The 140,956-nt window shown below is 43.1% G+C and overlaps 2 protein-coding genes and 1 long non-coding RNA gene across 6 annotated transcripts; 1 reads left to right on the forward strand and 2 right to left on the reverse strand.

The window, feature by feature from the left end:
- The first annotated feature begins 17,332 nt into the window (after window positions 1-17,332).
- LOC106561970 (uncharacterized) lies at window positions 17,333-22,256 on the forward strand. Its single transcript, XR_001318948.2, has 3 exons — window positions 17,333-17,588; window positions 20,814-20,899; window positions 22,187-22,256. It is a non-coding gene; the product is annotated as an uncharacterized lncRNA (long non-coding RNA).
- Window positions 22,257-22,824: 568 nt separating this feature from the next.
- On the reverse strand, window positions 22,825-24,475 carry LOC106561969 (FAS-associated death domain protein). Its single transcript, XM_014126461.2, has 2 exons — window positions 24,097-24,475; window positions 22,825-23,653 (listed from the first exon to the last, which is right to left on the reverse strand). The coding sequence occupies exons 1-2, from the start codon at window positions 24,392-24,394 to the stop codon at window positions 23,364-23,366; spliced, it is 588 nt and encodes a 195-aa protein (XP_013981936.1). The 5' UTR covers window positions 24,395-24,475; the 3' UTR covers window positions 22,825-23,363.
- A 2,746-nt stretch (window positions 24,476-27,221) lies between these two features.
- LOC106561971 (anoctamin-1) lies at window positions 27,222-97,612 on the reverse strand. Of its 4 annotated transcripts, none has more exons than XM_045689034.1 (26): window positions 97,483-97,612; window positions 92,033-92,205; window positions 62,717-63,061; window positions 58,564-58,662; window positions 57,895-58,046; window positions 55,410-55,464; window positions 54,957-55,008; window positions 54,720-54,775; window positions 54,585-54,626; window positions 51,279-51,343; window positions 50,966-51,100; window positions 49,901-50,061; window positions 47,920-48,002; window positions 47,781-47,789; window positions 45,479-45,550; window positions 44,336-44,410; window positions 41,002-41,203; window positions 40,614-40,725; window positions 40,365-40,422; window positions 39,873-39,973; window positions 39,540-39,682; window positions 36,916-37,068; window positions 36,323-36,375; window positions 35,997-36,181; window positions 30,138-30,243; window positions 27,222-29,977 (listed from the first exon to the last, which is right to left on the reverse strand). In XM_045689034.1, exons 2-26 carry the CDS (start codon window positions 92,138-92,140, stop codon window positions 29,765-29,767), a joined length of 2,835 nt encoding a protein of 944 aa, XP_045544990.1. In that variant the 5' UTR covers window positions 92,141-92,205; window positions 97,483-97,612; the 3' UTR covers window positions 27,222-29,764. The 4 variants fall into 4 exon arrangements, with proteins under 4 accessions (XP_045544990.1, XP_045544991.1, XP_013981939.1 ...); XM_045689035.1 differs by lacking the exon at window positions 97,483-97,612 and adding an exon at window positions 97,118-97,238; XM_014126464.2 differs by lacking the exon at window positions 97,483-97,612 and adding an exon at window positions 95,705-96,176.
- Between the last annotated feature and the right edge of the window lie 43,344 nt (window positions 97,613-140,956).

Here is a 140,956-nt window from a genome sequence, read left to right on the forward strand (position 1 = left end):
AATTGTCTTGAGATTAGCAGGAGAGGAAATGTCCCATATTGGTGTATAGCCTCGGTTCGATCGATAGTGGTTCATAGAGATTACAGTTTCTATGTGAAGAAAGACGTATGAGATCACGTCTAACCTAACTTTTTAGTAGAGGCCACGGATCAAATATTGTGGATTCCTTACGATGAGAAATTGGCTAAATTTTCCACAGGAAAACGTATTTTGGGTTGAAGAATCTAGGCGAAATGCCAGGGGAATGGATTCTAAAGGTAACAAATTTAAAATTACATGACCAAGCACTCCTTACAAACTCAGAAAGCCTTGTTTTTTGATCTCATAAGATATTTTATCTGGTTTTAGTTTGAAATAGATTTACGTTTTATGTCATTTTATTCTGAAATAGATTTCTAGAATATACGAAAGGGTGGAGGGGTACAGTGGACAGTGGATTTACAATTATCAGGTTTGGTTTATAATTAATACTTTTGGATTGCTGGTTAAAATGTAGCATAATGAATGCTAACAAAATGCACACTCTCTTTTACAAAAGAGGGGGTTTCATTATTTCTCATTGGAAGGTCCCCGGAGACTATGGGCCTGTTCATGAGTGTTCTGGACCTACAGTTCACCAGCACGCACACACCATTTACTGGTTACGAATGAGTGTTAGTGGTGATGATAACTGTGAGGTTCATTTTGGATGGGGTCTTTTCAATTCAGTTTTAAATTGCGTATGTAGAAGGATGGGAATGTTTTGAAAGGTATTTAAATGGGTCCTGAAGGACAGGGAAAGAAAAGGGAGAGGAAATATTTGAACGGTGTCAAATGCCCTGTATCCTGACTTTCTGGTGAGGCCTGATCAATCTCACTAGAAATTCTTGGAACAAGGGGGATTTAATTATAAAATGAACGAGAAACACCAGTCTATATTCAAATTGTACCATTACGTTATGAGGTTATTATTATTTCCGTAGGGACTTATAAAGAGTTGCATTTCTAAGTTGATTAGTTATTCGAATTTGTTTACTTTTGATTTAACGTGTTATTTTTGAATCACGTGTTCGGATGAGAAAATTACCAGTTTCCAGAGGTCCTGGTCTTTGGGTAAATATGCATATAGAAGGGAAAATATAGGTTAATAAGGGATGACAGTTACTTCAATGTTATTGTGACGTGTATTGCTGATTTCATTTTGTGTTTTTGTTTCGATACAAATTTCACCAGATTGGGATACTGGAGTGTGGGATTCTGCGAGGGGTTAGGGTGCTAACTTCATGATCTGGTAACTCTTATGAGAGGTTGCCAGTAGAAGAAGGGAGTTATCATGGAAGGTGACATCAGATCGTGTCTAAATTTGACCACAAACAGTGTGTGTGAACCTCAAAAGAAATATTATAGTTTGATTACATTTTAGGGTATCTGAGGAGTCAATAGAAACTTATTTCGACTTGTTTTAACAAAGTTTAGCGGTAGATTTACGGATTCAATTCTCTGCATGTTGAACGAGTGGATTACTGAAATCAATGGCGCCAACTAAACTGACATTTTGGGATATAAAAAAGGATTTTATCTAACAGAACGACACTACATGTTATAGCTGGGACCCTTTGGATGACAAATCAGAGGAAGAGTTTCAAAAAGTGAATATTTAATTGCTATTTGTGAATTTATGAAACCTGTGCCGGTGGCAAAATATTTTGATGGGGGTTGCCATCCTCAAACAATCGCATGGCATGCTTTCGCTGTAATGCCTACTGTAAATCGGACAGTGCAGTTAGATTAACAAGAATTTTATCTTTCAACCGATATAAGACACTTGTATGTACCTAAATGTTAAATATCCATAATTTTTATGATTATTTATTTGAATTGCGCGCCCTCCAGTTTCACCGGAAGTTGTCCCACTAGCGGGACGCCTAGCCTTATTAAACATCATAGTTTGGTTGGGGTTAGCTGCTTTATTGGTTAATGCATTATATGAAAGAGGATAGATGTTGGGGGTAATTGTACTCTAAACAACATGTTGAAGGCATTGATGTGAAAGCATATACAGTGCTGAGTTACCTTAAGAGGATGGAGGAGATGGGGAACAAAGTGAAAATGACATGACTTGGGAACACCTCTCGGAACCTGCGGCCGAAAGGGGAAGACAGGGCGAAAGCATGAGGAGGCTTTTTATGGATTTCATCTTTGTGGAATCCAGAAGAAATGTATCCTGATGCATAGAGTCAGGCGAAGAGAGTGTGGGAATTGTCATGGTCTCAGACTTTGGTTTTCATGCATATATAATTATGCATAGCTTATCACATTGTTAATACTGTTATGTTTGGTGTGTCTTTTTGTTGCTTTCCAAGTCTTGTTCTATCATTCTATTAGGAACGAGAAGGAGGAAGTGGAGAAATTAAAAACCGGTCCAGCTGACATGGAACAAGACAGCAGATTCAGCTGGAATGTCATTTTGTTGTGTGATGAGAGATGGAAATAAAATTGTGTATGGTGTGATCATAGAACAGAGGCCATAAGTGTCTGAGTCTGTAAACCTCACGGTGGTGAATGTTTTGTTATCATTGTTCGTTCATTTATAAGTAACTTCCATGTTTATGTAAATTAAACATTAGGTAGCTATTAATCCAGATGAGGGACTGTTGGATTCAGGGTTAAACTTGGAACATTGTTATACTCAGAAGAATAGGAACATTAGTTACAAAAGAGACATGAGGGGTGCCATAATGAAGTTTTGGAGGGGCTGAGTGCAGGGAAAACAATCGCATGTGACAGTACTGATTAGGGGAGAAACCGTTGATGGCTCATATCACTTAGTTCCCTGCTTAGCAAGAATGATGCAATGTTTAGCGATAAGGAGGAGACTCCACCCAAAGTGGGGTATGAATTCCACCACGGGGGAAGCCACAGCTGTATTGACCCTTTGGGAAGAATTAAACTTGGTTAAGCTTCTCTAGTGTCTGAGTTATTTACTCAAAATTAGAAACCAACAGTGGCAAGGAATAAGTTAGTCCTAAATATTTCTAAAACTAAAAGCATTGTATTTGGGACAAATCATTCACTAAGCCCTAAACCTCAACTAAATCTTGTAATAAATAATGTGGAAATTGAGCAAGTTGAGATGACTAAACTGCCTGGATTGTAAACTGTCATGGTCAAAACATATTGATACAACAGTAGCTAAGATGGGGAGAAGTTGTCACAACGTCCACAGAAGGTGGCGCCTCTCCTCGGTCGGGCGGTGCTCGGCGGTCGTCGTCGCCGGCCTACTAGCTGCCACCGATCTGTGTTTCAGTGTCTGTTAGTTATGTCTGTTTTTTGATTGCACCTGTTTCGTGTTTGTCATTAGTGGGGGGGTATTTAGTCTGTCTGTGTTTAGTTAGGATTCGTGCGGGATTGTTCTTTGTTACGTGTGGTGTTATATTGTTTGGGTTACGACTTATTGTATAGGCAGTAGGGTTGCCGGGCTGCGCCCCGTCTGCCCTTTTGAGCGGAGCTTCTTTTAGTCTTTTTGACTGTTGTGCTCCCAGCCGTATATGGATTTTGCCTTTGGATTTATTAAATCAAGTTTGTTCCAACGGACCTCAGTCTCCTGCGCTTGACTCATCCTAAAACAGTTCTACCCGCTCGTGACAGAAGTATGTCCATGATATGGCGTTGCTCTACCTTCTTGTCAGCACTGTCAACAAGGCAGGTCCTACAGGCCCTAGTTTTGTTGCACCTGGACTACTGTTCAATCGTGTGGTCAGGTGCCACAAAAAAGGACTTAGGAAAATTGCAATTGGTTCAGAACAGGGCAGCACGGCTGGCCCTTGGATGTACACAGAGAGCTAATATTAATAATATGCATGTCAGTCTCGCCTGGCACAAAGTGGAGGAGAGATTGATTTCATCACTACTTGTTTTTATGAGAGGTATTGACATGGTCAATGCACTGAGCTGTCTGTTTGAACTACTAGCGCACAGCTCAACCACCCATGCATACCCCACAAGACATGACACAAGAGGTCTCTTCACAGTCCCCAAGTCCAGAACAGACAATGGGAGGCACACAGCACTACATAGAGCCATGACTACATGGTGTTGGAGTCGTGCTTGACCATTGAGTCATGGGAGTACAGGAGGGGACTAAGCACGCACTCCTGAGGGGCCCCCGTGTTGGGAATCAGTGTGGCCAATGTGTTGTTCCCTAACCTTACCACCTGGGGGCATTCAGGAAGTCCAGGATCCAGTTGCAGAGGGAGGTGTTAAGTCCCAGGATCCTTAGCTTAGTGATGAGCTTTGAGTTTACCATGGTGTTGAACGCTGAGCTGTAGTCAATGAACAGCATTCTCACGTAGGTGTTCCTTTTGTCCAGGTCGGAAAAGGCAGTGTGGAGTGCAGTAGAGATAGTGTCATCTGTAGATCTGTTGGGGCGGTATGTGAATTGGAGTGGAACTAGGGTTTCTGGGATGATGGTGTTGATGTGAGCCATGACCAGCCTTTCAAAGAACTTTGTGGCTACAGTTGTGAGTGATACGGGTCAGTAGTCATTTAGGCAGGTTACCTTGGTGTTCTTTGGCACAGGGACTATGGTGGTCTGCTTGAAACATGTCAGAAAATGTCAGTGAAGACACTCGCCAGTTGGTCAGCGCATGCTCTGAGTACACGTCCTGGTAATCCGTCTGGCCCTGTGACCTTATGAATGTTGACCTGTTCAAAGGTCTTACTCACATCGGCTACGCAGAGCGTGATCACACAGTTGTTTTTAACAGCTGGTGCTCTCATGCATGCTTAAATGTTGCTTGCCTCTAAAAGCACATAGAAGTAATTTATCTCATGTGGTAGGCTCGTGTCACTGGGTAGCTCGTGGCTGGGCTTCCCTTTGTAGTCTGTTATAGTTTGCAAGTCCGGCCATCATCCGACTAGCGTCAGAGCTGGTGTAGTAGGATTCAATCTTAGTCTTATATTGAAGCTTTCCCTATTTGATGGTTTGTCGGAAGGAGTAGCGGGATTTCTTATAAGCGTCCGGGTCAGAGTCCTGCTCCTTGAAAGCGGCAGCTCCATCCTTTAGCTCAGTGCGGATGTTACTTGTAATCCATGGCTTTTAGTTGGGGTACTGTGGGGACGACGTCATCGATGCACTTATTGAGGAAGCCGGTGACTGATGTGGTATTCTCTCAATGCCATTGGATGAATCCCGGAACATATTCCAGTCTGTGCTAGCCAAACAGTCCTGTAGCTTAACATCTGCATCATCTGACCACTTCAGTATTGAGCGAGTCACTGGTACTTCCTACTTTCGTTTTTGCTTGTAATCAGGAATCAGGAGGATATAATAATGCGCCCTTCACCATCTTTGTGTGGAAATCTTTGTTTGTGTTGTTTGGGTGGCACTGTGTGATGCACTGTCAGCCTCTTCTAGATGTGAAGTGTTTCCTCTGCCCAGAATCTGTTCACGTTAAGCAGATCATTCATTATTAATTCTCAGGTACTATTGTATAGTTTTTAGCCAGTACACTATTAGGAACAAAGGTGCAATCTAGAATCTAAAAGGGTTCTTCGGCTGTCCCCATAGGAGAACCCTTTGAAGAACCTTTTTTGGTTCCACGTAGAAGCCTTTCGAGTTCCACGTAGAATGCTTTCCACAGAGGGTTCTACGTGGAACTTAAAAGGGTTCTCCTGCAAGACAAGACATTGCAAGATACAGATTACCAAGACATGGTTCTTTCTGCTTGCCCCCCTCTGCTTTCCATCAAGCTGGCTCACCTGCTCTTTCTCTTCGCTCTCGAGTGGTGCAGCGGTTTAAGGCACTGCATCTCAGTGCAAGAGGTGTCACTGCAGTCCCTGGTTTGAATCCAGGCTGCATCACATCCGGCCGTGATTGGGAGTCCCATCGGGCGGCGCACAATTGGCCAAGCGTCGTCCGGGTTTGGCCGGGGTAGGCCGTCATTGTAAATAAGAATTTGTTCTTAACTGACTTGCCAAGTTAAATAAAGGTTAAATAAATAAAATAAAATGTAAATAAATACATTTGCTAATGAGACATCAGACACAAGACATCACCGGCAACAATGTCGCCTATGGGCACAAACCCACCGTCACTGGACCAGACAGGACTTGCAAAAAGTGCTTTTCACTGACGAGTCGTGGTTTTGTCTCACCAGGGGCGATGGTCGGATTTTCGTTTATCGTCGAAGGAATGAGCGTTACACTGAGGCCTGTACTCTGGAGTGGGATCGATTTGGAGGTGGAGGGTCCGTCATGGTCTGGTGCGGTGTGTCACAGCATCGTCGGACTGAGCTTGTTGTCATTGCAGGCAATCTCAATGCTGTGCGTTACAGGGAAGACATCCTCCTCCCTCATGTGGTACCCTTCCTGCAGGCTCATCCTGACATGAACCTCCAGCATGACAATGCCATCAGCCATACTGCTCGTTCTGTGCGTGATTTCCTGCAAGACAGGAATGTCAGTGTTCTGCCATGGCCAGCGAGGAGCCCAGATCTTAATCCCATTGAGCACGTCTGGGACCTGTTGGATCGGAGGGTGAGGGCTAGGGCCATTCCCCCCAGAAATGTCCGGGAGCTTGCAGGTGCCTTGGTGGAAGAGTTGTGTAACATCTCACAGCAAGAACGGGCAAATCTGGTGCAGTCCATGAGGAGGAGACACACTGCAGTACTTAATGCAGCTGGTGGCCACACCAGATACTGACTGTTACTTTTGATTTTGACCCCCCCTTTGTTCAGGGACACATTATTCAATTTCTGTTAGTCACAGGTCTGTGGAACCTGTTCAGTTTATGTCTCAGTTGTTGAATCTTATTATGTTCATAGAAATATTTACACATGTTAAGTTTGCTGAAAATAAACACAGTTGACAGTGTTTTTCTGCTGAGTTTATCTTAGTTGGCATGCCTGCTGGCAAGGTTGGTAGACTTTAGAAAAGCAAGCAATAACTAAATGTACTGAATAAGACTCACATTCATTTGCCCAGATTTTTTGCAAAGATGCAGAGAAGCATAATTAGTTTATTTAAAAAAATAACCAACAGTCAGGAGGATACAGACAGCTGAAGTGGTATGCTTATGCAGACAAAATGACAAAGTTTTGACATAGAATTAAGCCTAATGATTATGGCTTTAGATTGCCGGAAAAATCTGTCTCAGGTGTTTGAAAAATGCAAAATTCTCCAATTTGCCCTCTGGACAACCCCACAGTCATCCTCACGCACTTTGTGCCCCATACATTTTTTGGTGTGCTCATAGATTATACATTTATAAATTACACATTGACACATCCAGTCCAAAGTAGAGTGTTGAATTTGATCAGTTAAAAATGTATTGCTATATTGATACGTGAGGATTATTTTATTAAATAGATAATGCTTCGGCTGTTAGGAGTGTATTGATATAAGCTTGATTCAGGTGACATCCTGGCAACTTTGAGAAAAAACCCTTTATATCGGAGTTGGCCCTGCCCACTGGGAAAAAACTGGTTGAATTAACTTTGTTTCCACATCATTTCCCCCAAAAAAATTCAATATGATGCTGTTGAATCAACCTAAATCCAATGACATGGTGACCTTTTTTTTTATATATTTCATGTTGAATTCACGTTAGTTGACAACCAAATGTAAAATCATGTCTGTCCCAGTGGGTGTTTTTGAGGAGGTATATGCGTATTCATTAAGCTAGCATTGCATCTCACTCTCCATTGAATACAGGTGATTGACATCAACAACCCTCATCGAATATTTTAAAAAGTATTCAAATAACAAGATGTATCCACCAATCTAAAAGTGTAATAGGCGGGAACTTGAAAGACCGTTGTGCTGCTCTGTGGACAAATAATCCCATTGTCATTATATCCAGTATCTCTGGCGGCACTTAGACATGACTAACGTTAGTTGCTGCAAAGTTGTGGGAAATGCGAGATCTCCGGCAGCTAAGATGGCAAGGAACCTCCTTGCGAGTATCAAAAAGTGGATTTAATATTTTTCTAAATAGTCTATTGTTTTTGGAGTGCCACCTGCAACAGGACAGAGAAGTTTATGATACTGATGCCTTCTGAATTGAGAACTAAAAAAGTATTGCCAATAAAGGTTGGTTGAAAATGTTCTGATTATGGTTAAATAGGAGCATAGTATCAGCAACTATCACAAGCAAATTAAATTAGTTATACTGAATAAAAATATAAACGCAACATGCAACAATTTCAGAGATTTTACTGAGTTGCAGTTCATATAAGGAAATCAGTCAATTGAAATTAAACAATTGGGCCCTAATCTATGGATTCCACATGACTGGGCAGGGGTGCAGCCATGGCGTGGGCCTTGGAGGGTATAGGCCCACCCAATCAGAATGAGTTTTTCCCCACAAAATGGCTTTATCACAGATAGAAATACTCCTCATTATCTTGGCTAAGGAGAAATGCTCACTAACAGGAATGTAAACAAATTTGTGCACAAAATCTGAAAACTAAACTTGTTGTGTGTATGGAAAGTTTATAGGATTTTTTTTAAATTTCACATCATGAAACATGGGACCAACACTTTACATGTTGCATTTATATTTTTGTTCAGTGTAGCTAAAAATGATAGTCATTTGATTTGATCAGCTACCTTACAGGGCACTCTGGGAACTTGGGAACATGATTCCTACCACAATTGCAACACTGTGCTTCCTCAGACTCCTTCCTCAAACACTTGACACGTGCAGCGGCTTTTGGACATACACTCTCACCTGTATCGGAAGAAACTCTTCATCAAACAACAGTAAAACCGATAGACTTTCATCCTCCTTTCCGGTTGCCATACGGGTCAAGAGACGTGCATCCACAACTCCTGGCATATTCAACCTAAACCATTGAGCCTCAATACCTGGTGAGATGCCACTGATAACACATTTTATCGGTGCCCTATGTAAAATTATGTTAGCTGTCGCTACCAGAAGCAGGTGTGTGTCTTTTCGGCCATCTTTATTCAACTGCACCATTAACTCCCTCTTCCGGCAGGTGGCAGCATAATCATATAATCGCGTCTCCCAGCTAAAAATACAAAAACATTTGCTAACACAAGATATGGGGGAAGGCTGAGTATTATTATTATTATTATTTTTATCAAACCACAGGAATAGTGTAAACAGTTTGTGCTGACTAAAGAACAGTGTTATGTGTATAACTTTTTTTCTAATTTTCTTTAAACTTAACTTCCCGTGTGGTCTATAATGTCTCTGTTTTAACTACAGTCTTTGGTTTAAAATTTTTTTTCTCTCACTCATATCTGGTAGTGTGTTTGACTGCCCATCCACTCAGAGTACGTTGAGGGCCTGCAGTGGGCATAGATTGTATGTCCGTGTTCTCTTCTTGAGGGGGTGCTTTGTGAGATGGCTTCCCCTCTTTTTCATTATCTTCCGTTCTTAGAAGATGCCGATGCTTGCGCACAATTTTAAAAACTATCAGCTTATTTTTAGAATAATGGCCATGTTCTGACACGTGTCACTTCGCACTTATACCATGAGCAGTGAACAGTAGCTATTGCTGTGTCGGCTACACATCGTTAGCTAGCTAGGCTCACAAGGCTCTTATGCCTCATTTAGCTCGATTAGATGGCACCACCTCTTCGCTTGAAGTCAATGGGTGCAATAATATTAACAACCAGGGTTTTTCTATGCTTTTGTTTTCTACTAAAGGTTAGAAAACAGTCTCCCTGGTTTTGGCAGGGAGAACGGCCAGGTGACCATCGAGTACTACTCCCAGCTGAAGACTGTGGTTGTGGAGATGGGAGACGTGGACGATTACTTTAATTGTTAAATTAATCAGGCTGTGTCACAGACCAGTACCATAGGTCCGGATTTCTGTTCCTCTACCTTAGTGACAACGGCTGTGGTAGTCCTGTGGTAGTCCTGAACACATAGTCACCCTTCCTCAATGCAGGCAGGTCCTTTCCAGTTTGGTCATAGAAGGTTTTCTGTTTTTGATTCTGTGCCTTGATAGCAAGGTTATGTTTGTGATTTAGTTTTGATTGTATTAGTTTTTAGTTTTATATATTTGAAATTCAGTTTAATTTCAGTTAGTTCAGTCTTAATTTATTTGTTTTTATTTCAGTTTGATAAAACCATTTATATTTCGTTGTTATATTATTTATTTTAGTTTTAGTGTTAGGGACAGAAAGTAGCCTATGCATGGGAGACTAGGAGCCTTTTATTTTGTGTTGTAGGCCAATAGTACATTTCTGGGGGATTTCAATTCCTGTCCCTGGGCAAGGGCCATAGACTTGGATATACATAAGATCTCTGTGTCATGATGATGTCTGTGAGAGCATGGGCAGCGCCAGTGTGTGTTTCTGTTCAAGCAAACAAGATTGTCTGGTTTATCTTCAATAAGACTCTGTGTTCCAGAGAGGTGCTCGTTTGGATTCTCAAGCCTGATGACAGGCTGAATATTCTTTCCACTAACGCATGGGACGCAGGGGCAGAAACCAGATCCAGTACCACAGGGCACAGCTTTGGATAAATATAAGCCCACTTAATGCCCTGCCAGGTTGACCCTCCGGCTGGACAGTGACCTCAGACACAATTTCCGATGCGAAGAAGCTATATTTCGAGATGCTTGCTGGATTCAACGTGCTGGCATCTTGCTGGGGTCCTGCTGCTCCACGGCTGTACACTTTGATTTGCTGAAATACAAAAGACTCTGCCACCCAAATCAGTGGCTCCATCTCTGTTGAGTGAAGTGCCAGAGACACACTTGGGTCTATCAGGCAAGCTGCTGCAGGGGTTGCATGGAAGTTGGCTGCCAGAAGATTCAGCATGCATGCATGCAAAGCACTCACGCAGTGACTTCAGGAGGATCTGTGCCAAATGTTTTGCAACAGTAGTTGACTTCAAGTGTGCCTCAAGGTTGAGAAGGCACGGCACCACATCAGATAGCGACTGAGTGGCGCAGCGGTCAAAAGCACTGCATCGCAGGAACAAACTCCAGGCTGTGTCACAGCCCGCCGTGACCGGGAGCCCCAAAGGACAGCGCACAGTTGGCCCAGACTTTGAAAAATGCTCTGGAGAGTGTATCGGCCACTTACAGCTGGTAGGGTTACAGTTTCAGGAGGAGTCACTGTATTCTCGGTGATGTGCTTCCCAGGGGGTTCTTGAAGATGGAAACCAGTGGTTTGTGGTCAGTCCGGATTTCTGTCCCTTTGCCATATATGAATTGACAAAATTTCAGCCATCCAAACATAATGGCCAGTGTTTCCTTTTCAATCTGAGCATAGTTGGTCTGAGCCTTGGTTAGTGCTTTTGAAGTGTATGCCACAACTGATCTGTTTTGAATCTCCCAGGCCTGCTTTGGAGGCGTCCACTGATGGCTCTACCGGCTGTGTGACATTGTAGCATCTGAGTGATGTTTGTGTGTTATACACTACGGTCTTCTTGATGTTAGTATCACTGCATCTTCATGTCATTCGTTCCAGTGCCATGCAATGTCTTTCTGTAACAGCTCTCTCAGTGGATTGGTGAGTGTTAAAAAGTGTCGAATAAACTTTGCCAGGTATTTCCCCATACCCAGGAACCTCTCCAAGACTTGCCTGTCCTTGAGTGTCTCCATTTCATCGACTCCTTTACTTTGCTGGAGTCTGGCTTGACTCCATCTTGGCTGAGTGTGTGACCAAGGTACTTCACCTCTCGAATGTCTATTTTGCTCTTTTCCTTGTTGAACTTCAAGTTCACACTTCTGGCCCTGTCCAGAACCTGTTCCAGTCTGCTGTCATGTTCCTTCTTGTCTTTTCCAAAGACGAGTAGGTCATCTATGTAAAGTTGAAGTCAGAAGTCTAAATACACTTAGGTTGGAGTCATTAAAACTCGTTTTTCAACCACTCACAAATGTCTGGTTAACAACCTATAGTTCTGGCAAGTCGGTTAAGACATCTACTTTGTGAATGACACAAGTAATTTTTCCAACAATTGTTTACAGACAGATTATTTCACTTATAATTCACTGTATCACAATCCCAGTGGGTCAGAAGTTTACATACACTAAATTGACTGTGCCTTTAAAGAGCTTGGAAAATTCCAGAAGATTATGTCATGGCTTTAGAAGCTTCTGATAGGCTAATTGACATCATTTGAGTCAATTGGAGGTGTACCTGTGGATGTATTTCAAGACCTACCATCAAACTCAGTGCCTCTTTGCTTGACATCATGGGAAAATCAAAAGAAATCAGCCAAGACCTCAGAAAAAAATGGTAGACCTCCACAAGTCTGGTTCATCCTTGGGAGCAATTTCGAAACGCCTGAAGGTACCACGTTAATCTGTACAAACAATAGTACGCAAGTATAAACACCATGGGACCACGCAGCTGTCATACCGCTCAGGAAGGAGAGAGATGAACGTACTTTGGTGCGAAAAGTGCAAATCAATCCCAGAACAACAGCAAAGGACCTTGTGAAGATGCTGGAGGAAACAGGTACAAAAGTATCTATATCCACAGTAAAACGAGTACTATATCGACATAACCTGAAAGGCCACTCAGTAAGGAAGATACCACTGCTCCAAAACCGTCATTAAAAGACAGACTACGGTTTGCAACTGCACATGGGGACAAAGATCATACTTTTTGGAGAAATGTCCTCTGGTCTGATGAAACAAAAATAGAACTGTTTGGCCATAATGACCATCGTTATGTTTGGAGGAAAAAGGGGGAGGCTTGCATGCCGAAGAACACCATCCCAACCGTGAAGCACGGGGTGGCAGCATCATGTTGTGGGGGTGCTTTGCTGCAGGAGGGACTGGTGCACTTCACAAAATAGATGGCATCATGAGGAAGGAAAATTATGTGGCTATATTATATTATGTTTGTTCCGGAACTCCAATTTGAGCAGCAGCAGCTGAAAAATGAGCTCCTACAAATATTGAAATTTACATGGTTTTTAGAGTGAAGTACATCGGAAAAAAGCAAAAGAAAACTGCAAGACTGAATAGGAGAAAAAACAAGCAACAAACAAAGAAGATAGGCTTTTGAAAAATAACTATTTTTCATAAAATTGTAGTTATCTTAGCTAGCTGAATTGTTTACCAGTTGCTAAGCAGTTGCTAGGGACTCTTTTGGAAGAAGCTAGCTAGCTAACGAAGAACAACAAAGAATATCTAGTTAACAGAAGAAAAGAAAGAGAAAATCAGGACAGAAGAAAAAGGATATCAAAGTGAAACAGTTCTCTAAAGACACAAGAGACAATAATACAAGAAACAACACTTCTGTAGCTTGTCAACTATGTGTCTGTCTATCCCTGTTCTCTCCCCTCTGCACAGGCCATACAAACGCTTCACACCGCGTGGCCGCTGCCACTCTAACCTGGTGGTCCCAGCGCGCACGACCCACGTGGAGTTCCAGGTCTCCGGCAGCCTCTGGAACTGCCGGTCTGCAGCCAACAAGGCTGAGTTCATCTCAGCCTATGCTACCCTCCAGTCCCTAGACTTCCTGGCGCTGACGGAAACATGGATTACCACAGATAACACTGCTACTCCTACTGCTCTCTCTTCGTCTGCCCACGTGTTCTCGCATACCCCTAGAGCATCGAGCCAGCGGGGTGGTGGCACTGGAATCCTCATCTCTCCCAATTGGACATTCTCTCTTTCTCCCCTGACCCATCTGTCTATCTCCTCATTTGAATTCCATGCTGTCACAGTTACCAGCCCTTTCAAGCTTAACATCCTTATCATTTATCGCCCTCCAGGTTCCCTTGGAGAGTTCATCAATGAGCTTGACGCCTTGATAAGTTCCTTTCCTGAGGATGGCTCACCTCTCACAGTTCTGGGTGACTTTAACCTCCCCACGTCTACCTTTGACTCATTCCTCTCTGCCTCCTTCTTTCCACTCCTCTCCTCTTTTGACCTCACCCTCTCACCTTCCCCCCCTACTCACAAGGCAGGCAATACGCTTGACCTCATCTTTACTAGATGCTGTTCTTCCACTAATCTCATTGCAACTCCCCTCCAAATCTCAGACCACTACCTTGTATCCTTTTCCCTCTTGCTCTCATCCAACACTTCTCACTCTGCCCCTACTCGGATGGTATTGCGCCGTCCCAACCTTCGCTCTCTCTCTCCCGCTACTCTCTCCTCTTCCATCCTATCATCTCTTCCCTCTGCTCAAACCTTCTCCAACCTATCTCCTGATTCTGCCTCCTCAACCCTCCTCTCCTCCCTTTCTGCATCCTTTGATTTTCTCTGTCCCCTATCCTCCAGGCCGGCTCGGTCCTCCCCTCCTGCTCCGTGGCTCGACGACTCACTACGAGCTCACAGAACAGGCCTCCGGGCAGCCGAGCGGAAATGGAGGAAAACTCGCCTCCCCTGCGGACCTGGCATCCTTTCACTCCCTCCTCTCTACATTCTCCTCTTCTGTCTCTGCTGCTAAAGCCACTTTCTACCACTCTAAATTCCAAGCATCTGCCTCTAACCCTAGGAAGCTCTTTGCTACCTTCTCCTCCCTCCTGAATCCTCCTCCCCCTCCCCCCTCCTCCCTCTCTGCGGATGACTTCGTCAACCATTTTGAAAAGAAGGTTGACGATATCCGATCCTCGTTTGCTAAGTCAAACGACACCGCTGGTCCTGCTCACACTGCCCTACCCTGTGCTTTGACCTCTTTCTCCCCTCTCTCTCCAGATGAAATCTCGCGTCTTGTGACGGCCGGCCGCCCAACAACCTGCCCACTTGACCCTATCCCCTCCTCTCTTCTCCAGACCATTTCCGTAGACCTTCTCCCCTACCTCACCTCGCTCATCAACTCATCCTTAACCGCTGGCTACGTCCCTTCCGTCTTCAAGAGAGCGAGAGTTGCACCCCTTCTGAAAAAAACCTACACTCGATCCCTCCGATGTCAACAACTACAGACCAGTATCCCTTCTTTCTTTTCTCTCCAAAACTCTTGAACGTGCCGTCCTTGGCCAGCTCTCTTGCTATCTCTCTCAGAATGACCTTCTTGATCCTAATCAGTCAGGTTTCAAGACTGGGCATTCAACTGAGACTGCTCTTCTCTGTGTCACGGAGGCTCTCCGCACTGCTAAAGCTAACTCTCTCTCCTCTGCTCTCATCCTTCTAGACCTATCTGCTGCCTTTGATACTGTGAACCATCAGATCCTCCTCTCCACCCTCTCCGGGTTGGGCATCTCCGGCGCGGCCCACGCTTGGATTGCGTCCTACCTGACAGGTCGCTCCTACCAGGTGGCGTGGCGAGAATCTGTCTCCGCACCATGCGCTCTCACCACTGGTGTCCCCCAGGGCTCTGTTCTAGGCCCTCTCCTATTCTCGCTATACACCAAGTCACTTGGCTCTGTCATATCCTCACATGGTCTCTCCTATCATTGCTATGCAGACGACACACAATTAATCTTCTCCTTTCCCCCTTCTGATAACCAGGCGACGAATCGCATCTCTGCATGTCTGTCAGACATATCAGTGTGGATGACGGATCACCACCTCAAGCTGAACCTCGGCAAGACGGAGCTGCTCTTCCTCCCGGGGAAGGACTGCCCGTTCCATGATCTCGCCATCACGGTTGACAACTCCCTTGTGTCCTCCTCCCAGAGTGCTAAGAACCTTGGCGTGATCCTGGACAACACCCTGTCGTTCTCCACTAACATCAAGGCGGTGACCCGATCCTGTAGGTTCATGCTCTACAACATTCGCAGAGTACGACCCTGCCTCACACAGGAAGCGGCGCAGGTCCTAATCCAGGCACTTGTCATCTCCCGTCTGGATTACTGCAACTCGCTGTTGGCTGGGCTCCCTGCCTGTGCCATTAAACCCCTACAACTCATCCAGAATGCCGCAGCCCGTCTGGTGTTCAACCTTCCCAAGTTCTCTCACGTCACCCCGCTCCTCCGCTCTCTCCACTGGCTTCCAGTTGAAGCTCGCATCCGCTACAAGACCATGGTGATTGCCTACGGAGCTGTGAAGGGAACGGCACCTCCATACCTTCAGGCTCTGATCAGGCCCTACACCCAAACAAGGGCACTGCGTTCATCCACCTCTGGCCTGCTGGCCCCCCTACCTCTGAGGAAGCACAGTTCCCGCTCAGCCCAGTCAAAACTGTTCGCTGCTCTGGCACCCCAATGGTGGAACAAGCTCCCTCACGACGCCAGGACAGCGGAGTCAATCACCACCTTCCGGAGACACCTGAAACCCCACCTCTTTAAGGAATACCTAGGATAGGATAAAGTAATCCTTCTAACACCCCCCCCCCTTAAAAGATTTAGATGCACTATTGTAAAGTGGTTGTTCCACTGGATATCATAAGGTGAATGCACCAATTTGTAAGTCGCTCTGGATAAGAGCGTCTGCTAAATGACTTAAATGTAATGTAAATGTAAAATATATTGAAGCAACATCTCAAGACATCAGTCAGGAAGTTAAAGCTTGGTCGCAAATGGGTCTTCCAAATGGACAATGACCCTAAGCATACTTCCAAAGTTGTGGCAAAATGACTTAAGGACAACAAAGTCAAGGTATTGGAGTGGCCATCACAAAGCCCTGACCTCAAGCCTATAGAAAAGTTGTTGGCAGAACTGAAAAATCTTGTGCGAGCAAGGAGGCCTAGAAACCTGACTCAGTTACACTAGCTCTGTCAGGATGAATGGGCCAAAATTCACCCAACTTATTGTGGGAAGCTTGTGGAAGGCTCCCCAAAATGTTTGACACAAGTCTGACACAACAATTTAAAGGCAGTGCTACGAAATACTAATTGAGTGTATGTAAACTTCTGACCCACTGGGAATGTGAAATAAATAAATAAAAGCTGAAATAAATCATTCTCTCTGCTACTTTTCTGACATTTCACATTCTTAAAATAAAGTGGTGATCCTAACTGACCTAAGACAGGGAATTTTTAAACTGGGTTTAAACGTATTTGCCTGAGGTGTATGTTAACTTCCGACTTCAACTGTATGTCACCACTCTTTCAATGTCTATGAAAAGTTGTGCCATTCTCTTGTGGAACACTTCTTGTGTGCTGTTTATTCCAAAAGGTAAGCGAAGATTAAGGTTAGCTCCTCATTCGAGTCAGTCAAGGAGTTCATGTACATTTCTGCTGCTGCAAATATTAGCAAAGTGATTAGGATGTTTTTCAATAAGCTGGGCATCTTCATCAAGCATGTGTTTTTCAACAGCATTTGCAGTTTACTATGGTGCCATCTTGATCAGCATTGCTTTAATTTATTCCCTCTTTTTGATTTCACACTGTTTGTCCTCTCTGCTTTGTGCAATGCACCCAGATCTGCCTCCGCGCATGTGCGCCGTGTTGGCGTTTGAGCGCTGCATGACAGCTGCATGACAGTATTAACAGCGTTGTCTCCCGCAGCCACGGGAGCACTCGTCTACCATCGGTTACTGTGCATTCCGCTGCACGGCATATGTCAATACACTTGTCTAAGGTTCGTTCACCTACGAGTGTCATTGTCCATTATGCCTTCCACAATACGGTCTCTGATAATTCCATCCAATAAATGCTCGTACTCACAGTTTCTTGATAGGTCGCTGACAAACTGGTTGAATGTCTCGTCCGGTCTTTGTGTACAGTAGTCCTCAAACTTTGGGATGTTCGGTTTGATTTACTCTCACTCTCCGTCCACGAATGTGAGTGTATTCAATGGCTCTTGTGCTTACTCTCCCACACAGTGTAGCAGTACATTGCATCTCTCCGTTTTTCTGTCTTTTTTCGCTAGCACTCAGATCTTGAACTGTTGTATATTCTCTGATTTTCTGATATGTTGCCCTCCAGGCTCAGGATTTGTGGGGGTGAAAGTGGTTCCATAGCTTTCGGTGAAACTATCGTTTACTTTACTTCTGACACCATGTAGTACTATGCTAGCTGTCGCTAGAAGAACCAGGCATGTGCGTCTATTCAGCCATCTTTATTCAACCAGGTGGCAGTGTAATCATATCATTACGCCCTACTTCGAAAATCATAGCATTCCACTTCATCCTTCTGTATTTTTCAGAACCACAATTCATGCTTTTTTGGCTGTTTTGACACATAAAATCAACATCATAACACTCCCGGGGGCCTCACTTATTGACCATGCATACATTTCGTACTAAATTCTGGCTAACGTGGAGATTCTAGGATTTGCTTGCACTACAAATGATTGGGATTTATCAAACTGTCGCACACACTCAGATTCATATTATATTGATAAATCAGACACATGTTATATTTGTGCGGTGGTGAACGAGGGCTACAACCCCGCCTGGAAAACGCCATCCTTTTATGGTAACAAAAATGCCCTCATTTGCCGTATGATTTGGAGAAGTTGGAAATGGGCCATGAAAGTTCCTAAAAGAAAGCACAACGGCAAATATGACCTTATTTCTGTAGAGGTGTGGACAGAATGTTGCATTCTGTAAACAATTTAAAAGTAAATGCTATTGGCCCACACTTCTATGTAAAAGACACATTGTTGTTCAATATTTAGTTTATCAATACATGATTGTGTTTCTATCTCCTGTTCATATTTCCTGCCTTGGTCTAGGCTCTGAAATTAAAAAGCTATGATGTCATGCTCCTAATCCTATGTAGCCTACCCATACTGTCAAGGCTACCAGTCTATTTACTTTCGAGCATTAGTTGGCTATTGAATAAGCGATTGATTAATGGTAGCCTACTATTTGTTGTGCAGCGTGAATAATTTAAACCAGTAATGTCAGAAGATGAGAGACATGTCCTGCATTATGATTTAGGCCTATATAATAAAAGTAAAATAAACATATTAGACAACATGCTGCTATGCCAATGGAAAATTCATCTGTTTTCTCATTAGGCCTACCTTTTAATGCCCTTATTAGCCTACAGTTATTATAATTCAAACACCTCCCATTTTCCCCAAACCTTTTTGCTTGCAAAACAGTTATTAATCTTCTAGAAGTTGTGGACACGCATGGTTTGAGATTTGCATGGAGATTATAAATACCAACCTTTGCGGGAAAACTGGTGCACACAAGGTTTAGAGACTTTTTTGTGTGCACGCACCTTTGATAAATGAGGCCCCCTGGTCATTCTGACTGACTCCATCTTTCCCAATGTGCTCTTTAATCACAATCTTCGTGCCTGCAAATAGGTCTTAAATCAAATCAAATCAAATGTTATTTGTCACACGCCCCGAATACAATAGGTGTAGACCTTACTGTGAAATGCTGGCTTACAAGCCCGTAACCAACAATGCAGTTTTAAGAAAAATAAGAGTTAAGAAAAAATATTTACTAAATAAAGTAAAAAATGAAAGAGCAACAATAAAATAACAATAACGAGGCTATATGCACAGGGTAACTGTACCGAGTCAATGTGCGGGGGTACAGGTTAGTCGAGGTAATTGAGGTAATATGTACATGTAGCTAGGGGTAAAGTGAATAGGCATAGATAATAGATAATAAACAGCAAGTAGCAGCAGCGTAAAAAAAGGGGAGGGGTGTCAATGCAAATAGTCTGGGTAGCCATTTGATTAGCTGTTCAGAAGTCTTATGGCTTGGGGGTAGAAGCTGTTCAGAAGCCTTTTAGCCCTAGACTTGGCGCTCCGGTTCCGCTTGCCGTGCAGTAGCAGAGAGAACATTCTATGACTAGGGTGGCTGGAGCTCCCAAGAACACATCATTGCTCATGAAACATACTCCAACAAGAAACGAGAGGATTATTAGACTGCTTATCTTCATCAACAACTTTGATCCTTTTTGCAACTTTCCTCTTTATATGCTGACAAGATACTCTAACCTACAGTGGGATGGGTCAATGTCCAAATTTCCATTTGGACATGCTGATTGGATGAAAGGAATGGCCTTTTCTCCAAACGAGGGGATTCGATTAAAGTAGCCCGGTTTGTACCAGGCGAAGCCGTTCTGGGAGGCCAGAGAGGAACAGAAGAGAGGAATAACTGGGCCAAAAATATGTCTACTCCAGCATGTGGAGAGTTTTTGTATGAACGTCAATGAGTGTCGAATTTGGTTAACAAAAAATAGAATAGCTTATTTGCTACAGTATGTGTGGCTTATTTGATCAAATGGAAGTTGTGTAATGCTTAGGTTGTTATTAGTCTAATGAGTAGGACACATGACATCCCGGGAAACTTTGAGAAAAAAACACTTTATATCAGAGTTGTCCCTGTTGTCACACCTGTATCTGCCTTCTCATTGGCTAGAATGGCAGCCTGGTCTCATAGACTATATGTAACATAGTAAATGTAAATCCAGGACACTCAAATTAGCATTATACGTTATGTTTGGTATGGCTACATAAGACACAAGGTTACTTAAGGCCAAAACGAAAGGAGGGTGTTTGGTCGGGGTGGATGGGAGGGTGTAATTAAAAAAATATATATTTCACCTTTATTTAACCAGGTAGGCCAGTTGAGAACAAGTTCTCATTTACAACTGCGACCTGGCCAAGATAAAGCAAAGCAGTGCAACAAAAACACCAACACAGAGTTACACATGGAATAAACAAACATACAGTCAACACAATAGAAAAATCAGGTATACAATGTGTGCAAATGAAGTAAGGGGTAAGGCAATAAATAAATTACAATTTAGCAATTTACACTGGAGTGATATATATGCAGATGAGGATGTGCAAGTAGAAATACTGGTGTGCAAAAGAACAGAAAAACTAAAACTAATATTGGGATGAGGTAGGTAGTTGGTTGGATGGGCTATTTAGATGGGCTGTGTACAGCTGCAGCGATCGGTAAGTTGCTCTGACAGCTGACGCTTAAAGTCAGTAAGCTTTCATTCAGGCCAAGCTATATTGTACCTTCAGCAGTGACATTGTTGAGTAGGCCTGAATATTGATGTATTGTGATTTGGTGTGGTTACAGGTACGCCTTCTCCAAGAACAACCGCCCCACCACGGTGCCCTTCCCCGACAACAACAACGTGTCTTTCGGCGAGGCCACTCCTATGAGTAAGAACGACATTGACAGGCTGAACAGGCTGAACAATTTACTGTACTTGGGTTTGGATGATTCAATCTAGGCCAAGGCTGCGTGACCGGATCACACCTCCTCATTCCGCCCCCCTAGATACCTCTTCCCCAGTGCTAATATATCTAGAGCTTAATAACAATGTAAGAATTGTGACATTGAGGGTGGGAGGATATATCACACTCAGGGGCGGAAATCCCGGGGGGACACGACCCCCCCATCCTGGGAAAAATATGATTTGTCCCCCCCAATATATCACTGAAACATAACTATGTAATTTAAATAATATTAATAATACGCAATGAAAGCAATTGTGCTGATTATAGACACTTAATAGCGCGTTTTTACATTTCAAAAGATTGCGACCCCCCCACCATTTGCCTCACAATGGTTTGATCAACTGCCAGTTCCTTAGTTGGCAAGGTAACAGAGGGGTGGTATCCACTGTCTGAAAGGCGTGAGGTTAATCCAGTCAATCGCGCACACACACTCGCTGAATATGCAGAGCTAGCGGGCAAATATTAACTATTAAGCTAGCTAGTAATTATTCCATTTATGTGGCCTCGTCAAAGATGGAATCTTTGCTATCGTCAATTTATTCCAAGATCAGCATGCAGATGATGTAAGTTAGTGCTTCAAAGTCCCTGTGATAAGGTTAGCGATAAACTGAAGTCCAAACTGAACAGAACTACACTCTCTTCTACCATTGTCTTAAATATATTTAATGGTCTCATTGCAAAAGCTAAATTGTCGCAAGGGAACTTTTATTTATTTATTTTATTTCACCTTTATTTAACCCGGGTAGCAAAGATTATAGCAAACACCACTGAAACGGAATTGGTGCTCGCTAGCTTTGCAAATTCAGCTATTGTTGGAAGCCAGCCAATATGAAACAAACTATTAAAATTACAAAAGGTTGCAGCATATGTTGTGTAAATGGTGAACTCATACAGCTGTCAACTCTTGTCATTTTTATCCGTTTCACATTTGCTAGCTACCTTTTAGATCGAAGCCCAAATAGAATGATAAAAGATAAGATGATAGAAGCCCATCTCCTACTGTAAATAACCTACACACTGTGTGTGTGTGTAGCCAGCCAGCCAGGTAGAAAAATGGCAGAAAAATAAGACGGACATCAGAGTATTTTTCAGTACACCAAAACGCAAAGTAAGAACCCTAGTAGCCTAATATCTCAAAGACTAGTTGATAAAATGTTCATAAGAAAGAAATGAAATTCTAATGGAAATGTTTCACAATGATGTCATTAGGCAGAGCAGGCAACAGATGGCACACAGACATCAGAGTTGGGGACAGATATGCAGGGACAGACTGGCAGAGACAGGGAGTCTCAGGTAAGTTTGTTGAGTCTTTGTTTGGCAACATTATGAAAGGTTCTCAATTTTTTTGACTTGTAAAATAGGAACATAATTGGAAAATGCCATGGATACCCCCACTCTCAACTTAAACCGGTGACTGAACTAAGATTTGTTAAAGGCAATGGTATTGCTGTTGTGATTAGTTGTGTAGTTTTGGGTACCGGTAGTTAGGAGTACGGCAAACACCTTATTTCTTTGGTTCCTCAATATACATTTACCATATTACAATGTAGGCTATGTGTTACAGCACTACTTTTGGTGTCCCCCTCAGGAATTGCTCTTGAGAAAATTTAATGTAATTGTCCCCTCCAAAGTTGATATCAGATTTTCGCCCCTGATCACACTGGACATAGCTTTATGTGATTAAATAATCACCATTTTTTTCTCCTTACCCCCCCAATAGTAACAGTTGGATACCTGTGGTTTCACTTCCGATGGACTCAAGATCATTCAGCTGAAGGAGTAGAGTGAGCTCTCGTGGTAGAACTACTAATGTAATTTGTCTCTAATAAATCACAATAAAAATCTGATCAATTGAAATCAAAAGCTTCATCTGTATCTATATTTCCATTTCAATACAGTCCAAATATGTGCCCATACAACACGCTTTACTCAACATAAGTATTATAATGCTTTGAACAAGTATTACAGCAACTATGGAACATGTTCACAGTAACCCCAAACAGAAACATTTGTGGGTTTTGTTGAATTTGGAATGGCATGACAACAATCATAAACAAATCCATTTTTGAGTTTACTTCAACATTAAATAATTAGAAAAGTATTTTTACCAGCTTGAGGGAAACATACTTTTTTTTTTACTAATCTCAACAGTGGATACATCAATATCACATTTAAATGCACATTATCTATACAATTTTATATCCATAGTTCAATCAAGTTTCTCCCAAATTCCCTTACAATATGTAGTAGGAATGTATGTACCCAGAGTGCACTGGGAAACTCTCCATAAAATGCACCAAACTAATTGTGAAAGCAATGAATAAATAATGCATTGAGTAAACAACATAAGAGGCCTAAGAAAAGATGAAGATTGTTTGTCACACTTTCACTGTCCACCATTGGCATTAAGTTTTTCAAGTTCTGTCTGTATCCGATCAGCAGTGTAGTTCTGATCACAGGAGCGAAGGGCCTGTATCAAAGTGTCTGTTTTGGCCTCAGCTTTCTGCATTTTCCGCCATTCCTTCAAAAGCTCCACCACTTGCTCTTCCAGGTTATTCGGGTGCTTCTGCGCGATATGGTCCAGTTTGGCCTCTGGCAGACCAAGTTTACGACCATATGTTTGCCACTTCCTTCCAATGCGGTTAGTGATCACTTCTGTTGCAACGTCAAGTTTTGCTGGGAAAAGAGAAGATGCCATGGAATGTAAATAAGTCAACTACAAAAGTCATATTTCCAACACAATGCACTATATACAGTATATACATTATCTGACGCATACAGTTGCATTTTATATTTGCCCTCAGAGGAAATACAATACATTGGCAAACATTTACTGTATGGGAGAGCATGTCAGAAAGATAGTGACAACGTAGCCTAATATCTTTCATAGCAGTAGTGACAGGGTTCCCCAGATAACATGTAGCCATGATCTCTGATACATTCTCACATACATTCAACAAGACATTGGGCACTTCCCTCTGTAGAATGACTAAGCAACATCTCCACTTTACAGTAACTGTTGAAACAGGCGTCACAGCCCAATAAAAAAATGGCCTATGCTATGGTATTTCAACATTTTTCCATTAATATTCGGGAGTGGGGAAAACCACTTAATTTACCTTGCTCCTCGTCGTTAGGAAGAGAATTCGGTGATCCAGCATATTGACTTTCACAGTTGGTAAGTTTGTCCGCAAGATCTAGGCGACCAATGTCTGTCAAAAGCGAAACTAGAAATACTGTGTTGTCAGGTCCAAGTTTATTTCTTTCCATTAGGACCGTGAAAAGTTGTAAGCCACTGGTCATCTTCTCGAGACGATTTTTTCCTATTTCTTTAATACACAGGAACTTCATTTTCTCCAATTGATCACCAACAAGTTCACCTGAAATCTTCAGCAAAACGCTGTTAAACGTACTCATCTTGACTGTAGTGAACCAAGTAAATATCTCACACGACAGGTCTTCTTCTTCTTTGGGATTGGGTTGGCGGGTCGCATCCAACTTTCAAGGTGCATACACTGCCACCTACTGTACTGTAGTGGGAGGCCAGGCACGACCTAACTACATTCAATTCTCTTAATTAGTCCTGTTCCTCTAAGAAAGTGAAATAGATCAATAGACACCACTTCCCTCCTCTTGTCTCCCCCCACTACACCACCCAAACCCCAACCCTGTCCTGCCTCTCTAACCCTTTCACACAATCTCTCCCTATCTACGCCATACAATTCACAAAATAATCAACACATGTTCCACTGTTTCCTTCACTAAACACTCATCACACATACCTGTTTCATGTCTCCCTATCATCCACAACGTGGCATTCAAACCTCTATGCCCAAACCATAGTCTCCCCCCCTTCTCATTACCCTCTTCACCCACATGGGTGGGAACCCTACAAAAGATGACCACCACTCCCATCCTCTCCAATCCCATTAACAGCACCATCATCTCGACAAACAAGTCTCCCCTATTCGACTTGCCCGTCTTCACAGTAGTCAACACTGAAGCCAGAATCAGAGCAGATCACCACCGCGTGGTTTCACCTCCTCCACCCATCTCAAACCTACAATCATGGCCATCATCTCTGCCCCATACACTGACACAATCAGTTAACCGTATACACACTCCAACATTAAAATCTGGGATATACACCCCAGCCCCCACCCTTCCACTGACTGGATCCTTTCAACCATCTGTATATATCCTTAAAAACAAATAAAATGGATTATCTCTACATCAAATCAAATCAAATTTATTTATATAGCCCTTCGTACATCAGCTGATATCTCAAAGTGCTGTACAGAAACCCAGCCTAAAACCCCAAACAGCAAGCAATGCATGTGAAAGAAGCACGGTGGCTAGGAAAAACTCCCTAGGAAAAACTCCCTAGAAAGGCCAAAAACCTAGGAAGAAACCTAGAGAGGAACCAGGCTATGAGGGGTGGCCAGTCCTCTTCTGGCTGTGCAGGGTGGATATTATAACAGAACATGGTCAAGATGTTAAAATGTTCATAAATGACCAGCATGGTCAAATAATAATAATCATAGTAGTTGTCGAGGGTGCAACAAGCACGTCCGGTGAACAGGTCAGGGTTCCATAGCCGCAGGCAGAACAGTTGAGACTGGAGCAGCAGCACGGCCAGGTGGACTGGGGACAGCAAGGAGTCATCATACCAGGTAGTCCTGAGGCATGGTCCTAGGGCTCAGGTCCTCCGAGAGAAAGACAGAAAGAGAGAAAGAGAGAATTAGAGAGAGCATATTTAAATTCACACAGGACACCGGATAAGACAAGAGAAATACTCCAGATGTAACAGACTGACCCTAGCCCCCCGACACATAAACTACTGCAGCATAAATACTGGAGGCTGAGACAGGAGGGATCAGAAGACACTGTGGACCCATCCGATGATACCCCCGGACAGGGCCAAACAGGCAGGATATAACCCCACCCACTTTGCCAAAGCACAGCCCCCACACCACTAGAGGGATGTCTCCAACCACCAACTTACCGTCCTAAGACAAGGCCGAGTATAGCCCACAACGATCTCCGCCACGGCACAACCCAAGGGGGGGCGCCAACCCAGACTGGAAGACCACGTCAGTGACTCAACCCACTCAAGTGACGCACCCCTCCCATGGACGGCATGGAAGAACACCAGTAAGCCAGTGATTCAGCCCCTGTAAAAGGGTTAGAGGCAGAGAATCCCAGTGGAAAGAGGGGAACCGGCAAGGCAGAGACAGCAAGGGCGGTTCGTTGCTCCAGCCTTTCCGTTCACCTTCACACTCCTGGGCCAGACTATACTTAATCATAGGACCTACAGAAGAGATAAGTCTTCAGTAAAGACTTAAAGGTTGAGACTGAGTCTGCGTCTCTCACATTGGTAGGCAGACCATTCCATAAAAATGGAGCTCTATAGGAGAAAGCCCTACCTCCAGCCGTTTGCTTAGAAATTCTAGGGACAATTAGGAGGCCTGCGTCTTGTGACCGTAGCGTACGTGTAGGTATGTACGGCAGGACCAAATCGGAAAGATAGGTAGGAGCAAGCCCATGTAATGCTTTGTAGGTTAGCAGTAAAACCTTGAAATCAGCCCTTGCCTTAACAGGAAGCCAGTGTAGGGAGGCTAGCACTGGAGTAATATGATCAAACTTTTTGGTTCTAGTCAGGATTCTAGCAGCCGTATTTAGCACTAACTGAAGTTTGTTTAGTGCTTTATCCGGGTAGCCGGAAAGTAGAGCATTGCAGTAGTCCAGCCTAGAAGTAACAAAAGCATGGATTCATTTTTCTGCGTCATTTTTGGACAGAAAGTTTCTGATTTTTGCAATGTTACGTAGATGGAAAAAAGCTGTCCTTGAAACAGTCTTGATATGTTCATCAAAAGAGAGATCAGGGTCCAGAGTAACGCCGAGGTCCTTCACAGTTTTATTTGAGACGACTGTACAACCATCCAGATTAATTGTCAGATTCAACAGAAGATCTCTCCACACACCTTCTCACGTCCTCACCCCGTCCTCTCCTAGCCTCAGTCATGTCCACATGCGCCCTCTGCTTACCCCCTCCTTGCCCCACGCACGCAAGCACGCACGCACACACACACACACACGACAGTTCTTGCCAATATTTCGCTTTTGATTTACACTGGGGGTGCTTTTGTTCCATGTTCAGGGTGAAAACATTGTATTGCATTTGCTGAAAGTAGACATCAATTCTATAACGAACACATGATACAAACACATATAACACTTCTCATAACTTGTATTATTTTATTGTAATTAAAATATCCTAAAACTTTTACTTTAGGCTGACAGACCTCCAGTGGAAATATAAGCCTGAAATATGAAATAAATGTAGTGCTATCCTAATCAAATATAGTTGTAATGTTGCTGTACAATTCAGGCAAATATTTAAACACCACGTTTTTCTCTACTGCTCTAGTATATCAAGGTGAATATCAAAGATTGAAATATCAGTTGGGAATAAGATGCCACTAGCTCAAAAACAAGGTAAGGTGGCTGCCATTCAGCATTGGCCTATAAGTCATACAATGAACATAAAATATTAGTAGTGAAAAAAAAAAAAAAGAACATGTCCTTGTATCAGAAATTTAAATATGAGGTGATGCAATATTCTGCAATGTCCTAACAAATACATTTTAGACTATGTTAATGGCCATCAAGAGTTCTCTCTATAAGCAAAATGAAAGACATCTCATATAATCAGTATCAAAGTACAAACACCTGGGTTTCCATCCAGGAGTAATGTAATATTCCAAACATATTATATTGCAAGAGGTCAATGTTGATACATTCCAATACCGTAGACACACAAAATAGAAGTTGAAGACAGTTAAATAGCGTACATATCATTGAAAATATAAAATATATAGAATAATTGTTAATTGTGAATAATGTAACACATTCCAACAGTCTGGGGGGCAGGTTTCATGTCATTCCATTGAAGTGAAGTATCTACATTTGTTTCTGTTTGATCAGAAGTCTCATGGCACAAACGAGACTAAATCAAAGGTCTGTCACATTCCTAAACACAGACATAGAATTACAGATCCTACTGTATAAGAAACAGTGGTCACAAACAAGCAAAACATGACATGGTACAACAAAGGATAGCATTTTTTTTTCTCTTCTCGTTTGTTTTTGTGCTTCATTTGTAAATATGTCCTTGGTTCGATCGTGAAGTTTTTAAAAAGGTTTTAATAATGTTGTTTTTCTTGTGTTAAGAAAAAATGTATGAAAGTTTCTCCTGTTTTACAAACCATATACACTGAGTGTACAAAACATTAGGAACATCTTCTCTTTCCACAACATAGACTGACCAGGTGAATCCGGGTGAAAGATATGATCCCTTATTGATGCCGCCTGATAAATCCACTTCAATCAGTGTAGATGAATGGGAGTAGACAGGTTACAGAATCATTTTTAAGCCTTGAGATAATTGAGACATGGATAGTTTGTGTGCCATTCAGAGGGTGAACTGGCAAAACAATAGATTTAAGTGCCATTGAACGGGGATGGTAGTATGTGCCAAGCGCACAGGTTTGAGTGTGTCAAGAACTGCAACGCTGCTGGGTTTTTTACGCTCAACAGTTTCCCGTGTGAATCATGAATGGTTCAGCACCCAAAGGACATCCAGCCAATTTGACACAACTGTGGGAAGCATTGCAGTCAACATGGGCCAGTAACCCTGTGGAATTCTTTCGACACCTTGTTGAGTCCATACCCTGATGAATTGAGGCTGTTCTGAGGGCAAAAGGGGTGCAAGTCAATAATGTTTTGTAGACTGTGTATATTGATAGGATTCAATATTGAATATGTATTGGATATGCATTAAAAAGTAGTTTAGTTACAAATTATATACAAAATGAGCTGACAAAATACCTTCTTCCTCTCCTTGAAATAGTTGACATGATCATCGATGCTTGGCTGCTGTTTGACAAATAAAAGTAATCTCGCTCTTTTGTCCATAATAATATCATCACGTAGGCTATATACGCAGTCCAGCCAACAGCGCGCAGATACGTTGGCTAGAGCACACTTGCCAGTACCAGAATTAGCACACTCGCTATATAAAGTAAAAAACAATTGTGAGAAAACATCAGTAAATTTGAAAATGTGATGGAAACCTTTAACTTGTAGGCTATTTTGTGTTCGGTATGTTGGAATTTAACCGCAAAATATATTTTTATGTGCACTAAGTCATCATGCACATACTTTTATCTGCAACATGTACATTTGATGGAGACATCTCTGGTGGGAAAAGGTGCACATTGTTTTTATGTGGATTGTAGAATATTTGCATGAAAATCTGTCGCCGATTGGATGGAAACCTAGCCCATGATAGATATGAATTAATATAATAACAAACAGGACATAAAACACATGACATAAGAGAAAATTGGCATGGTAAACAAGCAGAATGGCATGCTCCTTTACCTGATCTCAGTGTCTTAAAAAGGCAAAAGTTACAAAATAAAAACATTAGCTAGCAAAATTGCATATTCAAAAAAGATCTACATGTTGTTTTCCTGCATTGTATAATTTTTGTGCAAAAGAGAAAAACAGCCCTCTGAGCCTTCAGCCTGATTCACCAAAGGTTGGGCAATGACTTGCTATAATTCAGAAGGGGTGCACGTGCAGAAGCCTGCCAATAACTGCCTCCCTCTTTTCTTGAGTAGGCCACTGTGTATGTATGTGGAGTGTCCAAGTCCAGACAGGGGGGCTGAAGGTTTCTGAACAGACCAGATGAACGGGCAGATGGAGCCACCCACCAGGGCACTAGCAGTTAGAAGGTGTATGTGAGGCAGGGCGAGATCGGGGCTGAAGAGGACTTTGGTTGGCGTGGCTGTCTCGGAGGAGCTTTTTGCCCTCTTCCTCCTTCATGAAGAGCTCCACCATGAGGATCTTCTCCTTGTGGATCTGCAGACTGATGTCCTTGGGGATGTCTGGGATCAGCCAGTCAACAAAGTCACTCATCAGCATCACCACATTCTAGAAGGAGAAAAGATGGTACAGATTGAGGCATTTCTTTCACAATTCCTTCAATAAAATTCCAAAAACATTCATTCAAAAGGATATGACGAAATGCTTTCAGCATAAAAAGATTGAACCCTTAATGACTCATATGTTTGTTTTTGTGTAGGCATCTGACCTGAAAAACAACGACAAAGGCCAGCCGGCAAGCCAGTATAGCCCAGAACTCCTTGGAGAGGTCATAGGGGGTGTTGGACCACGGTGTCTCTCTGTAGTCCTTGTATCTGGAGAGGGGATAGAATTGGCAAAATGATTTACTATAAATGACAACGCATCCAACCAGTATGATAGACTTCACACACATTCTCATGATTTAACACCTATTTTGAATCAAGGCACAGTAAACATGTCGTCCCCCACGAATGATGCAGCGCCCCCCACTTGGGACAATTAGTGGCAACAATTTCAAACGGGGGAGATTACCAGGACACACCTGGTGCCCAAATTGATGATGAGATTCAACTGGAGACGAATGGATTGGGTTCAGTCAGTCGTCCTGATGAGCCCTTCCTAGCTAGCTAGTTGATGCTGGCTAGCTGGCAACAACAGCAGCACGGCTCTAGTTAAAACTTGTAAAAGAAAGGGATGTTTATTTTGATGGGCGAGGGAGAAATAACTTGCAGTATTGGTTACCATCTGGATGTCATCGTGACATGCCAATAAGCTAACGTAATGATAAGTCGGTGTGAATGACAAGAGCAACAGTGTTATATCGAGGTGTTTCCCAGTTATCAATGTTGCTTCCCACTGGGCAGCAGTTGCTTCAACGGTCAGCTGTATCACATGTCGCTGGCGGTAGCTACGTTAGCTACTTTAAGGGAAAAAAAATGTATATATTTTTTATTTTATGTTTAGCTCACATAATATAATTTAAAAGTATGCATTAAGGTGTCATGTCATAAACATGGCCATTTTTTTTTACATGAATAAATGCTTATTTTTTACAATGGTGGGGTTGCGTCAAGACGGATGTGCGGGGGTTTCAAAACAGCGCACTCTGTCAGTCATCTAGTGTATATATGCACTGAACAAAAATATAAACCCAACATGCAACAATTTCAAAGATTTTACTGAGTTACAGTTCATATAAGGAAATCAGTCAATTGAAATAAATTCATTAGGACCTAATCTATGGATTCCACAACTGGGAATACAGATATGCATTTGTTGGTCAAAGATACCTTAAAAAAAAGTAAGGGCCTGGATCAGAAAACCAGTCAGTATCTGGTGTGCCTCATGCAGCCTGACACATCTCCTTCGCATAGAGTTGATCAGGCTGTTGATTGTGGCCTGTGGAATGTTGTCCCACTCCTCTTCAATGGCTGTGTGAAGTTCCTGGATATTGGCGGGAACTGGAACACGCTGTCGTAAATGTAGGTCCAGAGCATCCCAAACATGCTCAATGGGTGACATGTCTGGTGAGTATGCAGGCCATGGAAGAACTGGGACATTTCCAGCTTCCAGGAATTGTGTACAAATCCTTGCGACATCGGGCTGTATATTATCATGCTGAATCATGAGGTGATGGCGGTGGATGAATGGCACAACAATGGGCCTCAGGATCTTGTCACGGTATCTCTGTGCATTCAAACTGCCATCGGTAAAATGCAATTGTGTTAATTGTCCGTAGCTTATGCCTGCCCCTACCATAACCCCACCGCCACCATGGAGAACTCTGTTCACAATGTTGACATCAGCAAACTGCTCGCCCACACGACGCCATACACACTGCCTGCCATCTGCCTGGTACTGTTGAAACTGGGATTAATAATTTGCCCACTGAAGTAGGTTACAACGCCGAACTGCAGTCAAGTCAAGATCCTGGCGAGTACGCAAATGAGCTTCCCTGAGATGGTTTCTGACAGTTTGTGCTGAAATTCTTCAGTTGTGTGAACCCCGAGTTTCATCAGCTCTCCAGGTGGCTGGTCTCAGATAATCCTGCAGGTGAAGAAGCTGGATGTGGAGGTCCTGGGCTAGCGTGGTTACACGTGGTCTGCGGTTGTGTGGCCGGTTGGACGTACTGCCAACTTCTCTAAAATGACGGCTTATGGTAGAGAAATGAACATTCAAATCTCTGGCAACAGCTCTGGTGGACATTCCTGCAATCAGCATGCCAATTGCACGCTTCCTCAAAACATGAGACATCTGTGACATTGTGTTTTGTGACAAAACTGCACATTTTAGAGTGACCTTTTATTGCCCCCAGCACAAGGTGCACCTGTGTAAGGATCATGGTGTTTAATCATCTTCTTGATATGCCACACCTGTTAGGTGGAGGGATTATCTTGGCAAAGGACATTTTTGTTTAGAGTATATAAATCATTGTGTACAGCTTCTCTCCCGCTTGCCGACTGCCAAGCACTGCTCAGGGAAGTAGCTCGATAGTGTCGCCAGTGTGACAGCTAAAACACATTTATTGGAGTGATTTTCACCCAAAATGTACAACTACGGCATTGTCATCTATATTTTGGGAAGGGAAAAACAAACAATTACTCTGATAAAAACAGAATGATTCTGAACACTCTCCCAAGTCCCCACTACGGCAGACAAGTTTTAAATGATCACTGAATTATCTACCCACAAGCATAAACTAGCTAGCTGGGGAAGGATCATTAGGATGACTGACTGAACTGACTGAACCCAATCTGTTCGTCCCTGCTCAACTCTCACTGCGTGACATATGTCATCAATTTTGTGAACAAGGCGTGTCTGTATATCCCCTCCCAATTCAACCTAGACTAACTGAAAGTAACAAAACATGTGGCCGTTATAGTGCCACTGTGTGGTCGTTATGAATGTTCTTGAGTCTTGAGAAGGGTTGCAAAGGGACAATATATTACTGGAAACTTGTGAAGTTTACCAGTAAACAACCAGAATCCAGAATGTTGGTTTCATTCACGGATGTAATCTATCACAAGACAGACTATTACAGGTGTCTGTAATTATCTTTGGCCCTTTGTGTGGCCTTATCACATGTGAAATATATGATATAATAATTATTTATATTTTTCATAGAATGACAAAGCTGTAAAACATTATCCTAAACCATCAACTTAGTGAATACCATTGGTGTTTAATATGAGGGTTTTAGCATGATCCCTTTTATTATACACTTGTATTTATTTTGTATTTATTTTTCACTGAAGCTGGAGACTCATATCTCCCTCACTAGTTTTAAGTACCAGCTGTCAGAGCAGCTCACAGATCACTGCACATAGCCCATCTGTAAACAGCCCATCCAACTACCTCATTCCCATACTGTATTTATTTATTTATCTTGCTCCTTTGCACCCCAGTATTTCTAAATGCACATTCATCTTCTGCACATCTACCATTCCAGTGTTTAATTGCTATATTGTAATTACGTCGCCACCATGGCCTATTTATTGCCTTACCTCCATTATCTTACCTCATTTGCACTCATTGTATATAGACTTTTTGTTTTGTTTTTTTCTAATGTATTATTGACTGTATGTTTTGTTTATTCCATGTGTAACTCTGTGTTGTTGTATGTGTGGAACTGCTATGCTTTTTCTTGGCCAGGTCGCATTTGTAAATGAGAACTAGTTCTCAACTAGCCTACCTGGTTAAATGAAGGTGAAATAAATAAATACATTTTAAAAAATGACTATGTCAATATGTACACTATATATAAAAAGGTATGTGGACACTGCTTCAAATTAGTGGATTCGGCTTTTTCAGCCACACCCGTTGCTGACAGGTGTATAAAATCAAGCACACAGCTATCCAATCTCCATAGACAAACATTGGCAGTAGAATGGCCTTACTGAAGAGCTCAGTGACTTTCAACATGGCACCGTCATAAGATGCCACCTTTCGAAAAAGTCAGTTCGTCAAATGTATGCCCTGCTAGAGCTGCACCGGTCAAATGTCAGTGGTGTTATTGTGAAGTGAAAATGTCTAGGAGCAACAACGTCTCAGCCTCAAAGTGGTAGGCCTCACAAACTCACAGAATAGGACCGCCGAGTGCTGAAAATCGTCTGTCCTCAGTTGCAACACTCACTACCGAGTTCCAAACTGCCTCTGGAAGCAATGTCAGCACAAGAACTGCTCATCAGAGCTTCATGAAACGGGTTTCCATGGCCGAGCCGCCGCATACAAGGCTAAGATCACTATGTGCAATGCCAAGCATCGGCTTAAAGTGTGTAAAGCTCGCTGTCATTGGACTCTGGAGCAGTGGAAACGCGTTCTCTGGAGTGATGAATCACGCTTCAGCATCTGGTAGTCTGACGGACGAATCTGGGTTTGGCGGATGCCAGGAGAACGCTACCTGCCCGAATGCATAGTGCCAACTGTAAAGCTTGGGGGAGGTGGTATAATGGTCTGGGGCTGTTTTCCATGGTTTGGGATAGGCCCCTTAGTTCCAGTGAAGGGAAATCTTAACACCACAGCATACAATGGCATTCTAGACGATTCTGTGCTTCCAACTTTGTGGCAACAGTTTGGGGAAAGCCCTTTCATGTTTCAGCATGACAATGCCCCCGTGCACAAAGTGCGGTCCATACAGAAATTGTTTGTCAAGATCGGTGTGGAAGAACTTGACTGGCCTGCACAGAGCCCTGACCTCAACCCCATCAAACACCTTTGGGAGGAATTGGAACGCCGACTGCGAGTCAGGCCTAATCGCCCAACACCAGTGCCCGACCTCACTAATGTTCTTGTGGCTGAATGGAAGCAAGTGCCCGCAGCAATGTTCCACCATCTAGTGGAAAACCTTCCTGGAAGAGTGTAGGCTGTTATAGCAGCAAAGGGGGGACCAACTCCATAATAATGCCCATGATCTTGGAATGAGATGTTCAACATCATCAAACTGGTGGCAGTTGTGAAAAAAGTCAGTAGTTGGAAGAGTTGCAGAGTTTATTGAAAATAATGCTATTGTTGATTAGATGTTTTTTTCATTAATTAGGCTATTTTTCTCTTGAACCATATGGTCTATCTAATATAAACTCATGGACAATATGGACACAGATACACTACCGGTCAAAAGTTTTAGAACACCTACTCATTCAAGGGTTTTCCTTTATTTTGACTATTTTCTACATTGTACTATAATAGTGAAGACATCAAAACTATGAAATAACACATATGGAATCATGTAGCAACCAAAAAAAGTGTTAAACTATTCAAAATATATTTTATATTTGAGATTCTTCAAATAGCCACCCTTTGCCTTGATGACATCTTCGCACACTCTTTTGATTTTGATTTGTTTAACACTTTTTTGGTTACTACATGATTCCATATGTGTTATTTCATAGTTTTGATGTCTTCACTATTATTCTTCAATGTAGAAAATAGTAAAAATAAAGAAAAACCCTTGAAAGAGTAGGTGTTCTAAAACCTTTGACCAATAGTGTATAAAAAAATGACAAAAGTTACCATAGATTTGCATAGATTCTGTTAATTGCCCAAATTATTGAAGACTCCGGTTACTTTGGTAAATTACCGTTAGCTTTGGTCAACAGCGGCCATATTGTTTTAATTACTAGTCTGGAACATATTACGTTGAGCCCTTTCATGCAAGTTTTGTGCAGATCAATCATTCGGTGCTAGAGTAGCGTTTTTTGTGTTTTTCACAACATTCAAAATGGCGGAAAATCCATCATGGTGGACCTTATGGGTCGCTGAGGCAAACATTTTACTTGTGAGGAGAGGGACCTACAGTATGTAGCGAATTTCATGACATTATGCCAAACAGAGTGAGGAGCGTGACCTTTCAAAGTTGTCATTTTCAATCGCTTGTTATAGCACTACCCTCTGGCCAATCACTGTCATTTTGTAAATGTCAGACCTCTATGGCAAGACATCACTCACCCAAGTTTCGTCAAAATCGGTCCAGTGGTGTCTGAGATATCGCGTGTGACGTACGCACGTACACACACGTACGGACGGAGACAGATTCATAGTCCCCTTCCTGATTTCATCGAGGGGGCCAATAATATTTTGAATGTCTTACCTGCATATCTGCACTTCATACCCCAGGTGCATAGGCTGCAGAGGGGCAGTGCCAGGCTGGAAGTCACTGACGTTGAAGTAGGACAGAGTGTGGTTGACAAAGCCGTGCATGGAGCCATCAGGGCTGTACATGTACTGGTAGACTAGTCGAGGGATGAAGTCTGACGTAAAGGAGATCACAAACGCCTGGAGAGAGCAGACAGAGGAGAGGGGAGAGGTGTTATGACCAAAATGATCTTCAAATGTCAACATTGTATAATCTTAATGACAGACCTGGAAATAATGAGCACTTTAAATGTTTTTATTAATGTGAAGGTATGTACTTACATTTACAATGACTGCTACTTTGCTGAGCCCTCTCAGAAGATTATACCAGATGCCTGAGAGAACAAATAAGATATGGAGATTTGCCCGAAACACCAATAACTGGGTAGACAAGCGGGCTTTATATGTACCTATTTTAATTAAACATGGTAGATGCAATGGTTTATTAATTGGTTGAAATTTTTTATTATGGTCACACCATAAATGTGCACCACCAGAAAAACATTGACAAAAAATAAATGTATATCCCATTGATAGTCACTGAATGGATATAATGATAAGGGGTTTTAAGGATCATTAGATTTTACTGCATTATTGTAGTATAAAAATGTATTGCATTCAAACCAAATAGCCACAGTATTTGGTCAAAGTCAGAGACTGACTCAATGATGTAATCACACAAACATGACCAAAACATTTGTGATGGACCTGTGTTTTCAGATGGGAAACTCCTGCTACCTATTTCAACTTGGTATCTATTCTGGGAATCTCCAATTAAGTAAAATTCAATTTGAAAAGTGGAAGAAATTAGGTAAAAATGTCCCTTTTATTATAACATCAATAGACCAGTGCTGTTAAAGTGTGGAGAAACCTACCAATGTCTTTTGCGCTGCCTGCGATGGGCCTCCTGACCTCTGTGACAAACTTCTTAGCATCAAGACGGATCTCGATGATGTTGTTGAGCAGCGCAAAGAGTGGCGCCAAGGGAAAGGAGGCCACAAACAGGGTCACCATCCCAAACTGGATGACTGCGAGTTAAAAAACAAAACAGATATATTCAGATGGACATTATGACCACAAGGAAATCAACACAAAGCATGCTGGGTAGATTAAGTCTCAAATTAGATAACTGGAGCACGAGTATAGACGGAAGTGGAAAGAGGAGCACAAGCCTATAATAATCTACTTCTAATACCATACTACGCTATATATGTGTTTCCATTTTTTTCCATTTGAAATACACAGTACATACTACAAGGAGAACATATGAGAGATGAACATGTCTAAGCAAAAATGAATGAGATGGTGGAATGAGGGCACGCCATGTTTCTGCACTTGCATTCGGATGGCCACGGTCAGAAACTTTACTGAAATGTACTGGGTAAAACTTCCAGAGATCCAATCAAAAAAACTTTATTTTTTAAAATGTGCCCACTTCACACTCTGAATGGGTTCAAACACTCTGGCCTTTTGTGCCTGCATCCATATATTAATCCTAGCTGGTTTTCAGTTGAGCACCCTTGAAAAAGCCACTTAACACAGGCATGCCAAAAAACCTAAAGATGGACTGAATCTTTGAGTCGGTGTAGATAGGACTGCTATGCCACAACAATATGACTGTGCTTCTATAGCTGATACCCAGAGATGAACTATTTCTAGTTGATAAAGTTGTACAGTATAACTAGTATAAATAACAACTAGACATATTGAACTAACCCTGGAACCATCACCATAATCCTTCTTTATGGCTTCTGTGTATCAGGGTATGGTCTGGTGTGCCAGGGTATGGTCATGGAACTGCATTATAAACACTTTAGTTCAAAATACTGTGAATGAATTCCATACAGTAATTATTAATGGTTTATCCACTGCACGGATAGTGAGAGGAAGCCGTAATATTTCTCATGACTGATATGGTGTGGGAAAAGGAAAGGGAAAGGGTATACCTAGTCAGTTTTACAACTGAAATGTGTCTTCCGCATTTAACCTAACCCCTCTGAATCAGAGAGGTGCAGGGGGCTGCCTTAATCGACATCCACGTCATCGGCGCCCGGGGAACAGTGGGTTAACTGCCTTACTCAGGGGCAGAACGACAGATTTTTACCTTGTCAGCTCGGGGATTCGATCCAGTGTAACCGATGTGAAATGGCTAGTTAGTTAGCGGTGGTGCGCGCTAATAGCGTTTCAATCGGGTGACGTCACTCGCTCTGAGACCTGAAGTAGTTGTTCCCCTTGCTCTGCAAGGGCCGTGTCTTTTGTGGCGCGATGGGTAACGATGCTTCGTGGGTGTCAGTTGTTGATGTGTGCAGAGGTTCCCTGGTTCAAGCCCAGGTTGGGGCGAGGAGAGGGACGGAAGCTATACTGTTACACCAGAAACCTTTTGGTTACTGGCCCAACGCTCCTGGTATACAGTAAGTAATGTAGTAGTATAAGTACGTTATGGCACAGATGTACAGACGTTTGAGGTTTCCCCCATCTTCGTCTTACACAATGTGTCTTTTCAATGTACATGCTGTAGAGATTGTCCAGTTATTCAGTCTGATGCTGCAAGGAAAGAAGCCGCTGATAAAGACATCTATGAACTTAAGTAAAATCAGGTCAACTAAATCCACTTATGCTGATTTACATTTACATTTACGTCATTTAGCAGACGCTCTTATCCAGAGCGACTTACAGTAGTGAATGCAGTTTTTACTTTTTTTATTTCCTGTGCTGGCCCCCCGTGGGAATTGAACCCACAACCCTGGCGTTGCAAACACCATGCTCTACCTACTGAGCTACAGGGAAGGCCAGCTACAGGGAATGATGATTACGTGGGCATTATAGACAGAATGGTTCTCTGCTTCTCCACTGAAGATTATCTCATGCAGAGAATATGCATTTTTAGAAAGGGTTCCACATCGGAGGTTTTACAACTAATGAGGATCTAATTCCGTGAGCGGCATGAAGTAAAATGTCTTATCATTAAATCAAATGTCACGCTACGCTGACGATAAAGGGATTATTGTGTAAAGAGAAGTGGTTACTGAGGATAACATTTTCTTGCTTGCTAATTCCAGTAATCAGTGACATTTATAAAAGTTGCCAATTTCATACAAACATGGTTGTATCGTCCCTGCATGAAAAAACCCCCACAAAGACCTGACCTCAATAGCAAGAGCTTAAAAGCTTAAAATAATTGGTCAACTAATGTACACGCTACATTAGTTGTCTAATTATGTATGTCGTGCACAGTACATTAGAAGTAATTCATTGGCAGTAATTAGTTGACCTTAAAAGGGAAAAGCCAATCAGACATGCTTATCACACCCCTAGAATATCTATGATCTCTATGATCTCTATGATCCTTTGCGCCAAATCTCTACTCACGGCACACTGCAGTAGTTCATTTCCCTTCTGTCTCGTGTGATAAGGAGCATTTGGAATAGGGTGGCCTGAGGTCAGCTGATCCTCAGTAAGCTGTCAGGAGCTTTACTGGACAGACTGACATATGACTCACTCATCTCCATGTACTCTGGGCTGAGGCCCACGAAGGGACCCAAGAAGTGGTCCTTCTCATGACGCTGTAGGGTCATGTTATAGTCCTCCTGCTGCTGAGAGTCCATGTCAGACTTCCGACGCCTGATCAGCTTCTTGATTTTACTGTAGCGAGCAGAGAAAAGAAACGGTAGTAATATGAGTCCTGAGCATATTTATTTTAGTGCTTGTGCGTTTGCGTGCGTGTATGTGTGCCCGCATGTGTGTGTGAGTGGGTGTGGTGTGTGTGAGTGGGTGTGTGATTATGTCCTAGTTTCATCCAGACAGTATGGCACCTGCTCTGCACTGTACTTACGGGATGCCGATTTCAAACAGATTGTTCTGGATGAGCTGTTTGCCCAGCATGGTGATGCAGAGCTGAATACACAGCTCCATCAGGCAACCTGCGTGGGCACACTGGTGTAACAGACGAGACAGCAGTCAACCCCGTCAGACACACAGATAACAGAGGTAATCTCCATCTAACAGACAGGAAGGGCTAGCCTATAATTGTTACACTTCTGCTTTCTCTGATAGGTTGGTTAGCTTTGATGTTATCTACAATGCCAATTGTCTTTAGGATAGGGCTCAAGAGCACCAGGCCTGGAACCTATACAACTGCCCTGGGATACCTATAGAGGATCTTGCCCCTGTAAATAAGGGAGCGTTATAACCATTACAGCATATGGTAATATTTCCATTGATTATCCAGCATTGAATCATGAAGCATTTGGACTTATTTTGGTCAACATTTAAAGGCATTCTGGTCAATGTTTAAAGATAAGCAAAGATGAATACAGTTGATTACCTCCTCCATCCTGTATGACCCGATAACGTACAAATAGTCCCCAGGACGCCCAACCATTCTGTGGACATACAGGTTGAAAAAAGGTAACATTCATTGGCCACTATCCTTAAGAGGTGTAAATCACAATAAAAAACAGATGATTAAACATAATCAGGTTTTATGGTGAAAGTGTATCAATGGCGGATATCTGCTAAGATGTTTGAGTTGTGGAGAAGCTTATTAGTCAAATAGAGTAGAAGAGAGTTCAACCTGCCCCTGAAGAAGGCCAGGTAGACGATGGGGGAGAAGGCGTTGGCAAACTTCAGAACAAAGGTCTTGATTATCAGCCTCTCCTCAAAACTCTTGTCAGTCTTTGGCACCTCTGAGAATACAAACACAATGAGTTTATATCACCTGATTGATAAAAATCTGAAGAGGATTCAGTGATCGAGGGGGTTATAATCCAGAACTGTAGCTTTTGTAGCCGACACCGAAAAGTAGTTGAGAAAGGTAGTTATAAATGTATTAAAACTGGGTAAATACAGTCAATACAGATAGCACTCCCGGATAGACTGCAGGGCCTAATACACAGGGTGAGCTTTGCTAATATGGTATGATTGTGTGATCACAGCATCCTTTTCATAGTTGAGGGACTAACCAAGAAGAGTGAGCCAGCGAGCTAAGGCACCGTAGACCTCATCCATGATGATGATAATCACCAGGTTGATGACAGCAGCGGTGCCCTTGACAGTTGCCCGGATGTTGGTGCGAGCCGTTGGATTGGAGCTCATGTGTAAGGCAGCCCTGATGGAAATTCTGTACAGGATGACCCCGAACACTACGGCAAAGGTCACACCAACCTGCAGAGGAGACAAGAGAAGACGACCTTCGACATCATGAGCTGTTTAAGACCAGCACCACACCCTAATAAGGTATATATTTTTTTATCTTAATCATATCGCAAATCAACTTTTACCAGTTGAATGTAAACACAAATAAAATACATTTTTTTGTATTACAACATTTCTGAAATATTGTGTTAAAATATGCAAATTATATATCGAATTAAATATGCACATATTTGCATACCATTAAAATTCATTTTTCTGGAGACTGGATGACGTCAGCCTAAATATTTTTGTTTCATTTTGTCAAGACACTCCAGGACTGGACTTGTCCAGAGCAGATTGTGGATAATAATTTTTTTCAGCTTTCAATCTGTAAAATACTAAAGAAGAATTAGCACTGAATTATCACAGTGAATTATTGTAATGTTTGTTTATGTGTCAATTAAACCCATAAGGGATGGGTTGCCAACTGGTGATTTGACACGAAAATACATTTAATTCATTCATTCATATACAGTGCCTTCGGAAAGTATTCAGATCCCTTGGCTTTTTGTACGTTACAGCCTTATTCTAAAATGGATTAAATAAAAAAAAATCCTCAGGAATCTAAACACAATACCTCATAACTTCTTTGGGCTCAAATCCCGTTAACGGGATCGATTTGACAGCAAACCATGCGATTATCTTAGGACAGCGCCCAGCATACCAACACATGAAAATCAGATTTCAACCCGCCAGGCGCAACACAAAAGTCAGAAATAACAATTTAATTCATGCCTTACCTTTGAAGAACTTCTTCTGTTGGCACTCCAATATGTCCCATAAACATCACAAATGGTCCTTTTGTTCGATTAATTCCGTCGTTATATCTCCAAAAGGTCCATTTATTTGGCGCGTTTGATGCAGAAAAACCCCGGTTCCAACTCGCCCAGCATGACTACAAAATAACTCATAAGTTACCTGTAAACACTGTCCAAACATTTGAAACAACTTTCCTAACACAACTTTAGATATTTTTTAACGTAAATAATCGATAAAATTTAAGACGGGATAAACGTTGTTCAATACCAGATAAAAACAACGTGAAGCGCGTGACCTGGAGCGCGCATCAAAACATTAGAGAGCAAAACATCAACCAATTTCTAAAGACTGTTGACAGCCAGTGGAAGCGATAGGAACTGCAAGCAAGTGCCTTATAAATCTAGATACACATAGAAAACCCATTGAAAACACTGTCACCTCAAAAAGAAAAAATCCTGGATGGTTTGTCCTCTGTTATACTCACAGACATAATTTTAACAGTTTTAGAAACTTTAGAGTGTTTTCTATCAAAATCGATCAATTATATGCATATCCTAGCTTCTGGGCCTGAGTAGCAGGCAGTTTACTTTGGGCACGTTTTTCATCCGGACGTCAAAATACTGCCCCCTAGCCCAAAGACAAAGCGATAACAGGTTGAGAAATTTTGAAAATGTATAAAAAATAAAAGTATTCAGACCCTTTGCTATGAGACTAGAAATTGAGCTGAGCTGCTGTTTCCATTGATCATCCTCGCGATGTTTCTACAACTTAATTAGAGTCCACCTGTGGTAAATTCAATTGATTGGACATGATTTGGAAAGGCACACACCTGTCTATATAAGGTCCCACAGTTGACAGTGCATGTCAGAGCAAAAACCAACCCATGAGGTCGAAGGAATTGTCCGTAGAGCTCCGAGACAGGATTGTGTCGAGGCACAGATCTGGGGAAGGGTACCAAAACATTTCTGAAGCATTGAAGTTCCCCAAGAACACAGTGGCCTCCATCATTCTTAAATGGAAGAAGTTTGGAAACACCAAGATTCTTCCTAGAGCTGGCCGCCCGGCCAAACGAAGTAATTGGGGAAGAAGGGCCTTGGTCCAGGAGGTGACCAAGAACCTGATGGTCACTCTGACAGAGCTCCAGAGTTCCTCTGTGGAGATGGGACAACCTTCCAGAATTACAACCAATCAGGCCTTTATGGTAGGTGGCCAGAAGGAAGCCACACCTCAGTAAAATGCACATGACAGAGTTTGCCAAAAAGCACCTAAAGGATCTCAGACCATGAGAAACAAGATTCTCTGGTCTGATGAAGCCAAGATTCAACTCATTGGCCTGAATACCAAGCATCACGTCTGGAGGAAACCTGGCACCATCCCTATGGTGAAGCATGGTGGTGGAAGCATCATACTGTGGGGATGTTTTTCAGCTGCAGGGACTGTGAAACTAGTCAGGATCAAGGCAAAGATGAACAGAGCAAAGTACAGAGATATCCTTGATGAAAACCTGCTTCAGAGCGTTCAGGACCTCAGACTGAGGCAAAGGTTCACCTTCCAACAAGACAACGACCCTAAGCACACAGCCAAGACAACGCAGGAGTGGCATTGGGACAAGTCTCTGAATGTCCTTGAGTGGCCAAAGCCAGAGCCCGGACTTGAACCCAATCCAACATCTCTGGAGAGACCGAAAAATATCTGTGCAGCAACGCTCCCCATCCAACCTGACAGAGCTTGAGAGGATCTGCAAAGAGGAATGTGAGAAACTCCCCAAATACATGTGTTCCAAGCTTGTAGCTTCATACCCAAGAAGACTCGAGGCTGTAATCGCTACCCAAAGGTGCTTCAACAAAGTACTGAGTAAAGGGTCTGAATACTTATGTAAATGTGATATCAGTTTTTTTATTTTTAATAAATTAACACATATTTCTGCCCCAGAATCTCCCATAAATGTTCAATTGGATTGAGATCTGGTGACTGAGACGGCCATGGCATACATTGTTTTCATGATCAACAAACCATTGTGACCACTCATGCCCTGTGGATGGGGGCATTGTCATCCTATGGGGGCATCGCTATGGTAGCCAAAATAATACATGACCCTAAGCATGATGGGATTGCTTAATTAACTCAGAAATCACACCTGTGTGGAAGCATCTGCTTTCAATATACTTTGTATCCCTCATTTACTCAAGTGTTTCCATTATTCTGGCAGTTACCTGTAGGCCTAATTGTGTGTGTGTGTGTGTACAGAAGATCTGCATAGCTTTCAATTGCTAGACTAGTGACGTCCCTGTATCTAATACCAGAGACTAACGAGCCATATGGGCCCTGGGCACATCAACTTACCATAAAAAGCATTGTGAAAAGTCCCGTCATATATGCTGGTGCACGGTCTGTACATGTCAGTTTCACTTTTTTATCCTGAAACAGAGGAATTAATACATAATCAAGTGAGAAATAAGAGCAAACATAAAGAAGCAAAGAAGCAGTAGTATCTGTCTGACAGCGATCGTGACCTCAGCAGTGATTGCTTACGCTGACACAGCCCTTTTCAAACAAGTCTGAGGGACTCTCGCCCCAAGCGGACTGACGCCGCTCCAATCAAGCACACATAATGGGAGCTCCCGGACACGAAACTGTGCAGTCAAATCACATCTCAATGTGTATATAAAAAAAAAGAGGGTCAGCGACTTCAGACCGTGTTTCCAGATGAGCAAGGGAAAGTAATGACCCCTTCGAGGTCTGATGAGAAAGGAGCTGACATGCCTGAGCTGCAGTTTTGCTGCTGAACAGTGAAAGCCAGACATAAACAACCACCCTGGCATGTGTTGATATCCAACATGTATGTGCTAACTGTTGTTATGCAGCAGTACATAGAGACGGCAAAGGTTGTTCATCTTACGATAGACTGCAGAGCATCCAAGACTATTAAAAGAGTTGATAGCTATATCTCAGGGTGGGGGTATGTGTTGTGGACAACTCCAGGATACATGATATTTTACAGCCTAGGAGAAGATGAGACGTGCATGTGGAGACAGTGACAGTAGAATTGAGGTCATCTATACAGGAGTCCAACTTTAGATTGGCATGCTTCTGTGACATTAAATCACGTTCTGGACTGTGACTACGTTGATAACTTTACAATGGTGGAGTTCACGCGAGAACAAAAAGTGGAGGCGACAAATGCCATGTGTGTTTGCGAAAGGGAAATGTCGCCCAGAGAATAGAGAGAGGGGAGAAGCAGTCTGTGTGCTTCTATTATGATGGTTCCAGTCCCCATCTCTGACACTATAAATCAAGCGCACCAGCGCAACAGACACTTGACGCAGCAAAAGAATAGACAGAGAAACACTGAACACATGAATAATCTTCAACAATTTATTTATTCTATGCATGGATGCATACATAGAATAAAAAAATTATTGAATAATATTGATAGTGTGTTGTTTAACAGCCCACCAAGAGGCACAGGCATAGTGAAAGGTTTACCTTGGGAGACATATCCTGTTTCTTCAGGGTCTTCTGCATGACTTGGATCTCATACTCAGCCCTATGGTGGCCCTAGGGGGGACAGATACACATGAATTAACATGCTCGTCCAGCGGTATCACCTTAGCGGTATCAACACATTTCCCTCAAGACGGAGGAACTGACATCATCCAGGTCAAATGCCGTTTTTACCAGTTGTCAAGTACATAGCAACACCCACACAGAAAACGCTGTCATCTGCTAAGTGTTTCAGCTCAGTGCGGTGGAGTGCACCACCAACATTTCTAGCATACAGGAGGAAATGCGTGACAGAACAATGTTAGGAGTACAGTATCTGTAAGAGGGGATGCAGGCTTTCAAAAATGGGTGTGGCATTCATGCATTTGGAAATGTTTACTTTACCCTCATTCTGATAAGGACACCTATTAGAATACCTCTACAGGTTATATTAATTATCTTGCCTGTCTACTTAACCTTACCCCCATCACCTTACCCCCATCTACCAGTCAACACAGCAGTCAGTCATCAGGAGGTGCTGCCTAGTGCCTAATTGCAGTCATTTTATATTAAACAGAAGGAAGCCCATATCTGTGCGAGCAGACAGAAACAGAGAAGGTAAAGCGAGTGTCTTTTTTTAACCATCACTGACATGCAAAGAGCCAAGGGAGAACCACAGCAGTCAGTCATGAAGCACAGTTTACCAGATACCCTGGTGGTAAGGCAGGTATAAGGGAAACAACTACTACCATCAGGAGGTGCTGCCTAGTGCCTAAATGTTTAAAGAAAGATGAGGACAGGGGATGTTAAGAAGCACCTTAGTGTGTGAGAGAGAGAAAGAGAGAGAAAGAGAGAGAACAGATATTCCTTTTATACTTAGACCAAAAAATGCCTTCTTTATACTGCCTCTTCATTATATCTAGAAAGGGGTGGGGGTAAAAAACGTGGTACATTAAATTCTGACTCAAGACCTAGTCTTGAGTCTAGTGGTGTGGGGGCTGTGCTTTGGCAAAGTGGGTGGTGTTATATCCTGCCTGTTTGGCCCTGTCCGGGGGTATCATCGGATGGGGCCACAGTGTCTCCTGACCCCTCCTGTCTCAGCCTCCAGTATTTATGCTGCAGTAGTTTATGTGTAGGGGGGCTACGGTCAGTCTGTTATATCTGGAGTATTTCTCCTGTCTTATCTGGTGTCCTGTGTGAATTTAAGTATGCTCTCTCTAATTATCTCTTTCTCTCTTTCTTTCTTTCTTTCTTTCTTTCTCTCTCTCTCTCTCTCTCGGAGGACCTGAGCCCTAGGACCATGTCTCAGGACTACCTGGCATGATGACTCCTTGCTGTCCCCAGTCCACCTGGCCGTGCTGCTGCTCCAGTTTCAACTGTTCTGCCTGTGGCTATGGAACACTGACCTGTTCACCGGACGTGCTACCTGTCCCAGACCTGCTGTTTTCAACTCTCTAGAGACAGCAGGAGCGGTAGAGATACTCTCAATGATCGGCTATGAAAAGCCAACTGACATTTACTCTGGAGGTGCTGACTTGTTGCACCCTCGACAACTACTGTGATTATTATTATTTGACCATGCTGGTCATTTATGAACATTTGAACATCTTGGCCATGTTCTGTTATAATCTCCACCCGGCACAGCCAGAAGAGGACTGGCCACCCCTCATAGCCTGGTTCCTCTCTAGGTTTCTTCCTAGGTTTTGGCCTTTCTAGGGAGTTTTTCCTAGCCACCGTGCTTCTACACCTGCATTGCTTGCTTTTTGGGGTTTTAGGCTGGGTTTCTGTACAGCACTTTGAGATATCAGCTGGTGTAAGAAGGGCTATATAAATACATTTGATTTGATTTGATGTGACATTGTTGCGGTATTGTCTTGATCTTATCTCCTATTTCTTGAGTTGTATTTGTTATTTTATCTATATTATTACTTTCATCACTACACTGTTGGGAAAGAGCTCACAAGTAAGCATTTCACTGTACTGTTTTACACCTGTTGTATCCCGTGCACGTGGCGAATAAACTTTGAAACTTGAAATTATGGCCAGATCGCCACTAGGCTACTCCCACCCCTCACCCCTCAAAGTGGCAAATAAGGGACTGTTTGATAGGGGGTCATATAAACAATGCCTTATTATTTTTTACAGGTAAAATACCATGAGTTCTTTCTGAAATAGATAAGAGTGTTAGAGTGAAGGAGAGTAACATAAACCTTGTTGGGGGAAGTTGGTTAGTATTGAGTAACAGCAGCTTCAGAGAAAGCTGCTAGAAAATTAAGTTAATAATTAAATTAAATCAATTTCAAACCTTGTGCGTCTGCTTCAGGAACCACCATAATATAAAACATAAAAAACATGATTAAGAGGAGAAATCATTTTTGTTTATTGTATCAGATGTTCTTGTCCAAATTGGCCAAACAGGTTCCAAAACAAGGGCATAGACTCACCTCTTCCTCTTCAAAGCCAGTCAAATCCCAGATGTAATTTAGTCTCATTTGCCTTCTCTTCCAGTGCTCCATGAACATGGCAGCTGGGAAACAAAACACAACCCATCCTTAAAATCAGTCCCTCCAGGATTTTGCAATCAAAATTTGTTTAGCTAAATCAACAATAGCCGGCTTATTATGCGTAGTCTCGGAAACCAGACACTGGGCAACAGTGACCAGGGTCTGGTTTCAATGATGGACTCTTTTGGCATAGAGGAACTACTACTAGAAATAATGTTTGTTTATTGTATCAGATGTTCTTGTCCAAATTATCACTACTATCACTACTCTATCCGGGTTGGGTCCTATTCAGACAGACAACTCTCCCAACAAATCACGAGGCAGACAAATCAGAACGTCGCGATTCAAAACAAAAGTTTGAAGGCAAAACCTTTGCAGTGGTTTTAGTAAAGGTAATTGATGCAAACTAGCCACTTGTGAAATGCACTCATTAAAAATCACCTCCTTATCTCCATCTTGATGGCTACTATTTTGTACTTTATTAAAGTGTGACGACTGACGTCGGCGATGTTGAAGTTCCTCTATGCCCAGGGATCCCCTCCCAGGCAAACCGGCGGGTCAGGGACCCCCATCATACGTAAGCAAAAAATGTAATAATATGGCAACATATTAATATGAATAGATTTGGTAGATAGTTTTTTATTATTTTGACTTCCCAACATAATTGGAAGAGAAAGTAAACTAACATAGCCCATTAGCTAGAAAGGTAACTCAAAACTCCTAAGAGCAGCTGTTTAAACAAAGGTTAGCCATGTATTGGCAAAAATGCATATCCAATCCAAGAAAGCTTACCAGGAGCCAGTGGCACTAGCCACACTGTGGCCTATTCGAGGGGCCGGTTAAAATCTGTCAGATACTCCAGTGAGTGTAATTTGCTCCAATGGGTGTCATTTGCTCAATATTAGCAGTTGAGCGATAAAGTTGACATCATTAGAAAGAAGAGATTCTCTTCTTTTCTACTGTACTTATGTAATTCAAAATTATTTTATTCTGTTGTTGATAGCGATACACTGGAAAAAAATGCTGACCCCCTGCAGTACCTCCACGGACCCCTGGTTGAATACCCCTGCTACTGTATATGCCAAAATAGTCCAACATTGAAACCAGACCCTAGGTCTAGTCACTGCCTAAGGTTTGGTTTTCAAGACTATTATGCAAGAGCTTGCACATTTGACCAATTACTGCAATATTACCACATAAAACAGTCAAATAATTAAAACTGACAGATCACTGCATAACAAAGAGGACTCGCAATGTCAATCAATCACGGCACATTTACCACATAATATGGTTCAAACAAGGCACACGTCAAACTTTTTCCTTCATCAGCGTATTTGTGACAAATTGGACAAAATCATTGCATATTGCAATGAACAATATCATAATTGCCGCAGTATAATTATAATCAAGCATTTGTGCCTACAAGTATTTTCTTTTTATCACCACGAAATCCAGGAGGGACTGCTTAATGACTACAGTATGAGAAAGACATAGCAAAGTGAACGGACCAGGGTTTAAACTTTAAATATAGTCCAAAAGATCAACATCTCTGAAACTCAAACAGGTTATGATCTTATCTCCTCTTAATATAGGAACCTACAATCCGAACCTTTACCACAATTTTAACTCAAATGACTGTCTTCTAATGGCAACTGACACTGGTCTCCCGTGGCCCTGCACAGCCTGGTCTCATAGAATAGACGTAACATAGTAAATGTAAATCCAGGACACTCAAATTAGTACTATATGTTATGTTTGGTATGGTTACATAAGACAGAAGGTTACTTAAGTAAAAAACAAAAGTAGGTTGGCTCTGAGACCAGGTTGCCCTGCAGGACTCTGCCTGGTCCTGTGGTCTGTAGCAGATGGCATTGTTTTATTGGCAGAAGATGAGAGAGAGAACATGGGAGGGATGGCTCACCCCAGAGGGCCATGAAGATGGAGAAGAAGACAGTGGCCGGGTTGTCAAAAAGATGGCTGGCCCTGGCCGTGCCGCATGCGGTCTTCAGCTTCCAGTAGCTGCAAGCACGGTCACACAGTGGGCACATGGTGATGTTGTTTCTCGGATCACAAATCTCCATGCTGCGTGGGAGAAGAACATTAGTGGAAAACCTCAGTAAAAGAGATCTAACCGTAATGAGCATAATCAGCATAAACTCAGTTACCAGTTTTAGAGGCTATAGAGTCCAACAGCAACGAGGAATGAAAGAATGTAGTAGTGCACAAAAAAAACTAATTCTTGCATGCGCCAGTTCCCGCAAAGGTTGTTATTTATCAAATTTTGAATTTGACTGGAAAGTGTGTGCGTATCTCCACGCAAATCTCAGACCATGCGTTTGCACAACTTCTAGTGGTTAATCAACAGTATTGCAAGCAAATATTGTCATTTTGGGAAATGGAGGTGGTTGATGAACAGTAATTATAATAAGGGTAGGCTAATAACAACACAGGTCTAACGATAAAACGGATGCATTTGCCGTTGGTAAGAAGATCACGTAGCAGCATTTATTTACTGCTACACAACAAATATTAGGCTACGATTCCATCGCTCATTTAATAGACAGGTAGCCTATGACAGTATGGGTAGGCTACAGTATTGCTGTGCAATAGGAGCACGACATAATGGCCTATTTAATCTCAGAGCCTATAACAAGGCAAGAGAAAGAAACACAATCATGTATTGTTAAACAAAATATTGAAAAAACAACCCGTATTTTGCATAGAAGTGCTGGCTGTAGGCAGCATTTACTTTAAATACCAAGAACGCACAGACTGAAAATGACAAGCAATAACAAAACATTACGACATATCTGTGCAAGGCAACTGTTACAACACTGTGTTTAGCAACACTTGGGTTTTTGATAAACCATCACTAGTGCTTCCATGCCATTAGAAATCTAAACATATTGGTGTAGTTGTATGTCTAGTTATAAGTGACGTTGTTTGTAGTTGTGGGTTTCATTGTCGTTGTGGGAGGTCAGTGTACCTGGGAATGTCATTGTCCACAGTGGCACAGCCGTACAGGAACACTATGGCCCCCACTATGGCAGCAGGGATCAGCATCTGGGTGTAAACCCCCAGCCAGGCAAAGTACAGGCCAATCTTCTCCCCAAAGTACTTCCTGCAGGAGAGGAAGGAAAGCAGCACAGAGTACATACATCAGGAATCAATTCAGATATGGTGATTAACTAACATTAACTCAAGCCCATGATATATTGCTTTGTCTGTTTGCTACAATACAGTATAGTATGTACTCTCTGCATTGTCATGTCCTACAATTTAGAGCAGGATTCTCTCACCTGATTAACCCAATTGGTTGGTACTTGTAGAAGACACTGTAGCTTGCCCATTCTTCATACAAGATCTGACAAGACAATAACGGGTAAAACAACGTCTTTAATTAAACAAAATACTTAGAGGCAAATCCATGATGGAAAACAAAATGTAATTGAATTACTATTTAATCTAGCTTCTTATCTTACTTCTGAGACTCATTATAAAACAGAGGACAAGTCGGTTTGGGCTCATAAATGATTGAAATTCATCATGCAGATTATGCATTTAAAAAATGCTGATAGGAAACGGTCAGTCCCATCACAAAGCCCTTATGAAATATTGCATGGCCGTTACTAGTCACAGCTGTGCTGTGATCTCAATGCTATATTTGCAGCCTGAGTTTTGCCAAAGGCAAAGTACATTATGTCTGTGTGATTGAGTACATCTGTACACAGAATCAGTGCCATTAAGGCCCAGGGGCCGGTTGCATAAAACCCCTTAAGTTTATTTTCCCATGATCTTTTCCCTTAAAGTTTCCTTAACTTTAGTCAGTTGCAGAACACATTTTGAAACCTCTTAAGGATCCGCCCCTTTTTTTAAATTTTCGCCAAAAATGACATACCCAAATCAGGACCTGAAGCAAGGATATGGATAATCTTGATACCATTTGAAAGTAAACACTTTGAAGTTTGTGGAAATGTTAAATTAATATAGGAGAATATAACACATTAGATCTGGTAAAAGATAATACAAAGAAAAAAAACATGAAAACAAAGAAAAAAACATGAATTTTTTGTTATTTTTTTGTACCATCATCTTTGAAATGCCATAATGTATTATGCCAGCCCAGCAGCAATTTAGATTTTGCCCACTAGATGGCAGCAGTGTATGTGCAAAGTTTTAGACTGATCCAATGAACCATTGCATTTCTGTTCAAAATGTTGTGTCAAGACTGCCCAAATGTGCCCAATTGGTTTATTAATACATTTTCAAGTTCATAACTATGCATTCTCCTCAAACAATAGCATGGTATTCTTTCACTGTAATGGCTACTGTAAATTGGACAGCGCAGTTAGATTAGCAAGAATTTAAGATTTCTGCCAATATCAGATATGTCTTGTCCTGGGAAATGTTCTTGTTACTTACAACCTCATGCTAATCACATTAGCCTACGTCAGCTCAACTATCCCGCGGGGGACCAACTGATCCTGTAGAGGTTAACATGTTAAACTCTGACCCCCTCTGGTGGCATTTTCTAAATTATGCATAATATTGTATACTATTCTCATTAAGTAGAAATGGAAGAACTGTGGGATTCTGATAAAGGTGTCAGAAATAATGTTACTGGGCCTCCCAGTAATGAGTGGTGCAGCAGTCTAAGGCACTGCATTGCAGTGCTAGAGGCGTCACTACAGACCCGGGTTCGATCCCGGGATGTGTCACAACCGGCCGTGATTGGAAGTCCCATATAGCGGCGCACAATTGGCCCAGCATCGTCCGGGATGGGGGAGGGTTTGGCCGGGGGCTTTCCTTGGCTCATCACGCTATAGCGACTCCTTGTGGTGGGCCGGGAGCCTGCAGTTGAACTGTGTTTCCTCCAACACATTGGTGCGGCTGGCTTCCGGGTTAAGTGGGCGGGTGTTAAGAAGCGCGGTTTGGCGGGAGAACGCATGACTCGACCTTCGCCGCCCGAGTCTGTTGGGGAGTTGCAGCGATGAGACAAAGTCGAAATTGGGGAGAAAAAGGTGGTAAAAAACAAACAAAACAAAAAAATTATAATGTGACTACTACAAAGCCCAAGATACTAGCTAGCTAACAGGACTACCTAGCTAGCTTGCTTGCTCACAAGGCTAGCCAAGTTAGCTGCGTTGTTGATTGCATGCGATTGGCTATGGTCTTTGGGGTGGCACACAGCCTGGGAGACAGTGCTGCCTGTCAGGCATCATTCTAGGCTTGAATGCCCCACGAGCTCAGAAGCCCTTAGCTCAAGGTAAGGAACATTTAGCTTGCTAACATTCTAACTTATAAACTGATAATGAGCTCCAAACACAAATGAAAGCATAATGTTAGCATGAAACGTACCATCCCTTAGTGTAGCAATCAATAAAAACGCATGCACTGATCCACTGTGGACTCTGCCGCCTCAGCCATACTGACAATCTATCATCTTTACGTCCACTCCTATTTATAGAGTTTATCTCGTGATCTCGACAAAACAACTTTTATGTCGTGATCATAAGATAAATAAGTTGTGATCTCGATAACGAGGGAATTATTTTTATTCATATGTCCTCTCTGGACTTTTGTACTTAAGGGAACCACTTAAGATGTTTTATGAAACCGGGCCCAGGATCAGCATGTAGGGACAGGGTGCTGTGGTCTGCGTCGTCTGACAGGTCAAGATCATCCTTGAGCATCAAATGTTATTTAGATGACTCTTATATTGCTACTCAGTAGTCGCTAGCGTGCATCTACATGAAATTATAGAAGTACATTTCACTGTTGGTCTCATGTTGTACTCCTCTGCCTGTCAGACATGAGGTTTCACTAATAAAGTGCCATTGCTCTCAGGCAGGGAAATGGGCACCCAGGGGTCATGCCATCAGAGTCTCACAAATATCTTTCTTTACTGAACAGTGAACTGTAGTCCCAATGGCACAGCACCAAACAGAGCTTCAGTAGGTTTCTATCCTCCACCCCAATGGCCCTCTCTGTTCCCAAACAGAGCTCCCACTTTGCAAGACAAATTAGTGATGCCTGTGACTCATCATAGACCGGCGTAACACAGGACTGGAAAAACAACAAACCATGGAACAACTCATAACAACATCACCTCTAAAATGTGATCATGCCATCATCTCAAGGACATAAGTAATTTCTGTGAGAGAGCACTCCATTTGCTCTATGCACGGACTACAGAAGATGGGTGGGGAAAAACATACCACTGCCATACGGCAGCTTGGAAATTCCTTAGATTTTCTTTGCTCTGGGCTTAAATCGCTTAGATTCGACCAGACTGGTTGTTGTACAATGCTTGAGGATGGTGAAAAGAGATTAAGCCTGTTGCCGTGGTGACACTTTCAATACAGTGTCATTATTCTCTAAGCCAATTGGGGCTTTTCCTCTCCATCGTTGCTGAGGGCTTGCGTTTAGAGAGCATTTGAATTCTGTGCTTTAACCTTTTCAATATGCTCTGTCGCTATCGACAAGACTTTCCTGTCCTCACAATAAAATGGTTTATGATAATCGTTAACAGTGACACAAATAATGAATTAGTTGGTGACTTCATTGATTGCATATTGACATGACCGATGATTTGCTCGTCTCACCTTTCTGTCATTGGCCTCCGGCCCCATACCGTCAACATCCCCCTGCAAGACAAGTAATGACACAATGAGTGTTGTCTGGTCACAGAGCGCTTGGCTTTGCATGGGTATTGATAATATGTGTGGTAATATACCCACATCGTGAAGAGGGTATGCTGCAGTGTAAACACCATTGCCAAGGAGACTGGTGATTCCTGTAAATGTCATTTTCAAGAGATCAAATTTACTATCAAACAGAAGGCACACAATAGCAATAATATTCTACTACAGCATACTAGTGCTGTCTAGAAAGATAAGACAGATGTCATGTACAACCCTAAAGGATCCAAATTCATTGTAATATCCACAAGAGAGAGGGGACATGGCTCGGCTTACCCATGGTGTATTTGGCTTTAGTGCATCTTGTACGTTTCAACACTTCATAAACCTAAATGTGTAAATAACATAAATGTTAAAAAAATTACTTCTGCAATGTATTAAGATGATCTCAGGTAATAATCACATCCAAATAGAGCAGAAATCCTGTCTTGTGCAATGAATTTGTTAAGAAATGGACCTCAACTCCTGGCCATTAATGAACAACTCTAAATGCATTGATGGGCAAGTTGTTTTCAAACTTCATGGCTATCTCCAAAGTCATTTTAGCTCAGTATTGATGTTTCTGTTGAGTGGTAAAGTTCTACACCATCTCCACTGGGAGCAACATCCGCTGATTGAGAAAGAATCCAATGAAAAATAAATCACATGAACAAAACAAATACATTTACTTGTGGTGTGAAGGGCTTTTTATTGACTTGCCCATCATTCAAGCAGATCTATAGTACTTACTATTGAGGCCCTGGTTTTGCTGTCGAAGAAAGACTCTCTGTCTGAGAGATCAAACCTGTTAATACAGAAGACAGAGGAGCCTTCTGTCAGTGGTTTATTTAAAGAGCCATGTACTCAACCAGGAGAAACTATGTTAGTGTTCCGTGCAGACATATCATATCAGATTTGTAGGTACCTGGACAGCAATATTTTTTGTGTGTGGCCAAGATGACATACACATGTGTTGTCATTAGTTAGACCAGACATACAATACAAGGTGGTTACAAGGAGAATATGGTTGCAACATGTCTTGGTAGCTAGGGTTAGTCAGCAGCCTGGCCTACACAGTGTTCATTGAGAGTCAGGAGCTCAAAATAGCCTGTAACCTCTATGCCCACTCTCTTGAATAAAATCTAGCTTGTTTACTAGCCTCGCTCAAAACACATTAAAACATTGTGCTTTTTACAATACATAATATTCTAACATCCAAACGCGGATGAATTATTCCTTGAACATCAGAGGATAGGTCTCTGTTTAAAAATAATATTGAATCGCAGTGTGTCTTCCCGACCAACATCTTTGTTCAGATTTTGTATCCGTTGATTTTGTGCCTGTTGATTTTGTGCCTGTTGATTGCACCTCTACATTATTACCGTCATGGCACAGTGGGGCCATTAACCATGTCAAAAATGACAAAGAGCTCAAGACTGGTGAAGACTGCAGGGGTAGAAGGACAATTTAAATTCCATTTATTTCAGCTCAGCCATATCACATTATGGGGAAATGCACCTACTGAGATGAATAGTTACAGGTAGCAGCCAGTATCATTCATACATAATCACATATTCTGCACATAAAAGCATCCAGCTGACTAATTACAATCTTTAACACTAAAACTGCTGGGCCTAGTGGGACCCCCCTTCAAGCAAATGAGCAGTCATTTTGACTGTGACATTCTTACAGTGTAATTAATATTTCATATGTGCTATCGCAAAAGTATCATTTGGTTGTGTTTATGAAGGTCTAAGGTAACAGAATACTCTTTATTTTATTTCAAATAACAATTGCATTTTCATTTGTTTATGTTACTGTAGGCTATACAGTATGTAAAGATTTTTATTATTTTTTTAAACACAAAAATGCAGGTGTTCAATCAATTTTATTAGTGGGGTGCCTTTGTTACAGCTATGAAACAGAAAGCATACAGTACCTCCATTGAACACGCTAACAGATTATTTTTATAATGAACCCCCCCCCCAAAAAAACGAATACCCCAACCACCAAGGTGCGCAGTCAGCAAGACGCACAGTCTAATGATGAAAACATCAGTAGCCTAAGCATCATTATAAGTGTGTTTGATAAATAGTGAAAATCAGCACATAAGCAATAATGGCATTATAAGAAGTGTCGATATGACAGTAGTGAAAAATAGTCAATTATTTATTCGCTGGATACCATGGCGAATTTGTTTGTTTCTTTGTCATAAAAATGGAGGTAACGCATGATCTCTCTGAAGCAATCCCGTGACATGTTTTCTCAAAATAAAAGTATCCCATTCAAGTCTGACCAAAAGCTCTCAATACGCACGCTCTTTCCACCGAATACTCCACGGACGTACAGGATTAAAATGAACACCTCCAGGTCATCAACAGACAGATCCCAGGCAGTGTCCTTACTCCGTAATGACATTTGGTGTTGATAATCTCCATGTAGCAGTGTCATTGGCTTGTTCTATCTAAATGGTGCCATCCTTTCCGCTCTCCTCTCTCACTGTTCCATTTGGTTGTGGCGGGGGAACCTACGCAGTGCCCACCATTCTGGCTTTTTTTTGCACTTAAGCCTAGAAGGTGTAGGTTATTCAGGCTGAGGCTCAGAATCAGAAGAATAATCATCATGATTAATTTCTTCCCCGCCATCTGAGTCATTTTCATTGTAGCATCGCTAAGGCAACATGTGCATCCATTCATCTTGGTCTTCTCGCCATTGTAAATTACGCACGCTCTCACTATGTACACTATGTACTCCCCCAATATTGTTTTGTTGAAATGTCATGTCCTCATAAAACTGGTTATAACTCCAGTTCTGTTTGTCATATTGCGATTCTAACAACGGCAGTGTGTTATATAGACCTATTTAGGAAAAGTCAAGGACGGAGGCGGGCAAAACTGAAAAAATGGCAGAGTAATAATTGTTTTAAAATTTATGAGCAGTCAAAATGACTGCTTTAGCGGTTCTAGTGTTAATAACGCCACATCCAGTGCTGTAATGATTTCAATAGCTATACTGTGGCATTGTACCCATGTATTGCATTGAAAATACATTTCTTTCCGATTGCAATAAACATTTCAAGCCACTTTGAATTTCTCACATGCATAGTACTGGAAGTACACCCATTAACCTTTGAGCTCTGCATCGTTGATCACTTGTCAGAATGTACTTAATGTTCAATGATGAGACCAAACCCCTGAACCAATGCCACAGGTCTCAGTGCTACTACTATACTCACAGGTGCTGCTTTTCCCTGGAGAAAGGGTGGGAGAGATGCTTCACATTTTGGGCTCTATTCGGCTCCACTTTAGGATGAAGTGGTGCAGTCACTTTGCGGATGAACAGATTGATCCTCTCCACCACATCACTTCCCTGTTTGACCTCGTACACCTTAAGGGAAAGGGAAAACGGGAAGAAAACATGTTGAGAAATGAGTGCATGAAAGGCTATCAGTTACATTATTCTTGTTTGTTTTAACAATTTAGTCATTTAACAGACACTCTTATCCAGAGCGACTTACAATTAGTGCCTTCATCTTATGATAGCTAGGTGAGACAACAACCCATCACAATCGTATCAAGGACATGTTCCCTCAACAATGTGTTTATCAGCAACGTCAGTGCTAATAGAAAAAGACAAGTCCCTTTTTTATTTTGGGGGGGGAGAGGGGTGGGGAGGGTGGCGTCGGGGCGCTGTGAGAGTTATTTAAGGTACTCTTTAAAAAGAGATAGGGTTTTAGACATTTCAAACGTTGTGCAGGGACTTCGCTGTCCTGACTTTAGGGGGAAGCTTGTTCGAGCATTGGGGTGCTAAGAGAGGGAAGAACTTTGACTGGCCTGAGCGGGAGCTGCCTTCCCATAGAAACTGACCAGTGATCTACAGTGATCCATCTAAAGGCAGGCCATACCTTTTTGGTGGGCATCTTGAGCTTCATGAATTCTGCCTCCCGACAGAGCACATTCCAGGGAGCATGGATCTTCAGGAAGCCAATTCCTGGGATTTTGTTCTGGAAAACGGAGAACGTGATGTTGAATAAAATAACAATAATAAGGCAAAAGGTTTTCATGGATATTTTAATGTGTGATGAAATAAGTTTCGCCTGTTTTATCTGCGTGATATATGCATCCCTAGAATGGAGCTACCGTCACATCTCTAAGGACTAATCAGTCTCTCCAAGGTAATGCACAGCAATGCTACTGCAGCATTGCAACTGAAAAAAAAGTCGCAATGCTACAATAGCAAGGATTGTTGTTGGTTTGAGTCAGCCAAAGGCTGTATCCACTTGAATAGAAAACAATGTCTCATAGTCTAATATATACCGGATAAAAGTTCTCTCTCCACAATCTCCTCTATCAAAAACAACAGTGGTTATGTAAGTCCCTCTCATATGCTTCTGACCTACATCCTCACACCTCCCAGCCCACTTCAGGGTCCTGGCCCTGTCTGTTGAGAACACTGTGGCAGACTACACTTTTCACAGCAATATCAAGCAGAACAGATCCTGCCAATTCTATTTTGGGGCTATGGTTCGATTATCCACAAACAACCCTCATTCATGGACAAAGTAAATTAATAAAATAAAACAGGGAGGGTTGTTCCGACTTACTCAACAAAGCATACAGATGTTGTCAATAAGTATGAAATAATTTTGAATTTGCCTTAATATCACTCAAAACAAAACTTCTCCCATGTGAGCAACAATCACTAAATGGTAAGAGACCTCTTCATGCATGCAATGGGAACCCAACTCCCACAGAACCACATGCCTCCTACCATTTTTCTGCAAAATGTCACGTAACAGACATTACAAAACACATAAACGATAGAAGATAGAACAGTAAACGCATGTCAAATCTTTACTTAAGTGGTTTCAGTAGTGGTTTGCAAAATGGAGTGGTTAGGAACTAGGCCTTACCATTACTCTTTCATACAGGGCAGTTTCTCATGGTTTTTAAATCCCAAATATGTTTTATGCTGTATACTGTAGGTATTTCAATCTGAATGGAAGACACAATGGCTGCGGTCCAAACACTTAAAAGACACAACCTCGTCCACTTACCATCGCCTTGTGCCCTTTGGGGAATCCCCGTTGCCATCTTGCAGGGCGGGTCAAATGATTAGCTAAGCAAGGGAAGTTTGCAACGTAAGCCCCTCAGCCCTCGTTTTTAGTCGGCTTTGCGAGTATACAATTATGTTCACTCCGGGGCCTGAAACTCCCCATATGTCACGCCCTGATCTGTTTTGCACATCTTCCCCATTATCCCCTGTGTATTTATACCTGTGTTCTCTGTTTGTCTGTTGCCAGTTCGTTTTGTTCGTAGAACCTACCAGCGTTTTGTTTTCCCTGCTCATGCCTGTTTTCCTGCTCCCGTTGTCTAGTTTCCCGGTTCTGACCGTTCTGCCGGCCCTGACCCTGAGCCCGCCTGCTGTCCTGTACATTACACCCTCTCTGGATTATTGACCCTTGCCTGCCTTGACCTGTCGTTTGCCTTCCCCTGTTCAAGGAAAAAACTTTTGTTTTCATCACTTTTCTTCACTGTCTGCACCTGGGTCATACCTTGTGATACCATAATTCAATTCGCAACGATTGTACATCCGCTAAGAAAAGTCAATGAAAACTCAATGGAGAAGTCAACATACAAGTGTAAGTAAAAACAAAAGCAAATAAGTTAGAAATTGTGCTACTAATGCACATGATGGCACAAACACATCTCGTAAAAAGTAAATATGTTTTTTTGGGGATATCTTTTGGAAGTTCCAGCTAGGCAGGCTAACGTTAGTTAGCTAATTAATTTACTAGCCATCATACAGTAGGCGTATATTAATAATCAATTATTTAATATACAGTTGAAGTCGGAAGTTTACATACACTTAGGTTGGAGTCATTAAAACTCGTTTTTCAACCACTCCACAAATTTCTTGTTAACAAACTATAGTTTTGGCAAGTCGGTTAGGACATCTACTTTGTGCATGACACAAGTCATTTTTCCTACAATTGTTTACAGACAGATTATTTCACTTATAATTCACTGTATCACAATTCCAGTGGATCAGAAGTTTACATACACTAAGTGCCTTTAAACAGCTTGGAAAATTCCCGAAAATTATGTCATGGCTTTAGAAGCTTCTGATATGCTAATTGACATAATTTGAGTCAATTGGAGGTGTACCTGTGGATGTATTTCACGGCCTACCTTCAAACTCAGTGCCTCTTAACTTTACATCATGGAAAAATCAAAATAAATCAGCAAAGACCTAAAAAAAAATTGTAGACCTCCACATGTCTGGTTCATCCTTGGGAGCAATTTCCAAACGCCTGAAGGTACCACGCTCATCTGTACAAACAATAGTACGCAAGTATAAACACCATGGGACCACACAGCCGTCATACCGCTCAGGAAGGAGGCACGTTCTGTCTCCTAGAGAGGAATGTACTTTGGTGCGATAAGTGCAAATCAATCCGAGAACAACAGCAAAGGACCTTGTGAAGATGCTGGAGGAAACAGGTACAAAAGTATCTATATCCACAGTAAGACGAGTTCTATATCGACATAACCTGAAAGGCCGCTCAGCAAGGAAGAAGCCACTGCTCCAAAACCACCATAAAAAAGCCAAACTACAGTTTGCAACTGCACATGGGGACAAATATCATACTTTTTGGAGAAATGTCCTCTGGTCTGATGAAACAAAAATAGAACGGTTTGGCCATAATGACCATCGTTATGTTCGGAGGAAAAAGGGTGATGCTTGCAAGCTGAAGAACACCATCCCAACCGTGAAGCACGGGGGTGGCAGTATCATGTTGTGGGGGTGCTTGCTGCAGGAGGGACTGGTGCACTTCACAAAATAGATGGCGTCATGAGGCAGGAAAAGGTATTGGAGTGGCCTTCAAAAGCCCTGACCTCAATCCTATAGAAAAGTTTTGGGCAGAACTGAAAAAGTGTGTGCGAGCAAGGAGGCCTACAAACCTGACTCAGTTACACCAGCTCTGTCAGGAGGAATGGGCCAGAATTCACCCAACTTATTATGGGAAGCTTGTGGAAGGCTACCCGAAATGTTTGACCCAAGTTAAACAATTTAAAGGCAATGCTACCAAATACTAATTGAGTGTATGTAAACTTTTGACCCACTGGGAATGTGTTGAAAGAAATAAAAGCTGAAATAAATCCTTCTCTCTACAATTATTTCACATTCTTAAAATAAAGTAGTGATACTAACTGACCTAAAACAGGGAATTCTTACTAGGGTTAAATGTCAGGAATTGTGAAAAACTGAGTTTAAATGTATTTGGCTAAGGTGTGTGTAAACTTCCGACTTCAACTGTAGGTAGACATGCACTCATAATTGACTGTAGCGCATATGAAGTACCCACGAGCTACCAGTGGCTGAAAACACAAGTGATGAATGATAAATGATTAATGGGTCAATAGCCACTCTCTAGAGTGTATATAATAACCTATGACATTAGGCCTTTCTTTTGCTTGTAAGGCTGAAAAGAATTACTCCCATTGTAGAGAAAATCTATTGCACATGCTGCCCTTTCTTATCAAATCCATATTTGATGAAAGCTGTTCATTTGATAAAGATCAATAATGTGACGAATGCAGGTCAATTGTAGATTTGAAAAATCATATCTGATCACAGTAAACCCTCAACGCAAGAGGAAGTTCAATGTGCTTTGTTCCAGTATGAAGAAGGTGCATTCTACAATCGCTACATGAACAATAGATGGACAAATGTCAACCAGTCAATATAAGGAGGAATGGAGAATTAAGTCGCGTTCAATGGAACAACATGACCTCAAAGACAATATCTGAACATTTGATTGCCAAGATGTGAAAGAATGCAGCTACAAGCAAGCGTCTAGTCTAAATGCACAACCACACCAGGGCTTGAATATTACGCTGGTGTCTACTACAACATAGGTTGATCAACATTTTTGGTATCAGTTAGGTTAGGCAGTCTAATTGCTAGGTTATTCCAAAAAGACCTTGAGATGTTCTACTGTTGAGGTTTTCAAACGTGTGGTGAAAACACACAGTCCAAGGCCACTAACTCACCCCCTCATCCTTCTCTAGCTCCAGGCCCATCTCTCGAAGGTTATCCTCAAACTCAGTCTGGCGGAAGCGCTTGTCATCCTCATGGTAGTCATGGCGATGCTTGTGGGCAGCAACCTCAGGGTCTTCTTTGGGTGGTGGCGTGTCCCGACCTCTCATCATGCTCAGACTGCGGCGCAGGCTCCTGAGGATGCGGTAATCCCCGAAGTGGGATGTCTTGCGACGAAAACTCTGGGGTTTCTGGATATGATATGTGAGAACGTAGTCCACCCGCCGCTGGCCATCCTGGAATGTAGGCCCCTGTTTTGGGCCTGAGGCTGCCTCATCTGACTTGAGGGAGTTCAAGGGCTGAGAAGAGAGAGAAAGGGGGATTATAGTTTTAATGGAGACATGTTGGCAGATCATGAGGAGAAGGCATGTGGCATTCTAGCCTGTGAGAGTTTGTTGTGTGTACATCTGTTTATCTTTTAAATTGCAATAGCTTATTAAGCCTTGTGGACAGTCAATTCCCCTCCACCGTGATAAATCAGTGCACTCAACCACATCTCTGCTACTGCCTACTTCAAGGAGTGGGAATTGAATAATTTTGTACAGATGAAATGCTGCCCCTCAAAAGATGACAAAATAAACTTTGCACACTGCAACACATTACGTTAGACTTTCTTATAATACTGTCCTAATCCAACTCATGAAGACATACTGTACCTGAAGACCAGTGACCAAATCAATTATACGCTTCTTGACAGTACGACTCATAGAGGAACATATGTTAACAAATTGACTCTGGTGTTTGTCTTCGCCTGTGACCTAAAAACATTTTTGCTTCATTGTCCTTGAATACATTATTTGTTAGTGTGAAATGTTAGTGTGAAATTAGATTGGGCAGCAAATTGAAGTAAGGTTTTAAATTAAACGGAATGTTAAAAAAAATGATATATAGTGCCAGTCAAAAGTTTGGACACACCTACTCATTCAAGGGTTCTTCTTTATTTTTACTCTTTTGTAGAATAATAGTGAAGACATTAAAACTATGAAATAACATATATGGAATCATGTAGTAACCAAAAAAGTGTTAAACAAATCAAAATATATTTTATGTTTTAGATTCTTCAAAGTAACAACCCTTTGCCTCGATGACAGCTTTGCACACTCTTATCATTCTCTCAACCAGATTAAACTGGAATGCTTTTCCAACAATCTTGAAGGAGTTCCCACATATGCTGACCACTTGTTGGCTACTTTTCCTTCACTCTGCGGTCCAACTCATCCCAAACCATCTCAATTGGGTTGAGGTCGGGTGATTGTGGAAGCCAGGTCATCTGTTGCAGCACTCCATCACTCTCCTTCTTGGTAAAATAGCCCTTACACAGGCTGGAAGTATGTTGGGTCATTGTCCTGTTGAAAAACAAATGATAGCCTCACTAAGCGCAAACCAGATGGGATGGCGTATCACTGCAGAATGCTGTGGTAGCCATGCTGGGTAAGTGTGCCTTGAATTCTAAATAAATCACAAACACTGTCACCAGCAAAGCACACCCACACCATCCCACCTCCTCCTCCATGCTTCACGCTGGGAACCACACATGCGGAGATCATCCATTCACCTACTCTGCGTCTCACAAAGACACGGCGGTTGGAACCAAAAATCTCAAATTTGGACTCATCAGACCAAAGGACAGATTTCCACCGATCTAATGTCCATTGCTCCTGTTTCTTGGCCAAAGCAAGTCTCTTCTTCTTATTGGTGTCCTTTAGTAATGGTTTCTTTGCAGCAGTCTGACCGTGAAGGCCTGATTCACGCAGTCTCCTCTGAACAGTTGATGTTGAGATGTATCTATTACTTGAACTCTGTGAAGCATTTCTGAGGCTGGTAACTCTAAACAGCGTATCCTCTGCAGCAGAGGTAACTCTGGGTCTTCCTTTCCTGTGGCAGTGCTCATGAAAGACAGTTTCATCATAGCGCTTGATGGTTTTTGTGGCTGCACTTGAAGAAACTTTCAAACTTCCTGAGATTTTCCGGATTGACTGACCTTCATGTCTTAAAGTAATGATGGACTGTCATTTGTCTTTGCTTATTTCAGCTGTTCTTGCCATAATATGGACTTGGTCTTTTACCAGATAGGGATATCTTCTGTATACCAACCCTACCTTGTCTCAACACAACTGATTGGCTCGCATTAAGAAGGAAAGAAATCCCACATATTAACTTTTAACAAGGCACACCTGTTAATTGAAATGCATTCCAGGTGACTACCTCCTGAAGCTGGTTGAGAGAATGCCAAGAGTGTGCAAAGCTGTCATCAAGGCAAAGGGTGTGTAATGACTGTACTGTGAGGATCCAGATGGGTCGGATTAGCTTTTCAGTGGATGTCTTCGGCCAGACCCTCTCACCCACAGAGGGGGAGGTTGGAGCTGGTGCGGGGTTGACAGTTCACACCCTGTTGTAAAATCAGGGATTAGAACTTTCAGCAATCTCCCTCTCCAAAATCACACAGGAATGTGCCTTTGTTTTCACAGACATTTCCCGACGAAACTCTAACATGTTCTAAAGCGAATATTGTAACAATATTTATAACATAGAATGTGGGGAATGGTCAGAGGCGATCTAAAGAGTAATAATGTAATTTTGGTTGTTATTTTGTGATGTTATAAGAAAAATTATAAAGGAAATACTGTAACTTGAAAAGTATACACACTACATGTACGAAGTCTCCATCCTACCCGTTGTGTATGAAATATGAAAAATTATGAAAGTGTTTTTGTTGACCTTTTCATACTGGAGTTCCAAATACATCTCATATCTATTTTATGCACGAGATGTCAGAATACGCTAACTGTTCAAACAGGACAGTTAATCTGCGCTGCTCTCAAACCAAGGCTCTCAAACATGTTTTTATTTATAGACTGTTTCAACTTGTCAATTTCAAATTATTTTCTAACAGGTGTGTTCCGCCTCCTTATTAATTCACATAAAAGTAGGCCATTTCACTTTTGCGGCCAACACATTTTTGGGGCATTACTGACCCGGACAAACTTCCCTAAGCACCAATTGTTTCTGCAAATCAAGTCTACAGAAATTTGCTCATCTCCAGTCAAAACAGGACCTGCACACACGTGTTCATATTTTCCATCTGGTGCCCGCATCACATTCATTGTTGTTTTCATTACTACATGATAATACATTTGGAAATGTGTGCGTTCATATCAAAGTAAGTGCCTTATTACGTTATAATAGTTTCTGTACGTCGTGTTATGTCGTTTCTACTGTAGCTCACTGAATGTATGTAGCTTAATATATTTCTGTGTAATCCTTATAACCGCGGACACGCGAGGTAACGTTACTAATTTCATATAACCTTTATGGTGTTATATTCAATCGTGCTTATGTAGCTAGCTACATTCTTCTATTAGCTCTGTAAAACAATGCTAATTGCGTCAGAGAAGTATTAGCTTGTGTTGTATTTTGAAACTACCCTGGCCTTATGACCATGGTTTGTTTTCATTCAGCCTATTTAGCATAGCTCTGTTCTGCCCTGCCCTGCCCTTGTGGAGCATATTCTTATATGTTATTTTTAAAATATTTTTTACAAACATTTTGTAATATGTTATTTTTATAGCAGCGTTATTATGTTGCTTCTTTGTAATGTTGTTTTATTGCTATATCCTGATATTGTATTCTAATTAGTAATAATTCCTCTTTACTCTGTACTTTCAGAAACCACACACACAAACAGTATTTGTCAATATCATAACTGGAAGTGGGCATCTTTCGAGCGGAAGATTGAGGACAGCTTTTGTATGATGTGTAGACTATGTCCTGGACAAATCCTGTCTTCACGTCACACATGACAAAGAACTTGACCCTAAACCTGTGCCTTTTGGAGGGAATATATTGATGGGACGCCAGCCTACCCTTCCATAACATCAGGGACTCATCAATGTGTAAGTCATTGTATGGCACAAAGACCTGACCAAATGCTGATGTCAGGCTGATAAGAACATTTGCTATTTTGTGTAACGGGTCATTTAGGTTGGCATTAGCATTGTTGACAAAATGCAGGCATCGCAGCAGAACTAGGAAGCGGTCCTTGGGAAAAGAGGTTGGCAAAGACGGGAGTTACAAACATAGGATCTGTGCTCCAGTATTCTCTTAGGGAGTTCTTCTTTACTATTCCCATGAGAAGGACTGTCACCAGGAAGGTATACATTTCACTAATTGTGGTTGTCACCCATTTAGTGAGTTTCCCCCTCACTCCTGGCTCTCTTTTCTGTAGCTCCAAGGCATAGCGATTGGTCTCCTCTACTATGTCTCCCAACAGCTTCTCTGTCAGAAACAGCTTGAAGCACTGCCTCAGGGGGAATGGAAAGGGGCTTTGCACTCCAGACTGGGACTCATCAAAGCAAACAGCAGGGCCAGGAGGGGTGAAATGGCTGGCGGCCTTCCAGCTACCACAGAACTCCTGTTCTGCATCCACTGTCAGTCTGCCTTCATCACCACCAGCATCTTCAAAGGGACCTGGGACTTCGTCAGTGGACAAGGGGTCCTCAGATTCAGGGTTCTCAATGGCCACAAGGTTGGGGCAGCTCCTCACTGTCACTGTCAGAATCTGATTCCTGACTTTCATAATCAGACTCATTGTCAGAATTTATAAAAATCTATGGAATTTCCCCAATTGTGAGTTATCTCCTTATGAAAGACATTACTAATGCTACAGCTTAGCTCACTAGCTACATACATAAATAACAACACTGAATGTCTCAGAGTGGGAGTGAGAGGTTACGTGGTTGCCTGCCGGCATGCGCCACTTGTATCAATACATCACTATCACAAAATGTTTTGTGTGGTAATTATTTATTAATTTACTGTTTTATTCACGTTTTCAAGTACTGGTGACAAATCATGCATTCTGATTCTTGCATAGATTGTAATGGACACATATTATGTGTGTAAAATACCTATTTGAAGGTTTTACTGATTATGATGAGCTAAGCTAATTCCAGCTATGTGTGGAGCCATGTTTGTTGACATACAATGAATTCTGGGTTTCACGTAAACGTCTGTTGGACCAAAGCTGCTATAACAAAATGAGGTGAGGGAGGGTTCACTCAGTTTTCGAGTAAACTTCTGGAAGTGAATGATGTGATGTGAAAGATGGTAGACGACACACCCTCTTCAACATGCATACTATAGACAAAACTAATCTTGTCTCCTCAAATTATCTTTAGTTGATGCGAAAAAATAAACATGGGGGCGCGCACATTGTCGGATTACTTACGATTTCTAGAAAGTATTTTACTCAATTATTTTATTCAATGGTGAGCTCACCCCATGATGTGATTAGTTATAAATAGTAATTGCTATTAGCTAATTCATATTGTAGTTTCTGTCAACCAAGAGTTATAAAAGTATGACCGCTTGTGTTACCTCAATCTTTCCTCAGTTAGCACTAGGACAAAAGTAGTCTAAATTTTTTCAGTTTGGATGATTGTGTTATGCTGTAGCTACTGTGAATATCTGAACATTGCATCCAAAAATAAACTCGTCACATTCTGAACATAACTTTATAAGGACTGTGTTTGTGCAAAATGTTTCTGTGAAAAAACAGTGTGGCCAGCTCAAATGCTGATTGTTGCGTCAATCGAAAATGGACGTTCTAAATAAGCATTCTAATCACACAGGTTTGAGCGTACGCTACAGGGACCACTGTAGAATGATCACACAAGTTTGTTGGTATGTATGAAAAGGTTAAGAGAGGGATGTGATCTTAGAAACTATAACCAAATTGAGATGGTTTGGGATGAGTCAGAACGCAGAGTGAAGGAGAAGCAGCCAACAAGTGCTCAGCATATGTGGGAACTCCTTCAAGACCGTTGGAAAAGCATTCCAGGTGAAGCTGGTTGAGAGAATGTCAAGAGTGTGCAAAGCTGTCATCAAGGCAAAGGGAGGCTATTTGAAGAATCTCAAATATAAAATAAATGTTGATTTGATTAACACTAATTTGGTTACTACATGATTCCATGTTTTATTTCATAGTTTTGATGTCTTCACTATTATTCTACAATGCAGAAAATTGTAAAAATGAAGAAAAACCCTTGAATGAGTAGGTGTTTTAACATTTTTGACCGGTAGTGTAGATTAAAATCGTTTTTGCAGCTTCCAACGATTCAAAACCTAAACTTTAAATAAAACATTTTAAAAAATAAAAATAATAAAGAGCAAGCTATCAGAGGGGGTGGCCCCCATTCTCCCGCTAATTAATGAACCCTCACCCATAGAAAGATTGATCGCTGATCTCAGCAGCGATATAAACCCAAACTATACCATAAGAAGAAAAGAAACTGCAGAAATTGCGACAGACACCCTCCAGAATAAACCTTCAGGCGCAGGCCTTGTAAAGGTTCTCTCCAGTATAGCCCTGATATATGGCCGCCAGCAGAGATTGACATCGGTCCTATACCGCAGTGCACAGCAGAAGCACGAGCAAGAAACGGTTGACATAAAGGGACAGGTGGAGGGAACCGGGAAACGAATGACAAAAGACGAGGAAAAAAATACTGATTGCGGATTGCGGCCTACCCTGTCCATAGCTAAATTGCTCCAGGAAATTCTAGACCTCAATTACGCCCCCACCCTTGACCGTGCGCACAGAAGCCTACAGTCTGCACCGAAGAATGGGGAGCTGCCCAGACCCATCGTAGTTAAATTCCACTACCTTCAGGAGAAGGAGGATGTCTTCCGTAAGGCATGACGAGCGGCTACCATCACCTACGACGGCCGGAATATTTGTATTTACCCAAACTACACGGCGGCAGCCATGAAGAAGAGGTCAGCCTTCAACGAGGTGAGGGGGCTCCTACACCGCTGTCTGTGCACCAAGTTCGGCATTCTTTACCCAGCTGTACTGAAGATCACTACTCCCTCCTGCGAGCAGAAGACATTCTTAGACCCAACCAGGGCAAAAGAATACATCGTCAAGCACCTACATCCTACGGAGGACAGGTGACATACAACTAACTAGCCATTGTAGGCCAATACTCTGCCCCTGCGCTAACCATGCTAACGCGGCAAAGGACCAACTAGTGAACTCATATCTTGATTAGAAACGTGCCTCCACCCTGCTGCCAAAAAGGGACAATTATTCTTCCAGTAACTTAACATTATGAACAATGATGATATGTATAGGGTGAAATGTTCTCACAAGGAAAATATAGTTTGAATAGTATTTTATTTACAGTACATGGCACAATTAGCTTTACACAACTAGCTGCGGCTGTACAGCCTCAGTGCTAGGTGGCGCGGTACTAATTAGCCTAGTTGCTACCTAAGGCTAGCCACTGAGCTCTCTTTCCATGCCTTAATAGGATACTCTAATAACATACTGTGAGCATGTTTAATACATACTCCCAAAGGACCACGTGTATTATTCTTTACTATTTGACTGGTTGGTCCGCCTTGGTGCTTAGTGGCGGTTGGAACAGGAGCGCAGGTTGTATAGCTGAGCGAGCAGTGCAGGACGGGTATTAATTACCAAGCATTTGCCAATCATTTTTTGGCGTTCTGGGTTGTTAGGATGTTCAACCGCGGGTTACATTTATACAAATTTTCAATTATACTGGGTTTGTTTTCCTATTTACTTATTATTTAAATATTTTGTATATATAGATATATTTTTTATTTCTTAAGTCATCCCAAGGGGATGGGGTTGGTGGGGGGAACATATACCGTGGGGGGAACAGAAACTGCCACAGACACCTACCCAGGCGAGTATTTCGGTTTTGCTTAAAAAGGACAAGAATCCCCCTAGACTGTGGCTCAAACCACCTTTTGTGCTGCAATTATGAAATTCCCACTAAGGTCCTCTCACGCCGTTTAGAGACAGTGATGCCTAATATAATAATTAACTCTGACAGGTAGGCAATCTTTCTATAACATGCACTGGCTATTTAATGTTCTTGATTCTGCCCACTCAACTCTACAGACAGAAGTTGTCATCTCTCTTGATGCTGAAAAGGTTTTTGACCGGGTTGACTGGGAATATCTATTTACAGTACTAGAGAGATTTGGGTTTGGCCCGTCATTCCTTTACTGGATTAAGATTTTGTACTCGTTCCCAGTGGCTTCTGTTCGCACCAACAATGTTACCTCCAGCTACTTCCCTCTTCACAGGGGGGCCAGGCAGGGTTGCTGTTTATCCCCTTTCCTAATAGATATGGCTATTTAGCCTCTTGCTATCGCCCTGTGGTTGGGGGAGAGGATTAAGGGAATACTAAGGGGCGACATAAGTCTTCTTTTATACATTTCTAACCCTGTGGAGTCTATACCCTATCTCTTGGACATGCTACAAGGCTTTGGGACATTCTCTGGTTATAAGTTAAACCTAACAAAAAGTGTGCTCCTCCCCATTAATCAGTTAGCACAAGAAACTGGGTATGCCAACTTCCCATTTAAGGTAGAGCATCAGGTCTTTACTTATTTGGGGATACATGTCACACGCTCATTTAAGACTCTGTTTAAACATAACTTCAAAACATTCCTGGAGCGCACTAAGCAGGATTTCATAAGGTGGTCTTCCCATTTCATCAGCAGGTCGCATTAATTCTGTTAAGATGACTATACTACCTAGATTTTTGTACTTATTCCAAATGATTCCCATTTTTCTGCCAAAGTCAATGTTCAAAAAACTGGACAGCTACATTTCCAACTTCATTTGGAATAAGTCAAATACAGGAATGAGAAAGGTATATCTAGTAGAGACCTAAGCCTGAAGGCCTTCCAATTTCTTTACACTAATACTAGTCATGCAAATATATCTAAATGTGTTTATTGGGTTTCTACATTTTAAAACAAGGATGGTTCAACTTGGGCCATCATGGAGCTACAGTCAAGCCTTCCAACTTCTCCTGTCTTGCTCCTGTGCTCCCCACTGTCCATGAACCTTGGCACACATGTTTTGAATCCCATTGTCAAGAGCTCCCTTAAAATCTGGGCCCAATTCCAAAATCACTTTAGCCTTAAACAAGCAAGCAGCTTCTCTCCATTAACATCTAATCATCTCTTCCCAGCGTCACAGACTGACACAGCATTGCAGTTCTGGCATAGGAACGGTCTGGTGTTTTTTTTATGACCTATTTGTTGACAACACATTTGTCTCATTCAATACTCTGAGGGTTGACCATAATGTTCCCAATACCCACTTTTTTAGATATCTGCAAACTCGCAGCTTTGCTAAAAAACATTTCCATTAATTTCCACTCGAGCCACTCAAGTGTCCAGTCGAGATGTGATTAGATCTTAACCCGTATCTGAAGGGCACAATCTCCAGATTATACGACATAATACAGAACATTCATCCGCCTTCTTTGGAAAATACAAAACCTGCATGGGAGCAAGACATGGGTGGCGAGCTCCCGATGATATAAGGCAGCAACGTACTGAACGTAGCCACACCTCATCATTTTGCATAAGGCACGGGCTCATTCATTTTAAAGTTTTTCACCGTCTCCATTACTCAAATGACAGATTGGCAAAAATATACCCAAATGTGGACCCCAAAAGTTTGAGATGCCACCAGAGTCCAGCGACTGTGGGACACATGTTTTGGTCATGCCAATCTATGAGTGGCTTCTGGGACCCCACTCTTGAGGCATTCTCACATATGTGTAATACAGCTGTTAGCCCCAAGCCGTTCACTGCCATTTTTGGGGTAGTTCCCCTAGACCAGAATGCTACCATGCATCAGGCAATTTGCCTCGCTGCTAGCTCACCGCCTTGTTCTCTTTCACTGGAAGTTTGCAAAGCCGCCCTCCTTTATGCAGTGGGTTAAGGAGGTGATGTCATCTCTGCCTCTGGAGAAGGTTAGGTACACTGTGCTTGGGTCCCGACAAAAGTTTGACTTAACCTGGTCCCCATTAATATATTACGTGGAGAGCCTGTCTTTTACTTAGTGTAACTTGCATATTTTGGTAAGCAGTCATATCTGTTCTAGTGGCCATTTGTGCTGATAATATTTATTGCACTTTTTCCATTGTTTTTGTTTCTATTACTGTTTTTCTGTGTGTTTCTGTCCTATTTTATTTACTTTAATAGTATATCCTTATGATGCCTTGGTTGGTGGGTGGGTGGATTGGAGGGTGGATTGGAGGGATGGATGGATGGATGGATGGATGGATGGGAGAAGGAGGGGTTCGGGTTGTACTGTTTTTGTTCTTATATTTGAAAATCTATAAATAAAGTAAAAACAGAATAATAATGTTGCGAAGCACAAGGTCAACCACATCGCAATAGCCAATTCCACTCAAACTCAGACAAGTCAATCTGTTTTAACCATGAAGACAAATGACACATCATGCCATTGCGAACAGTCAATCCACATTCTGGAGAATATGACCACAAAACACAACTCTGAAAGTCGCTACGTGGAAACAGTCCTAGAGGACTGCTTAACCTGTGATGCGTTAATTGATTTGGGCTCAACAATATCGCTCATCTCTCAAATGTTTAATGATCTCAAAAGGGCTGTGAACCTAGCTAAACGTTGGTTAAAAACGGAACGATGTGACACTGAACTTCGATGTTTCACTCAGACTACCTTGCCTCTGACAATGCGACTCATGCTGAAACTACACTTCCAAGACGTATCGCTTGTTCACCCTGTGTATGTTACCAGCCTTAAAACTGAACACCTGGTACTCGGAGCAGACTTGATGGATTGTTTGATCCCACTAATGGATTGGAAAACCAACCAGGTATGGTCACAGATAACCGTGCCGTCTCCACTGACCACACTGTCTTCTCCTAACGCTGGCTGCAACACAGTCATCCACAAATCTGTCCACAGGACCCCTTGGGAAAAATACATTGACACCTCTTGATGCAGAATCTGACTCAAGCCGATATTACGATATCTTGTCACATTCAGTCAGCAAATCTGATAGACTATTCCTTTCATGATTTCGAGCCAGCAGTCTCTGTGAGTGAGCAACTTCCCTCCTCCTTGGAGTCATGTGATACTGTAGCTAAGATTAACTTCTCTTGTCCTTCAGACACTTCCACAAGCACCGTGGCCATCCCAGGAAACAAAGCATCAACATTCAGAGTGGACACTGTTTCCGATGATACATTTTCCGCTTTGAGAGGGACTGAAACCCCTTTCTATGAAACTAACGGCGTCAGTCCCGCCACTGACCCGGTGATTCCAACTGGTGAAACATTGTGCGATATCGCCGAAAGATATCCTTGTCTAAGTTCGCAGGTACTGGAACAGTTGCCACACGCAGACGCTGTGGTGAAAGGCAGGCCACGACAGCCACTGAGCATTTTGAACCACAATCTACTAACAATGCGGCTGCTGACAACTCGTACAAAGGGTCAAACCTTTTCGTTTGTGCCTCAATGTCACGTCTACTCCTGCTCCTCCCCTTAGGCGCGCGATGTCACCGGAATACTAACCACCTGTCCTGGGATTCATCATTACGCACACCTGGCATCCTTCATTACGCACACCTGCAGATCATCATGATTCACACCTGGACTCCATTACCTTCCTCATTACCTCCCCTTTGTATGTCCCTCCCTTATGTTCATTCCTCAGTCAGTATTGTTTCCTGATTTCATGCTATCTTGCCACTGATACGCTGTCTTGTTTCATGTTCGTTGTTTTATTAAACGTTTCATCTGCACCTGCTTCTCGACTCAAGGCGTCATCGTTACAGAATACCGACTCAAACCATGGAAGCAGCAGGAAATTCGAATCTCTCTCAGACAGTCAATGAACAGGGTCATCTTTTACAGAGGTGGGCGTGGGGGCAGTTTTGTCTCAACGACAGGGTAACCCATTCAAATTGCCAAGGAACCTTTCATCATCCTCACCGACCATCGGAACCTGGAGTATATACGGGCAGCCAGCAGACTGAATCCGCGACAAGCCAGGTGGGAACTTTTCTTCACCAGGTTCGACTTCATGCTGACCTATCGCCCAGGTTCCAAGAACATCAAGGCTGATGCCTTGTCCCGTATCTACGATTCGGGAGAGGGTCCTGTCCAGAGTGCACCTATAATCTCATCCTCCCGAGTCATAGGTCCAGTGGCCTGGGACGTAGATGTGGACATCCGCCAGGTGTCAGAGAGGGAGCCCGCATCCCTGAACTGTCCTCCTGAGCGCATTTACGTTCCCACAGGGATAAGTGATCGGCTGCTGACCTGGGCACACACAGCTGTCATCGCTAGACATCCAGGTATTTCTCGCACTATCCACTCCATCGCTGAGAAGTACTGGTGGCCCACCTTGGCGCAGGATGTAACTCGTTATGTCAACTCCTGTTCCGAATGTGACCAAACCAAGTCGCCCCAGAATGCACCAGCAGGGAAGATCCTGCCGCTTCCCGTGCCTCAACGACCCTGGTCTCATTTATCCATTGACTTTGTAACCGATCTCCCCTCCTCTGACAGTTTCACCACCATTCTGGTGGTAGTGGATAGATTTTCTAAGTCATGTCGTTTAATCCCTCTTCCTGGTCTCCCCACTGCTCCCCAGGTCGCTGAGGCACTCTTCCAGCAGGTCTTCCGGCATTATGTCCTTCCGGAGGACATAGTCTCCGACCGTGGCCCCCAATTCACATCAAGTGTATGGAGTGCCTTCATGGAGAAGCTCGGGGTCACGTTCAGCCTCACTTCCGAGTACCGGCCTCAGTCCAACGGGCAGGTGGAGAGGATGAACCAGGAGCTAGGGAGGTTCCTGAGGAGTCCCTGCCAGGACCGGCAGGGTGAGTGGGCACGATTCCTTCCATGGGCAGTGTACGCCCAGAACTCGCTGCGTCACTCCTCCACTGGGTTGACCCCCTTCCAGTGTGTTCTGGGTTTTCAGCCGGCCGTGGACCCCGGGCCAGACCAAAGCTCCTGCGGTTGATGAGTGGTTCCATCGTCAAAAGGAACAGGCAGACCGCGTGCTGTCCATTGTCAAAAGGAACAGGCAGATAGCCACCGCAGTGAGACCCCTGTGTTCCACCCTGGGGATCGTGTCTGACTCTCTACCAGGAACCTCCCACTCCGCCTGCCCTGCAAGAAACTGAGCCCCTGGTTTGGTTTGTGGAGGGGTTCCCGAGACACAAAGGGGGGGTCCCGAGACACAAAGGGGAGGAATACTGGCCCAGACCCATGATAAGCCTCGTCGAGGCCAGTGGGGGAGTTCATGCTACGTACAACACTGTATGAGGCAGCCCGATCAGGAAACAAATCAAGTTGTAAACTTCCCCACGAGAACAGAGAGGAGCGGACAAGCCCCTCAACGGGGATAACCTTCGAATACATCTGAGATATCACTGAGGTGTCCATACTGGTCGTAAAATAAGTCCAGTGGACTTTCCACCTCCAAAAACAAATGGTATGTAACGCCCTGGCCATAGAGGGGTTTTTTGTTCTTTATTTTGGTTAGGCCAGGGTGTTACATTGGGTGGGCGCTCTATGTTCCTTTTTCTATGTTTTGGTATTTCTTTGTTTTGGGCTGTGTGTGTGGCTCCCAATCAGGCACAGCTGAAGCTCGTTGTTGCTGATTGGGAGTCACACATAAGGAGCATGTTTTTCCTTTGGGTTTTGGTGGGTGATTCCGTCACAATTATCTTCGTCTTCTGACGATAATGCGAAATCGTCATCTGAGAATGTAGACCAATACGCAGCAGGTGTGCAGTTGTTCATTTTGAACATTTAATTAAATCAAAACGAATACAAAAACAACAAACAAGAAAACGAACGATAAACTGACAGTCTGCAAAGCATAGGCTCAACACAGAACAATTACCCACAAATAACAAACACAAACACACCCTCATATATGGGACTCTCAATCAAAGGCAGATAGACAACACCTGCCTTCAACTGAGAGTCCCAACCCCAATTAACCAAACATAGAAACAGACATACTAGACAAAATCATAGAATACCTGAAAACCAAACAGTGCCCAAAAACCCCGGAATACTTAAACCAAATGCCCCTTCAACAAAACACACCACCCCGAACCACATAAAACGAATACCCTCTGCCACGTCCTGACCAAACTACAATACCAATTAACCTTATACTGGTCAGGACGTGACATGGTAACAATAATAATTCCTTGCCATGTGTAGTCTCAACTACAATGCAACTTGGAAAATGCTCTAATCATGTGTTTCGGTAGGATAACATTTCTGGATAAATTGGTAGGGTAGCTGATCCCCCAGCAACAGTCATTCCAGCCACAATCAGTAAGAAGGTTAGAGACCTAACAATTCGAATTGCCCTTGATAACAGCGACAGAGGATGTAGTAATCACTGAGATTGCAACACGTGGAAGGGAATCTCCAAAACACTCTTCCGATGGTTAACACACATGCCGCTAATAAATAGAACCCTCCATTCAGGTGGAAAGTTATTAAAAGTCATGAACCGTGATCAAACCGCGTACGACTGGTTCAGTGCTTATAGAGTACTTCCGTCATGAGGTTATCTCCTCTGTGGATAACATAGCTATGAAATAAGACTCCTTCATATCTATCGCCACTACAAATGGTGTAAGACACATTGACTTGTAGTAAAACCACTACAGGCCCCCTTGGCATATTTTTTATTTTACCTTTATTTAACTAGGCAAGTCAGTTAAGAACAAATTCTTATTTTCAACGACGGCCTAGGAACAGTGGGTTAACTGCCTTGTTCAGGGGCAGAACGACAGATTTGTACCTTGTCAGCTTGGGGATTTGAACTTATGGCTTGAGGTCGGCACCGATTCTAACTGAACCGGTTGCAGCCTACCAGGATTCTTGGTTTTTTTGCCCTTGGCATGTGCGCTTGTGCAAGCATAATTGCACATGCACAACAGAACATTTCATGAGGATTTATACTCGGATCAATTAAGGGTCTAAGTAAAATACCAGTCTTGGTAAAGTTGAAAATAGACCCTGAAGCCCCTTTGATTCTACAGCTACAATAATCACCAGTTTCTCCCCAGAGGTCCATAGGTCATCCCTGTAGACTGTCCGAAGCTAGTGCCTTACAGCTGTAGACTTATCATGTAGTTATCAACTTAGGATAGTGCCCTAAACAACACACCACTAAGTCGGATCGCCCTAGATATGACATTAGACAAAATGCCATGATAGTCATTTAGCCTAGACCGTGGACGTACATAGAATAGAGTCCAATTAGATGATTAAGGTGTGGTAACTAGATTTTGTATATCTTTTGTTTGTGTTTTTATTCATTTTTATTTCATTTTCTTTGACACTTAGGAAGTGATACTGCCACAAACAAGTTTCCCATATATTCACCAGTGCAATAGCGCCGCTCATTTGGGGAAGAAATGTAATGATGTATTGAATGAGTGTTGTGCGTTATTAACGTCGGCCTAAGTGACTGCCTAGATCCACCAGCCTGGACAACTGGATGGCGAGTCCGAAACAACGATCCACAACCAGGACATCCCATGGCCATTCTTGTGGGGGTCTGCAGCTTGCAGAAATCCTACCAGGTTAAACCACCAGAGGGAGACTGTCATGATAATCCACAAACCAGGACACCTCGTAGTCATTCTTGTGGTGGGTTGCAACTTGCAGAATCCTTCCAAGATTGAACCCACCAGAGGGGGACTGTCCTGTAAGGATCCAGATGGGTCGGATCAGCTTTGCAGTGGATGACTTCGGCCAGACCCTCTCTCACCCACAGAGGGTGGAGGAGGGAGCTGGTGAGGGGTTGACAGTTCACACCCTGTTGTAAATCAGGGATTAGAACTTTCAGCTATCTCCATCTCCAAATTCACACAGGAATGTACCTTTGTGTCACGGTTGTCGTATGGATTGGACCAAAACACAGCGGGAATATGTATACTCATCTTCTTTTTATTTTGAAGAAGGAGAAACAACTAAATACGTATACAAAAAAGAACAAAACTAAACAGTCCTGTCAGGTGCAAGAAACACTAAACAAGGAACAACTACCCATAAATCCCATAGAAAAACACCCCTCTTAAATAGGACCTTCAATTAGAAGCAACGAGGAGCAGCTGCTTCCAATTGAAGGTCCACCCAATAAACATCACATAGAAATAGAGATACTAGAACATAACCCTACAAACCCCAAAACACTCAAAACAAACACCCCCTCCTAAATATGAACATAGCCCAACAAACCGCGAAACACTCTAAACAAACACACCCCTGCCACGTCCTGACCAAACTACAATAACAAATAACCCCTTTACTGGTCAGGACGTGACAGTACCCCCCCCCAAAGGTGCCGACCCCGGATGCACCTTACACAAAAAAATAAAAAACCCCAAAACAAAAATTAATCCTAACTAAAGGGAGGGAAGGGAGGGTGGCCACCGTCACCGACGGTTCTTGTGTTACACCCCCCCCCCCCAACCTCCTACCACGGAGGTGGCTCAGGATCTGGCCTTACTCCCCAACCTAACCTGTCCACCCCCGCTAAATACTTATTACATTTTACCCCTCCCGAAGTCTCTGGGCTATGGCGCATCGCTGAAGACTTCGGGCTGATGTGCGTCGCTGGAGACCTCAGGCTGATGCGCGTCGCTGGAGACCTCGGGCTGAAGGGCGACTCTGGGAGCTCCGGACTGGAGGGCAACTCTGGCTGCGCCGATTCCGGACTGTAGGGGACTCTGGCTGCGCCGATTCCGGACTGTAGGGCGACTCTCTCGGTTCCGGACTGTGGGCCGTCTCTCTCGGTTCCGGACAGTGGGCCGTCTCTCTCGGTTCCGGACTGTGGGCCGTCTCTCTCGGCTCCGGACTGTGGGCCGTCTCTGCTGGCTCCGGACTGTGGGCCGTCTCTCTACGGGGCACTGTCGCCGGAAGCTCTGGACGGGGCACTGTTGCCGGACACTCTGGATGGGGCACTGTTGCTGGACACTCTGGACGGGGCACTGTTGCCGGACACTCTGGACGGGGCACTGTTGCCGGACACTCTGGACGGGGCACTGTTGCCGGACACTCCAGACAGGGCCTGCGCACTGAAGGCCTGATGCGTGGGGCTGGCATAGGAGGCGCCAGACTAGGGACACGCACCTCAGGGCTAGTGCGAGGAGCAGGAGCAGGAGCAGGACGAGCTGGACTGGGCTGACGCACTGGAGGCCTGCCATGTCCTGACCAAACTACAATAACAAATAACCCCTTTACTGGTCAGGACGTGACACTTTGTTTCATAGATGTTTCCCGATGAAACTCTAACATGTTCTAAAGTGAATACTGGAACAATATTTCTAACATAGAACGTGGGAATGGTCAGAGGCGATCTAAAGAATAATAATGTCATTTTGGTTGTTATTTTGTGATGTCATTAAAAATGTTATAAAGGAAATACTGTAACTTGAAAAGTATATTATTTTATTTATTTATTTTATTTAACCTTTATTTAACCTCTTACATCTAGACGTTCCACTAGCGGAACACCTGCTCCAATATCCAATGATAGGCGTGGCGCGAATTACAAATTCCTCAAAAATACAAAAACTTCCATTTTTCAAACATATGACTATTTCACAGCATTTTAAAGACAAGACTCTCCTTTATCTAACCACACTGTCCGATTTCAAAAAGGCTTTACAGCGAAAGTCGGGGGGCTAGTGTCAGTCTGTTACATCTGGAGTATTTCTCTTGTCTTATCCGGTGTCCTGTGTGAATTTAAATATGCTCTCTCTAATTCTCTCTTTCTCTCTTTCTGTCTTTCTCTCGGAGGACCTGAGCCCTAGGACCATGCCTCAGGACTACCTGGTATGATGACTCCTTGCTGTCCCCAGTCCACCTGGCCGTGCTGCTGCTCCAGTTTCAACTGTTCTGCCTGCGGCTATGGAACCCTGACCTGTTCACCGGACGTGCTTGTTGCACCCTCGACAACTACTATGATTATTATTATTTGACCATGCTGGTCATTTATGAACATTTTAACATTTTAACATCTTGACCATGTTCTGTTATAATATCCACCCTGCACAGCCAGAAGAGGACTGGCCACCCCTCATAGCCTGGTTCCTCTCTAGGTTTCTTCCTAGGTTTTTGGCCTTTCTAGGGAGTTTTTCCTAGGGAGTTTTTCCTAGCCACCGTGCTTCTTTCACATGCTTTGCTTGCTGTTTGGGGTTTTAGGCTGGGTTTCTGTACAGCACTTTGAGAATATCAGCTGATGTACGAAGGGCTATATAAAAATAAATTTGATTTGATTTGATTTGAACGCAAAACATTAGATTATGTCAGCAGAGTATCAAGCCAGAAATAATCAGACACCCATTTTTCAAGCTAGCATATAATGTCACAAAAACCCAGAAGACAGCTAAATGCAGCACTAACCTTTGATGATCTTCATCAGATGACACACCTAGGACATTATGTTATACAATACATGCATGTTTTGTTCAATCAAGTTCATATTTATATAAAAAAACAGCTTTTACATTAGCATGTGACGTTCAGAACTAGCATACCCCCCGCAAACTTCCAGGGAATTTGCTAACAATTTACTAAATTACTCACGATAAATGTTCACAAAAAGCATAACAATTATTTTAAGAATTATAGATACAGAACTCCTCTATGCACTCGATATGTCCGATTTTAAAATAGCTTTTTGGTGAAAGCACATTTTGCAATATTCTAAGTACATAGCCCAGCCATCACGGGCTAGCTATTTAGACACCCGGCAAGTTTAGCACTCACCAATATCAGATTTACTATTATAAAAGTTTGATTACCTTTTGTTGTCTTCGTCATAATGCACTCCCAGGACTGCTACTTCAATAACAAATGTTGGTTTGGTCCAAAATAATCCATCGTTATATCCGAATAGCGGCGTTTTGTTCGTGCGTTCCAGACACTATCCAAAATGGTAAATCAGGGTCGTGCGCATAGCGCAATTCGTGACAAAAAAAAATCTAAATATTCCATTACCGTACTTCGAAGCATGTCAACCGCTGTTTAAAATCCATTTTATGCCATTTTTCTCGTAAAAAAAGCGATAATATTCCGACCGGGAATGTCCATTTAGCTAAACAGAGGAAAGAAAACAAAGCTTTCGGTCGACGCGGGCACGAGCCTGAGTCTCACAGTACTGTAACCAGCCACTACCCAAACGCGCTACTTTGTTTCAGCCAGAGCCTGCAAAGCCACGATTCAGTATTTTGCCGCCTTCTGAGAGCCTATGGCAGCCGTAGGAAGTGTCACGGGACAGCTAAGATCCTCACTCTTCAATAAACAGAGACAAGAAGAACGACACCTTGTCAGACAGGCCACTTCCTGCATGAAATCTTCTCAGGTTTTTGCCTGCCATATGAGTTCTGTTATACTCACAGACACCATTCAAACAGTTTTAGAAACTTTAGGGTGTTTTCTATCCAAAGCCAATAATTATATGCATATTCTAGTTACTGGGCAGGAGTAGTAACCAGATTAAATCGGGTACGTGTTTTATCCAGCCGTGAAAATACTGCCCCCTAGCCATAACAGGTTAACCAGGAAGGGCTCATTGAGATTTGAAATCTCTTTTTCAAGAGCGCTCTGGGCAAGATAGGCAGCACCAAGTCATTACACAATTACAGACAGACAACATTAAAAACTACACGTAATCTAGTAAAAACCATATAATTCACAAGAGTATAACAAAATCATAAAACAGCAAATTAAAAACATTGACAGGTCAGGGAATCAGCCTGTCACGATTCCTACCGACGGTGGCGCCCCCTCCTGCTCGGGTGGCGCTCGGCGGTCGTCGTCACCGGCCTATTAGCTACCACCGATTCCCTTTTTGTTTTTCCCTTTTTTATGTTTTCTCACCTGCCCTGAGTTAGGCAATTAAGAGGGCTATTTAGTTCAGCTGGCCCGCACCCTATTGTGCGGGATTGTTTTTCTGTGTGTCGACTGCGTTTGTTCGACTGTGCTTGTCTATTGTATTTTTCCCTGTTGTTGGGAGACCTTTTATTTTGTACAGGTGGTTCCATTAAAATTACCACACAGTGTTTGCTGCTTCCTGCGCTTCTTTCCGCCACACTACAGACAAGACGTTACAGAATCCCGCACCACCAGAAGGAGCATGGAATCAGCGGGAGCAGCGGGCACTCCACTACCCTCAATGGAGGAACGTGTCCAGCACAATACATCGGTCCTGCATCGCATCGGATCCGCCATGGACCAGATGATGGAGAGGATGGACCGATGGGAGAGGAGTGGTATCCTCTCTCCACCTACACCCCCCCGATACAACCATCTCCTCCTCCTACGACGTCTGGCTCTGGCGCGCTTCGCCTGGCACTCCCGAGGGAGTACCATGGGACGGCGGCTGGGTGCAAGGGGTTTCTTCTCCAGCTAGAGTTGTACCTGGCCACCGTCAGACCTGCTCCTACAGGAGAGGAGAGCGTAAGTGCCCTCGTTTCCTGTCTGACGGGCCGAGCTCTGGAGTGGGCTAATGCGGTCTGGAACGCTCCAGACTCGGCGAGGGACCACTACCCAGAGTTCACCCGCCGCTTTCGGGCTGTTTTCGACCACCCCCCCCCCCCGAAGGTAAAGCGGCGGGTGAACGGCTGTTCCACCTCAGGCAGGAGACGAGGAGCGCTCAAGACTTCGCGCTGGAGTTTAGGACCTTGGCTGCTGGAGCGGGGTGGAATGACAGGGCCCTCATAGACCACTACCGGTGTAGTCTCCGGGCGGACGTCCGCAGGGGAGCTGGCCTGTAGGGACACCAATCTATCCCTGGACGAACTCATTGACATGTCCATACGGTTGGACAATTTGCTGGCTGCCCGCGGGCGTTCGGAGAGGGTCCTGCCCGTTCCACCCCCGTGCACCCCGCCCCTACCCCTATGGAGGTAGGGGGGCCGTGCCAAGGGGCACCGGAGGAGGTGGCTCCTCCTGCACCAGCTGTGGTCGGAGAGGACACACGGCCGACCGGTGCTGGAGGAGCCAGTCTGGGAGTCGAGAAGGCAGGCAGAACACTTCTCGGTCACCTCAGGTGAGTCAGCACCAGATTCGCCCAGAACCCCCTGTTGGTCATGTGTTTTTGCCTGTTTCATTTTCTAAATTTTTTCCCTCTTCCCAGCATAGGGCGCTAGTCGATTCAGGCGCCGCTGGGAACTTTATGGACCGTGGACTTGCCATTAAGCTGGGCATTCCACGGGTGCCGATAGATTCCCCCTTCCCCGTGCACTCCTTAGATAGCCGACCATTAGGGTCAGGGCTAGTCAGGGAGTCTACGGTGCCGCTGGACATGGTAACGCTGGGGAATCATAAGGAAAGCATTAACTTTTTCCTTATTGATTCACCTGCGTTTCCAGTGGTGCTGGGGGTCCCCTGGCTGGCTGGTCACAATCCCCTCATTTCATGGAAACAGGGGGTTCTCCAGGGGTGGTCGGAGGAGTGTTCAGGGAGGTGTCTAGGAGTTTCCATAGGTGCCACGTCGGTGGAGAGTCCAGACCAGGTGTTCACCGTGCGCATTCCCCCTGAATACGCCGATTTGGCGATCGCTTTTGTAAAAAGAGAGCGACTAAATTACCACCTCATCGACAAGGGGATTGTGCGATAGATCTCCAGGTTAACGCTGCGCTTCCCAGGAGTCACGTGTACCCCTTGTCACAAGAGGAGACGGCGGCTATGGAGACATACGTCACGGAATCCTTGGGACAGGGGTACATTCGGCCCTCCATCTCACCCGCTTCCTCGAGTTTCTTTTTGTGAAGAAAAAGGAGGGAGGTCTGCGTCCGTGCATTGATTATAGAGGTCTAAACGCGATCACGGTGGGGTTTAGTTACCCACTACCTCTTATCGCTACGGCGGTGGAATCATTTCACGGAGCACAGTTCTTCACAAAATTGGATCTCAGGAGCGCGTATAACCTGGTGCGTATCAAGAAGGGAGATGAGTGGAAAACCGCCTTTAGTACCACATCAGGCCATTATGAGTACCTCGTCATGCCGTATGGGTTGAAAAATACTCCAGCCGTCTTTCAATCCTTTGTTGACGAGATTCTCAGGGACCTGCACGGGCAGGGCGTGATTGTCTATATCGATGACATTCTGATATATTCCGCCACCCGCTCCGCGCATGTGTCCCTGGTGCGCAGGGTGCTTGGTAGACTGCTGGAGCATGACCTATACGTTAAGGCTGAGAAGTGTGAGTTTTTCAAACGAGCCGTCTCCTTTCTGGGTTATCGCATTTCCACCACGGGGTGGTGATGGAGTGTGACCGCGTTAAGGCCGTGCGTAATTGGCCGACTCCAACCACGGTGAAGGAAGTGCAGCGGTTCTTGGGCTTTGCCAACTACTACCGGAGGTTTATCCGGGGTTTGGCCAGGTAGCGGCTCCCATTACCTCACTGCTGAAGGGGGGCGGCGCGTTTGAGATGGTCGACGGAGGCGGACGGAGCCTTCAAGAAGTTGAAGACCCTGTTCACCGACGCGCCCGTGTTGGCGCACCCGGACCCGTCTTTAGCGTTCGTAGTAGAGGTGGACGCATCCGAGGCTGGGGTGGGTGCCGTGCTATCACAGCGCTCGGGTGCGCCACCGAAACTCCGCCCCTGCGCTTTCTTCTCAGGGAAGCTCAGTTCGGCGGAGCGTAACTACGATGTGGGGGACAGGGAGTTGCTAGCGGTAGTCAAAGCCTTGAGGGTGTGGCGACACTGGCTTGAGGGGGCTAAGCACCCCTTTCTCATCTGGACCGACCACCGAAACCTGGAGTACATCCGGGCAGCGAGGAGACTGAATCCACGTCAGGCAAGGTGGGCCATGTTCTTCGCCCGGTTTAGGTTTACCATCTCATATAGACCGGGTTCCCTTAATACTAAAGCCGACGCGCTGTCCCGTCTGTATGACACGGATGACCGCCCCATCGATCCAACTCCCATCATTCCAGCGTCTAGGCTGGTGGCACCAGTGGTGTGGGAGGTGGACGCGGACATCGAGCGGGCACTGGTGTTGGATCCTGCGCCTGCGCAGGTGCCCGTGGGGCGCATGTATGTGCCGCTCGATGTTCGCGATCGGTTGATTCGGTGGGCGCACACGCTACCTGCGGCGGGTCATCCTGGTGTAGAGAGGACAGGGCGGAGTCTAAGGGGGAAGTATTGGTGGCCCACCTTGGCTAAGGACGTGAGGTCATATGTCTCTTCCTGTTCGGTCTGTGCCCAGAGTAAGGCTCCTAGGCATTTACCGAGAGGGAAGTTACAGCCCCTCCCCGTTCCGCAACGGCCATGGTCGCACCTGTCTATCGACTTCCTGACAGATCTTCCCCCCTCTCAGGGGAACACTGCGATTCTGGTGGTTGTGGATCGGTTTTCTAAGTCCTGCCGTCTCCTCCCCTTGCCCGGTCTCCCTACGGCCCTGCAGACTGCGGAGGCCCTATTTACCCACGTCTTCCGGCACTACGGGGTGCCGGAGGATATTGTCTCTGATCGGGGTTCCCAGTTCACATCCAGGGTCTGGAAGGCGTTTATGGAGCGGCTGGGGGTCTCGGTCAGTTTAACCTCCGGTTATCACCCCGAGAGCAATGGGCAGGCGGAGAGGGTGAACCAGGAGGTGGGCAGGTTCCTGAGGTCGTATTGCCGGGACCGGCCAGGGGAGTGGGCGAGGTATATTCCTTGGGCAGAGTTAGCCCAGAACTCACTTCGCCACTCCTCTACTAACATGTCACCCTTCCGGTGTGTGCTAGGGTACCAGCCGGTCCTGGCCCCATGGCACCAGAGCCAGACCGAGGCTCCTGCGGTGGAGGACTGGGTTCAGCACTCCAAGGAGACCTGGAAAGCAGTACAGGACTCACTGAAGGAGGCCAGTGCTAGGCAGAAAATGAGTGCTGACCGCCACCGCAGTGAGGCGCCGGTGTTCGCACCGGGTGACAGGGTCTGGCTCTCGACCCGGAACCTGTCTCTCCGCGTGCCCTGCCGGAAGCTGGGGCCGCAGTGTGTGGGGCCCTTCAAAGTCCTGAGGAGGATAAACGAGGTGTGTTATCGGTTGCAACTCCCTTCCTATTACCGTATTAACCCCTCGTTTCATGTGTCTCTCCTCAGGCCGGTGGTGGCTGGTCCCCTACAAGAAGATGAGGTGCCGGAGGTCCCTCCACCCCCCTGGACATCGGGGGTCCCCGGCGTACAGCGTAAGGGCCATTCTGGACTCGAGACGCCGGGCGGGGGGCCTGCAGTACCTTGTGGACTGGGAGGGGTACGGTCCGGAGGAGAGGTGCTGGGTGCCGGCGGAGGACGTCTTGGACCCATCCATGTTGAAGGAGTTCCACCGCCTCCGTCCGGATCGCCCTGCGCCTCGTCCTCCGGGTCGGCCTCGAGGCCGGTGTCGGCGTGCTGCAGGGGCCGCGCGTCAGGAGGGGGGTACTGTCACGATTCCTACCGACGGTGGCGCCCCCTCCTGCTCGGGTGGCGCTCGGCGGTCGTCGTCACCGGCCTATTAGCTACCACCGATTCCCTTTTTGTTTTTCCCTTTTTTTATGTTTTCTCACCTGCCCTGAGTTAGGCAATTAAGAGGGCTATTTAGTTCAGCTGGCCCGCACCCTATTGTGCGGGATTGTTTTTCTGTGTGTCGACTGCGTTTGTTCGACTGTGCTTGTCTATTGTATTTTTCCCTGTTGTTGGGAGACCTTTTATTTTGTACAGGTGGTTCCATTAAAATTACCACACAGTGTTCGCTGCTTCCTGCGCTTCTTTCCGCCACACTACAGACAAGACGTTACACAGCCTCAAAATCCTTCATCAGTGATTTAAAAACACCAATCAAGTTCCTCCAGTTTAAAAGTATTTGTGAAAGGCGTTCCAAGCCGATGGTGCAGAGTACATAAAAGCCCTTTTACCAAATTCAGTTCGGACATTTGGAACAGTTAGCAGGATAAAGTCCTGCGAACGAAGAAAGTACCCACTACATTTCTAAACAATAAAATTGCCCAAATAAAATGGTAGTAAACCCAAAATGGCTTTGTAAATAAAAGTATACCAGTGACTGATCCTACAATTGACTAGAGAATGTCAGACAACTCTGGTATATAAAGTGCAGTGGCGCGTAAGGGTTTTGCAGTTTAAAATGCATTTCAATGCGCCATGGTAAAGGGTGTCAATTGATCTCAAACACTGAGCAGAAGCATTCATATACAAAAGTATCCCCAATGTCTAGTGAAGGCATAAATGTAGCTGATACTAGCCTCCTTCTAGCTTCAAAAGAAAAATAGGCCTTATTCCTAAAATAAAATCCCAACTTCAACTTCAATTCTTTTGTAAGGTGTTGAATATGCAATATAAAAGAGAGGCCGTCATCAATTAAAATTCCAAGATATTTATATGCGGTTACAGTCTCAATCTCATTGCCCTGACAGGTAGTAATAGGTGAAAGGTTCAGATATCTATTTCTTGCTTTAGAAAACACTAAATAGATCTCTGAACTTTTCACCTATTACTACCTGTCAGGGCAATGAGATTGAGACTGTAACCGCATATAAATATCTTAGAATTTTAATTGATGACGGTCTCTATACACTACATGTATGAAGTTTACATTATGTATGAAATATGAAAAACAATTAAAGTATTTTTGTTAAGAGAGGGATGTGATCTTAGAAACTATGAGAGGAAATGGCTTCTATAACTTTGTACAAGTGAGTAGTCACCGCCCCCTTGAGTGAGGTCAGAGAGTGTCAGCCTGACGAACCGCCCCTGTTGAAGAACTGTATAAAACGAGGGGTTAAGAATTAACATATCAGACCAGAGAGGCGTGTAGCTGCAGCTCATTGAACTCTGAAATCTCAACACGAGGTAGAGACGATAACGTCACCTCCTGGACAATCACTGGTACGGCTGATTAGCTGTCCTAAGTAAAGTATCTAGAAAAGTGAACTTAAGTGGGACCATTCTAATACTCTTCTCAAATCACTGTAGTCTCATCACCCAATGGGAACCATCGACACGGCTGGCTAGACTATCTTCAAAGAGGCAGTTTCAGGAGCGACTGGAAGGGAAATCAACTCTGTAGTTCTGTTCAGGACTATACGACGAACCAAAAACATTTACACGTAAATACAATCATGATTTCTTACTCCAAACGGGCGGTGGTTCGTGTGCAAAGTATATGATTATTGTGAGAGTAGTTTCTAAATGTACCAAAGTATTATGTGTCTGTCCCTCTCTCTCTCTCGCCCTCCCGATCTCTTTTATAACAAGCGGCATTATTGTGTCAGTCCGCTAGGGTCCTGTTTCTAATGTATTAAGTGTGTATGTTTATCCTGTGTTATCATTTAGTTAGCTAATAAATAAACATTTAAACCAATTTGTGTAGTACTGAATCATACTGTAAGTAAGGCTGGGGTTTTTGCAGATGCAGGAGGTTATAACTGTTCAGAATAATGATATGATACTAGGTTATGATTAATATGTTGACTGTTTTATGGATGTGATGGGTAAAGACCTTTAGAGTTTAATTTGGGAGATAGTAACTCTTTAAACAACCTCTCTCGTGGTGCCCCAAATCCTAATGAGTTAATTGTTAAATTATTAATTTAATTGGGTAACAATTAAACATAGTTGATTAGATAAATAACAGTCATCAGATTAATGAAAATATAGTCACGACAGGTGGCTACTTCGAAGAATCTCAAATGTAAAATATATTTCAATTTATATAACACTTTTTACATTACTACACGATTCCATATGTATTATTTCATAGTTTTGATGTGTTCACTAATATTCTACAATGTAGAAAATAGTAAAAATAAAGAAACTCTTGAATGAGTAGGTGTGTTCAAACATTTGACTGGTACTGTACAACAGAAACAAAACGAACATCAAAAACAAAACTATATCTAAAAATGCAAACAAACAAAACAAACAGTGCAGATCCGAGTTCCCCTAGGCCACCCCTGTCAAAACATGCCCTCGACCCCTCTCACCTTGAGCCCCTGGCCCAACGAGGCCCAAGGGATAATAAATTATAAATGTTGAAGGTAACATTGTCCCCATTTACAAAATCAAAAGATGTATGTTTTACAGATGAGGATTGTGTAAATGTCGCATGTCTTGTATTTCATCTTTCAAGAATGGACTGCACTTGTCCACATTGAACTCATGACCTTGTCAAATAAAATGTACTGCATCTGATAACAGCTGATATCTGAAAAGCTAAATGCCATATAGCATGTTATAAACAAACACCACCACTTTCACTCTGAAATAATCCTACTCTGCGGGGAAGGGTTCATGAATACAATGCTTTACAGTCATGTTTACACATTTATATATTAAGTTCAAATATTTTCCCCTTGCGCTATATAGATGTGTTACTGCAAAATAATTGTCAGGTATAGTGACACACTGATATATAATAGGGATATAGGTATTTTTAACTTAAAATAACTCATTCAAAATGGATTGTATGCATTAACACAAACTAAACAAGTGTAGATATTGTTTTATGGACTCTAGTTTGAATGGCCTCACCTGTATGTTCTCTCTACTGGTACGGCACACCCAAGCACAATATTTGCTCTGCAATTATTTGCTTGAAATTCATCGCTTTTGTTGAGAACAAACAGTAGCTTTCTTATGGAAAACAAACCTATTTGATAATCGAGAGACAAAAGAGCTCTAGTTGTTGGAAAACATCTCAATACAAGCATCCCACTGGACGACAAGCCTCAGCCCCCTCAGAACAGGAAGTCACAGCAAAGGTCACTCCTCACAGGGGAAAATAAGGATGTGGTTACGGCATTTTACAGATACAGGAACGGAGAGAACCAGAACCCTTCCTTCAACCACCCACCTCCTAAACTCCTGTGCTGTGAGGAAAACCAGCATGCATATCAATAGTGTTATTACTCAGCCACAGGCCCTCTAATCTAGGGAGGCATGCATATCTTCTTAGACATTTGCATATAAACCTTTACAGCAGTATAGCTACTAGATCTAAGCCATCTAACTATCATGCCGATTCACTAACAGCAGAGTCCTGTGGGAGTGGTTTGAACATAACATCCGTAGGGTCACTATAGGATAGCTGAATAACAATACTGCATCATTTTTATATCCTAATGAATACATAAAGGTCCTCACAACAACAAAACATCCATCAGTGTCTGTTTTAGCAGTCACTTGATACATAACAATACATCCACATTCCGCACTGATTTAATTGACTAGGTGTTCCAAACAATGTACTTGACCTTTCTTGCCTGCTTTAGGTGCGTATATCAGATTGCTTAATAATTCCAGTGTGTCTGTGATTAGATAGACCAAGACCGCAATTACTGTCCAAATGACCCTCTGACCCAATGGAAGGTCCACAAGTTTGACCTAATACAGTTTCCACAGTGATGGGGCAGTTGTCCTCATCAAGAGAGGAACACCAATTCTGACTTTTTAACCTTCTACACTGCTAACACAGGGCAGTACATGAGGGCGACTTCCTATGATAATTCATTATTTGCACCATTTCTTTCTTCAAAATCGGGCGGCAGGTAGCCTAGTGGTTAGAGTGTTGGACTTGTAACCGAAAGTTTGCAAGATCGAATCCCCGAGCTGACAAGGTAGAAATCTGTAGTTCTGCCCCTGAACAAGGGGCAGAACTACACTGTTCCTAGGCCGTCATTGAAAACAAGAATTTGTTCTTAACTGACTTGCCTAGTTAAACAAAGATAAATCAAATTTTAAAAAGCCAGTTGAACAGTGCTGAAGAGATCATTTTGAATGGTTTTAGGTTATTAACATACAGTAATTATACACAGTTCATCTTAGTGTGGTAAATATGATGACTGAAGATCAAAACAAAGATTCCACCCATGATTAGATATGCCCATCAGCTGTTTACACACTTTTAACTACTTTATTAAATGCTTTGATCTTGAGGGAAAAAAAGTTAAATGATTTTGTGTTATACCCCACAAGACATGCCATCAGAGGTCTCTTCACAATTTCCAAGTCAAGAACAGACTATGAGAGGTGCACATCAGGTAGCTGATGCAAGCAGTAGAATCAGATAAAAAAACACATAAAAATACACCTTATTGAACAGCGGAGACTGTGAAGAGATACACACACAGGTTCAGACACACGCATACGCACACACACACCAGCACACGCATTCTATACGCATAAAACAAAAGATAAAACAATACATCATATAACATTATTACACCACTACATATCTACAATACAAAATGTATAATACCACCATACAATAATATTACAATGCACGTGTGTGATGTAAGTGCCTTCATGTGTTTGGACCCCTTGGAAGAGTAGCTGCTGCCTTGGCAAAAGCTGATGGGTATCCCTGATAAATACAAATACAAATTCTCAATGTAGAGAAGACCACTTACGATGGAGTCATACTTGTTATATTTGCTATCGCCACCATCCTTAGTGTTCCCAAAGTCAGCTGCCTTCTCCTCGCAGGATACAGGGATATAATAGTCATTCCTCCTCATGGTGTCTTGCTCTTGCAACTCAGGGAGAAGACTACCAGAGAGATCGTGTACTAGGAAAGTTTGACCTGTGTGGGAGGAAAGAGATATGATTAGTATGGAACAATATACTGTAAGTATACTGCTCAAAAAAATAAAGGGAACACTTAAACAACACATCCTAGATCTGAATGAAAGAAATAATCTTATTAAATACTTTTTTCTTTACATAGTTGAATGTGCTGACAACAAAATCACACAAAAATAATCAATGGAAATCCAATTTATCAACCCATGGAGGTCTGGATTTGGAGTCACACTCAAAATTAAAGTGGAAAACCACACTACAGGCGGATCCAACTTTGATGTAATGTCCTTAAAACAAGTCAAAATGAGGCTCAGTAGTGTGTGTGGCCTCCACGTGCCTGTATGACCTCCCTACAATGCCTAGGCATGCTCCTGATGAGGTGGCGGATGGTCTCCTGAAGGATCTTCTCCCAGACCTGGACTAAAGCATCCGCCAACTCCTCGACAGTCTGTGGTGCAACGTGGCGTTGGTGGATGGAGCGAGACATGTTGTCCCAGATGTGCTCAATTGGATTCAGGTCTGGGGAACGGGCGGGCCAGTCCATAGCATCAATGCCTTCCTCTTGCAGGAACTGCTGACACACTCCAGCCACATGAGGTCTAGCATTGTCTTGCATTAGGAGGAACCCAGGGCCAACCGCACCAGCATATGGTCTCACAAGGGGTCTGAGGAGCTCATCTCGGTACCTAATGGCAGTCAGGCTATCTCTGGCGAGCACATGGAGGGCTGTGCGGCCCCCCAAAGAAATGTCACCCCACACCATGACTGACCCACCGCCAAACCGGTCATGCTGGAGGATGTTGCAGGCAGCAGAACGTTTTCCACGGCGTCTCCAGACTCTGTCACGTCTGTCACGTGCTCAGTGTGAACTTGCTTTCATCTGTGAAGAGCACAGGGCGCCAGTGGCGAATTTGCCAATCTTGGTGTTCTCTGGCAAATGCTAAACGTCCTGCACGGTGTTGGGCTGTAAGCACAACCCCCACCTGTGGACGTCGGGCCCTCATACCACCCTCATGTAGTCTGTTTCTGACCGTTTGAGCAGACACATGCACATTTGTGGCCAGCTGGAGGTCATTTTGCAGGGCTCTGGCAGTGCTTCTCCTGCTCCTCCTTGCACAAAGGCGGAGGTAGCGGTCCTGCTGCTGGGTTGTTGCCCTCCTACGGCCTCCTCCATGTCTCCTGATGTACTGGCCTGTCTCCTGGTAGCGCCTCCATGCTCTGGACACTATGCTGACAGACACAGCAAACCTTCTTGCCACAGCTCGCATTGATGTGTCATCCTGGATGAGCTGCACTACCTGAGCCACTTGTGTGGGTTGTAGACTCCGTCTCATGCTACCACTAGAGTGAAAGCACCGCCAGCATTCAAAAGTGACCAAAACATCAGCCAGGAAGCATAGGAACTGAGAAGTGGTCTGTGGTCCCCACCTGCTGAACCACTCCTTTATTGGGGGTGTCTTGCTAATTGCCTATAATTTCCACCTGTTGTCTATTCCATTTGCACAACAGCATGTGATATTTATTGTCAATCAGTGTTGCTTCTTAAGTGGACAGTTTGATTTCACAGAAGTGTGATTGACTTGGAGTTACATTGTGTTGTTTAAGTGTTCCCTTTATTTTTTTGAGCAGTGTATTTGATACTCTGAAATGTGCTTCCAGGTCAAATGGTGCTAAAGAGTGTAATGTCCAGCTCAATGGCATGAGAAGCATGAAGAGCATCCCACCATCGTACAGTATATTATCTGATGAGGTTCTTGACAGCCACATAAAATAACCAACATGCTTTGGGTATTCATTTCTAGGGTAAACTAACAATGTGGATGAGGAAGTACCCATATAGTTGACTATAATCACTGAGAATCTGACCATAGTTTAATTGCACTCAACATCTACGTGCATGTTGTGTGAATGTTGAGCAAAAATGTTTTTTTTTTTTTCAGAGAGCTAATGTAAAGGCACTGGTTGTGTAAGCACATCCATGAATCTCTCATGGCCTAAAGGCTAATGTTGCCCCGGTTTACCGATTGGTCTTTTGTTCATTTGTCACCCCACATGCCTGTATGACAATATTTCTATAAATATTTTAATATCTGAGCGTACCTAGACAACGTACAGATCTGGTCTTTGATCACGAAACATTAAGAATCGTTTTACATTGAGAAAACCTCCACCAAGTGTCTGCCTTTTCTTGGGCAATGACTCACAAGGATTCCCCTACCCTTGGCAATGCTAGGGACAGCTTCTGACAGTTAAAGACTCATATACGCTGTAAGTCAAGTCCTTGTAATAACCTTCACAGATAAGGACCCTTGGGTGCTCTTTAGGAGAGAAAAAAGGAGTGTGTGCTGAAATTAGCAGGAGCCTGATATGGACCATAATAGGTTGAAGGATTACATTATATAATTACACTGACAGCTCCATTCAATCAAAACTAGTGACCTGATGTTGTCTTGCACTGCAACATTGTATGTTGGAATATACTATTCAGTAATGATACAAAAAATATATTTTGTATCTCTCCATAAAGATGCTATATTGATCAAAATTGCCAAATAGTAGTCTTTTATTTTTCGATTTAGAAGCTTGATTTGTTATATCAACATGAAACAAAACTATGTGACCTTATTGAGAGCTGAAGGAATATTATGGGATGGAGTAGCTAAAGCAAAATTAAATTACACCAATTAGATTTCCCAACTATGAACCAATCAGAAAGAACCTCTTTCTTTGCTAATTCCATTCCTCATCCCATTCAACATTTAGAATAATTCAATAGTAGTCGTAGATAGATACTGTATATAACAAAAGCTATCAAAAACATATTTGTTAACACATTAGTTTTTATGAATTCAAGTGATAATGGTTTGGATGACAGTATAAGGCATGCTTAAATGGAGTCGTGCTTCCATAAATATATCCGTCTGTGCGTCTTTCTCTATCAGCTACTGTAGCCGAGGGTGTGAACACAGTGAACACTTGTCTCGGGAATACTGCTCAGCACTGACAGCCAGGTAAACAAACCTCTCAAAGCTACATTACAGTAGGCTATAACCTTACAGTGAATGGTCATTATGACAAATGTGTAATAAATCGTTTCCAACCCCCAAAAATGCCTAAAATATAAACATGCAAAATGATGTGTTAAAAATACATCGAGTGGGCTTTCATATAATTAAAGATTAGGCTACAGCCTGCCTTCTTACATTTACTTTAGTCATTTAGCAGACACTTATCAAGAGCAACTTACAGGATCAATTAGGGTTAAATGTCTTGCTCAAAGGCACATGGACAGCTCTTTCACCTAGTCGGCTTGGGGATTCTAACCACCGACCTTACTGGCCAACACTCTTAACCGCTAACCTGCCGCATATCCATCCATCAAATGTAGCTCTATACCTTATGCAACCATATCCTACCTGTGGTGCGCTTCTTTTTTATTGGAGCTTGTACATTTAGAAAATAATTTCAAATTAACCATTAATCAAACAGCATTAACTTACCAGAGACTTTATCATGACTGTTTATGGTTTGCATCGGATCATCATCATCATCATCACCATGTCTCTCCATTTGAACAGACTATTTACACCGGTGATCTCAACAGATTTCCTCTCTCTTTCCTCAACGCTCTGAAAACCATATAGTCGATGCCTTCACTGCGCCCGTGGGCTCAATGCTGTGGTGTGGCATGGAAACGATGGGTTTCCCACAGAACGTCCCCCTGCCTCCCCACGAAGGCTAGCCTACTACAGAGGCTCGCTCTCTCTCTCTCTAAACAATAGATCAAATCCATACGCGTTACGAACTACATCATGTCCATTATGTGCCCTCCCACCACACGTCGTGCAAAATAGCTGTAATATATTTCAGTGCAGTGCATCAATAGGATGGTCAATATGGTTGTGAGAGCACCAGCAAGAGACAGCTGGTGCCGCCCACGCCACGATCTGATGTCTCCTCCAACATGGGTAGGTGTGAGGCTATCCGTCAAACACAGGGGATGTTTCATGCTTCAAATACATGAATTACGATAGACTAATTTGACTGAGCAACGCGGCAACATCTTACAGTGCATATGGTATATGATTTCTAATAATGTCATGATTTGACCTGCACATTTTTTGGCCGGTACTGTCATGCACTCAGCTTTTCATACTCGTATCAAAAACTCGATTACTGATTTTGTGAACCCCCAAAATCAGCAAATGGACTTAATCAATGGTTACATTTTCAACGAAAGAACCCATTATAGAGGAATTCAAATGAGGGCATTTAATTTACCTCGAGCCTGGCGACCACGTCAATACCTGGAGACAACAGTCCGTGCGCAACGCAACGCTTGTGTGTCCAATAAATTTAGGCTACTCTCTCTTCAAATAGGAACCCAGAGTGACAGTCAGAGATGAAGCGTTCGCGAAAAATGTCAGAAGTAGCCTATAACGTGTACAGCATGTCAAATGTAGATGCCCAATCGCCCACTATATCTAACTTTTATGCGGGACATTCTCGATACCCGCGGAATTTGAATTTTACGCAGCCTGAGTGGAAACGACTTCGTTCTGTACGATGCTTAAATTTGCCAGGCGCATCATCATGGTACAAATGTAAATCTCCATAACAAAATATTTACAACTTTTTTTATATGTCGCAATAGTTCGTCGTGATCAAAAACACACTTGATAGACTATATCCGTGTACGATGTTAGGCCTATATTTACATGTGGATAATCCGTTTCTGAAACATTCTGGAAAGTATACTCTTTAAGATTAGTCTACCAGGATGCCACAAGGAAAAACTGGTATTTTATAGGGAAACCCCCACCCCGAAAACAAGGCGCATCTGGGCTTTGAACCAACTTGGTCAAACCAAACAATATTTACTGAAATTACTGAAAGACAGCAATTAGGCCTACCTTAGTTAAGCACAACAAAAGCAATGATGTCCAGACACACAAGTCAACAAAACTTCACTTCCCCACATGATTCCAGTATCACCTTTGTCAGCGACTCACCTGTGTCAAAGATGATCTGTTAAAGTGACAAGATACCCGAATGACCGCTCTAATAATGGAAATACATGTCCTCAATGATTACGGGCAAGCGCGATCAGGTGGGACCATTCTAGCCAATGAGAGGGCAGATAGTTGTTCCATGTTCACACGCGTAGGCTAAGTCGTTTTTCTCAAAGTTACCAGAATGCCACTTGCATTCACTTATGTCAATACATTTGTAAAAGCCTAAACATTACGAAACTTATATTTGATGAAATATGCCTTACCTAATTCGACACTCTCTTATAGACCTCCAGGCTCATCTCACACGGACAGATTTTGAGCGGAGTAAATACTCTCCCTTCGCCTCTTCCTCTCTGATTGTGTCTACCTGTTCGCAACGTCCCTGCTACTCCCTCCTTGAGAATCAGGAAATGTAAAATTGTCGTCGTCACCTTAGTGACACAACAAACAGAGTTTGGCATTGAATTAAGCTCACAAATAGTCTTGCAAGTCTGTGAATCAGAATAATGATATATCAATATCAGGTAGGCCTTGGATGACAGTAGGAAACGCAATTCAACACATGTTTTCAAATGTAATCTCTGCACACACATTCCAGCCTGGGCGTGTAGGGACTCTTATGAAGCATGGAATAAGAACCAAAAGGATGACATTCCCAGCTGTTCTCAGATCAGAGCCAGAGTACCTGAGACTTCTAACTAAAGTGAATGTACATGCATAGAAAAGTATAATATTGCGCATAATTCACATCTGGATTCAACCACCTGTTGTGTCTGCATACAGTCTTGTTTAAAATGTTGAAGATACTGATGGAAAATGGAATGGAAATACCTGTTGAGGGGGTGGATGAAATTCGTTTGAAAAAAATCTGCATATATTTTCCTACCAAATGCTTCTGCAACAACCGTGACTTTACATATGCAAAATGTTTCCCTCAGTGATCTGGTGAAATGCTGGTGCATAAACTACAGGCCTATCTCAATTGATAACCACTAGCATTAAACACAGTAATTACTATATACAAGTGGAATATACAATAAAAGGGATATCATTCTGGGTGGTAACAAAAATAATTCCCCCTTCAAATTTATCCAAGCATTGGTATCCTTGTATTGTTCATTTGATGAGTTGTCTGTAGTCTTTTCATGATATCAGTCCTTTGATAGAGGCTGTGGTCTTCTCAAACCACAATCCCAATGAATGTATCCATTCAATAACTTTATGTAGTAATCAACTGAGTAACAATCAACGTGTGTTTTGCCTCAGTTAACAGTTTGGTATGGTGGAAATGGACTGGGAGACTAGTCAGGATCGAGGGAAAGATGACCGGAGCAAAGTACAGAAAGATCCTTAATGAAAACCTGCTCCAGAGCGCTCAGGACCTCAGAATGGGGCAAAGGTTTACCTTCCAACAGGACAATGACCTTAAGCACACAGCCAAGACAACGTAGGATGGGCTACGGTACAAGTCTCTGAATGTCCTTGAGTGGCCCAGCAAGAGCCCGGACTTGAACCCGATCAAATATTTCCTGGAGAGACTTGAAAATAGTTGTGCAGCGACGCTCCCCATCCAACATGACAGAGCTTGAGAGGATCTTCAGAGAAGAAAGGGAGTAACTCCCCAAATACAAATACTTGCGAAAGTATTCACCCCCTTGGCATTTTTCCTATTTTGGTGCCTTACAACCTGGAATTAAAATAGATTTTTTGGGGGTTTGTATCATTTGATTTACACATCACGCCTACCACTTTGAAGATGCAAAATATTTTTTATTGTGAAACAAACAAGAAATAACAAAAAAAACAGAACTTGAGCGTGCATAACTATTCACCCCCCCCCCAAAGTCAATACTTTGTAGAGCCACCTTTTGCAGCAATTACAGCTGCAAGTCTCTTGGGTTAGGTGCCTATAAACTTGACACATCTAGCCACTGGGATTTTTGCCCATTCTTCAATTCTGCTCCAGCTCCTTCAAGTTGGATGGGTTCCACTGGTGTACAGCAATATTTAAGTCATACCACAGATTCTCAATTGGATTGAGGTCTGGACTTTGATTAGGCCATTCCAAGACATTTAAATGTTTCCCCTTAAACCACTCAGGTGTTGCTTTAGCAGTATGCTTAGGGTCATTATCCTGCTGAAAGGTGAACCTCCGTCCCAGTCTCAAATCTCTGGAAGACTGAAACAGGTTTCCCTCTATTTAGCGCCATCCATCATTCCTTCAATTCTGACCAGTTTCCCAGTCCCTGCCAATGAAAAACATCCCTACAGCATGATGCTGCCACCACCATGCTTCACTGTGGGGATGACGATCTCGGGGTGATGAGAGGTGTTCAGTTTGCGCCAGACATAGCATTTTCCTTGATGGCCAAAAAGCTACATTTTAGTCTCACCTGACCAGAGTACCTTCTCCCATATGTTTGGGGAGTCTCCCACATGCCTTTTGGTGAACACCAATTGTGTTTGCTTATTTTTTTTTTATGGACAGATACTCCAAACTCCACTGTGGAGCTTTGCAGCTCCTTCAGGGTTATATTTTGTCTCTTTGTTTCCTTCTCTGATTAATTCCCTCCTTGCCTGGTCCGTATGTTTTGGTGGGTGGGCCTCTCTTGGCAGGTTTGTTGTGGTGCCATATTCTTTACATTTTTTAATAATGGATTTAATGGTGCTCCGTGGGATGTTCAAAGTTTCGGATATTTTTTTATAGCCCAACCCTGATCTGTACTTCTCCACAACTTTGTCACTGACCTGTTTGGAGAGCTCCTTGGTCTTCATGGTGCCGCTTGCTTGGTGGTGCCCCTTGCTTAGTGGTGTTGCAGACTCTGGGACTTTTTCAGAACAGGTGTATATATACTGAGACCATGTGACACTTAAATAAAGTCCACCTGTGTGCAATCTAACTAATTATGTGACTTCTGAAGGTAATTGATTGCACCAGATCTTATTTAGGGGCTTCATTGCAAAGGGGGTGAATACATATGCACGCCCCACTTTTCCATTTTAAATTTTTTGGCATTTTTTGAAACAAGTTATTTTTTGCATTTCACTTCACCAATTTGGACTATTTTGTGTATGTCCATTACATGAAATCCAAATAAAAATCCATTTAAATTACAGGTTGTAATGAAACAAAATAGGAAATACGCCAAGGGGAATGAATACTTTTACAAGGCACTGTACAGGTGTGCCAAGCTTGTAGCGTCACACCCAAGAACAACCAAGTCTGTAATCGCTGCCAAAGGTGCATCAACAAATCAAATCAAATGTTGTTGGTCACATACACATGGTTAGCAGATGTTAATGCGAGTGTAGCGAAATGCTTGTGCTTCTAGTTCCGACAGTGCAGTAATATCTAACAAGTAATGTAACAGTTCCGCAACAACTACCTAATACACACAAATCTAAGTAAAGGGATGGAACAAGAATATGTACACTACCGGTCAAAAGTTTTAGAACACCTACTCATTCAAGGGTTTTTCTTTATGTTTACTATTTTCTACAATGTAGAATAATAGTGAAGACATCAAAACTATGAAATAACACATTTGGAATCATGTAGTAACCCATTTTTTTTAACAAATCAAAATATATTTTATATTTGAGATTCTTCAAATAGCCACCCTTTCCCTTGATGACAGCTTTGCACACTCTTGGCATTCTCTCAACTAGCTTCATGAGGTAGTCACCTGGAATACATTTCAATTAACAGGTGTGCCTTCTAAAAAATGTATTTGTGGAGTTTATTTCCTTCTTAATGCGTTTGAGCCAATCAGTTTTGTTGTGACAAAGTAGGGGGGGTATACAGAAGATAGCCCTATTTGGTTTAAGACCAAGTCCATATCATGGCAAGAACATCTCAAACAAGCAAAGACAAACGACAATTACTTTAAGACATGACGGTCAGTCAATACGGAACATTTCAGGAACTTTGAAAGTTTCTTCCAAGTGCAGTCACAAAAACCATCAAGCGCTATGATGATAAATGCTTCACAGAGTTCAAGTAACAGACACATCTCAACACCAACTGTTCAGAGGAGACTGTGTGAATCAGGCCTTCATGGTCGAATTGCTGCAAAGAAACCACTACTAAAGGACACCAATAAGAAGAAGAGACTTGCTTAGGCCAAGAAACATCAGCAATGGACATGTGACCAGTGTAAATTTGTCCTTTGGTCTGGAGTCCAAATTGGTGATTTTTGGTTCCAACCGGGGTGTCTTTGTGAGACGCTGTGTGGATGAATGTGATTTATTTAGAATTCAAGGCACACTTAACCAGCATGACTACCACAGCATTCTGCAGCAATACGCCATCCCATCTGGTTTGTGCTTAGTGGGACTATCATTTGTTTTTCAAGAGGACAATGACCCAACACACCTCCCAGGATGTGTAAGGGCTATTTTACCAAGAAAGAGAGTGATTAGGTACTGCATCAGATGACCTGGCCTCCACAATCCCCCGACCTCAACCAAATTGAGATGGTCTGGGATGAGTCGGACCGCAGAGTGAAGGAAAAGCATCCAACAAGTGCTCAGCATATGTGGGAAATCCTTCAAGACTGTGAGAATGCCAAGAGTGTGCAAAGCTGTCATAAAGGCAAAGGGTGGCTATTTGAAGAATCTCAAATATAAAATATATTTGATTTGTTTAACACTTTTCTGGTTACTACATAGTTTTGATGTCTTCACTACTATTCTATAATGTAGAAAATAGTACAAATAAAGAAAAAACGTTGAATGAGTAGGTGTTCTAACCGGTAGTGTACATATGGATGAGCGATGACCGAGCAGCACAGGCAAGATGCAATAGGTGGTATAGAATACAATATATACATGTACATATGAGACGAGTAATGCAAGATATGTAAACATCTCTTTCAAATACTAATTGTGGTCTCTCACTATGGAGCCACACCCTTTTAGGCAGAGTCACAGGAAGCTCCAGTCACACAATGTCTGTCAGAGAACCCCACTCCTTATAAGGCGCCACGCTCCCATCCTCTACTTTATGATTTGTTTTCTTCCTTACTGCAAAGGTAAGATCTCTATCTCTCCTCAGCATGACTTGAACCACTTATGTCCTGCTTAACTGTTCACAGGTGACCTGTTCAGCCACCGAGCCAGGACTAGCTCCACAGCTAAGGTTGGCCAGCAAATGATTAAAGCTCACTCTTTCTACTAGTTATTTCTACCTACAGTTTGTAGCATTACTTCTCTCCTCGTTTAGCTTATCAGCGCCCGCAGTAGCTAGACTAACTGGTTTTGTCTCTCCGTACTACGGTTGTGGGAGATTTCCAGCTTGTAGAGGAACACCCCCACACAGTGCACTCCGGCTAACGAAGTGCTAACTACAGCTAGGCGTTTAACCCACTAGGATGCTACTAGCTAGCTAAGCTGTACAGACCCAACGTTCAAGCCTTGATTAGTACACACATAACCTGGCTGACAGAACAGTCTCTCTCTGAGTTTACGGCTACACCTTCCCCGTACTGGGCGAACTAAGCCAAGCACTAAAATTCCTGGAATCACTAGTTAAGGCTAAACTGACCAGTTACACAGCAGGGAAGTAAGGTCAAAAGAGGCTCTCTAGACCGAATAGCAACATGGTTCTCTTCAGCTAACACTGTGCTAGCTATAGCTAAGCTAGTAGTCCACTGGGTGACCTTAGCTAGATAATGCCAATTACAAGAACCTCACAGCTAAGCATCGTCTAGCACATGCATAACCCGGTTAACATGCTCAGGCAGCTCTCGGTGACCCGAGTCCTTTGAGTGTTGTACAGCGTTATCTAGAACTGGTCTGTGTCAGCTTAAGCCAGGCTAGTAGCTTAAGCCAGGTTACTAGCCCTTGCGGCGAATGCCAGCTCGGTATAAGCTACAGTCTGACAAATTGCTAGCCTAACTCTCGTATATAGTTCGCCTAGCACCCAGTTGCGTGTGCTTACTGTTTGAACCGGTCCCACTACTCAGTGATTCAGTCCACGGGACAGCATAAAACAGGCTAGCTAACGCGGCAAGGCTAGCGTTACCACTGCTAACCTGAGCTAAGCTAAACTCTCACGCGGAGTACCTCAGCCAGCACACGGCTAGCTTAGCTCTCTTGCATAGATCACTTACATTCAGTCGTTCGTCCTTGTTTACTTAACTGGTCCCACCTACAAGATCCTCCGATCCAAGACACTCTAAAACCAAGCCAGCTACCGCGTCAAGGCTAGTTTTAACAACCTCTAGCCAAAGCTGGGCTAAAACATGGTTTGTTCTGGGCACAAGTGCCCTCCAAGCTAAAGCTCTCCCCTCGGTACCGCTTTAAGTTCAAGCCGAGGCTGGACGGGTAAATATCAGTTGCCACCATGCACTGTCCCCACTCCATGCCTACAGCACCTTGCCTCCAGAAATATATCACTCTATGTCCCCTTGCAAAAGGGCACAGAGCCTTGATATATCTATAAAATCCTACCTCTGTGGGATTTTATAGACTTGTGGAAGGCTTGTGGAAGGCTCTCGGCATCCAGGGGCTCCAGACCCCACCGACGCAGTCCTGGGGCAAGCTGTCTGTCACTGCAGCCTCTTCGAAGTCCTGACCTAGGGATCTGTCCCCAGCGGCGGAGAGGAGCAGGGCACAGCTCATACAGTGTTCGGCCCTACCCCTTCTCGGGCAGAAGACAGACCCCTCCCCCCTAAAGCGGAGGAGGGGTTTTCCAGTTGGGCTTGACATGAGAACTGCTATCCCTGTCTCCTGGGTGCCGCCCCAAGGGGCATGACGCCTCCCATTAAGTTGGCACGGGTATGCTACCCTGGTGAGGCTTGAGGGTTTCTTTGCTACCGTGTTCAGGACCACTCAAGGGCATCGCTTGCAGCATCTACGTATAGAGACGTATTATCCGGTACGTTGGTTACCCCTCATTTATTTTGAGACTTCTACAAGATAGGACCCTGGCACCTTATAATGAATGGGGTTCTCCACTTTTCACCATGCTTCCTGTCGGTTTCCGATAGATGTTGTGTGAATGGAGCTTCCTGTGACTCTGCCTAGAAGGGCGTAATCCCCATATTTGAGTGAGGTCTCTCACTTATCAGAGAACCAGGGTTACACAAGCACCCTTAAATTACAGCTGTTAGGTGTCTATTGTATAACCTTCTTAAAGATGCGTTAAAGGTTTTGTATAATTTCAGCCGGTTGTTTTGAAAGTAGCGCTCACCAGCCAAAATGGGTTCCCAAAAATTGTGCACAATTGTGTACAATATCATCCATGTTGTATGATATGTTACATCTTTAAAAAAAAGATATATACACTGAGTATACCAAACATTAGGAACACCTTCCTAATATTGAGTTACAAAATTGGAGTGCCCATCCACTGGCACGCACAGGTTGAATCAACGTTGTTCCCACATCATTTCAATTAAATTACGTTGAAATATGGAATAGATGTGGAATAGACGTTGAATGGACGTCTGTGCCCAGTGGGCACCCCTGGTTTAGAGCTTAGCTCTGACTGCAGGGTTCCTGCACCGTGCCCATACTCAGCGCACACCTTCAGCTTGAGAAGCATTACATTTAAACCATCAACAGTCCAAGTATACCAGACTTTTTGAGCTACTCTAGAACAATTTTATAAATGGCAACATTTTCTATATGTCACAATGGTCTCTGGGGTGTAACTTGATTTGCTAATGTAACACTTGTGAGTTCTGTTTGTTGAAATCACAGAACTAGAATTCATTACATATTTTGGGGGGTTGAAATGACGTGGAAACAACATTGATTCAACCAGTTTTTGCCAAGTAGGAGGTGTGTCATTTGGGTCCTTTCCAAGGTCGACCCAAATGGTAAATGCTTAGTGGGCTGTCATTTGCGCATGCAGGGCCAGATTAATAAATGATAGCCCCTGGGCCTTTGTTTTTTTTTCTTCATCCCTGCAAGTTATAAGACCAGCATTTCATAAACTTCACAGTGGAAATGCTTCAGTTTTCTGCCATATGACTGGTTTTACATTTGTTGTAAGGATCGACACTGGAGACGAGAAGCGGGTACAGGGAGTGAACATTTAATGAACAACGGAACTGAAACAGAACAGGAACAGCATCTGGACAGGGGAAAAATAATTACATCAATGCTGAAACAGGGAACAAAGTGAGGAGCAGACAGGTATAGATCAACAAAGTAATGGAGTCCAGGTGAGTCCCATATTGCGCAGCTGCGCGTATTGATGGTGACAGGTGTGCGTAATTAATGGCAGCCTGGTGCCCTCGAGCGCCAGACAGGGAGAGCGGGAGCAGGTGTGACAGCACCGCGCTCTTGGAGCACCACCCGGTGTCTCACCTGGGCGAGCCTGATGGGCCGGCAGAGGCATGGGCGCTGGACAAGACAGATGAGCCGGCTGAGACGTGGGAGCCTGGCGAGCTGACTGAGGCGTGGGAGCCTGGCGAACTGGCTGAGGCGGGGGAGCCTGATGGGCCGGCTGAAGCATGACGTGGGTGTTCGCCTGCCCGAGCCCACCAAGGCAAGAAGACCTCTCGAGCCAGCTAAGGCGTGAAAGCCCAACGAGCTACCCCCGGTTCCATCGGCAACGGCACCCAGACCCGACGTCACCAACCAAAACAAAAACCCCAAACTCCCTGATGCTTCCTTTAGTGGTGTCAGCATTCTGTAAGGATCAACGATGGAGACGAGAAGCAGGTACAGGGAGTGAATATTTAATGAAACAACTGACATGAAACAGAACAGGAACAGTGTCTGGACAGGGGAAAAATAACGACATCAATGCTGACACAGGGAACAAAGTGAAGAGCAGACAGATAAAGAGGGGGTAATCAACAAAGTAATCAGGTGAGTCCAGGTGAGTCCCATATTGCGCAGCTGTGCGTAATGATGGTGACAGGTGTGCGTAATGAAGGGCATCCTGGCGCCCTCAAGTGCCAGAGAGGGAGAGCAGGAACAGGCGTGACATTTGTCTCTATCGATCATGAGGTACACCTAGAATGTAGCCTATGGACAATACGTTCAGAATGGAGCTCAATGGAAGATAGGCAAATAGCCTCCTGAGTGGTGCAGCGGTCTAAGGCACTGCATCGCAATTCATGCAACTGTGGTGGTTTCACTTGTTTAGCTATTTATCTGTTTTAAAGAGTAAAAATACGTAAGCCTTTATCCATACCAGCAGGTCTCCCATGAAAAAGTGATGTTGACTTCAATGGGACATCCAGGTAATTAAAGCTAAAATGTTCTGTGCACTCTCACTAGATAGAAGTGTGTGGTTCAGTGCCAGATTTTCTAAAGAAAATAGACAAAGATAGTATCAGCAATTCTCAATCAAATGAGACACACCTGGTCTCATTCATTTATAGATGTTACTTAGATTGAGAATGATTTCATGGTGTAACGATGTGCTGTTGTTTTTAAACACACAGCAAACAAAAAGCTGCCACCAGCTCCACCCACAACAAAAGAGGATTCCTCTGAAGAGTTCCTTCTGATGTCACACACAAACGCACACTTGATTTAGGTTAGTGTAGAATAAGACTTTGCCACACAACCACACCACCACTGCCCTTGAAAGCTTCTCCACTGGACCCATCAAGAGATGAGGTTGCCTCTTCATCTTGGACCACGGCCGATGGACAGAGCCCATTAGAGCTGCCAGTGATGTCCTACTGGCCAGGCACCACAGGGAGGAAAAGATCCTGAAGTGGGTAGATCTGCTGTTCTCTTAACACCAGCCCAGAGAAGCTCCTAGGGACACACAGCTGTGACATTATGTTACTGCAGAGAGTACAATGGTCAGTGTCCCAGTCACGTCCCCTGCCACCTGCACTTACACAGCAGAAAGCCATACCAATTCAAGAATGCCATTTGAGGAGGACTTTGCTTCCGCTGCCTTCTTTCAATGGGAGCTGGAGGCCTCAAAGCAGAGGGAGGCAGTGAGGAAGGAGCGAACTGAGAAAGAGAAAATCCTTAGAGCAGAATCCCTCCGTCCGTCTGTAGAGGTTCTGCCACCAGTCACTGAGAGAAGGCCCCAACAGCTATCACACACACACACACACACACACACACACACACACACACACACACACACACACACACACACACACACACACACACACACGCTTTCCTTGAGTGGCAGGAAAATATCTACTGCCTAGCCAAAGTGTTTTCCCTGTACCTGGCACAGGGCATTGGCGGGAACTCCAACAGTCTGCCTTTTATGAGACTGAAAAGTAGAGATGGATGGTGGGGAAGGGGAAGTGACTACACACACACAGAAATAAATAGGAGCTGGAAATCTATTTCCATTGATGGAAGTAGTTTGGATTCTTGTTCAATATGTATTTATTTCACAGGTACTGTTCATTCTTTTACATTACTGTACATACATTGCTGGATATATTATCAGTGCTGTAAAGTACTTAAACTTAAGTAGTATTTTAAAGTATTTTTACTTAAGTCGTTTTTTGGGGTGTCTGTAGTTTACTATTTATGTTTGACAAATTTTACTTTACAATATTCCTAAAGAAAATATTGTACTTTTACTCAAGTAGTATTTTACTGGGTGACCTTCACAAGACATTGTGTTGTCTTGACCCGCCACTATGTTTAACAGCAGAGAAAACTCCCTAAATAATATGTTTTCAACTTGAAATTTTATGACTTTTCCTGGAGTCACCCAACATTTGAAAAAGTGAAACATCGCCTTTGTTCATATTTCCATGAAAGCTGTACACCACCAGGGTACAAAGATTTCCGGATGAAAAATGACCCTAAGACAGTTATAAAATAATTTACACACCAAAAAAACAGACAGACACACACACACACACACACGAGAAATTGAGATTGTGTGTGCTACTGATTGAATTCAGCCAGTCGCTCCCGAAGAGGAAGATCACCATGGTTGGCACAGTTAGAAAGAACAAGCCTGAGCTCCCCCCTGCACTCCTCGCAACAAGTGGGAGAGAGGCCTTCTCATCAAAGTTTGCCTTCAACCCTACCACCACTCTAGTTTCTTACCTCCCAAAGAGGAACAAGAATGTGGTCCTCCTGAGCACACTGCACAAAACAGGTGAGATCAGCGATCGTGAGGACAGGAAGACAGCCATCATCCTGGACTACAACCACAACAAAGGAGGCATGGACAACCTGGACAAGGTGACTGGAACTTACAGCTGTAGGAGCATGACTGCCCGCTGGCCCCTGGTCATCTTCCATAACATCATTGATGTGTCCTCATACAATGCCTTCGTGATATGGAACAAGAGCAACCCTACCTGGATGCCTGATAAGCGAAGCAAGAGGAGGGTGTTCCTGGAACAGCTGGGAAAGGCACTTGTAACCCCAAAACATTAAAAGAAAGAGCCACCCCCACACAGCAGCCTCTGCAGCGCTTGTGAAAGCTGTTGAGGGGGCTGAATCTTGTTCTGATCCACCTGAGGCTGCAGCTGGGGCAGGCAATAGGAGATGTCAATTCTGCGCCCCCAAGAAGGACTGTAAAACAAATACTATGTGCTGCACATGTTATAAATACATCTGCAAAGTCCATGTCCTTGCATACTGTCCTCCATGTGCTAATTAGAGTTGATTGATTTATGTTCTTCATGTTTTTGTTTTGTATCTATTATCTTATTTTATTCTTATTTATACACCTTGTGGGTGGGGGCAATGGTTTAAAAATGGGAGAAGACTAGTATTTTGTAGTTGAATTCCTCATTGTACAGTATATACATGAATATATCACCATGTTGCCAAAAAAGTTCAAGACTTGTTTCCCTTCAATAAAATGCATTCAAAACTAGTTTCTGCAACTTTCTTAGGCTATACAAGTGCTATCTCTTGCAAAAAATGGTTTACACCAACGCAGTTCCTTTAGCAATAATAATAAACCTCTACTTTAGTAAAGAAAACAATTGACAAGTGTGTTGTAATACAATGAGTGGTGTCCACTGATTAAATGCAGTCTTTCTGCATTGTGAAGAGGGAAAACCCAGATATTCACAAAGTTTGTGATGAATGACAGGTTGTGTCTTCATGCAAAATAGATTTGGGGTTTAAAATTCAATTAAGCTGAATTATTTTAGGGGTTTAGTGAAGGCAGGTAATTTTTTTTACCCTTAAGACAAGGGGAGTATACATCATTTTAAGACTACACAAGGGTTAAGGTAACTTTACTTTTAATCAAGTATGATTTAAACCTTAACATAAAGCAATCTTCTCGTTTTTTTATATTGTCTTTATATGCATTACAATGGTAGATGTAACGTCCTCCAAATGCATGACGTCCTCCAGCGATATTTGAACTTTTACCTTTGAGCAATATTCCAACTATAAATACAGTAAAGTACACAGTATACAAATTAAATGTAACAAGTGTTTTTTTTGACACAATGTTTTAGTCATTCAAGGTGTTGGTCTGATGGGAATTTGATGTCATCTTGCTTAAGGAACAACACAGGAAAAATATAGAACAGATGAGGATAGCACCCATTTTTTTCATGTCATGACTTACCTGGACCACCGATTGAGATGTGCCTCTAAGTAAATCAGGTGTTACATGAGGTGAAAAGCAGATGCTTTTTCTTTTCTTAAAATGGCACTCAATGTATTTACATTCACATAAACTGTTTACACTAAACAGACCTAAAACAACTATCAAGGTTTGTTGCAAAGAGAAATTAATAAATAGGTGCTGATCATGAAGCATGGAACTGCCGAGGTAGAATATTGAAAGTATGTTTATCTTCAGATATTTGGTTTTTAACTTTACATCTCACAGGATATAGATGCCATGCTCTGAAGAGGCACTCTATCCTGTAAAATTAAATAATCACAGTCGGTCCCTGCTTCTCCCGTAAAACTAGTTATTCACATTGTGTTCCCTCCTCCTGTAAAACTATTTGGTCTCAGGGAATTGTAAGTTATTATAATAAAGAATTGAAGACAAAAACATATTATAAACGGATTCAACCTTATTAAAACTTGAAATTATTGTTTTAAGTACAGTGCACCAACTTCTGAGGGAATAAACTCATGTTTATTTTAATAAACAGAGTAAACTTTTATCATATGATTCATGTTTAGAGTACAGTGTAACAAGTATTGTAAATAATCATGTGTCCCTGGGTGGGATCGAACCATGTCTCAAACAAAGGCATAAAACGTCAAATAAGGCAATTAAAATCTTATGTCTATGCACGACTAGCCAGCCCCCGAGGGCTGGTGTTGCCTATCCCTACTCTAAACAAACCACATTTTTTTCTGCCACTCCTTGGGCTTTGTCATATTTCCCTACACCTCCTTGTGTGACATTGCTTTGGACACACCCTTCATTGAACGATGAAAAAAAAAGTGAGGACTGGAAGAGGAGTTTCTGTTTCCAATGAGTGCAGAACATCTTCCTGGGGCTGTGTGTGAGTGTGAATGGGGGGGGTAGCTAGCAGACTAACGGGGGGTAGCTAGCAGACTAACGGGCTAATGCAATGCTCAGTTAGCCATTACAGGATAGGTACTGTTTGGGGTAGCACAGAGAAGTTTTAACCAACCTTAACTTGTCGATACTCGAATCGGCCAAACACATACAGTTGAAGTCGGAAGTTTACAAATACCTTAGCCAAATACATATAAACTCAATTTTTCACAATTCCTGACGTTTTATCCTAGTAAAAATTCCCTGTCTTAGGTCAGTTAGGATCAACACTTTATTTTAAGAATGTGAAATGTCAGAATAATAGTAGAAAGAATGATTTATTTCAACATTTATTTCTTTCATCACATTCCCAGTGGGTCAGAAGTTTACATACACTCAATTAGTATTTGGTAGCATTGGCTTGAAATTATTTAACTTGGGTCAAACGTTTCAGGTAGCCTTCCACAAGCTTCCCACAATAAGTTGGGTGAATTTTGGCCCATTCCTCCTGACAGAGCTGGTGTAACTGAGTCAGGATTGTAGGCCTCCTTGCTCACACAAGATTTTTCAGTTCTGCCCACAACTTTTCTATAGGATTGAGGTCAGGGCTTTGTGATGGCCACTCCAATACCTTGACTTTGTTGTCCTTAAGCCATTTTGCCACATCATTGGAAGTATGCTTGGGGTCATTGTCCATTTGGAAGACCCATTTGCGACCAAGCTTTAACTTCCTGACTGATGTTTTGAGATGTTGCTTCAATATATCCACATAATTTTCCACCCTCATGATGGCATCTATTTTGTGAAGTGCACCAGTCCCTCCTGCAGCAAAGCACCCCCACAACATGATGCTGCCACACCCGTACTTCACGGTTGGGATGGTGTTCTTCAGCTTGCAAGCCTCCCCCTTTTTCCTCCAAACATAACGATGGTCATTATGGCCAAACAGTTCTATGTTTGTTACATCAGACCAGAGGACATTTCTCCAAAAAGTGCAATCTTTGTCCCCATGTGCAGTTGCAAACCATAGTCTGGCTTTTTTATGGCGGTTTTGGAGCAGTGGCATCTTCCTTGCTGAGCGGCCTTTCAGGTTATGTCGATATAGTGCTCGTTTTACTGTGGATTTAGATACTTTTGTACCTGTTTCCTCCAGCATCTTCACAAGGTCCTTTGCTGTTGTTCTGGGATTGATTTGCACTTTTCGCACCAAAGTACGTTCATCTCTAAGGAGAAAGAATGCGTCTCCTTCCTGAGCGAGTTTATACTTGCATACTATTGTTCGTACAGATGAATGTGGTACCTTCAGGCTTTTGGAAATTGCTCCCAAGGATGGACCAGACATGTGGAGGTCTACCATTTCTTTTCTGAGGTCTTGGCTGATTTATTTAGATTTTCCCATGATGTCAAGCAAAGAGGCACTGAGTTTGAAGGTAGGCCTTGAAATACATCCACAGGTACACCTCCAATTGACTCAAATTATGTCAATTAGCCTATCAGAAGCTTCTAAAGCCATGACATAATTTTCTGGCATTTTCCAAGCTGTTTAAAGGCACAGTCAACTTTGTGTATGTAAACTTCTGACCCACTGGAAATGTGATACCGTGAATTATAAGTGAAATATTCTGTCTGTAAACAACTGTTGGAAAAATCACTTGTGCCATGCACAAAGTAGATGTCCTAACCGACTTGCCAAAACTATAGTTTGTTAACAAGAAATTTGTGGAGTGGTTGAAAAACAAGTTTTAAAGACTCCAACCTAAGTGTATGTAAACTTCTGACTTCAACTGTATCTAAAATGTCCGTGTCCAGTTGCAGGTGTTTTGTTATTAAAATAAATGTTTTGCGCCATGAAGTAATACAACACGCCGCCGCCATCTTGTCTATTTCAAATCTTCTCTCATTGAGCGAGACAGCCCACTGGGAACAGACGTCAGTTCAACGTCTGGATTGTAATTTTAATTTGGTTGAAATGTCAATTAACGCCGGTTCGTCAGGTTTGCCTGTGCATAACGAAGGGCAGCCTGGCGCCCTCGAGTGCTACTTAGGGAGAGCGGGAGCAGGCGTGACATTCGTCTCTATCGATCATGAGGTACACCTAGAATGTAGCCTATGGACAATACGTTCAGAATGGAGCTCAATGGAAGATAGGCATATAGCCTCCTGAGTGGTGCAGCGGTCTAAGGCACTGCATCGCAATTCATGCAACTGTGGTGGTGTCACTTGTTTAGCTATTTATCCGTTTTAAAGAGTGAAAATACTTAAGCATTTATTCATACCAGCAGGTCTCCCATGAAAAAGTGATGTTTACTTCAATGGGACATCCAGGTAATTAAAGCTAAAATGATCTGTGCACTCTCACTAGACAGAAGTGTGTGGTTCAGTGCCAGATTTTCTAAAGAAAATAGACAGAAGGTATCAGCAATTCTCAAATCAGATGAGACACACCTAGTCTCATTCATTTATAGATGTTACTTAGATTGAGAATGATTTCCATATCTTTTATTGGTCATGGTTTAACGATGTGCTGTTGTTTTTAAACACAGCAAACAAAAAGCCGCCACCATTGTGGGTGCCGTGTAGACAGTGATGGTAAATATCGCATTCAAATCTAATTTAATTAATACATGTGGCCACTTAAGTTGTGTGGATATCTTTCAAGTTGATATTTAGATTTAGAGTAACTGACATGAATTGTCTACACTCAGGTGGAACAACGGATATGTAATGCATTTTCCAGCAACTGTTGTGCCAATTAATGCATATCACAATGGTCGAGAGGTGCGTACACACACTAATCTACATACGTTGTTAAACTTGAGTGATGACTAAGCCCAACAGGTTTCGTAAGTTCACATGATTAAGCCCATGTCAATACAGATCAATGTTTGATATCCTTTTTACTGTACACTATTGATAATAGTTGATGCCAAAGCTAATCATTGTATGTCCTACTACAAGGACTCAGTCAGCTTGACAAACTTCTGTCATATGAACACACACCAGGGATTGCCAGGGCGGGTAAACTGATCAGTCGGGACAAGTTAATAGTGTGCATTTAGCGACTGAATGCAACAAAAAAGAAAAGCACAGCAACATGATTGATCACACAGTTCATCTTTATGAGGCTGTCCTGATCCGCTCCCCTTTGACACCAGCTCCAGCCAAATCAAAAGAGGATTCCTCTGATGAGTTCCTGCTGGATACAGGGTAATTCGAATGACATCACACACGTTACGAACCGGCTCAGAGTTCGCAACAAAAGGGAGACAACGTGGAGACGGAGTATCAAAAATATACATTTATTAACTAAAGTAAACTAAATACAATTAACAATGGTGTGTGTAATCAGTACTCAGTAGTGTAAGTGAGTGTTTTGCATGCCTGCATGTAATAGTGCAGGGTGTTGAAAGGTGCCAAAGCAAATAACCAAAAGGCCACAAAAATACTACAACCAAAATCAACAACAGTGTCTGCGTGGAGAGAGTCTCCCCAATGACAGTGGAAGAGGTCTCTTTATCCTGGGACACACCCGGGCCCAGGTGTTTCCCATTTAGCTGACGACCCTTCCAACTCCACCCACCGGCATCCTAATAAGGAAACAAGAACAAAGAGAGAATACGGCAGACAGAGTGGGAGGGTCGTCACACACATATTGTGTGCAGGCACTAACTCATTGTCTCTCACACACAAGCGCACACTTGATTTAGGTTAGTGTATAATAAAAATACTGTCATTAAAGTAATATTGATAAGATCTTCCAAGCACACCACCACTGCCCTTGAAAGCTTCTCCACTGGACCCATCAAGAGATGAGGTTGCCTCTTCATCTTGGACCACGGCCGATGGACAGAGCCCATTAGAGCTGCCAATGATGGCCTACTGGCCAGGCACCACAGGGAGGAAAAGATCCGGGAGTGAAGTGGGTACATCTGCTTTGCTTTTATCACCAGCCCAGAGAAGCTCCTAGGGACACCCAGCTGTGACATTATGCTACTGCAGAGAGTAAAATGGTCAGTGTCCCAGTCACGTCCCCTGCCACCTGCACTTACACAGCAGAAAGCCTCACCAATTCAAGGAAGCTATTTGAGGATTTTGCTGCCGCTGCCTTCTTTCAATGGGAGCTGGAGGCCTCAAAGCAGAGGGAGGCAGTGAGGAAGGAGCGAACTGAGAAAATTCTTAGAGCAGAATCCCTCCATCCGTCTGTACAGGTTCTGCCACCAGTCACTGAAATAAGTCCCCAACAGCCATCACACACAAGCTTTCCTTGAGTGGCAGGAAAATATCTACTGCCTAGCCAAAGTGTTTTCCCTGTACCTGGCACAGGTGGGAGCGCCAACAGTCTGCCTATTATGAGACTGAAAAGTAGAGATGGATGGTGGGGAAGGGGGAGTGACTCTACACACACAAATAAATAGGAGCTGAAAATCTATTTCCATTGATGGAAGTAGTTTGGACTCTTGTTCGATTTGTATTTATTTCACATTACTGTATATATTATCAGTGCTGTGAAGTACTTTAAAGTATATTTACTAAGTTGTTTTTTGGGCTATCTATATTTGACAAATTTTACTTCACTACATTCCAAAATAAAATATTGTACTTCTTACTCCATACATTTTCCCTGACACCCAACAGTAATCATTACAGGAAAGGAAAATGGTCCAATTAACACACTTATCAGGAGAACATACCTGGTCAGCCCTACTGCCTCTGATCTGGCAGACTCACTAAACACAAATGCTTTGTATGTAAATTATGTCTGAGTGTTGGAATGTGCCACTAGCTTTCTGTAAATTAAAACAAATTGTGCCATCTGGATTACTTAAGTATAAATCATTTCAAATTCCTTATATTAAGTATCAAAAGTAAGTGTATTTTAAACCAAATACATTTAGACTTTCACTCAAGTAGTATTTTACTGGGTGAACTTCACTTTTACTTGAGTAATTTTCTATTAAGGTAACTTTACTTTTACTCAAGTATGATTTCATAAAATTAAACCTCAACGTAATGCAATCTTCTCTTGTTTTTTTATATTGTCTTTATGTGCATTACAATGGTAGATGTAACGTCATCCAATTGCAAGACGTCCTCCAGCTGTCACGGATCCCCCCGGTACTGCTGCTCATTCCGTGCACCAGTTCTGGACGTCTACGTCACCAACCTTCTAGGCTTCACTGTAATTAGGCACACCTAGTTCCCATTCCCCTGATTAGTATGTGCCCTCTGTTCCCCAGTGTTTGGTCGGTTATTGTTCCCGTTTGGGCTTGTGAGTACCTGTGCGTCGTTGTCGTCACGGTGTTCGTGCACTTATTTCGGGTCTCGTCCCGTGTATTTATTAGAGGTTTACCTCGCTCGTTTGGGTTACATCTGTGTTTTTGTATGCGTGTTTGTTTTGGGCTTCGTCCCCGTGCCTTTTTATGGCATGTTGTAGTTAGGTGGAGTATTAAAACCCCCTATTACGTATACCTGCGCCTGTATCCAATAATTTATACAACGTGACACCATCGATGTCTGAACTTTTACTTTGAGCGATACCCCAGCTATAAATACAGTAAAGTACACAGGTTATAAAATACATTTTAACAAGTGTTTAGACAATGTTTTAGTCATTCAAGGTGTTGGTCTGAGGGGAATCTGATGTCATCTTGCTTGAGGAACAATAGAGAACAAATGAGTTAAGCCCCCACGTTTGCTACAGTGCCTTGCAAAAGTATTCATCCCGTTGGCATTTTTCCTATTTTGTTGCATTACAACCTGTAATTTAAGTAGATTTTTATTTGGATGTCATGTAATGGACATGAAAAACAGTCCAAATTGGTGGGGTGAAAAAATTTTTTTTTTAATAAAAAATGGAAAGTGGTGCGTGCATATGTATTCTCCCCTTTGCTATGAAGCCCCTAAATAAGATCTGGTGCAATCAATTACCTTCAGAAGTCACATAATTATTTAAATAAAGTCAACCTGTGTGCAATCTAAGTATCACATGGTCTCAGTGTATATACACACACACCTGTTCGGAAAGAGTCCGAGTCTGCAACACCAAGCAAGCGGCACCATGAAGACCAAGGAGCTTAACCAAACAGGTCAGGGACAAAGTTAGAAAAGTACAGATAAGGGTTGGGTTATAAAAAAAATATCCCAAACTTTGAACATCCCACAAAGCAGCATTAAATCCATTATTTAAAAAATTTGAAAGAATATGTTACCACAAACCTGCCAAGAGAGGGCCGCCCACCAAAACTCAAACCAGGCAAGGAGGGCATTAATCAGAGGCAACAAAGACACCAAAGATAACTGTGAAGGAGCTGCAAAGCTCCACAGTGGAGATTGGAGTATCTGTCTATAGGACCACTTTAAGCTGTACACTCCAGAGCTGGGCTTTAAGGAACAGTGGCCAGAAAAAGCCATTGCTTTAAAAAAACAATGGGTGTTCGCCAAAAGGCATGTGGGAGACTCCCCAAACATATGGAAGAACGTACTCTGGTCAGATGAGTCTAAAATTGAGCTTTTTGGCCATCAAGGGAAACGCTATGTCTGGTGCGAACCCAACACCTATCATCACCCCGAGAATACCATCCCCTGGTGGTGGCAGCATCATGCTGTGAGGATGTTGTTCTTCAGCAGGGACTGGGAAACTGATCAGAATGATGATGGCGCTAAATACAGGGAAATTCTTAACGTAAAACCTGTTTCAGACTTCCAGAGATTTGAGTCTGGGACAGAGGTTCACCTTCCAGCAGGACAATGACCCTAAGCATACTGCTAATGCAACACTCGAGTGGTTTAAGGGGAAACATTTAAATGTCTTGGAATGGCCTAGTCAAAGCCCAGACCTCAATCCAATTGAGAATCTGTGGTATGACTTAAAGATTGCTGTACACCAGTGGAACCCATCCAACTTGAAGGAGCTGAAGCAGTTTTGCCTTGAAGAATGGGCAAAAGTTCCAGTGGCTCGATGTGCCAAGCTTATAGAGACATACCCCAAGAGACTTGCAAAGTATTGACTTTGGGGGGTGAATAGTTATGCACACTTGAGTTCTATTTGTGTTACTTCTTGTTTGTTTCTCAAAAAAGATTGCATCTTCAAAATAAAATGATACAACCCCCCCCAAAATCTATTTAAATTCCAGGTTGTAAGGCAACAAAATAGGAAAAATGCCAAGGGGGGGGAATACTTTCACATGCCACTGTATGTCATGACTTACCTGGACCACTTATTGAGATGTGCCGCTAAGTACATCAGTTGTTATATGAGGTGAAAAGCAGACGAGTGCCATTAAGAAAATAAAAAGCAATGTATTTACATTCAAACTGTTTACAGACCTAAAACAACTATCCTGGTTTGATGCATGAAGAAATTAAATTGGTATTGATCATGAAGCATGTAATTGCCAAGGTAGAATATTGGGTGTTTGTCTTCAGATAAATATTTTACTTAAAACTTTTTTTTTTACAACTCACAGGATATAGATACCTTGCTCTGAGAGGCTATCAGGATAAGGTAAGACCCAGATGCAGACCGTGTTAAAGTAACAAAGTTTATTACCTCAGAGGCAAAGGTACAGGACGGCAGGCATGCTCAGGGGCCGGCAGAGTGGTCAGGCGGGTGAGTTCAGGGTCAGGACAGGCAAGGGTCAAAAACCAGGAGGGCGAGAAAAAGAGTCTGGGAACTGGGGAAAAAAAACAGGAGCTGACAGGACAAATGCTGGTATGCTTGACAAACAAGACGAACTGGAAACAAAAAACCCAGAAAACACAGGTATTAGTACACAGGGGAGGATGGGCGACACCTGGAGGGGGGTGGAGACAAGCACAAAGACAGGTGAAACAGATCAGGGCGTGACAGAGGCATTCAGTTAATCAGTGGGTACCCGTCTCTCCTGTAAAAGTAGTTATGCACAGTGGGTTCCCTTCTCTAAAACTATTTGGTCTCAGTGAAATTTACGTTATTATAAAAGAATTAAAGACAAGCATTTCATAAACTGAAATAAAGTTTAAACTTGTAATAAGTATTTTAAAACGGTAAACTTTTATCATATGATTCATTTTGAGTACTGTGTAATAAGTATTGTAAATAATCATGTCCCTGGGTGGGATCGAACCATGTCTCAAAACAAGGCAGAAAAGGTCACAAATCTTGCTACGGCTATACACGACTGGCCGGCCCCCGAGGGCTGGTGTTGCCTATCCCTATTCTGAACAAACCAACATTTCTCTGCCACTCATTTTGTCTTTGTCATATTTCTCTACACTTGACATTTCTTGGGACACAATGTGAGGACTGGAAGAGGCATTTCTGTTTCCATTGAGTGCAGAACATCTTCCTTGGGCTGTGTGTGTAGTTGTGGGGCAGGGTAGCTAGCAGACTAACGGGCTAATGCAATGCTCAATTAGCCTTTACGGAATAGGTACCATTGTATGCTGAGAGTCGGGAAGCAAGTTCAGGGAGTGAATACATTTAATAAACAACTGAACATGAACAAAACAAGAAACACGAACAGCGCACCGACATGAAACAATTTTGCCTGGGGAAGGAACGAAAAGGAGTGACATAAATAGGGCAGGTAATCAAGGAGGTGATGGAGTCCAGGTGTCAATAAGCGCTGGTGCGCGTGGCAATAGTGACAGGTGTGCGTAATAATCAGTAGTCTGGTGACCTCGAGGCCAGAGAGGGAGTATACGTGACAGTACCCCCTCCCTGACGTGCGGCTTCAGCTGTAGGACGCACACAACAGGGATGATCCCGGGGATCAGGTGTGGACCGGCCACCTCTGCCGAAGCGCGGGAACCTGTCGAGCCGGCTGGGGCGCCCGGCGACCTAGAGCGCCAAAGAAGGAGCAGACGAAACAGCACCCCCTCTCCGACGCACGGCTTCAGCAGCAGAACGCCGACCAAAGGGACGTTCCCGAGGATCAGGAGTGGACGGGTCGCCTCCGTAGAGGCACAGGAACCTGACGAGCAGCCTGCAGCGCTCGAGCCTGGCGAGACAGCTGTGGCATGGGAGCCTGCCAAGCCCACCGAGTCTTGAAAACCTGACAAGCTAGCCAAGGCATGGAAGCCTGACAAGCTAGCTGAGACATCCTCAGTAGACTCGGCAACAGACGCTTGACCCGCCAACCGAGTCTTGACACCCCGATGTACCGGCATAAAAGCCTGAAGAGCCGGCTGAGGCATCCTCGGTTGCTCTGGCAGCGGAACCCAGACCCGACTCACCAACACAAAAAAACATTCCCTGATGCTTACCTTTGTTGAGGTGTTATTCTGTAACATTGTACGCTGAGAGTCGGGAAGCAAGTTCAAGGAGTAAATACATTTAATAAATAAGAAAACACAAATAGCGCACCGACATGAAACAGAAACAATAAACCCTGGGGCAGGAACCAAAGGGAGTGACATAAATAGGGCAGGTAATCAAGGAGGTGATGGAGTCCAGGTGTCCTTTGCCCAGGCCTGCTCTAGAGCCAACCCTGCTCACCCCTTCAAAGTAGGAGGATACATATGCAAATAAAAGATGACTGGTCATTGGTCAGAATAATCAGATCAGATTGTGATGTCATGCTGTGGGCCAAAAACTCCATCCCAACTGAAGAGACTGAAATTCCAGGCATTTCTTTTTTAAGCTCTTACACTAAAAGGGCATTATCATAATTTTCACAATTTCTGAGTTATTTTGACCACATAGTGCGAAAATGTCATAAAAAAATGGCACTGCCCCTTTAAAGGAATTGCTGTCCCAAAATTAGAAACATACACTACTCGCCTCAAGTACAGTGGCAGTGTAGTGGATTGTGGCTACTTCCATTTTGTGATGCTTTGGCTCTCCCCTTTCTGGAGACTTGGAGGCAAATATCACAGGCTAATTCTCAGACACACAAGTTAATCACTTTGGTTAGTGTGATGCCCTAAGGGCAAATGAAGTGTTATTTTATGGGGGATCACTATGTCTACTCTAAAGAGTAGTCATAAATGCCTTTCCACAAGTTGCCAGACATGGTGTTTTATGTTTACACAATGTGATGATGTCAGAAAAAGCCGTGCCCTAACATGTGGGAGGCACTCTTTTCAGGTTATTCGACCAGAGTATACTTCCTCTCTAAAGTCCACTTGCAGCCATAAAGGCAGAGGAAAAACAAATACTCTAAAAGGCAACAACTGTGGGCGAAATCAGTAATACATTTTAAAAGCTTCCCTATTGGAAGATAGTCTGTAAGAGACATCAAAGTGCCTGGGCATTATGGATTAAGGTAACATTTTGACATCAAGCAATTTTTTTCCCATGATTGACCCCAGTATGTGAGGGGTCATTATTAAATCATATTATCTACTGTTGTTAAGGTTTATTTATGAATGCATATTTGAATAACACACAGTTACAGTATGTCTGTTTTCAGCTGCTATACAAACCTCTGTCCATTTTAACATAACTAAACAAGCTAATGTTTAGTTCACTTATTGGGGCGGTTAAGCTGATAAATAATTCACTTTTTAATAAAAGCACCAAATTTGGCAGAGATGCTGTTTTATGTACCCTTAAAATAATTAGATATGGAGCCACCCCAGATTTGGCCCCTGGGGTCAAGGCAGCCATATTTCAAAATGGCCCGTACTGGTGTACCACTATTTTACAAACCTTTAATATACAAAAAGTTATGGCCTATAATTCTTGGCCTGGATCTCCGGAAAACCAAAAGATTTTGCAGTTACACACAGTATAATACAACGAGGGTCAGACGGAAATACAGCAGTCGTGTAGGCCAAATTGTAGAAAAACAATATTTATGGGATTGCATCTCCAGCGGAGGTGATTTTGAACACCCTGCCCTGAACCTTAGTCACTGTTACTATCCGGCTACCACCCGGTGCTCTACCCTTCACCTTAGAGACTGCTGCCCTATGTACAGTATATAGTCATTGAACACTGGTCACTTTAATAATGTTTACATACTGTTTTACCCACTTTATATGTAAATACTGTATTCTAGGCAAGGCTCGTCCGTTATAACTACTGCTGTAACACACCTTTTATATTCATATACTGTCCATACTGTCTGTACATACATATTGTATATACAGTGCCTTCGGAAAGTATTCAGACCCCTTGACTTTTTCCATGTTTTGTTACGTTACAGCCTTATTCTAAAATGGATTAAGTAAAACAATTCCTTCAGCAATCTACACGCAATACCCCAAATACACTGTATTTCTGATAATTTGATGTTATTTTAATGGGCGAAAAAATGTATTTTCTTTCAAAAACAAAGACATTTCTAAGTGACCCTGTCACATCTGCTCCTGGCACGCCCTCTACTGCTCATCATGTGTCTCCTTGACCTGCCACCGCTCCCCCAGTACTCTCTCCCTCTCCCTCTCCCTCTCTCTCTCTGTTGTGTGTGTGATTGTATGGGCGGAGACAGGTGTGCTGGAGTCAGAGCAGATCCCCACCAGCTGCAACCTGTTCCATAATCAAGACCTCTACATGTACTCAGCCCTGCCACTTCCACGCTGCTAGATCGTAATCTCTGCTCAGTCAGTCTATGTTTTTAGCCGTGTGTTACTATTCAGAGCCTGTTATCTGTATGTTCCTGGTTTCCCTTGCCTGTTGCTGTTTTCCTCTCCGCTACAGTTCTGCCTGCTCTGGCTCTGGTCCCTGTCTCCAGTCCCACATCTCGTCATCCTGCTACTCTGTCCTGGATTCCCCACTCGACTACTCCCTTGGATTCCCCTCTGGACCTGCTTACCCTGTCTCAACCCCTCTCGCTCCAGCCTCAGCCTCCACACCTGGTTTCCAGCAACCTGCCCAAGCTTCCCCTGACCTGCACTCCATCTCCCCCTGTGTTTTAATAAATACCTTGGTTACTTCATCCCAGTCTCCTCGTCTGAGTCCGCTCTTGGGTTCCACTCCGCATAACAGACCCCAAACTTTTGAACGGTAGTGTGTGTGTGTACATTCCTGCAAATCGTAATGTTACGAATGCCAATTCGTACAATATGTTATGAATTTGCAAGTGCTTAAGATCCCGTTCAATCTACTTATTGAATGTGGGCATTGTTCTAATATTCCGTACTCTGACATTGCTTGTTTATATTTTTTGGAGTTGTGTGTATTGTTAGGTATTACTGTGCAAGCTAGAAACATAAGCATTTCACTGTACCTGCGATAACATCTGCAAAATATGTGTATACGACCAAAAATATGATTTTATTTTATGTTGAGGTAGCCCTGCCTGGGATTTAATAATATTATTTTGGTCTACTGGATAAGACGTTGGGTTCCCCAGTGGGAGACTGGGGTTCACCTCCTACATGAGCATTTAAATTAATGGCTAATAAAGCTACTTTGCAATGCAAAGAGCCATTGAGTTAGAATTGTTTACAATTTTTGTGGAACATTTCTAAAGCTGTGCTTCAATCAGACAAGAACTGTGGCTGGCACATCTTTTACTTTCAACCCATTTCATGAACAAATCCTAGAAACCGCTGCACTTCCTTTACCGTGGTGGGAGTCGGCCAATTACGCACGGCTGTAATGCGGTCACTCTCCATCTCCACCCCTGAAGTGGAAATGCGGTACCCTAGGAAGGAGACGGACTGTTGGAAAAACAGGCATTTCTCAGCCTTGACGTACAGGTCATGCTCCAACAGTCGACCAAACACCCTGCGCACCAGGGACACATGCTCGGCACGTGCAGCGGAGTATATCAGAATGTCGTCGATATACACCACTACACCCTGCCCGTACAGGTCCTGGAAAATCTTGTCTACAAAGGCCTGGAAGACTGATGGAGCATTCATCAACCCGTACGGCATGACGAGGTACTCATAGTGCCCTGAGGTGGTACTAAATGCCGTCTTCTACTCGTCCCCCTCCCGGATACGCACCAGGTTGTAAGCGCTCCTGAGATCCAATTTTGTGAGGAAGCGCGCCCCGTGCATTGACTCGATCGCACTAGCTATGAGAGGCAACGGGTAACTGTACCTCACAGTGATTTGGTTGATGCCTCGATAGTCAATACACGGGCGCAGACCTCCATCCTTCTTCTTCACAAAAAAGAAACTTGAGGAGGCAGGTGAAGTGGAGGGCCGAATGTACCCCTGCCCCAGAGATTTGGAGACATATGTGACTCCTGGGAAGTGCTGGGTCTACCAGGAGATTTATCGCACAATCCCCCCGTCGATGGGGTGGTAATTGAGTCGCCTTCTTTTTACAGAAGGCGAGAGCCAAATCGGCATATTCAGAAGGGATGCGCACGGTGGAGACCTGGTCTGGACTTTCCACCGTAGTCGCACTGACAGAAACCCCTAAACACCTCCCCGAGCACATTCGTGACCACCCCGTGAGAACCCTCTGTTGCCACGAAATAGTGGGGTGATGACAGGCCAACCAGGGTAAGCCCAGCACCATGGGAAACGCAGGAGAATCAATAAGGAATAGACTGATTCTCTCCTTGTAACCCTCCTGCGCAACCATGCCCAGTGGAGCGGTGGCCTCCCTAATTAGCCCTGACCCTAATGGTTGACTATCTAGGGCATGCACAGGGAAGGGCATATCCACAGGAACAATGGGGATCCCTAAACTATGAGCAAATGATCTGTCAATAAAATTCCCAGATGCGCCGGAATCTACGAGCGCCTTACGATGGGAATGCGGGGAAAACTCAGGAAAATGAATAAACAAAAACATGTGAGCAATAGGGTGCTCTGGGTGAGCCTGGTTCCGACTCACCTGGGGTGACACGAGTATGCCCGTGCCTCGTGCCTCGACTCCCAGAGGAACCTCCCCAGCACCGACCGGCAGTGTGCCCTCTGCGGCCACAGATGGTGCATGGAACGGCCCCTCCTCCGGCCCCTCCTCTGGACTCGCTCCTCAACCCCTACTGCAGGGGCACCTGCTCCTGCTGACTCCATTCCTTTTTGGTGTGTGTTTCTGTCAAGGCTGTGGGTAACTGGTGAAAGGAGACAGGCGCAGGAGAGCTGAGATGCGTGGACAAGGTATTTAATTCAAGAAAACACCAGTATAAACACAATACTATGGTGCTGGAAAAATACCTGTACCACAAAATAAATTACGTAATAACAAAACCCGGTAACAATATACCAGCCGTCAGATACAGCCTTACAATAAAACAAACATGCACACAAACATGGGGGAAACCAGAGGGTTAAATAATGAACATGTAATGGGGGAATTGAAACCAGGTGTGTAGAAAACAAAGACCAAACAAATGGAAAAGGAAAAGTGGCTCGGTGATGGCTAGAAGGCCGGTGACGTCGACCGCCGAACGCCACTCGAACAAGGAGAGGGACCGACTCCGGCGGAAGTCATAACATCCTCTCACTATGGAGAACCAGCCTCAGAACATTAAACATGCAATAAAGGGACTTTGGAACAATGGTTTCCGTCAGCCACAATGGTGGTCATGACGATAGATGGAATATGAAAATGAATGTCATTTTTATCTGGTTATTAAAGGTTAAAGGAAGATGTTATTACGGAAACATTGTAACTTTAAGAGTTTTCCTAGTATATGCTTGATGTTTATACATTGTACGTTGTGTGGAAAATGTTCAAATCAAAGAGAATGTTTTGGTAAAGATGAAATGTGATGTTAGTTGTCTAAAATTGGATTGGAGTTCAATCTAGACCTTGCCTCTTAACTTGGTACGCCCAGATAATTGCCTTAACCTGTTGAGGACAGACGTTCCGCTAGCGGAACCCCGTTCCGCCTGCGGAACCCCTAGCCAACAGCCAATGGCATCGCACAGCGCGAAATACAAAACCAACTAAAATACCACAATTCAATTTTCTCAAACAATCAACTATTTTACACCATTTTAAAGATTAGACCCTCACAAAAACCAAAACCACAGCTAAATGCAGCACTAACCTTTGATGATCTTCATCAGATGACACTCCTAGGACATTATGTTATACAATACATGCATGTTTTGTTCAATCAAGTTCATATTTATATCAAAAACCAGCTTTTTACATTAGCATGTGATGTTCAGAACTAGCATACCACCGAAAACTTCCGGTGAATTTACTAAATTACTCATGATAAACTTTCACAAAATACATAACAATTATTTTAAGAATTATAGATATTGAACTCCTTTATGCAATCGCGGTGTTAGATTTTAAAATAGCTTTTCGGCGAAAGCACATTTTGTAATATTCTGAGTACATAGCTCGGCCATCACGGCTAGCTATTTTGACACCCACCAAGTTTGGGACTCACTAAACTCAGAATTACTATTAGAAAAATTGGATTACCTTTGCTGTTCTTCGTCAGAATGCACTCCCAGGACTTCTACTTCAACAACAAATGTTGTTTTGGTTCCAAATAATCCATAGTTATATTCAAATAGCTCCGTTTTATTCGTGCGTTCAGGTCACTATCCGAAGGGTGACACGCGAGCGCATTTCGTGACAAAAAATTCAAAATATTCCATTACCGTACTTAGAAGCATGTGAAACGCTGTTTAAAATCAATTTTTATGCTATGTTTCTCATAAAATAGCGATAATTTTCCAACCGGGCAACGTTGTATTCATTCAAAGGCTGAAAGAAAAAAATGGAGAATTCTCGTGAACGCACCTCTCAGTCTCACTGTCCCCAGCCTGACCACTTACAAATTCTCCTGCTGTTCTTCGCCCAGAGATAGCAGACACCCCATTCCACTTTCTGGCGGCTTTAGAGAGCCAATGGAAGCCTTAGAAAATGTCACGTTACAGCACAGATGCTGTATTTTCGATAGAGATGCAACAGAAGGACAACAAATTGTCACTTCCTGTATGGAATCTTCTCAGGTTTTGGCCTGCCATATGAGTTCTGTTATACTCACAGACACCATTCAAACAGTTTTAGAAACTTTAGAGTGTTTTCTATCCAAATCTACTAATTATATGCATATTCTAGTTTCTGGGCAGGAGTAGTAACCAGATTAAATCTGGTACGTTTTTTATCCGGCCGTGAAAATACTGCCACCTATCCCAAAGAAGGCGGTTACGCCCACTTCTGACCCGTGGGTATAAGACATGTGAGTTAAGAATTAACATATCAGACTAAGTGACCCGTGCTGCAGCTAAGGTCTGAAAAGTCAACGAACCCAAAACGCAACACAAGGTTGAAGACAAAGAAATCTTTTTTCTACCCATGCTACGGATGAGTAGCTGTGTCTAAGCGGGTGAACTCAAGCCGGACCACCCGGTCTCCACTCCCCATCGAATCGTGGTATCTACACTATTTCCATTCCTACGTGGTATCTACACTGTTTCCATTCCTACGCTGTGAGCTCTGAGCTACAGAGCTGGCTGTCCTCTGAAGATCCCTTTCAGAACAAGGGCGAGGAATCAGAGAGTTGCACCAAACAGAGAGTTGCACCAGAGAAGAGCGTCATTGAGAAGCCTAAACGGTCCACACGCGGAGTATCCACGGAGACCTTCAACACGTAATTACATCATTATATTCTGACCCATAAGAGCGGCAGTTCGGGGCAAGGTTAGGGTTCAAATAAGCATAGTTGACAAATGCACCCAAATGTATGTTTCTCTCGTGTACTTTCTCTTTTTCTCTGTTTTTGAAATCTCCATTTTGGGTAACACGCGTCATAGTGTGTTGGCCCGTTATACTAAGGTCTAATCAATAGCCTAGACTGTGATTTTGTGTATGTGTATCTTTTATTATCATTTTAGCTTTCTAGTAAATAAATAATCAACTAAGATTGGTGTGGTACGAACTCATTGGTGGGACCCGGGTTTGTGCAGATTCCCTTATTATACGACGTTCAGAATGAGACTGTAGAGGAAATTGATTAATTAGCGACTGTTGTAAAATCGATATTCTGATATTCTTGAGTTAATTTGGGAAATAGAAACTCAATAAAAGCAAATTTTCCCATGGTGCCCCAGGTTAATGAGTTAATAATTGCCTGATTAATTTAATCATGCAATTGTAACCCGTTAATCATTCGATGAGCAGCCGTCAGGTCACGACACTGTACAACCAATTCTGTATATCAACCAATAGCAGGCATGTTACAAAAACGTTGGGAGATGTACACAAGGGTCTCTAAACTATAATTAAGCAACAAGGCCCAAGGGGGTGTGGTATGATGGCCATTATAAACTGGGTGGTTCGAGCCCTGAATGCTGATTGGCTGACAGCCTTGGTATAAGGTATGACAAAACATTTATTTTTATATATATATATACCACGGCTAAGGGCTGTATCCATGCACTCTGCTTTGCGTCGTGTGTAAGAACAGCTGTTAGCCGTGGTATGTTGGCTATTTACACAATGGGTGGGTCTAATCCTGAATGCTGATTGGTTAAAACCGCATTCCAGCGGTTTCTATTCCACAAGTTGCCACCGGCTATGACGTTAAAATGGCTATTTACTCTGTTCCATCTCACTGCGCAATCCATTTTCTCGTCAACCCAGCAACTTATTTTTAACATCTTATTTTACCAGGTAAATTGACTGAGAACACATTCTCATTTACAGCAACGACCTGGGGAATAGTTACAGGGGAGAGGAGGGGGATTATAAACTTAATCTCCACTATAAAAAGCATCTAGACATTATCTCACTTTTTTTTTTAGACTAACATTTCGTTTTCAATAGCGGAGATTTGCATAAACCTTGCTTTCTGTCACTCCGACATTTGCAACATTGTTTCAATATTCAAATTCGATCTGCTGACCCATCATAATGAATGTGTCGAGAGTCGAGATGAGACAGACAGGCAGGCAGCGTTTCTTATCCAGTCGAAATTATGATTCAGCTGTCATCATTTTTATGGATATATACCAAAAAAAATGTAGTTGAAAAAAGCTAAAACGAAACGCAGGTAATTTGCAGTCTTTCCAGCTTCAGTTTGAAGTGATTGTGTTACTGTAGCTGTGTTGTTGGCTAGCTCATCTGAACAACATTGTCCTGACGAGTGAGCACATTTTCTATGCCAGGTGAAATCGCGCCTCATCAGTTTATAGTGATGGATGTATCCAAATAAATGTCACTAGAAAACAGCTTAAACAAATGCAAATGCAGCTACTTTGCTGTTATTCTGGCTGCACTTTTTTGACATTACTGTAAGTTAGCCTGTAGTTGACTAGCTAGCAAGCAAGGGATAAGAACGGCAATGGAACATTTAGAACGAACGACCTCGTCTCGGGCCTAACAACACCCGTACCAATATATCCTCCAACACCGGCTTCTCAGGCATTATCACTTAAGTATCACACCCCCTCGGGCCTTATTGCTTAAATTTACTACAGCTAAGGGTTTGTAACAATGGTTAATATAATAACACAGTTAATGTAATAACTTTCTCTGCTTAATGTAACAAGTTAATATGTTATCCAGTGGTTAATAGGTTATCAGGTGAGTCACAACTTTTTGGATGAATAATGTAATAACTTCAACCGATCATGTAATAACATACCAAAATCTATGTTTTTATGTATTACTTACCTCTATTTGATGCACATACCACCACTAACCACCAATTACAAACGCAAACAAACTCATGCACATCTTACAGGAATACTCATCTGCATTTACACAGGCAACCCAATTCTGGTCTTTTAGCCAATCAGATCAAATTAAGAACCAATTAGTGTAAATATCAGAATGGGGACGCAGCCTTAGAGACACACTCACAAGAACACACTGAAATGTACACACACGCACAACAGTGTGACACTGTTTTTTTACTTGTTCTATAAGATATACTGAAAGTGGAATTTATATCGAAACATTTCTCATTCTGTTCCAAAATGGACCTAGTTATGACACCTTTTTTTTAAAACTAAAAGTCATCAACACAAGAAAGTATGATCTTCCTGATCATCTCACTTAACAGTAAAACAGACGTATCTATCCGATTGAAATGATTACCTGTAATCTGATATTGTAATTGTGGGTCATGTTTGTTGTTGTTCCACATTTATTTCTGTCTTTGTCATGGCTCGTTCGATTCTATCAAAAATGTTAATTGGCTCAACAACCAAATGTTTACATTTTTTTGCTGTGGATTTCAACATACCCACAATTTACGGTCAAATCTGTGCACACAAACATTTTACAAAAGAGGCCCCTGGTCCCCATCCAGGGAGCAAGTAGCACCAAGCCTGTTTAGCTTCAGAAGCAAGCCACTCTGTTGATGTATGGGGATAGGGCTGAGGAAACCGCTTTCATATTCATAGACAGTGCTGTAGATGCAAGAACAATCCATGACAGCCCCATTGATCATTTTAAAAAAAAGCTACACAAAGTCTCTGTCTTACCCAGCTGACTGATGCGCATCTCAATGTTCAGTGTCTGAAGGGTCTCTCTGCTCTAACTCTCTCTGAGACTTTAATACTGCCTGCCACATATGAATATTTATAAACGTCATAGGTGAGAAAAAAGTGTCTGCCACTTCTTAAAGGCCCAGTCCTGTAAGGGTGTGTTGAGCAAGAAGGAAAACATCTACTGTGTCTGTGATAAATCGAATGATTCTACATTACAATCTCATACTATATCACACACGCACATGACAACTCAATAAACACACGCGCAACGTGCACCCACACAGATGTGTACACACACACACTAAAGTTTGACACCGTTTTTTTACTTGTTCGGGTATGTCATACTAAAGGGGTTTGAAAAATACATCTTGCGATGCACATGGACACATCATCAGTGATATAATGTGGTGTCATTGGGTGTTTCGGGTCTTTCAACATCAGACACCCTCGCCCAGGTGACCCAGCTGGGGTTGATCAAGCCCCGACATGTGTCCAAGTAGCACTGTCACTCACTGATCATTTCTCTTGATCCACAGCCACATAGAGGCTCTATCGGCTGCCTCTATGGCGGTCTTGATGGAATTCCGCCTGTTGGTCCCTGCGATGACCACACTGACACACACACATACAAACAAACACACGTTCTCAGGTAACACTATACTTGATTATAGATAGGCATTCATAGCACCTTTAGTGGAGAGAGATTTTCTAAATAAAAGTTTCATTGTACAACTGAAACTTGTATTTTTGATGTCACATTATTCAACCCCTGACACACCAAACACACAACAGGCTGTGTATCATGATGAGTAACCTTGCTTGAGACCTTGTGGTGCACAGGAGACCAGGGTTAGTATCCAGTCTGTGCCAGGATGGGTCTCTGCTAGGAAGGGGAAGCCAAATGGGGGTGAAGTGTAACAGGTAGTTTGGTGTTGAGTAACCCTGTGTGATACCTGAAGACTTGCGTTAGTTCCTCCAAGATAAAGAAGATTACACCTTGGAACCGTTTTGTGGTTGTGCCTTGCTCAAGGGAACAACATTTTACATTTTAGCAGACACTTATCCAGAGCAACTTACAGTAGTGAGTGCATACATTTTCATATTTTTTTTATATTAGTGCCCAGTGAGAATTGAACCCACAACCCTGGCGTTAAAAGCACCATGCTCTACCAACTGTGCTTCAACGGCAAGAAATAGCATCTACGATTAGATACCAGCAACCTTCCAGTTGCAGGGTCACATCCACCAGATTTTCCCCATCAGGCCCAGAATTTAAACCAGCATAGTTCAGCAAGGTAACAAGAGGCACAGGTTTGAACTCAGTGGATAACACCAGCAACTGTCTGGTTCACCCCCCCCCACACCCCTGATTGTTTATGTCAGCCTTGGGATTCAAACTGGCAACCTTCCAGTTACTGGCCGGCCACTCTAACCTCTTTAGGTATCAAGACAGGTTACTCAACACCAAAGCATGGTTTACTGAGCCTCCTTAGTTACGCTCCACCACCCATTTCACCTTCTCCTCACAAATCTGGGTCACGGCACTAATGGGACAGACTGGTTTCTAACTGGTTTCTAACCTAGGTCTTCTTCAGGCCACAATGCTGATAAGTTTAAGCATAGGCAAAATCTCAGTCTTCTGATCTAAGCTCTCAGACAAGTTTACTCCATACCTACATCACTTTTTCAGGTGTCATCCCCCTACTGCCATGAGTAAGGCACTTTGCCCCTAAACTGCAAAGACTTTTCTGTGTTTGGTGTGTCATAGGGTTGGGTACTGTGACCATTATACACTGGACTTTTGTTTAGATATTTGTTTTGCCTTAGTATGTCTCTGTGTGATTTTGTCACATGCCTATGTGTGCCTGTGACAGTGGTGTGTCTTCATGGATGCCAGGCTTCTCCCCCCCCAAAAAAATGTATCTTTCGTCTTTCTGTGTTTTATAATGTTCCTTAAATTTGCAACAGGCTGAATGTATCTCACCAGTGAAAGCATCCGAGCGAGCGAAACAGTGCCCCTCTGTCTTTGTATGTGTAGCCCATATATCTAATGCTGTCTAATTATATCTAATTTGGTTAAAAATAGTATGACATTGTTGCCGCACGTAGAATTGGATGCAAAGGAAGTCAGCGAGCATTTGGCCTCCCTTGATAAAAAAGTATAAAATAATAGCCAATCTGCGTTGAGATAAACTGTGTGTGCTCAACTGTGAATGGTCCTAGCGCACCAAAAGAAAGTGTCAAGGGAAGCCAGTTTGGATTTGACTTCATACCAATCACCTCAAAAGCAAAACATCGTTGACAGAAAAAACTTGAATTGTTACATCTCGTTGTGTCGTTGTCCCCTGGTGGCTAGCTAGGTAGCTAGAATTGTCCCTTTACTAAATTAGCCATGGATATGGATGGAAATAGGGATTTGGTCTTGTGGTTTTACTTAATTCTCCATACTGGCCAATGAATATTATGGCGGTTCTGATCCAACCATAAATTCATACATTGCGCCCCTGACCTGAGAGGGATGAAGTTCAATATGTAGCTAGATGTAGTAGGCTAATGTTAACTAGTTGGCTCATCGTTGCCCATGAACAGAAGTTAGGCTATCGAGCAAGCACTTTAGCCATGTAGCTCAGGACAACAAAAACTAAAAGCGTGTACTGTATGACAGAGTCATAGAACGTTTCGTCAACATGAAAGAGAGGAGGATGGCATTGACGCTTCTCTACAAATAGGGTGAGTCAACGTGTTTTTTCTACTTGTACGAATGCACACACGCACACGCACACACACAGAAATCAAATCCATGGACAGCAACATCGTATTTAGCTTATGTTGACTGGACCAAATGGTTTTTGGTATCTTTTAGTTGTCACCGTAATAAACTAAACATAGGTGATTTTATTATGTTAAAAAATAATATGTTGAAATGGTGCTGGATTAGTGGAGGCAGCTCCTGTTTTCTTTGTTTTCTTAACTCTCCATGGTTAATCAATAGTTGTTTAGTAGTCCAAAAATGTTGGTAACATTAACTTGCTTGAGCATGCTGTTTGTTACATGCTATATGCTTTGTGGACATCACCGGACAGAGGTTGCTCTCCGGTTTTGTGATGAAACAAAGGTGTGGTTGAATTTGTTGTGCAACTGTGTCTTCTTATTGTCTTAGCCTTAGGCCCATATGTCACGATGGCAAGGCATATGAACTAACAGGTTATAGAGCAAACAACGCAATTATCACAACACATAAGTTGTAATATGGCTTTTTTTTCTGGCTTGGCTTCCCCAGTCAATTTACCCAGGCACCGCTACTGGCCTGTGAGTGTTTGTAATGCATGTTGAGTCTGTATGTGTTGGTACCAGTATGTGTGTTTTGGTAAACACTTTAAATGAAGATGGTATACACAATGCATACATAACACCTTTATGAAACCATTAAAAACTCCTTTGTGGATGTTGCAGTATCATTCATAATAACCTCCATAACACATTTATACAACATCATTCACATGTAACATTCAAAAATCAGGAACAGCGTCAGCACCGGGTAAACATAACGACATACGTACATTAATCCTGAAGCAGGGAACAGAGCTTGGGAACAGACAGATATAGGGGAGTTAATGACACAGGTGATTGAGTCCAGGTAATTCCAATAATTGCTGATGCGCGTGACGAGGGAAAGCAGGTGTGCGTAATGATGGTGGCAGGAGTGCGTAATGCTGGGGAGCCTGGCGCCTTTGAGCGCTAGGGTGAGAGGGCGGGAGCAGGTGTGACACCTCTTCAATGATTATCCCATAGGCCTATACATTATGGATAATAATAATGATAACGGGGGGGGTAGTTCAAAAATGTACCCCAAAAGGCTCTTCAAAAGGTTATTCAAGGAACTTATAGGGGTTCCCACATATTTTCAATTTGAAGAACCCCTAAAGGATACTCCAGGAACCTTTTGTTTTTAGAGTGTATAGGCAATGTGGGAGCTGATGGTAGAGCCTAATACCCCATGTGTCTTCCATGCAGGCATTGTGAGACAGTCCATTGGGCTTTTGTTATGTGGTAGAAAAAAACGGACAAGCAAGTTGGCTGGAGGGAAGCAGGTGGAGTGTGAAAGAGGTGGGTTGTGATACTAAAATCGCATGTCTGCTCATCAAAACAGAAATGACACAGCACCACCTATAGGGCTAGGCTATTAGTGACCATGTAACAATGCTGTGTTTATTTTGGTGCTGCTCTGGGTCGGTGTCGTCTTACAGATAGGTTATCTCCAGTAGAGGATAATTCCATAAGGCAACAGCGACATCCCTTGACAAGTTTGTAGTTTGAGTTTTAAAATTTGCGAAAAGGTAAATCCCATGAACGCAATGTATGATTTAATTCAAACGAATAAAGCACTGCAGTGTCTGCATAAATGCAAATTCACTAACTAAAATGTTAATTTAAATCATGTATGTGAATGTTCTGTTTGTTATTGTGTAATTTAGGCTATTTAAACGTAATTAAGTCAATTTAAGGATGTGAGTGACAGTCCGTGTAATGCCTGCGCATGCAGCTTATAAATCATGCAAGACAATCATTTAGCCTAGGCTACTCAAGGCTACATCAGGGGTTTTCAAACTTTTCTTCCACAGGGACCCCCGTCCAAGCAAACCGGCGACCCAGGGAATAAAAATTTATAGGTTTGGTAGACAGTTTCATTATTTGACCTCCCCACATAATAATTGGAAGAGGAAGTGTAAATTCTAACATACCTTTCTAACTAATAGGCTATCATTGCAGTGGAGAGACATATTACTGTTGTAATGCTAATGATCTGCAATTCTACACATTTTTCCATTGAGCTGAGAGAACATTTTGCAGATTTGAAGGTAATTTCTAGCAATTCTACACAGTTTCACCTGGAGCTGAAAGACAATTTTGTGGTTTTAAAGCCAATTTCCTGCAATTCTATGCATTTTGCCATAGCTAATGCTGTGTTCCTTTACTCAAACAACAAAATTAATGAGCATGTGTCATGTATACCCGTTTTTAATTTTCGATTCTCCCTGACTGTCTAGTCTTTATTTGATTGTTAGTTCTCAAAGATGGTATTATTAAAAAATATACTGTATATAGTTTTTTCTATCTTTTCTGCATGCTTTCTATCTGGCCACGAATCACAATTTGAAAACCCCTGGGCTACACTGTACTACAATATAGGATCAGGGAAGGGAGCATGGCAGTACCAGCGGCTAGATATGGAGTTTCCTGAGGTCCCACATGAAGATGGAATTCAAGTTGGAGGCCCAGGCAAGGAAGAGGGTGGATGGCGAGAAGAAGCAGAAGGGTGCGAGGTGCAAACACAAACTGCGAAAGAGAAGCAGAGTACTTTCTCCTTTGGGTCAAGTTCAGGACAGAAAATGGTATGTTACGCGCCTGAAAACACAGCAGTCGACAGATAGTGAACTTGAAATTGAACCTGACAAAAGTGAGGAGGAAGAACCTGCGTCGTCAGGTGAGGTGAAGGCTTCCGAATCTCACCCTAATGATCAGGAAAATGCTCGGGATGACTGTGGCCCAGTGGGTGTACGATTCGTGGAGAAAGTCGATCCATGCGTTTTGGATGATCTGTTAATGGAAGGAGTTGGGTTCTGTCAATTCAATCAAAGTATCCTGAGGATAATTTTTCTGTGTGTCAACTGCTCATAGGGAGAGGGCGATTCGAGACTCGGGATGAAAGCAGTGTCTTGCCACCGGACCTGCTTTGCTCTCCGGAGCAGAGCGCCACTGAAAGGAGTGATCACTGGGGTGTGGTTAAGTTGGATCGACCGAAGTTTGGGATCCCTGTTGTCTGTGATGCGTGCCATTTGGTGCAACACAGACGTTTGGTGCAATGGGGGTGGCAATGTTGCTGGGGATCAGATATGTCCACAAGTGAGACAGATTGAAGTTTCTAGGGTGAGAGCAGTGCAGAATGTGTCATATGGCGTCGTTTCATGGGCTCTTATCCAACCGTGTCATTTTTGTTTGTTTTTTCATTTTTTTTGTAACTTATTTTGTACATAATGTTGCTGCAACTGTCTCTTATGACTGAAAAGAGCTTCTGGAAATCAGAACAGCGATTACTCACCTTGAACTGGACGAAGAATTTCTCTTTAATGAGTCGGACGAGGGAGATTTACTCCAGACACCCGAACAGACCATCATTCCCGTCATTCGCAGGAGAAAGAGATGGAAAAAATATGGCAGAAAGAGATTGGGCTGCATTGTGAGGATCCGCCGAAGAGCGGCTAATCTGCCCTTGCCATCCGTACTAGTGGCCAACGTACAATCGCTGGGAAATAAATTGAATGAGCTAAAAGCACGTATATCCTACGGGACATTAAAAACTGTAATAGCGTATGTTTCACTGAGTCGTGGCTGAATGACAGCATGAATAACATACAGCTGGCGATTTATACACTGCATCAGCAGGATAGAACAGCAGCCTCTGGAAAGACAATGAGTGGTGGTCTATGTATATTCGTAAACAACAGCTGGTGCATGATATCCATAGGAAGTCTCAAGGTTTTTCTCGCCTGAGGTAGAGTATCTCATGATAAGCTGTAGACCACACTATCTACCTAGAGAGTTTTCATCTGTATTTTTCGTAGCTGTCTACATACCACCATAGACCGATGCTGGCACTAAGACCGCACTCAATGAGCTATATTACCGCCATAAGCAAAATAGAAAACGCTCATCCAGAGGCGGCGCTCCTAGTGGCCTGGGGACTTTAATGCAAGGAAACTTAATCCGTTTTACCTCATTTCTATCCGCATGTTAAATGTGCAACCAGAGGGGAAAAAAACTCTAGACCAGCTATACTCCACACACAGAGATGCGTGCAAAGCTCTCCCTCGCCTTCCATTTGGCAAATCTGACCATAATTCTATCCTCCTGATTCCTGTTTACAAGCAAAAAATTAAAGCAGGAAGCACCAGTGACTCGGTCAATAAAAAAGTGGTCAGATGAAGCTGATGCTAAGCTACAGCACTGTTTTGTTAGCACAGACTGGAATATGTTCCGGGATTCTTCCAATGGCATTGAGGAGTACACCACATCAGTCACTGGCTTCATCAATAAGTGCATTGATGACGTCATCCCCACAGTGACTGTGCATATATACCCCAACCAGAAGCCATGGATTACAGGCAACATCCACCATGAGCTAAAGGGTAGAGCTGCCGCTTTCAAGGAGCGAGACTCTAACCCGGAAGCTAATAAGAAATCCCACTATGCCCTCAGACGAGCCATCAAACAGGCAAGGCATCAATACAGGACTAAGATCTAATTGTACTACACCGGCTCCGACACTCGTCGGATGTGGCAGGGTTTGCAAACTATCACAGACTACAAAGTGAATCACAGCCAAGAGCTGCCCAGTGACACGAGCCTACCAGACGAGCTAAATTACTTCTAAGCTCGCGTCGAGGCAAGTAACACTGAAACATGCATGAGAGCACCAGACGACTGTAATCACGCAACTAACATTCACAAGGCCGCAGGGCCGTGTACTCCGAGCATGCGATGACCAACTGGCAAGTGTCTTCACTGACATTTTCTACCTCTCCCTGTCTGAGTCTGTAATACCAACATGATTCAAGCAGACCAACATAGTCCCTGTGCCCAAGAACACTAAGGTAACCTGCCTGTATGAAGTGCTTTGAAAGGCTGGTCATGGCTGACATCAACACCATTATCCCAGAAACCCTAGACACCCTAATTTGCATACCGCCCTAACTGATCCACAGATGATGCAATCTTTATTGCACTCCACACTGCCCTTTCACACCTGGACAAAAGGAACACCTATGTGAGAACGCTATTCATTGACTACAGCTCAGCGTTCAACACCATAGTGCCTTCAAAGCTCATCACTAAGCTAAGGACCCTGGGGCTAAACACCTCCCACTGCAACTGGATCCTGGACCTCCTGATGGGCAGCCCCCAGGTGGTAAGGGTAGGTAACAACACATCCGCCATGCTGAATGTAAACACGGGGGCCCCTAAGGGGTGCGTGCTCAGTCCCCTCCTGTACTCCCTGTTCACTCATGACTGCACGGCCAGGCACAACTCCAACACCATGTTTACGTTTGCTAATGACACAACAGTGGTAGGCCTGATCACCAACAACGACGAGACAGCATATAGGGAGGAGGTCAGAGACCTGGCCGTGTGGTGCCAGGACAACAACCTCTCCCTCAAAGTGATCAAGACTAAGGAGATGGACTTCAGGAAAAGGAGGACGAGCACGTCCCCATTCTCATCGATGGGGCTGTAGTGGAGCAGGTTGAGAGCTTCAAGTTCCTTGGTGTCTACATCACCAACAAACTAACATGGTCTAAGCACACCAAGACAGTCGTGAAGAGGGCACGACAAAACCTATTCCCACTCAGGAGACTTAAAAGATTTGGCATGGGTCCTCAGATCCTCAAAAAGTTCTACAGTTGCACCATCGAGAGCATCCTGACTGGTTGCATCACTGCCTAGTATGGCAACTGCTCGGCCTCCGACCCAGAGGGTAGTGCGAACGGCCCAGTACATCACTGTGGCCAAGCTTCCTGCCATCCAGGAACTCTATACCAGGCAGTGTCAGAGGAAGGCCCTAAAAATTGTCAAAGACTCCAGCCACCCTAGTCATAGACTGTTATCTCTGCTACCGCACGGCAAGCAGTACCGGAGCGCCAAGTCTAGGTCCAAGAGACTTCTAAACAGATTCTACCCCCAAGCCATAAGACTACTGAACATCTAATCAAATGGCTACCCAGACTACTTGCAAAGCCCCCCCCCCCTTTTACACAGCTGCTACTCTCTGTTATTATCTATGCATAAGTCACTTTAATAACTCTACCCACATGTACAGTATATATTACCTCAATTACCTCGAACCAAACGGTGCCCCCACACATTGACTCTGTACCGGTACCCCCTGTATATAGCCTCGCTATTGTTATTTTACTGACACACGGCCAAGGCAACAAAGGAGTGGCTCAAGAAGAAGCACATTAAGGTCCTGGAATGGCCTAGCCAGTCTCCAGACCTTAATCCCATAGAAAATCTGTGGAGGGAGCTGAAGGTGCGAGTTGCCAAACGTCAGCCTCGAAACCTTAATGACTTGGAGAAGATCTGCAAAGAGGAGTGGGACAAACTCCCTCCTGAGATGTGTGCAAACCTGGTGGCCAACTACAAGAAACGTCTGATGTCTGTGATTGCCAACAAGGGTTTTGCCACCAAGTACTAAGTCATGTTTTGCAGAGGGGTCAAATACTTATTTCTCTCATTAAAATGCTAATCAATTTATAACATTTTTGACATGCGTTTTTCTGGATTTTTTTGTTGTTATTCTGTCTCTCACTGTTCAAATAAACCTACCATTAAAATTATAGACTGATCATTTCTTTGTCAGTGGGCAAACGTACAAAATCAGCAGGGGATCAAATACTTTTTTCCCTCACTGCATAAACACCATGGGATCACGCAGCCGTCATACAGCTCAGGAAGGAGACGTGTTCTGTCTCCTAGAGATGAACGTACTTTGGTGCGAAAAGGGCAAATCAATCCCAGAACAACAGCAAAGGGCCTTGTGAAGATGCTGGAGGAAACAGGTACAAAAGTATCTATATCCACAGTGAAACGACTCCTATATCCACGTAACCTGAAAGCCGCTCAGCAAGGAAGAAGCCACTGCTCCAAAACTGCCATAAAAAAGCCAGACTACGGTTTGCAACTGCACATAGGGACAAAGATCGTACTTTTTGGAGAAATGTCCTATGGTCTGATGAAACAAAAATAGAACTATTTGGCCATTCGTTATGTTTGGAGGAAAAAGGGGGATGCTTGCCAGCCAAAGAACACCATCTCAACCTTGAAGCACAGGGGTGGCAGCATCATGTTGTGGGGGTGCTTTGCTGCAGGAGGGACTGGTGCACTTCACAAAATTGATGGCATCAAAGGGAGGAAAATTATGTGGACATATTAAAGTAACATCTCAAGACATCATTCAGGAAGTTAAAGCTTGGTCTCAAATGGGTCTTCCAAATGGACAATGACCCCAAGCATACTTCCAAAGTTGTGGCAAAAAGGCTTACGGACAACAAAGTCAAGGTATTGGAGTGGCCATCACAAAGCCCTGACCTCAATCCTATAGAAAATTTGTGGGCAGAACTGAAAAAGCGTGTGTGAGCAAGGAGGCCTACAAACCTGACTCAGTTACACCAGCTCTGTCAGGAGGAATGGGCCAAAATGTACCTAACTTGTTGTGGGAAGCTTGTGGAAGGTCTACCCGGAACGTTTGACCCAAGTTAAACAATTTTAAAGGCAATGCTACCAAATACTAATTGAGTGTATGTAAACTTCTGACCCACTGGGAATGTGATGAAAGAAATAAAAGCTGAAATAAATCATTCTCTCTACTATTATTCTGACATTTCACATTCTTAAAATAAAGTGGTGATACTAACTGACCTAAGACAGGGAATTTTTACTTGGATTAAATGACAGGAATTGTGAAAAACTGAGTTTAAATGTATTTGGCTAAGGTGGCCTTCCCTGTAGCTCAGTTGGTAGAGCATGGTGTTTGCAACACCAGGGTTGTGGGTTTGATTCCCACGGGGGGCCAGCACAGGAAAAAAAAAAAAAAATGTTTAATGAAATGTATGCATTCACTACTGTAAGTCGCTCTGGATAAGAGCGTCTGCTAAATGACTAAAATGTAAAAAAAATGTGTATCTAAACGTCCGACTTCAACTGTATGTCCTGGAAAGAGCAGGTGTCCTTTATGTTTTGTACACTCAGTGTATATACCACTATCCCCAACACACCCCTTCCCCCTACTTTGACCCAAACAGATCCTACACAAGGCCGTTGGCCTGGGAGGCTGGACACCCTTCTCTCAAAACCCCCTGTAGTTCTTTTGCACTAAAATATGAGGACATATAGACTGGCCGGGGGAATCCAGGAAAAAACGATGATCCCTTATCGATGTCAATTTTTAAATGAACTCAATATTAGGAAGGTGTTCTTAATGTTTTGTA

Source organism: Salmo salar, chromosome ssa11, assembly GCF_905237065.1.
Source record: "Salmo salar chromosome ssa11, Ssal_v3.1, whole genome shotgun sequence".
NCBI lineage: Eukaryota > Metazoa > Chordata > Actinopteri > Salmoniformes > Salmonidae > Salmo > Salmo salar.

What these genes read in the sequence shown, in the direction of transcription:
- LOC106561969 (XM_014126461.2), bottom strand. Translation starts at nt 24,394, where the DNA reads ATGAGTACGTTTAACAGCGTTTTGCTGAAGATTTCAGGTGAACTTGTT. An exon ending in TCCTAACGACGAGGAGCAAG is followed by an intron (nt 23,654 to 24,096) that starts GTAAATTAAGTG and finishes CTCTTTTCCCAG; the next exon opens with CAAAACTTGACGTTGCAACA.
- LOC106561971 (XM_014126464.2), bottom strand. Translation starts at nt 95,774, where the DNA reads ATGGAGAGACATGGTGATGATGATGATGATGATCCGATGCAAACCATA. An exon ending in TAAAGCCAAATACACCATGG is followed by an intron (nt 54,776 to 54,956) that starts GTAAGCCGAGCC and finishes TGACATTTACAG; the next exon opens with GAATCACCAGTCTCCTTGGC. An exon ending in TTTTCACAATGCTTTTTATG is followed by an intron (nt 41,204 to 44,335) that starts GTAAGTTGATGT and finishes TCTCCTCTGCAG; the next exon opens with GTTGGTGTGACCTTTGCCGT.